General features: G+C 45.5%; 2 protein-coding genes and 1 pseudogene across 4 annotated transcripts in view; 2 read left to right on the forward strand and 1 right to left on the reverse strand.

Annotated features, from left to right (window-relative positions):
• Positions 1-15,019, reverse strand: part of TGFB3 (transforming growth factor beta 3) — a 24,959-nt gene extending 9,940 nt beyond the window's left edge. Inside the window, exons 1-4 of one of the 2 annotated variants that reach the window (XM_025392854.1) lie at positions 14,801-15,019; positions 12,570-13,796; positions 3,481-3,644; positions 3,052-3,181 (exon numbers count right to left, since the gene is read on the reverse strand). In XM_025392854.1, coding sequence (XP_025248639.1) covers positions 3,052-3,181; positions 3,481-3,644; positions 12,570-12,921 — 646 coding nt within the window. In that variant the 5' untranslated portion in view covers positions 12,922-13,796; positions 14,801-15,019. Of the gene's footprint in view, positions 1-3,051; positions 3,182-3,480; positions 3,645-12,569; positions 14,530-14,800 lie in introns of those variants that run through there. The other variant, XM_025392853.1, reaches the window with a different exon arrangement.
• Positions 15,020-17,767: 2,748 nt separating this feature from the next.
• IFT43 (intraflagellar transport 43) lies at positions 17,768-114,604 on the forward strand. Of its 2 annotated transcripts, none has more exons than XM_025392856.1 (9): positions 17,768-17,855; positions 20,920-21,012; positions 53,790-53,857; positions 90,650-90,682; positions 91,337-91,383; positions 113,140-113,212; positions 113,481-113,556; positions 114,081-114,143; positions 114,312-114,604. In XM_025392856.1, the coding sequence occupies exons 1-9, from the start codon at positions 17,802-17,804 to the stop codon at positions 114,429-114,431; spliced, it is 627 nt and encodes a 208-aa protein (XP_025248641.1). In that variant the 5' UTR covers positions 17,768-17,801; the 3' UTR covers positions 114,432-114,604. The 2 variants fall into 2 exon arrangements, with proteins under 2 accessions (XP_025248641.1, XP_025248640.1); XM_025392855.1 differs by having other exon boundaries at positions 17,804-17,970.
• LOC112629121 lies at positions 44,654-46,211 on the forward strand (annotated as a pseudogene).
• Positions 114,605-143,367: the final 28,763 nt, after the last annotated feature.

The following is a 143,367-nucleotide window of genomic DNA, read 5'->3' on the forward strand; positions in this document are numbered from 1 at the left end:
AAGGGTATGAGACCTGGGTCCCCAGTGGCCCTGGTAGGCTCCAACCCACTCTGGGACCCAGAATGCAGGCTGGGTACCTGGTGCACAAGGGCTCTCAGATGTTTGCTCAATGAATCCAAGACCACATGTGTGACTCAGTTTCCTCATCAATCCACACCACCAACTGCTCCAATTTGGAGTCCTTTGTTGCCTGGTTTGAAGCCATGAACTCCGACGAGACTCATGGGCTCTCTATAAGCACAAACCTGTGTGATGATTCCCCTGTAGGAAAGGTAGGCAGTATCTGCCTAAGTGGGAACTGAAGGTTCCAATGAAGAACTAACCTCAGAATTGGCAGCCGTGGGGATGGTGGGTGGGGGACCCATAGGTTTTATTACGAAATTATCTTTTTGATGTCTCAGGAGGATGGAAATCATTCTCAATGCAAACTTCTCATTGAGCTCTGCAGCTGTGAAAATAAGAACTCCTTCAAGTGCCCAGGGCTTCAAAGAAATCCAGGTGGAGCTGATCAAAATCAGACAGGGAAGTTAAGAGATTAATTTCCCCAGCCCCTCCTTTCTGTAGCCGTCTGAGTCAGAATTCCCAACAGAGCTGCTGTCGGCAGATCCACGTGGGTTGTCCTAGGCTCTTGCCTTCATGCTCAGTAGGAGGGACAGGATGGAATTCCTGGGTACCCTTGGGACTGGGGCAGGATCTCCAGCCCACCATCTGCCAACTCAGCCACCGGATAATTCCCCTTGGATGGGGAATTTTCTCATTTATGTGACCTGCCTGGGCTCCATGGGTACCAAGCAATGCAAACTCGATGCCTACGGAGTCCAGGCAGGTCACGTGAGAAAATCGAGCCAGCATGTGATACTAAACAGGAACTGCCAGCCTTACTCTTGGGGAACAATAGGGAATAGTGAGGGCTGTGGGTACTGAGGATGCATACCCCATCTAAGGGGTGGCTGGTACTCGTCTGTGATGGATGGTTACCAGGAAATCTTCCAACTTTTCAAAAACAGCAAGAAGTCCAGGTTTTATGTGAAATCTCCTGACTTAAAACACCCAAAACTGTTGATGACTAGTCAAATCGAAAACAATATGCAGGCCAAATAGTTTGTAATCTCTGCCTTTGAGTTTTAACTCTTAGTTGGCTAAAATACCAAGGACCTAGAAGGATCCACCTGCCTCAGGGACTCTGGGCATCAATATATGGATGGTCTGTGGCTTTATAGCAGCTGATGACAGGAGAAAACCCTGCCCAAGAGGGAGAGAAGGAACAGATGGGACTGCCATCTGTGACCCCAACCCACTGAGCATCAGACCAGGCAGTACCAGTCAAGGAAAGGGAAAGAAACACAGAGGATGGTGTCATGAGCCACCAAAGTTCTCATCCAGACTGGATGACCTCGGTCAAGTCACTTAACTTCTCTCGGCCTGTTTCCTTATCTAAAATAAGAAAAGCTTACTCCTGTAAAACATGGTAAAAACCATGAAGTTCTCTCAAATGCATTTGATCCTTAAAACAACTCTATAAGGCATGCAGAGGAGGAACCATTGCCTTATTTTCCAGGTGAAGAAAGACAGTGCGTGGGTAAGATATTTGGGACATGTGAAGTGTGTTACGCCTCTGGGATAGCTCTGCTTGCATGACCACCCGGCCTTTCAAACTTAACTGGCCGGAACAGAACCCGTTCTTCTCCTAGGCCCCCCGTTTCAATAAGTGATACCACCTGGATGTCGAAAAATTTAGAAGTCATCCAGAATGCTCTTGTGTCCTCACACCCTACACCTAATCAGCCTGTGCTACTTACTGGCTACCTTCCAAATACAGAATAAATCCATACAATCTTCATATCCACTGCTACCACCCTAGTCTCAGCCTATATTGCTCTCATCTGGGCTGCCACCATGGCTCCTAACTGGTTTTCCTGCCTTTCCCTTTGACCTCCTGGAAACTAGAGGGATCTTTTAAAGATGTTAATCGAATCACCACACCCAGTCCCTCCTCCTGGTAGCTGTGTGAGTCAGAATTCCCAGCAGAGCTGCTGTCAGCAGATCCACATGGCTCTCCTAGGCTCTTGACTTCACGCCCAGTAGAGGGACAGGAAGGAATACCTGGGTACCTTGAGTATCCCCATCTCTGGTTATAGCACTCCCACACTTCTCATCACCCCCAGAATAAGTCCTGAAACCTCACCATGACCTGATGATGTTCTAAATTAAATTGGCTGGGCATGGTGGCTCACGTCTATAATCCCAGCACTTTGGGAAGCCAAAGCGGGTGGATCACTTGAGGTCAGGAGTTTGAGACCAGCCTGGCCAACATGGTGAAACCCCATCTTTACTAAAAATACAAAAAAAAATTAGCCAGGTGTGGCAGCGTGCGCCTGTAGTCCCAGCTATTCAGGAGGCTGAGACATGAGAATCGCTTGAACCCAGATGGCGGAGGTGCAGTGAGCCGAGATTGCACCACTGCACTCCAGCTTAGGCAACAGAGTGAGACTCAGTCTCAAGAAATAATAATAATAATAATAATAATAATAATAATAATAATAAATTATATGGCCCCAGCAATCTCTCTGACCACCTCCCCTCCTCCTCTCTACCCCAGCTCAGCATGCTCCAGCCACACCAATCTGTTTGCTGCTGCTGCTCCAACAAATCAAGCTTATTTCCACTTGAGGGCCTGGGCCTCGCTGTTGCCTTTGCTTAGCACATCCCTTATTCTGATCTTCATGGGCTGACTCCTTATCATTCAGATGTCAATGCATGAATTTCTTCATCACAGAGACCTTCCCTGGTGGACCCCACCCAATCATTATCACATTGCCCTCTTTCCATTTCTCATAGTTCCTATCCCTATGGCTGCATCCCCAGGGCCTGGCTTACAGGGAGCACTTAATAAACATTAGTTGAGTGAATGAATGGAGAATACTCAGTGGCAAAGCTAGGGTTTGAACCCAGATCTCTGACTCCCTTAATTCTGTCCTCTTCCCTCTGTTTCATGGAGGACTAAGGGACCTGAGGTTCATTCTGAAATGTTCATCTGAAGGGTCCACCTACCTCTTCTCAACAGCCACTCACGCACTGTGTCAGTGACATCAAAGGACAGCCACTCGGCAGTGCCCCGTGTGGGCAGATTCTTGCCACTGATATAGCGCTGTTTGGCAATGTGCTCATCCGGCCGAAGGATCTATAGGGCAGAGAAAGGAGTGAGTACTAGAGGCCATGACAGAGTGCCCCAGAAGATGTCACAGTGCAGAGCACAGGTGAGGGAGCAATAAGAAACCAGTGGTTCCTGAATGCCATGGCCCCCGAGCGCCTTAGCTAACTCTTAAGTGTTTTAATGACAGACACCGATACAGAAACAAAGGCTCAGAGAAGCCAGGATTCAAACCCAGGTCTGCCAAACTCTGCACCCAGTGGTGCCCTGATATGGCAAAGGAACTGGCTTTCTCGTAGGTGTGGTTTCTGCTCCGAGAGAGGAGTTACCTGGAAGAGTTCAATCCTCTGCTCATTCCGCTTAGAGCTGGGGTTGGGCACTCGCAAGACCCGGAATTCTGCTCGGAACAGGTTGGTTCTATTTTTCTCCACTGAGGACACATTGAAGCGGAAAACCTTGGAGGTAATTCCTTTGGGGCAGACAGCCAGTTCGTCTAGGAGATAAAGCAGAGCAGAGGGCACAGCATGAGTGAGACATGCAGGAACAGTGTGCTGCCAATAGACAGGCACCAAGTGGCCACCATCCTGCCTGCCACCTCCCTAGAGGCTTGAGGTCTCAGACCTCAAGGTGGAGATACGAGGAAGATTCTTGGTGGCCCTAGAATCACACACAGTCCTGAGCAAGGAGCAGTGTGGCCTCAGAGCTCCACGACATGGCACTAGAGACTGGCCAGTCAAATCTAATTGCCCCCTCCTCCCACTGCCTTAAAATCTCAGTTCTGGTAAGTTCTCCCACCTGTTTTTCCTACTTTTTGAGAAAATACTGATTCTACACTTTTGTTTGTTTCGTTTTGTTTTTTCTTCCTTTTTGTGGAGAACAGGGTCTCGCTATACTGCCCAGGCAGGTCTCGAACTCCTGGGCTCAAGCTATCCTTCTGCCTCTACCTCCCTGAGAGCTGGGATTACAGGCGTAAGCCACCGTACCCGGCCTAAGAAAATACTGATTCTAGAAAGATATCAGCAACCTAGTAGTTTACATATCTTACAACTAGTTGATTTATTCCTGTGTTTGTTCATCTGGGCATCCATTCATTTATAAAAAATGTATTGAGCAGCTACTATATGCCAAGCATAGTGCTAACACTGGGAAGCAAAACGTGAACAGACACAACCCCTGCCTTCAAGGGGATTAAAATCCATTTATGCCTAGTGTTCCATTATTGGAATGCTAAGCATGTGGGAGTTATTTATATCCTACTGCTCAAGGTCATCGCCAAGGTCTGATTTCAAAATTCAAAAAATTGCAGCCTCAGGCTTATGGGTTAATATCCAAGTGGGGGGTATTAATACATGGGCCCAAATAACAGAACTAGAGAGAAATAATAGGACAGAGTGCCCTGGAAGATGTCAAAATGCAGGAGCACAGGTGAGGGGAGTGACAGGAAACCAACGATTTTCAGAGAAGTTCAGGGGTTGGTTGCTGCAGGAAATCAAAGGAGGGAAACGGCAGGGAGCACTTCATGGAAGACGTGACAACTGAGGATTTGAGGATGGGGAGGAACAGGGAGTGACTGCTGGAAGCAAAGGCAGGGAAGGGAGGAAATGCAAATGAGTAAGAGGGACCCGAAGCAGCAGGTGGGAGCCAGGTGAGAAAGGGCAAGATGGTAGATTGGGGTCCACCTGTCAGACTCAAAGGTTAAATTTTAACCCATTAACAGTAGGGAGTCACTGAAAGTGTTTGAGCAGTGCAGTGACATCTCAACCTCGTGTTTTAGACCCAATGAAGCCCGGCTTATATAGCAAAGAGCCCACATCATGAGCCTGGCGGAAACACAGGTGCTTCCTCCATTGGCTCCTTTCTCTTTCCTTGACAGCACGTGCTATGCCAGACGCTGTCACCTGCTGGCCTCTTCATCCCTGTCCACAAGACATGGGCAGCCAATGCTCTTTCCCACCCCTCTGAGCCAGAGAAAGGAAAGAGCCTGTCTTTTCTCTGCCCCTGTACACTTGACAGCCTCAAGGTCTGAGCAGTATTCACACCCAGAGAAAAACTTTCTGCACAAATGGTAACAATAGCCCGAGGCTGAAATTCAAGCGCATAGACCCAGATTCCACACATAATGGACATGGCTGGAATGAGCTTATAATCACCCCGAGGGGTGGCTGAGGAAGTCACGGACAAGGCAGGAAGGATCAGAGGCCTGGAAACAAGCAAATGCGCTACTGATCTTCAGGAAAGGATGAGTGAGTGTTTCTGGAAATTGCCATCTGGTGGGCCTGACACTGGTTCTTAGAAAATTAATGGAACAGATGTTAGGAAAAGAAATGTGTGAATGTTGTCTAATGAAGCCCTGATTAATAATTGGCGTTGAAAGAACAGATACTGCCAATGATTCCCTAAACCATTTCAGATAGAACCAAGGAGAGAAGTCAGTGATAGCTAAGTAATGTGTAAGTTTACAAGTTTGTAATAGTCTGAATGTGGATAAGCTACTTGCATTGGTAACCCTATCAAGGACAACAGAGCTAGGTCTTGAAGGAGCTGTTATCGATACGGCTTCAGTTACAATAGCACCTCCTGGCAGGATCGCTCGAGCTCGGGAGGTCCAGGCTGCAGTGAGCCGTGATTGTGCCACTGCACTCCAGCCTGGGCAACAGAAGGAAATTATGTTTCAAAATAATAATAATAATAATAAAGTAAATAAATAACACACCACCAGTGACTACAAGAGGAATAAAGGGTAAGTCAGTGCAACATGCACCTCGCTGTAAAAAGAAGGGAGACGGGGCAGCGCACAGTGGCTCACACCTGTAGTCCCAGCACTCTGGGAGGCCGAGGTGGGCGGATCACAACGTCAGGAGTTCGAGACCAGCCTGACCAACATGGTGAAACCCTGTCTCTACTAAAAATATGAAAATTAGCCAGGTGTGGTGGTGCGCGCCTGTAATCCCAGCTACTCAGGAGGCTGAGGCAGGAAAATCGCTTGAACCGAGGAGGCGGAGGTTGCAATGAGCTGAGATTGCGCCACTGCACTCCAACCTGGGTGACAGAGGGAGACTCTGTCTCAAAAAAAAAGAAGGGAGATGGAAAATGGCACTTGCTGGTGAGGACAGTCACAGTGGGTCAAGGCAGTGGGAAGTCAGGGGATGGAGAAAGTTATGAGCTAGGAGAGTTCTCAGGACACCCTAGTGGCCGTCCTCTTTGGTTTCTTCCAGCCTATCAATCATAATCTGCTCCCCAAGATGAACTCCTCCTGAGGAGAATTTTAAGGTTTCAAAAAAGAGGTGGGAAAGGTCATTTTCTATTACCGGGATGTATAGATTTCCAATGAGTTAGAAGGTACATTAGGAGTCATGTAGTGCAACCCTCTTCAGAGGAAGAAATGGCTGTCCAGAGGGTCTCGGCCAGAGTCACTCAGAAGTTAGCTGACACAAGCAATTTGACGCTAGCAAGCAAAGCCTGGACATAATTGCTAGTGATTAAAAAAGAATTGGCACCAGGGCAACATGGTGAAACCCCATCTCTACTAAAAATATAAAAATTAGCCAGGCATGATGGTGCATGCTTGTAATCCTAGCTACTCAGGAGGCTGAGGCAGGAGAATCGCTTGAACCTGGGATGTCGAGGTTGCAGTGAGCTGAGATTGCGTCACTGCACTCCAGCCTGGGCGACAGAGTGAGACTCCGTCTCAAAAAAAAAAAAAAAGAAGAAGAAGAAGAAGAATTGGCAGCCAGGCACGGTGGCTCATGCCTGTAATCCCAGCCAGCACCTTGGGAGGCTGAGGTGGGTGGATTGCTTGAGCTCAGGTGTTCGAGACCAGCCTGGCCAACATGGTGAAACCCCATCTTTATAAAAAATACAAAAATTAGCTGGGCGTGTTGGCACATGTCCGTTATTTCAGCTACTTGGGAGGCTGAGGTGGGAGGATCACTTGAGCCCAGGAGTTCAAGATCAGCTTAGACAACATAGGGAGGACCTATCCCTATTACTTAAAATTAAAAATTTTAAAGGCTGGGAACAGTGGCTCATGCCTGTAATCCCAGCACTTTGGGAGGCCGAGGCAGGTGGATCACTGGAGGTCAGGAGTTCGAGAGCAACCTGGTCAACATGGTGAAACTCTGACTCTACTCCAAATACAAAAATTAGCAGGGCATGGTGGTGGGCACCTGTAACCCCAGCTACTCGGGAGGCTGAGGCACGAGAATTGCTTGAACCCAGAAGGCAGAAGGTACAGTGAGCCAAGATTGCACCAGTGCATTTCAGTCTGGGTGACAGAGTGAGACTCTGTCAAAAAAATTAAAGTTAATTTAAAAAAAGAATTGCCTGGGAGATCAAAGAAAATGTAAATACAATCTTCTTGACAATCAAATTCACTGAATAATGATGCTTTAAGTAATCTGTGGAATGAATCATAGTGTAAATAAATAAGCAAAATGTAATAGCACCATCTTATGTTTTCTCGAGTTTTTATTACTTCATGTGACCTTCTAACAACCCTTGAGAAGGAAAACATGTAAAATTTATCACTTGACAAATGAGAAAAATGAACCTCAAAAAGTTAAACGGCTTTCCCAAGGTCACATAACTAGAAGGTGGCGGAGGTATGGTTTGAACTCAGGTCTTCTGAACACACCTCATTTATTGAAGCAGAGATTCTGGAAGCTAGGAGGGATCTGGGCGATCATCTGGTGAAGATGGTTTCATCAACAAAATATGGCAAGATTCCACTAAATGGGCCTAGAATGTCAACCTACGCCTCAGACAATGACCCACTGCAAACCAGTTTGTGGTTTTTAAGCCACGCCTCCGCAGAACACTAGCATTACTGAGAGCTGGACTAGGGGGTCCCACTATTACAAATTAAATCTTGAGCAACTTTTTCCATTGCACAGGAAAATGTGTATTGGTGAATGCCATTTTCTCTATCTTGTTTTAAGCAAAGAATATTCACGTAGAGTATGCATGGAAAAACCAGGAAATAGCTGGCCATGTTTAGTTAACTGCCTTTTAAAATGTGTTCAGACACCTGGGCTGCTACGTGTGCCTTTGCTTGTATGTATCATTTTTTGCTGGTTCCAGAGAAGGGACTATATTTATCAGTGTGGTTGTACTTCTCTACCCTGGCTGCACGTTAGAATCACCTGGAAAGCTTTAAAAACAAACGATGCCTGAACCCATTCCCCAGCAGTTCTGACTACACTGGAGTGAGTGGGGTCCACGGCATATTTTTTTAAGATCTCCAGATGATTCCAGTGTGCAGCCAGGGTTGAGAACCACAGACTATAATGTGCTGCAAAGGGCACCATGGCTTCCAGATGTTCTGGAAGTTTGAGAAACCACTGCTTTAATGGTGTGTGTGAGCTTTCTATTGATTAACCTTTAAATAAATTAGACGTGTTGCTTCGCTGATGGAACACCTTTAAAAATTTTTAGTTAGAAGCCCATAAACATTTTAAGCCCATGTTAAAAATTGGAATACTTCACAGAAAGATCCAGATTTTCTTCTCTTCTGGGACATGGGAAGAACTAATCAAGCTGGACCCACAGTCCTCAATGCAAGACCCAGCAAGAGCTGAGGCTGGCTGCTGCTGCTTTGGCTGGGCACGTGGGCTCCAGGTCCCCTCCCTCTCCCTGTCTCACACACCTTACTTTCTTCCTGACCCCAAGACCAAGTGTCCTGGTGCAGTTTATCACAATGCCGTGGCTTTTCTTCCAGATCATTTGCATTTCCTGCCGGGTTTCTGTAGGCACTTGTGTTTGCCATCCCTCTAAGAAAAGGTTTTGCCCTAGTTCCCTGAGTCTTAAGCTTCAATGTGCTTAAGAATCCATAAGGAGCTTGTCAAAAACACAGATTCCCCAAGACTCCACCCCTCAAGATTCTGATTCTGTAAGGGTGGGTGGGACTAGGGAATCTACATTTACCTCCAGCTTCCTCTGGACCACACTTGGAGAAGTGCTGACCCCTACTGTGCAGAGGGCATTGGTCCTTGGGGCAAATGATTTTCAGAATAATTCTCAGAATAAACAAAATCTACACTTAGCAGCCAGAGAAGAAAGACTAAAATATCAAGTTTTCTCTTTGTTGAGAAACTCCGGATTTGCCGGTTGTCTTAGCGCTGCCTTTGGCTGAAAACAACAAGTCTCTGAACAGACACAGATAATTACAAGCCAGAAGATAAAATGACACCTACATTGGTGATATCTTTGTAAGAGGGATGGCAACATAAGTAAAAAAGCTGTGTCCTTTCCCATCACGTGGGGTCGGAGAAACTCTCTACTCCCTCCCCACAGTAAAATCCTGGAGAATTAGAAAACGGATTACAGAGTCTTGCCCATACTCCCCAGTAGAGGCTCTGCTGATTCATCCCAGATGGAATTATAAAATTCTTTCAGCTGAAAAGGAGTTTGGAAATCATCTCTGACTTTACAGCTGGGGAAACTGAGGCTCAGAGAGGTCTCTTTTATGTAGCTGCAGTTGCTTAACCTGCTTGAGACTCTTCATTAAATAAAGAAAACTCTCATTAAATTAGGGAGAACATTTGTGGCATTTCTCCTGGGCCAAAAAAAAAAAAAAAAAAATTGCAGAGCTAAGAAAGAACAAATCTGGTTATCTTTATGCAATCTGCCACCTGGGTTACTAAGATAGTAACTCCTGACCTCTCCTGCTTGGTCCAACATGTGATTCATTTATGTTACAAATCAAAGTTCTACTGAACTCTAAAGGTTAAAGGTAGCACTTACAACGTGTATTTTACGTATCCATGAGTGCTTAACTATATGTGTCCTGCAGGCAGAATGTCTAGGTTAGGGTCCCCACTCTTTTTGGACAAATTACTTAAGCGATCCAGGTCTCAGTTTCCTTATCCATGAAACAGGGAGATAAGTTTATTTAGGAAAAGGCCTTCCTCTCTGTTCTCACCTTGGTGCCCTTTCTCCTGCACCACTAAAAAGCATTTCCTCTTTCATTTTCCTCTCCAGGGACCTCCATCTCCTTGCCCTGGCTCCTACTGTCACTTTCCTTCGAATGCATGTTCACTGGGTCAGGGAGGTGGCCAGAAGTGAGGAAATATGGAAGAGAACGTGATCTCATGACCTCCCCGCAGAGGACCTGGCATCGAGACCCTGCTGTGCCCCACCACAGACCTGGTGTCACCTCCGTCTGCCCTCATGAGTTAAGGACAGGCTTCCTTCCTCCCACCCCCCACCCCGACGCCTCGCAAGCCCCTGATGATGGCTCTCTGCTCCTGCTTAGCACCTGCCCACTGCCTTCTTTATAATTAGTGTGCCTTGTGTGTCTGCCTCTCTGGGGTGGGCTCAGCACCTGACCAGCTGTAGGGCGGGCCCAGGTCCGTCTGCTCAGCCTCCAAGTCACCTCCAACAGCTGCAGAGTCTGCCTGCTTCCGGTTTGCACCTGTGAGCCTCATAGCATTGCGTGTTGGCTCCTCCCCAGCATCCTGAACAGCATCCTGCTCGCTGTGCTGGGTTGCCCCAGGCCAGACTATTGCTCCATAGCCCCACAGCCACCCCCATCTGCTGCAGGTCTTGGTACTGCAGCCTGGAAGCTGCCCAGCATCTGTGGGGCCCTGCCCGGGATTTTCCCAAGGCCATCTGCGATTTGTGCCTTGAGTCTGCACAAAATCAATGTCCACTTGCACCCGCGTGGCCTTGCCTCCACGTGGCTCATTCATTCTCAGCTCAGGATTCCAGGCTGGGGGGGGGTCCTCGTGACTCAGGATCCCTCCTCCCTTGGACTCCTCCTGCTGACCCAGCCCATGAAGGTCTGAGTCCTGCCCTCTTGCCCTGGACTCTCCTCACACCTCTCCTGTCGGCCTCAGATTTCGACCTTCCTCTGATGCTTGTGGTCACTATCTCCTGTGTTGGTGGGTTCCCAGGGAGTTGGAGCCTTGGTTATCCAGCTGCTAGGTGCCTCTGGGAACTGTGGGCCTCTGAGTCAGCCCCACCCAGAGACCCTGGGCAAGGAGCACTAGCTCTGCCTCGGCCTCCAGCCTCCACCCCCACACGGCAGCCACATCCTAAAGAAAGGCGCTCCAGGCAGCCACAGGAAGCTAGAGTGGGAACCCCTCGCCAGTAACCACAGGCTCCTCTGCCTGGCGTGGAGCCGCGAACAGGGCCTTTGCACCTCCAGCCAGAGCTGGTCCACCCATCGGTACCCACTCCTGTTACTTCTCTCCAGCCAGGTTCCTTTCACCCCCTGCTGTGTGTTCTGCTGACCACCCTCCCCTGCCTGCCAGTTCCATCCCACACCCTCCACCCCTCTCCCAGGTGGGCCTGGGCTGAGGTAGTCAGGGCGGCGAGGACACCTGCTGGTAGGAAAAGCAAACAGAGCTGCTCGCGGAGTCTATGGCCCACGAGTGGCTCACATTCCTCTTTCCTGGGCTGTCAGTTTCTCAACATCTGCCAAATTTCTCTCTCTTGTATTGAGGTTTTTAAAATCCCCTTCAGTAAACACAGATGACTTCCACACGTGTACAAACACACACAGACATCTCACCCAGCAGCCGCCCGGCTCCTCCGTGCAGACGGAGCCCCCTGGGACAGCAGGCTCCCAGACATATCCCCCCCACACCGTGCACCCACTGCCACCCCTCCACCCGCTCTCCCGTGACACGCAGACACAAAGGGCGCCAGCCTCCCTACGCATCCAGAGCCAAAACCCTCTCTCCCCGTGCCCACCGGCCTGGAGGGCGCCCATTTTGAGCACATGAGTCTGTCTATGCACAAGACTGCATGTCGCCCTAAAGTACACGGCCCTGGGAACATTCGTGCATACCCTCTCCCCTCCACACACACAGCTCACGTGGGTCTCGTGGGTCACGTGGGTGGGGTAGACCAAAGGGCCCAGGCAGCAAGAAGCTGTCTCTTGCCTGGGCTTCAAAAAGCTTGACAGACATTAATTTGGGGCAGGTACTCTTCTTCCCAATAACTGGAAAAACTGAAACGGAGACGTGTCACAGTGAGTTGTGAAAAGCAGGGAGAAGACCAAGGTCTCCACACTGAGAACTGTAAGGGCTCCTGACAGAGCCGGCCTTCCCCTTTATGGCACCCAGATGCTTACAGTTACTGATATGATCGCATGTGCAAGAATACATATGTTTCCCTGGACAGCACAATGTAATTCCAAATTAAAATCAGTCAAGGATGTGATGTGAGTTCAGCAAGCCGCTCAGCTCCAGGGCTCCTGGCCTCCCAGAAGCACCGGCTCTTAACAGAATGGCTCTATGTCCTTCCCCACCCACCTCCCCAGCCCCAACGGAGGAGCATCGCACCTCCTGAGCCTTGGTGCTAGTGAATCCTGGGGCACCCTGCTGTGTGGCCAGCACTAGGCCCCGCTCTGCAGAGCTCCCAGCTCCAGTTCAGACCCTCCAGAGCAGACACCCCAGCGAGAATTTGGACTTACTGTGCTCCGCCAGCCCCTGGATCATGTCGAATTTATGGATTTCTTTGGCATAGTATTCCGACTCGGTGTTTTCCTGGGTGCAGCCTTCCTCCCTCTCCCCATGCATCTCCTCCAGCAGCTCCCGGGTGCTGTTGTAAAGGGCCAGGACCTGATAGGGGACGTGGGTCATCACCGTTGGCTCAGGGGGGCTGGTGAGCCTGAGCTTGCTCAAGATCTGTCCCCTAATGGCTTCCACCCTCTTCTTCTTGATGTGGCCGAAGTCCAAGGTGGTGCAAGTGGACAGAGAGAGGCTGACCGAGGCAAAGTTCAGCAGGGCCAGGACCACCAGAGCCCTTTGCAAGTGCATCTTCATGTGTGAGCTGGGAAGAGAGGCCAGGGGGACGGCGAGGCCTGGAGAGGAAGAGACCCCAGCAGACGTGCAGAAGGAGGGAGGAAAACCAGGCGGCCTCCCCAGATCCCAAAGACTGAGGCTTGGCAAGAAGGTGCATGAACTCACTGCACTGCGAGAGCTTCAGGACTTCCAGGAAGCGCTGGCAACCCTGAGGACGAAGAAGCGGACTGTGTGCCTTGTAGTGCTGGGATTCTTGTCCATGTGTCTAAACAGGTTTTGCTGGGCTCTGACTCCCAGCAGGCCAGGTGGAGGGCAACCAGAGGGCTGGGAGGGGTGGCAAGGCAGCTGGGAGTGGGAAGGGAGCTGGAGTTTTTCCTTAGGTAAAAATAAATAGAGCGGATATCTGATATTGCCAAACGCCGCTTGGCGATGAGGAGAAAGTGGGTATTTTAAAGAAGGAGCAGAAGGACCATGGCTGGGTCCCAAAATCAAAATCCTTGCCTTGCCTTGAAGGAAAATAAGAAAAGAGAATGGAAAAGAAAAGGGGGAAAAAAAAGGTTAAAAAAAAAAAAGTCAGATCACCAGTGAGTAGGTGGGGAGAGGCAGGGCCGCGCAGTTGCTGGCCCAGCTAAAGGTGGGGGCAGTACAGGACACACTTGTCTCTCAGGCACTCCATTCATGCTTTCTCTTTTGTTTACACTTCCTCGGGGGCTTTCTAAATGACTTTGTTCACGCTGCCTCTCGTCTTCATTGGCTGGGGTGTGGGGTTATGTGCATTGGAAGGCAGGGAGGCAGGCCTCTGAGCGCAGCAGCCTCAATCATCCACTCAGACGCCCAGGGTCACCAGCACCTCGGCTTGTCTTCTGCCTCGGCCATTGCTTCTGTCCCCTGCTTCTCTTTAAAAAATAAAAAGGAGAAAAATAAAATAAAATAGAAGCCAGTTCACGGCACGCCTGCTCCGGAAAGCTGTTATTCCTTCTCTCGCACGCCTCTTCCCCTGTCTCTGCCTCTCTCGCTCATTCCCTTGGACTTGACTCTCTGCTTCCCTCCCTTTCTCTCTCTCCCTCTCCCTCTCGCTCCTCTCCCTCTCTCACACACACACATGCACACACACTGCTTTCTCTATTTCTCTCTGCTGAAATTTTATACCTCCCTCCCATGACGTCTCTGGCCTGGGGTGGGGGAGGGAGGGACCAGCGCACGCAGCCTCTTTTGCTGCACGATGTTAATGTTTTAAACAGGCACAGGAAAAGCCGAGCCCATTTGAAAAATACGTTGCGAGTCCTCTCGTTCGACGTGGTAGCTGAACTTTTTTTCCCCTCTTGGAATCACTCCTGCTACACGTTGGCTGTTTTTCTGGAAAGTTACTCCGATGAGCCCCCTCCCTCCATTTCCCCCAGCCCCAGCGCCCTCTCGCCAGCTGTCAGTCCGCGCCGTCCGCGGCCCGCGTCTACTCTCCCTCCTGGTCCCCCGGTCCCGGGGTCGCCCCCGGACCAGGCCCGACCCGGGGCAGGGTCCGCAAAGGGCTCGGGACCCGGTAGGGGCGGCCGTGCCAGCCTCGCGGAGGGGACTCCCGGCCTGCGAGCCGGGTCGGAGGGTCAGCGTCCGCTCCGCGGCGATCCTGGCCCGATTCTTCATTGACAAGATCGGAGTCGGGAGGCGGGCAGAAGCCTGGAGATGCTCCAGGGGCAGTGAAAAATGGTGGCGTTTTCCGGAAGATCGAGGGTGCCCTCTGGCGAGGCGAGGCCGCCAGTGAAGGAGCTCGGCTCGTCGGGAGCCGGGGAGGCTCGGGGCCTGGGGCTGGGGGGCGGGAGAAGGGGCTGCGGTAGAGAGCGAGAAAAACAAGACCCGGGCCCCGAGGAATCGCCTCCCTCTCGGTCCCACGTGCGCACGAGCGCACCTCTCCCTCCCCAGCCGCTGCTCCGGAGCAGCTCTCTCAGAAATGTCATCCAGATGTTCAGCCTCCCTCCCCGCCGAGGGCTCCGCAGGGAGCTGCGCCAGCGAGCGCGAAGTCAGCAGTTGGCCCGAGCCCATTTCCCAGATGGGTGAGGGGAAGTCGGCTCTCTGCTTTCGCTCCTCTTCTCGGCCCGAACCTCTAGGCCTTTTCCCACGAGCAGCCGAGGGAGGGTAGGGCACGTGGCTCCCCGTAACCCGCAACACAGGGCTTGCATCTGAACTGAACTTTCCTGAGAGTGAGTGCCGCTCCCACCCCATCTCATTCCAGACTTCCTGGACCCTTTCTGAGAGGTCTGACTTCCAGGCCACCAACTGAAGGGGCTGTTCACTGTATCCCAGCACAGCGGTGGGTCACTTTACGGATGAGGATACTGAGCCATGGAGATTTCTTTTTTCTTTTTAAGCCCACACTGCTTGTGAGTGCTGGAGGCGATGTTTTACACAGGCTATCTAGTTTGGGTAGGCATTATTTTCATTTGCATAACCAATGAGGAAACCTAGGGGTAGAAACTTCCAAAGTAACTTGCCCAAGGTCACATAGTTATTAGGTCAGCTGTTGAGATTTGGACCCAAGACATTGCCAGAGTCTGTGGACTTAATTACTATGCTATACTGCTTCTGAAATTTGACAAAAAGTTTAATGTTTACTATACACCAGGCACTGTTCTAGTCTCCATGAATAATATCAGTGAACAAAACAAAACTCTTGCCCTCATGGAAATTTTATTTTAGAGGCAGGGGTGGGGCAGTGGAGGAGGCAAAAAACTAAATAAATATGTAAATGATGTAGTAAGGTAAAAAGTGCTGGGCCAGGTGCAGTGGCTCATGCCTATAATCCCAGCATTTGGGGAGGCCCATGCGGGAGGATTGCTTGAGCTCAGGAATTCGAGACCAGCCCCAGCAACACTGCGAAACCCAGTCTCTACAAAAAATAGAAAAATTAGCCCTGCATGTTGGCGCAGGCATCTACTTGGGAGGCTGAGGCAGGAGAATCACTTGAGCCAGGGAAGCAGAGTTTGCAGGGGGCCAAGATTGCACCACTGCACTCCAGCCTGGGCGACAGAGCAAGACCGTGTCTCAAACAAACAAACAAACAAACAAACGTGGTATGGCAGAAAATCAAGCAGAGAAGGAGGATGGGGAGTGCCTAGGTTGGGGGATGTTGCAGTTTAAAATAGGGTGATAAGGAAAGGCCTTTGAGCAGACAGTTGCAAGATGGAAAGGAAAATTATTACAGTTATACTTTTTTGGACTCCACCTCTACCAAATCAGAGTCTCCAGAGATGGGGCCCTGGCATCTCTGTTTCTTTACAAACCTCACACGTGATTCAGGTGCTCAGCAAGGTCTGGAAGCCACTACTGCAGGGTACCTCTCTGCCCCGAGTGAGGACCATTTGCCTTCTGTTTTCAGCAAATTGGGGAAGAAGTGGGGGTGAAGGTCTGGAAACTGACTATAAGGTGATGGTGGTATGCTGTGAGCTCATAAGAAATGGAAAAATCCAAAGATTAATCCCTTCTTCCTCATCTGGTGCCAAAGAAGAAGGGAACAAGGGATACATTGGAGCCTATATTTCATCTATCTTGGATTTTTGGCAATGAATGTTTCTTCAGATTAAAAGCTAACAAAGTATTCTCACTGAGAAGCAAGTTAACAAAGGATCTTAGAGATAATCTCTAAAGTAATTACAAGAGAGGAAACTGATATCCGAAAAGGGCTCTGCTCTGGCTACACAGGTAGTTATCAGCAGAGCTAAGATGAGAACACAGCTCTTCTGACATCCAGGCCAGTGCTCCTGCTGTCACAGGCATGCTAACGCGCAGTCCTATCCAGTAACGTGTGATTGAACTGAGTAATTTACTGGGTATTTAAGAAATACTTGCATCTGGTTTTAGGGGTGCTACTGCCACTTCCAAATCTTTACTTTTAAATTGTAGCCATCCAGACGTTCCCCTCAACATAATACTGGGAATGTTGTTTGCTTTCAGGGCCATCAGCCCATCTCCTGTGGATCTCAGCCAACCAGTGCCAGGGACCTGGCCAGTGATATTGACTTGGAGATCTCATATGAAGAGTCAATGAAGAGGCAACTTAACTGCCCCATTAGGCTGGGAATTTGTGGTACCTCTCCCTCTGCCAGTCTAGGAGAATGGCTGGCACCCAGTAGTATGTGCTGGAGATAAATACTCCAGTAATGTCTGGTGTCAGGAGGACATCTGGCTCTGCTGCTTGGCACTTAGGTGATTTTCCTCAAGCCCCTTCTTTGTACCTCAGTGTCCGTTATTGTTGTGTCAGAGATACTACTGCTACTTACTTTGTGGGATTTAATGAGATATTGAATGTTTGTACTTTGGAAAGTTATTACTACTCAGCTATTTGATGTGTTGATTTGGCCTCTCTGTAAGCCTCTTGAAGGCAGAGATTATGTATATTGCACTTTCCTTAATTCATGGTAAACCATTGATTACACCTGACTCCCTGTAAGCCTGTTTTCTCATCTGTCAAATGGAAACAATACCACTTGCCTTGCTTCCCACACAAGGTTGTTATGCCCCTCACGTTAAGCCAATAACTGTGACGGCCTTCTGTACATTGCAAAGAGCTATACAAGTGGGAGGCATCAGTATAATTATTATTAGCAGTAGTAGTGCTTTGCACTTAATATATTGATGTATTTAAACAGAGCTACAAATGCAGACAGTTCCTAAAGACCAAATTATTTTACCGTCTCGCAGGAGCAGCTTTGGTGAGTTTTAATAACCGGAGGTTGCTTCCGGATGTGAAGCAAGGCAGGTTTAAGAAAGATTCGGTAGTTTGGAGGATGGCACACAGAATCCAGGAACGATGCTGCGGACCCTTTAAAAATTGGGATGGAGGGGCGGGGCTGTTAGCAGGGACGCGGCTGGACCAGTCGGTTTCCAGGAAGTGACGTCAGGCGGCCGCGGAGATGGAGGATTTGCTGGACTTGGACGAGGAGCTGCGCTACAGCTTGGCTACCTCCGTGAGGACCAATGCGGGGGCCTTGTGGGCCAGGATTTGGCGGGTGGGGAGGAGCGACCCCGCCGGCCCCAACTTTTTTGAGGCGACTCAGGGCGGCAGGCCTCGAGCCGCGCCTGGCGAGGCCCAGGAGGAGGCAGCCTCACCGCCCCGCCCCCGGGCCACTGTGGGCTCCGCCGCTGCTGGCCTGGGGTTTGCTTTCTTTAAAATCCTCAAAAAGTGGAAAACACCCTGTCCCCGCCGGCCTCTAGGGCCGTGGGAAATTTCCGAGCCTTTCTCCGTTTTTTAGAGCCCCGAGTGCGAACTTCCCCAGAACAGATCGATCACAGGGTGATGGGGGGCCCCCGGCCGGGGTCGCACTCTCTCCCATCCTAGACATTTTCCTTTGGGACACCTCATTCCAGAAGTTCCTGCAAAAGCCTCACTGTTTTATGCATGGAAGGGAGGCAGGCAGGGACGGCCTTCCTTCCCCGTAATCCCCGCGGGGAGGTGGGAGTTACCTCAGTTACCTCAGTAGTTAAGGAAACCAAGATTTGTAACCGATTTGTAACGTAAGGGAGTGATTAGGTGTTCAGGCACTGAGGCCACATGGAGCATAGAGCTGTTGCCTGGGTTCAAAAAACACCTAAAAAACGATTTAATCTTTCCGAGCCTTGGTTTTCTTATGCCTAGAATGGAGGTGTTGCAGTGAAAAGGAAATGGAACAATACATGGGAAGCGTGTAACTCAGTGCTTGGCATATGTTATCACAGAAGAACTCAGAAGAGGTTAGCTACTGCTGCCTCTGAGGCTGTGGTTTGCCCAGCGTTATAGTCAGTAAATAATGCAGCTTGATTCAAGACCCAAGTTCAGTGTTTATCTTCCTTCTTTGTAACCCCCATCAGGCCTTTTTATCATTAAAATTGGTTAGGATCGCACTTACTAAAAGATCGGGCCCCAGGGCAAGTCTTTAGTTTCTGCTGTGAAATCTCTTAAGTGTTTTGAAGGTCACCAGGCCTTGCTGATACGTGAATGTTTTTTAGTACCTGGGGATGTGAATGTAGTTATTCATTCATTCAACAAATATTTACTGAGCCCATACTGTGTATCAGGCAGTGTCCTAGGTGTTGGAGATACAGCAATGAATAAAGGAAAGTTCCTGCCCTCATGTGATTATGTTGCAGTGGGTGAAGATGGCCAATAAATAGACTACATTTAACATACCCAAAAATCAGGCAGTAAAGAAGGTTTTCTACCCTGTGCATCTATCTATACAGGGTCTTCAAAGAGTTTAAAACCTTGAAATACTTAAAAATTATTAGAGAAACCACCTGTGATCAGCATTTAGAGACAAGATCATTGAATTTTTGTTTTAGCACAACCACTATATGCAGGATGCTGTATTCAGATACTCAATGCTATGAAAAATGGAAAAGGGCAACCATGGTGAAGGGATGGAATTGTCTGCCTTGAGAAGAATATAAGCTGCTTATTTTCAGAACGATTGTTTCCATCATCCTTGAAACCTAAATGACACTACAATTTGAAGTGTCAACACTGCCCAAGAGTTTTTACGAGCTCTCCTGTAACCCCTGTCAATTTAGTGGTGCAGTCAGTCCTTAGAACATCTTAAAACAAGTTTCAGCAGGATATAGTGGAAAGCACCCAGGAAACCCAGGATCTGAAATCAGAAGGCTTTGCTCCTAGGTTTATGTCAGTCACTTCATCACCTTCCTAGGCCTCAGTTTCCTCCTTTGTAAAATGACATCGGTCTCAGTTCCTGTCCATTATTGTGAGAATCAAAGGAAGCCACACTAAATGAGATCTAAAAGTGCTTATATTAATGCTGTATTTTTTAAACAAAGTAAAGCAAAAGTATAAATATTTCAGCACCCAAGAGTCTGACTAAATAGTTTTGTTTATGTGCTGGGAAGCCTTGGAGGCACAGAGTCTCCACTGGAGGGCCTTGGGAAACACCTGCAAATGGTTCATCTGATGGCCAGGAATATTGAAGTGCTCTGGTTTCCAAAGATAATGTCTCAAAATTCTTGTACTAGATTTCCTTTAATGTCTGTAAAGGCAAACCCAGTTACTGTATATATCAGAGCAAATGCTAACTGTTTTCCAGTTGCCATGGAATTTAGGAATTCTTTCCAAAAGCCTGTTTGATAATGATTTTCATGACAAGCTGCAGATTTGAAATTAAGCCTTCCTGAAATCCTGCGTAGGAACATGGGAGCCTTTACCACCTTCTTCTCTGACCTGTGGCATGAGGTCTCTGCCCATCCTAGAGGAATTTGTAACTGCATTTCTTTGGGTAGAAAATAGAATTTTCTTTTGCCATCTCTATAGCTGTTAAAAGAAAACTTTATCCAGCCTGGGCAACACAGGGAGACCCCATCTCTACAAAAAATAAAGTAAAATAAAGTATCCAGATGTGGTGGTGTATACCTGTGGTCCCAGCTACTCAGGAGGGCAAGGTAGGAGGATCACTTGAGCCTGGGAGGTGGAGGCTGCAGTGAGCACTCCAGCCTGGGCAACAGAGTGAGAAATTAACCCTAAGTTTCCTATTTTCCTATCAAATAGAACTGACCTAAGGTGCTTGTTTTAAGGGGTTTAGGGGTTTACCTGGGCAAAAACATGCCCAGGTAACTCAAATCCCATTCTCCACTACATCATCATAAATCCAGTCCTTGCTTACCTTCCCAGGATTGTCTTTTTGTTTGTTTGTTTGTTTTTTTGAGATAGAGTCTTGCTCTGTCACCCAGGCTGGAGTTCAGTGGCACAGTTTTGACTCACTGCAACCTCCGCCTCCCAGGTTCAAGCGATTCTCCTGCCTCAGCTTCCCGAGTAGCTGGGACTACAGGTGCATGCCACAATGTCAGTCTAATCTTTTATGTTTTTAGTAGACATGGGGTTTCACCGTGTTAACCAGGCTGGTCTCGATCTCCTGACCTTGTGATCCGCCCGCTTCGGCCTCCCAAAGTGCTGGGATTACAGGCGTGAGCCACCGCGCCCGGCTGGATTGTCATCTCTGTAGTGGCCGAAATGACATTTGGGTCAGCAGTGCCTTCTGTCTCTCCTTACAGAGGGCCAAGGTGGGTCGCCGAGCTCAACGGGAGTCAGCGCAGGCCGAGAATCACCTCAATGGCAAGAATTCCTCTTTGACTCTGACTGGAGAGGTGGGTGCTAAAAAAAAAAAAAATCTGAAGAAAAGCTGTTTAAGAGTTAGTGATTCCTTAATGACCAAGGATTTGGTATTCCATATTTCTTCTCTTGAATGCCAACCCTTTCTCCTATCTTGATTTGGGGATTCCCTTCCTTGGCGTTTGTCTTGTAGCAGGAAATGAAAGAAGAACTTTTTTTCCTTGATGCCAGACTAGTTTCTGTGCATTTCCTTATATTCTTAATGTAGAACTTTTTATGTTAGCTGAAGCAAGGGACTGGGAAGTTTCAAAATCCAGTAGGATTCCAGGTTTTTATTTCTGCTGAATAAATGCCAGTGAGGCAGACTGGTGACGTAAGGATGGATTACACAATTCGACATTTGCTCTCGGTGGTGACCTGCACTTTCTATAGTCTTCCGGCAGGAAGCAGATCATTTACTGGCCTTACTTTCCTGGAAACTTTTCTGAGTAGCCTGGAATTATGGGAAATGATCCAGTTTCTTTGTGGAGGGTGGGTAATTCTGATGAGCAATACTTTATACTGCCAGGGCACTACTTTTGGCAGCGTACTCAGAGCCCCTTTTTACCTTCCCCCATTATATGTGAATTGTCTTTTTACATGTCTGTCTTCCTCACTGGACAGTGAGTTCCCAGACAGCAGGAAACCTAGCTTCTAGCTTGCTGGCCCGTAGTAGGTTTGCCACAGATGAAGGAACCCATGCTGAGAAGCCTAATGGGTCAGGCAGGTGCGTGAGCAAATGAGCCGGGTACCTGACATGGACACACTTCACTTACGTATCACATAGGTAGGAATGTTCTTCATTTTCATAGGAAATGCATTCTCCACCACTTTCTTAAGCTCTCCATGTGGCCTTGTCCATTTATCTTTCATTTTCTCTCTTTAGAAGTGTGGGTATGGAGAATCATTACTTTAAGATAACATCTGTGCTGGCCTAGAAAAACTAGCAGCTCACCCCTTGGCCTCATTGCCTGGAAGACACTAGGGGAGCAGGTTAGGGCAGCAGGACTGGGAACTGGAGGCCACATGCTCCCTCTAAAGGGACAGCCACTACTTAGCCAAAGCTGGTTGATGCTGTAGAGAATATAGGCCCAATATTGACAGATGTGATTCTTTAAGAGATGCTGGCAGTCTAAAATTTTATGTGAAAGCAACAAATTTTTAGAGGTTAGCAACTGATTAAGAAAACCTAATCACCATAGGGACTGGATATTAAATCACCATATGGGCTGGATTTGGTCCAAGGATTGTCAGTGTGTAACTGGGGGCATGGCACCTCTGTTATGATACTTATTACATTGTATTCTAATTGTTTACAAGTCTGGTTCTCTCATAAGATATGAGCATCTGGAAGGCAGTGGTTGTGTCTTATCCTCATACCCTATTATCTGTCACAGTGCCTGGCAGAACAGGCATGCAATTGTTATTGCGCAGGATGAGGTGGAGTCAGGTACATAGTGTGTGATGTATTTACACATTAGAAACTGAGTAGAAGTGTTATGGGGCCTGGGGCGGGGGGCTTGGGAGGTGCGGATAGTGGAACATTGGAGGCACAGTTAGGAGAGGTGATATAAAGTAGGAATTTGGTGAAAGAAGATATACCAGACCCAACCCTGGATCTCAGGGAGCTTGAACTGCAGTGGTCTGTGCCTTTAAAGAGAAAATGAGGAAGCAAATGACTGAGCTGATGGAAGCCAGTTCTTGGCCTCTGGCATTTTACACTGTTCCACATGGGTCCAGGAGGATTCATTCCAACACCAGATCATTCATTTATTTACTCAACAACTATTTATTGAAGCACACAGTAAGTGCCAGGCACCATTTCGCAGGGTTGGCATATTTCAGTGAACAAAAGAGACAAGATCTCTTGCCATAATGGAATTTACATTCTCGTGATCATCGGCAACCAGGAAGACTAATTAAAAGTCTACTTAAGGTCAGGCACAGTGGCTGATGCTTGTAACCCCAGCACTTTAGGAAGCCAAGGCAGGAGGATTGTTTGAACCTAGGAGTTCAAGACCAGCCTGGGCAACATAGTGAGACCTTGTCTTTGCAAAAAATTTAAAAATTAGCTGGGTATGGGTGGCATGTGCCTGTAGCCCCAGCTACATGGGGCGCTGAGGCAGAAAAATTGCTTGAACCCAGGAGGCGGAGGTTGCAGTGAGTTGAGATCTTGCCATTGCACTCCAGCCTGGGCAACAATAGTGATGTATATATAAATATACAATTAACAACAAGAGTATATATATATTTTTATATATATATAAAAAAATATTAAGAGTGTGTGTGTATGTGTGTGTGTATATATATACACACATATATTTTAAAGTCTACTTAATTGTGAAGGAGGTTATAGCCACCTATGGTAGTTAGGTGAATGAGCCTGTGATGACCTGATTAGGCCTTGAAGCCTTATATGACCCCCATACCAAATCAGCTCCTGGGCTGGGGTCAGTGGGCCCTGCTTGCCTACCATTCACTTCCCCTTGGCTCCCAGGTGAGAATCATTGGTGTGAGAATATAACTCTGTAGTCACAGAGTGTGATGAACCCTTTCAGGGTTTCAGCCATTCAGTAATACCTACTTATTTCGAGGTTTACCCTTTTTTTTAACTCTGAGTATTAACATTTTTCTGGGAGAACATGATGAAAAGTCATTCTGCTCTTCACCCAACTGTTGCCTCTGAAAGCAAGATGCCAGTTAGGATTCCAGAATCTCTTTCTCCTTGGGCTAATTGAGGTTTAAACAGTGTGGGCAGCCTCCCACGGGGCCAGATGCTCAGTGTGCTGTGTGGGACTTTTTGGCTGTTTCTTTCTAAAGTTAGATCCCAAGACTTGTGTGTATGCCCATTTACATTCCAATTCTATTACTTGATATATTTATTTTTGTCCTCTTGCTGACTATATTCTAGGATGAAGATATCCATGCAAACGTAAATATGGTACCTGGGAGCTGTCAGACATGCTGGAGTTACTTTAGACTTAAGTGGAAATTAGTTCAAACACATGGTTATTTTAAAGTGAGGTAGTGGAGTTGGGAGCTCTGGTGAAGGAAGCAGAAAGAACACAGGGCTTCGCACCAGAGGACTGGGTGCTAATTGCCTGGATTGTGAGTAAGTCCATTAATCTCTCTAATTCTCCATTTCATTATCAGTCAGATAGTGATAGTAATACCACCAGGTTGATATGGGGGCAAGTGAGATACGCATTGAGAAGCTTTTTAATAAACTGAAAAGCACTGTGCAAGCATTCATTCAATAAATTAGTGAATAAAGATGTATTGGGCCAGCGCTTTGCTGCTTTTATTAAAGGGCAGCGAAGAAAGAGCATGTCAGCCAGAGTCTCTTAGAACTGATTGGAAGTCTGTTCACAGGCTACTACTCAATTATCCGTAGTTTGGCTAGTAGTTATCCAGAGCAGAGGGTTTTTTTTTTTTTTTTTTTTTTTGAGGCAGGGTCTTGCTCTGTCTCCCAGGCTGGAATGCAGTGGCATGATCATGGCTCACTGCACCCTTGAACTCCCGGGCTCAAGCGATCCTCCAGTCACAGTCTCCTGAGTAGCTGGGACCACAGGCACGCACCACCAAGCCTGGCTAATTTTTTTTTGTAGAGACAAAGTTGTTATGTTGCCCAGGCTGATCTCAAACTCCTGGCCTCAATCGATCCTCCCACCTTGGCCTCCCAATGTGCGGGGATTACAGGTGTGAGCCACTACACCGAGCCTGGAGAAAAGTTTTTTTGCTTTCTAGTTGCAGTAGGCATTTCTTATGTAAGAGCACAGGCCTAGGAGTCATACCAGCCTGGGCCGAAATCCTGGCCCTGTCATACATTAGCTTCTATGATGCTGAGTTAATCTTGGTAAGCCTCATTTTCCTGTTGGTGAAACAGGGATAATAATATTCCATACTTCATAGGATGGCTGGAAAGAAAAAGTGATAAAACCCTTAACTCAGTCTGACACACAAATGCTTAATATGTTGCCAGCCTTTATTATTCCTCTAGAACTTGGGCATTCTTTTTATTCCACCTTCTCTACTGAGGTTGAAAGCTGGTGGCCTTCAGGCTGAATTTGGTCTGTAGTCATGTTTTATTTGATCCATACAGGGTTAAGAATTTTAATATTTGGTTCGCATTTATCAATTAGGAAATGTAATATGGAAATTCAGATTTGGGGCTTCTCTTTAAAATCAGAAGCCTTGGCACAGTGAGAATGCCGGGTTGACATTCCCACATGGTGGCAATTGGCTGGAGCTGCAGCTGCTGATAGCTGACATGCATCCATCCCTCTCCAGTTCACTGCTTAGTACGTTGATACACCTAGTCAGATTTACTCACATTAGATCTACCTGGCTCCCATTTCCATTTGAAGTTAAAACTCCTGTCTTTTAGGATGGATTGATTTTTCAAGTGGCCTCCTCTATCAATCAGTGTTGAATTTGGCTGCCTACAACAGAAACAACTCCAGTACTTGAATCAAACAGGAGCAATTTTTCTTTCACGTAGCAGAGAGTCCAGTGGAGGGCAGAGCAGAGTGGGTGCAGTCACTGGAGCATGTCCTGCATTACTCTAGCTCCTTCCAGCTTCCTGCTGTGCTATCTGGAGCTTGTGACTTTTGTTCTCATGGTTGCAAGATGGCTGGTCATTCTCCTGGAATCAGATATGCATTCTAGGTGGGAAGAGAGGGAATCGTTGAAGAGTTCAAGGTGCATGCCAGTAAGAAGGGTGTACCCCTTCTTATCAGGAAAACAGTAGCCAGAAACCTCACTAAGGAGACCTCTAGTTGCATTTCATTGGTCAGAACTGGATCTTACAGCCACACTCTCAGTTTCAGAGGAGTTTTTCGTGGGCACATTACCATACATAGCATCGGGGTTTCTTGATGAGGGAGGTGAGGAGAATGGCTCTTGAGTAGGCAGTTCAGAAATGACATGTCAATTTAAAACAAATAGAAATTATAGAAAGGCCTCTTTTTTTTTGTAGTCCTGGGTATGAAAAGAAAGAATTATTTTGGCTTAAAAAAATCTACATTCATCTCCAGTTTTTAATTTGGAGTTGAGTGAAAAAATTGTATGCCCTAAGTTCCAGGATATCTGATTGAGTGGACTGTGTGAACTCTCTTCTTGATCTTTTCCTTCTGGTTGTCTCCATAACCACTTAGGACGCGGTGCCAGTAGGATGCCTGTGGTTCTGTCCAGGTAATTAAACTCTTCTTCCTGCTCTGAGAGAAGAGGAAAAGTCTTTTTATTTGCTTGGTCATTTGATACATTTCAAATCACTTAACTGTCTAATTTTAAAATTTACCGGAAAGATGAACTCTTTGTGTAATTTTACTAGTTTGGAGTAGATTGGAGTTGTGTCTACTTTTTTAGGGTTGTTGTGAAGATCAAATTAGGTAATACATGTAAAGTACTTAGCACGGTATCTGGCACACAGAAACCCAAGAAGAAATGGTAAGTACTAAGAAAGCTTATGACTGTACATTTTTTGGGTGGAGGTGGGGTGCACCTGTTGCAAATCAGGCTGGGATCACTAGAAGCATGGTTCAGCTAGCAGTTCCGGTTGGAATTGTAGGTATTGAGGATTTTGCTGGAAGATAGTTCTATGATGAGTGTCTACATTTCTGTGATGTATAACTTTCTCTGGGGAGGACAGGTCTGAGAGTTAAACCAGATTTCTCTGCCTGAGCCTTGGCCTTCTATTGATACAAATGATTGTGCCCTCACAGAACTCTTTCAAGGACAGACCCAGACGCTTTCTGCCAAAAAGTTACATTCTACCGAGTTTGGGCAAAAGTAATCTTTGGCAAAACCTCTCCAGGGCTAGCTCATCTTTTGGATGAGCATTTCTTGCTGGGATCTAGATCTCTTTTTGGCTTAGCTTTTATTTTGCAGATTGTCCTTTTAATAATCATCATCATAGCTTACACTGGAACAGTTGCTAGCTATCTGTTCATTACATGCAGTGTCCTAGTTGAGCCTTATGGTAGCTCTTGAAGTAGGTACTCCTATCATCATATTGTACATGTGAGGACATGGAGATTTTGAGAGTCTGGGTAACTTGTCAGAAGCATTCAGCTAATCTGTGACTCTAGTTGAGTCTTTCTGACTCAAGTGCCTAACCTCTCCTACCTGCTAGATGGGAAGAAGAAAGACCTCTAAGTACAGAAGAGGGTTTTGGAGAGGGCAGAGAGACTCAGGGTCATTCCCTTGGGGTCTTTTGGAATGGGAGTAAGTTCTCACTTGATCACCCTTATTCGTTCAGTGGTCTAGAGAAGTGTTGGAGTCACAGCTGTTCCCTTTCTCTCCCCCCATCCCCTTGGTGTTCCTCCGAGGACGCAGAACTGAAAGTTAGCCAGATTCCCTCTTAGGAATCTGAGAAATGCTGCTGGGCTCATGTTCCCAAATTAGGCCAATTTCCTCATCCCCCAGCAGCCTCACTCGGCTGGAGCTCCCTTGGCACTTTGCATTACGTCTCTCGCCCTCCGCCTGTCCCCTTACTGGTCTGCCAGCCAGGCAGTTATTTTCAGCCCAATAGGGTTATCTGCTGACCCTTTTTGGTGACATTTTTCTTCTTTCTCACAAAAATAACTCTCCTGATTGGTCACATTTTCCAGCATTTTTCGTAGCTGCTTTCCAATCGGCTGGACTGAATGATGCTTCTGATAACGTTGCCGAAGAGGGATGCAGGGAATTTGATATGGAGTTGTTCATAAGGAATGTGTTTTCCACACTTCATATTTATGTCATGCTTGGCGTGCTTTGGTTTTGAACTCTCCCTTGGGGTGTGCAGATGTGCATCGCTGGCCCATCCCTGGGGCCGGCTGCTGTGTGGGAGGGAATGTCATCTCAGGGTAGAGCCTGCAATTGGAAATCAGCATCTTGAGGTTCTCCGCCAGCACTGGCTCTGGCTTTGTCAAAGGCTCTTCAAGTGCCCCAGGAAAACATGCCTTCTTGCTGGCTTCTGTGAGACCCAGAGTGCAAGTTGGTTGTCAAAGAGCACTTTAAGATTTTCTTCCTCACCTATGGGGAGGGTTAGGTGAGAAATATGTGTCAAGAGCTTAGCCCAGTGCACCGTAAGTCCTCTCTTGTTGTCGTTTTCTATGTAATCTGAGAAGTAGAAAAGATGATCGTTTTGTCTTTAATCCCAGCTCTGCCAGTTACTAGGTGTATATCCCAGGTGTGTTACTTAACCACTCTAAGCCAATTTCCTCATCTGTTGAATGGAGATGATAGTAGTATCTATCTCATTGGGTTGCTGGAGGGTTAAATAAAATATATAAAGCTCTTAGAGCAGTGCCCAACACCTGCTAACTTTTATTGTCCTTATCTGTATCACATGAGAATTAGAATGTATTATCAATTTATCCTAAATATCAGTTCTGTCCAAGATACAGAGATATTCATATTTCATAGACTAACAACTGGCCCTTATGGCAAAGAAACATTTGGGTGAGGAATCCTTTTGGTGAGAATTCTTTGTGCCACTAGAGACCCATTTTATTTGTCCCTTGTAGTAGCATTTCTGCCTGTGCTGTTGGCCAGTTGTTTGCTAACATCTTTCCATCAACAAAATGCAACTCTCTGTCTGGAGGTTGACAGTCTTTTCAAAGAATGATCCTTAATTGCCGACTTCTATCATTTTGTTGTTCTGGGGGCAGATGAGTAGAAAATGAAGAGGGCAGGAGTGACCTTGGTGACCTCAGTTACCTTGGAAAAAAGGAAATATTCATTCATTTATGTAACTTGATTGGAGCTTTCTGTGTGCCAGGTATTGTGCTTTGAACTTGGAATACAATGATTAACCAAACATGCTCCCTGTCTTCTAGAACTTTGACCTAGGGGCTTGCAGAGAAGTGTCAGGTGGAGGTGATTACAGAAGATATGAGAGTACACACATTGAGCCTATTTTATTCTCAGGGATGTCCAAAAAGGTGATCCAGGAAGAAATCATGTTTGAGCTGAGACTTGAAGGATGAGTAAAAATTAGCCAAGAGAAGAGGGGGAAGAATATTCTAGGTAGAGGGAAGAGCATGAGCCAAGTTCTGGAGACGAGAGAGAGCATGGCGTGGTGGATTTGTTGGTGGAGCAGTTGACCATACAGGTGATAGAGGGGTGGTCATAAGTGACTTTGTATTTGAAACCAGCCCCTTTTGCCTTCCTTGATAAATGGACTAAGTGTTTGTAAACCAGCCCCTTTGCCTTTTCACAAATGACCCATATGAGGTCAACATTTCTAGTATGACACTGAAATAATTGGTAATGTTATGAGAGCTAAACAAGCTTTCAGTATTTTTAGCCTTGTCTTTTATTGCTGCATCTTCAGTGCAGCCACTATACCTTTCTCTATGTTTTTGTGTTTGCTGGTCAAGAAAAATCTCCGAGGTGTGCTCGACGATTTCAGATTCTATGGTAACGTTGGAATTTGGTTTGACTCCTTTTTGGAGTAAATAGACCACTGACTGTGTTCAGAAATCTTTTTTTGGTATGTGAAACTTTTCATGGGAGTGATACCTTTGTTGTAATGAGAACTGACTTCTATTTAGGCAAAGTGCCCAGAGCAGAGACTTGTCAGGATCTATGGCTGTGAACAGAATTCTGTTAGAAAATAAAAGTGTTTGTTTCGGGGCGGGGGTTAGGAGGGAATTAGATAAATGATTTGAGCCACTATCACCCCCCCTGGGCTTCAATAGTTGCCTCATGACTAGTGCCTCCTCTTATATTGCCACTGTCCTGCAATTTAGCTAGAGTGGTCTTGTAAAAATGTGTATCAGTCATTTCACAGTCAAACCCTTTAATGGATACTCATTGCACTTAAGATAAAAAACAAACAAACAAACAAACAAACCCAAATTCTTAACTTAGCCCTGTGTGATCTGGGTCTTCTCTGCATGGCCAGCCTCATTTCACACCTGTCAGCTGTTGTAGTTGTGCTGGGCTCCTTACCATGCCTCTTTAGTTCCCTACTTCTTATAATGTCTAGTTCCCTAGAATACTTCCCTGAAATAGTAGAGTTTCATAGACTAGAATAGAAAGAATCATTCCCTAGAATATCTACCCCTAGTGTTTGTTGGGCTGACTACTCTCCTTATCCTTTGACTTGAGTATCACTCCTTCAAAAAATATTACTCTTTAAGTGAAGTGCCTTTATTATATGCTCTCGTTTCTTTTTTCACATTTTCCTTATCACTTCAATCACAGTTTGTAATCATATGTTTGTGTCCTTATTTAGTTTCATCTCCCTGACCAATTGCAAGCTGCAGAAGTGGCTATTCTCCTCCCTGGAGACTGGCACTGTGTATGTCCTTAATAAGTGCTGGTTAAATGAATCCTCAGGTGTGAGGAGTGGGGGATGATGTATTCAACCTGCAGGAAATGCCCGAGAGGCTTTAATGTGTGGGACTTGTGTACACTAGGCTGTGGGCTGGAGCTGGAGATTTGGAAGTCCTTAGCATTGAGGTGGTAAATGGAAGCCCAACACTCTAAGAGAGGGTTTTAGAGTAAGAGGAGAGGGCTTCTGATGGAAGTGGAGGAACAGACAGAAGCTGACAACCACTCATGTTTAGGAAACACACAGCCAAAAAACAGCTTACCAAAAGAAATTGAGGGGCCGGGCGTGATGGCTCATGCCTGCAATCCCAGCACTTTGGGAGGCCAAGACGGGTGGATCACGAGGTCAGGAGATCGAGACCATCCTGGTTAACACAGTGAAAACCCATCTCTACTAAAAATACAAAAAATTAGCCAGGCGTGGTGGCGGGCGCCTGTAGTCCCACCTTCTCGGGAGGCTGAGGCAGGAGAATGGAATGAACCCAAGAGGCAGAGCTTGCAGTGAGCTGAGATCACGCCACTACACTCCAGCCTGGGCGGAGAGCGAGACTCCATCTCAAAAAAAAAAAAAAAAAAAAAAAAAAAAAAAAAAAAAAAATCGAGGAGTGGTGACCAGAGAGGAGAGGAGAAACCAAGCACCTGTAGTGTCCAGAAGCCAAGGTAAGTGAGAGTGTCATGAAGGACTGAGGGGTCAGCAGTGTTTGATGCTGCTGAGAGGGTCCAGGAAGGGAAGGCCTGAGCAGGTTCTATTGGGTTTAGCAATAGGGGTCCCTGCAATTTCAGGGAGCAGAGAGAAGGCCACATGCGCCTGGCACAATACACACTGAGTGGGATCTCAGTAAATCCTTGTTGAAAGAATTCAGTGAATAGGCTATGACATGTACTCTGGGGCTCAAGCAATCCTCCCCTTCAGTCTGCCGAGTAGCTGGAACTATAGGCATGCACCACCACACCAAGCTAATTTATTTTTATTTTTTGTAAAGACAAGGTCATGGTATGTTGCTCAGGATGATCCTGAACTCCTGGCTTCAAGCAGTCCTTCCACCTTGGCCTCCCAAAGCTCTGGGATTATAGGTGTGAGCCACCATGCCTGGTTCCGACATCTCTTTCTCTTTATTTTTTTCCTCTCTTTTATTGAGCTTCCTCTGTTTTTTCTCCACTGTTTCTCTTTTTCCTGCATCTCTTTTTGTTTGTCCTCTTAACCAGTGGTAACGAAGAACTCCGACCCCCACACTCCATTTTGCTTTGCCCATTCATTTATATATATATGTGTATATATTAACTTTTTTGTAGCGACACGATCTCACTGTGTTGCCCAGGCTGGTCTCAAACTCCTGGCCTTAAGTGATCCTCCTACCTCGGGCTCCCGAAGTGTTGCCATTACAGGCATGAGCCATCACACCTGGCACATTTATATATATTTTTATTTACATATTTATAAGTAGAATTTTATTCATTCACTTATTTATCCTACATTTAATATACACTTTCCAATACAAAAATATTTTAACAAGAAAACTTCGTATTCTAGTTGGGGAACCACATACCTGACCAAAAATTATAATTCTGAGGTAGTATCTGAGATCAAGAACCCAGAAGGAGCACCTCACCCTGCCTGGAAGTTAGGGAAGGCTTTCTAAAAGAGGCAGCTCTTGAAGTGGGTTGACATGAACGAGTAGGAATTTGCTAATGAGCAAGGAGGGCAAAAAGCCATTTCTGGCGGCCTGCAAAGCCTGTTCTAAGGCGTGCCATTGCACAGGGGCCGGGGGCTTTTAGGGCACGGTAAAGCCATTTAATATATTGGGAACATAGGCCTGGCATTCCAAGTAGAGAAATAAGAGTTTGTTTTCTATGTTGTAGGGAGCCCACAAAGATTTTAAAGCAAAGAATGACGTGACCAACTTTGTTTTCTAGGAAGATGAATCTGGCAGCTACACTGGAGGATAGAGTGGGAGAGCTAGTTGGCAGGGAGATCTCTGGGAGGCGGTTGGAGCAGTCCTTCTGAGAGATGATGAAGGCATCAACCAAGGCAGCATTCCCAAACTTCTGGCATTTCCCCATCATTTTAACCGTTTTACATTTTTACAGTTACAATACATACCACTCACATTATTAACTTTTCTCTTTAAATCAACTTTCCTTTTATACTTAAATGCATTTATTTTTTAAAAAGTTTTCAATGAAATGATCATTTGTGGTATTTATATTTTTTCTTAGTGTACATAACATACATAATTGGCTATTTTTAAAAAGGTTCATCTATTTACCTTTTCCAGGCATCTCACCAGTGGCATATGTGCCTTACTTTGGGAAACAATAACAAAAACCTGGTGGAGGGGCCTAAAGAGGAGAGGTCAGTGACAAGAGACCTGTCTGAGGGCAGGCAGATAGGACGTGGTAACAGATTGGCTGTTGGAAGTGGGAGAGAAGGAGAGTCTGGAGTTGAGCCCACATGTAGCTGAAAAGACTGAATGGATAATGACATTTTTGAGACTGAGAATTTAAGAGTGTTAGCAGTTGGTGAACAAGAAAGGATAATTACTTCAATTTGGGACATGCTGAATTTGAGTTGCCTTCAGGATTTTCAAAGAGGTCTGCCAAGTTGAAAATTTGGTATGGAGCTTAAGAGAGAAAGTTGGAAACTAGTGATAACAGATGTGGGGGCCATCAGCATACATTCTAGGGTCTCTATGAAGAACCTATAGCATGAACCCCTGATACCTTTTTTGACACACAGACCCTTCATGATCTCCAAGTACAAACACATTTTCAGTAGAGAAGCAGTATGATTGGATTTGCATTTTAGAAAGAACACTTTGGCAACAATTGGATGGGAATGGATCCAGGTTTTGTGAGTCCTGAAGCTTATGCAATTTGGAGGCCTTCTTTAAGACAAACAATTCAAAATGATAGATTCAAAATCAGGTATAAAAGCAAATACTTACAATTGGAACAGAAATCATAGCTGAGTTACTTGAGTCTTCAATATTCAGATGGCCTTTCTTCAGAGACCTTGTTAGGCAATTTACCAGAAATACTTACATAGAAATGCTTCCTGATTGGAACCTAGCTTCCCCTCGCTATCTAGAACTCTCTGTAACTCCCAGGGGCCCCTGCGGGCATGCAATACAGATTTGAGGTAGGTGAGACTGGAAGCAGGGAGACCAGGTAGGACCCTGCTGAGGGAAGGCAGATCATGAATTTGTTTAGCCTTAATTCGCATGGTTGTGCAAGTTTCTCCAACACCCCTAAGCAGGCTGGATCTTGACACAGTGGAAGCAGGTAGTTGGCTTGATGCAGGCTTTAGAGGATATCTTATTCTGTTTTATGTTGCTCTAACAGAATGCCACAGAGTGGGTAATTTATGAATGACAGACATTTATTTTCTCACACTTCTGGAAGCCAGGAAGTCCCACATCAATGTGCTGGCATCTGGTGAGGGCCTTTTTGCTGAGTAATCCCATGGCAGAAGGTGGAATGGCAAGAGGGCATATGAGAGGGAAAGGCAAAAGGGGACTGAACTTGTCCTTCTATAAGGGACCCACTCTAGTGATAATGGCATTAATCCATTCATGAGGGCAGAAGCTTTCATGGCTTAACTACCTCTTAAAAATCCCACATCTTGGCTGGACATGGTGGCTCACGCCTTTTATCCCAACACTTTGGGAGGCTGAGGCAGGTGGATCACCTGAGGTCAGGAGTTCAAGACCAGCCTGACCAACATGGTGAAACCCCATCTCTACTAAAAATACAAAATTAGCCGGGTGTGGTGGTGCAGGCCTGTAATCCCAGTTACTCAGGTGGCTGAGACAGGAGAATCACTTGAACCCGGGAGGTGGAGGTTGCAGTGAGCCAAGATCGCGCACTTTGGCAACAAGGGTGAAACTCTGTCTCAAAAAAAAAAAAAAACAAAAACAAAAAAAAACATCCCACATCTGAATACTGTTACAATGACAATTAAATTTCAACCCAAGTTTTGGGGGGGACATTCCAGCCATAGCAAGGGGAAGTGCAGTAAAAAGATAAGGGGGGGTGGCATGATGTCATAGACCTTGGGAATGAACTCGGTTGATAGGGAAAGAAATGACACCAAGAAGGAAGTTGTTAGATAAGGAGGGAAGGAGGGGACTGGATATTTCAGAAATGGAGCAGTTCCAGTTATGACTGGAGTTTCAAGAAGTAGCAAGGCCATTGGCATTTAAAGGGTCTGGGAACCACAAGGCTAAACATTAGAACTGTTCATGTGAACACTGACTTTGCGTAGAATAATGAGAATAGTTGTGGAGAGGGAGCCAAATGCCCAAATTTTTGGTCAGTGTGTGCTCAGGGCATTGTTAGTGACAGGAATGAAGAAGAGAGAGGTGGTATAGCTGAATGGTATGAGTTTTGAAAGAAGTGTTTCATAATAATTTGGAAGAGTAATGGTCTAGAGGAACTTTGGGGAGTGAAACAAGAGTATTGTCTTGGGACTTGGGTTTGTGGGGTTTTAAAGAATGAGCAGACTCTACTTGAAAGAGCTGCAAGAGCAATGAAGTCCATGGGGGAAGCCAGGATTTAGGAGAGGCAAGGAGATAAAGAGAGTGTGCTGTGAATATAGAATATCTAATCTGCTTAGAAACCATTTTGTTATCAGAAAGCTTCACCGAAATCATTAGCTAGGCTAGATTTCTTCTTCTTATGTGACACGTCAATAATTACTAAGAAGGAACAAAATGATAGTAAAATATTCTTTTAAATAATGATACTTTACAGGAAAAGGGTACTGACTAATGTTAAATGTCATTAGTGATAGGCTGAAACATTTCTGGTCACATGCCTTTACCCAGTATAATGGAGAGTTATGTCACTGTGTTTAGTCCATTGCTTTTATGTTCCATTTTAATTCCTCCATTGGCTTTTAGGTATAGTTTTTTATACTTTTTTTTTTTTTAAGTGGTTGCTCTAGGATTTAAAATATGCATCCTTATCACTGGTTACATAGAGTTAATATTATACCACGGTGGGGTGTGGTGGCTCACTCCTGTAATCCCAGCACTTTGGGAGGCCGAGGCAGGAGGATCATGAGGTCAGGAGTTCAGGACCAGCCTGGCCAACACAGTGAAACCCCATCTCTACTAAAAAGACAAAAATTAGCTGGACATGGTGACACGCGCCTGTAATCCCAGCTACATGGGAGGCTGAGGCAGGAGAATTGCGTGAACTGGGACCCAGGAGGCAGAGGTTGCAGTGAGCCAAGATCGTGCCACTGCACTCCAGCCTGAGATACAGAGCGAGACTCTGTTTAAAAAAAAAAAAAAAATTATACCACTTCATATAAAATATGAGACCCTTGCAGCCATGTAAGTCCACTTGTCCCCCCAGTGCTTTGTGGTATTAATACCATATATTTTTAAACTATTTATATTAAGAACTCTGTAATACAGTTTGTCAGGTTTTTGTTTTGTTTTATTTTGTTTTGTTTTTGAGACAGAGTCTCACTCTGTTGCCCAGGCTGGAGTGCCGTGGTGTGATCTTGGCTCACTGCAACCTCTGCCTCCCAGTTCAAGCGATTCTCCTGCCTCAGCCTCCCAAGTAGCAGGAATTAGAGGCGCCCGCCACCACACCCGGCTAATTTTTGCATTTTTAGTAGAGACAGGGTTTCACCATGTTGGCCAGGCTGGTCTCAAACTCCTGACCTCAAGTGATCCACCTGCCTCAGCCTCCCAAAGTGCTGGGATTACAGGTGTGAGCCACCACCCCCAGCCCAGCTTGTCATTTTACTTTAAACAGTTGTCTGAGAGAAATTCTGCCTTTTTTGTTGTTCTTCATTTCTTCCAATAGATCCAAGTTTCCATCTGGGGGTGTCATTTCTCTTTAGCCTGAAGAACTTCCTTTAGCATTTCTGGTAGGACAGATTCGCCAAGAACAACTTCTCTATCTAGTTTATCTGAAATCTGAAAATGTTTTCATTTCATCCTCATTTTGAAGGATATTTTATATTGATATAGAATTCCAGATTGAGAGGTTTTTTTTTCTTTCAGCACTTTAAAAATTGCCATAACTTTGTCCTCTGGCCATTTTTCCCCCCGAGTGTTCCGTATGTAAGTCTTTTCTCCTCCCTCTGCCTGCTTTAAAGATTTTGTCTTTATCTTTGCTTTTTAGCACTTTGACTATGATGTGACTGTGTGTCATTTTCTTTGATTTTTTCTGTTTAGGATTTGCTAAGGTTTGCAGATCTCACAGTTGATACTTGTCACTGCAAATTTGGAAAGTCTTAGGCGATTACTTCTTCAAATATCTGTTCTGCCCTTTTTTTTCTTTCTTTGTGCCTATGACTCTAGTTGCATAAATGTTAGACTGTTTGATATTGTTCCATAAGTTTGTTCTATGTTTTTTGTTCCTTAAGCCTTATTAATTTTTTTCCCATCTTTTGTCCTTTTTCTTCAGATTGGGTATTTTCTATTGGTCTGTCTTTAAGTTCACTGATGATTTTTACTGTTTTGTTCCAACGGCTGTTAAGCCCAACTGATTTTTTTCATTTTAGATATTTTACTTTTAAATTAGAAATTTCCATTTATTTTTCCTCGTCTGTTTTTTTCCTATATAGCTTCTGTTTCTCTCCTAGATCTCCCATCTGTTCATTCATTATGGCCATCTTTTCCCATAAGTCCTTGAACATATATCTGCTTTTAAGCTCCTTATATAGCTGCTTTAAAGTTCTTGTCTGTTAATTCTAATATCTGGGGTCAGTTTTTATTGTCTACTTTTTCTTCTGAGTATGGGTCACATTTTCCTGCTTCTTCATATGTCTAGTAATTTTTGTTTGTACATAAGACATTGTAGATGAAAATTTACAGTAACTCTGGAATTACCTTCCTCTGAAAAGTATTTATTTTTGTTTTAGTAGGCAGTTAAACTATTTGTGGATCACCTTAAACTTGTGGGAACTTGGTTTTGGATTGTGTTAGGTTGGGTCTATTTTGGTTTTGCCCTTTGTTCTAGAGCAAATCCCATAGTCCTGGGACATGGTCTTTACTCCTAAGATGGCCCTTCTGGGATTTCAGTGAAAGACTCAATGTTTGTACCAAGCACGTCTAACTTTGTGGAACTCAGACTCCAAACTCTGCCTCCCTTGCAATGAAATTTCATCTCTACTCAGCTTTTTATTATCCTTTCAGCATTTGCTTTTCACTGGGTTTCTTGGAGTCTCCTTCATGCATGTACAATTCAGGTATTGACTAAGAATTTTAGAGAAATTTGTGTACATATTTGGGGACTCCCTCCTTCTCAGGATTTTCCCCTATTTCTAGCAGCTCCAAGTTTTGTTTTTAAAGCCAATAAAATTGCAGCTTTCTGCTGGAGTTCCAGCTACCCAGTTGTTGTACAGACTGAGTGCACTCACACTCAGAGAATCTATTTGAGCATGGATTTTTACCAGTCCAGTTCTTTTCTTTCAAGGATAAAATCTCCAGTGTCTGCCTGCTTTTGTTTCCTCTCCAGTATCTTCTAATAGTGGTTTTATACGTTTTGTCCAAAGTTACAATTATTATCTGTGTGAAGATTAGTTGAATACATACTACTTTCCCATTATGTACTAATTGCTTTTGGACTGTTTCAGCATACACTGTTTTTTTCTTTTTTTCAGATGATATTATTGGTGAGAAAAGAATGAAAGGGGTTGTTGCAGAGACAGATTGTCCATTTTCCCTTGGTACTAATGACAGGGACGTTCTAATATATTAGCTATCGAGACAGAAAGTGTTCTCACATTAGAGGTGCAACTTGGAAGTAATGACCAGAAACATGGGTATGAGAGAGGCCCAGAGACCAGAGATAAGTCACCAGAATACAAGTGTTCGTCCATGCAGATGCTGTGCTGAGCACTAGGAAAGGTTAATCTAAAAAGGCCTCTAGAGTTAGAGAGGTTGGCAGCGTGCTATTTCAAGGGCGGGAGTGGGGAGGGTCTTTCTGTGCAGCCTCAAGCTGAGTAGCAAAATTTATGGGTTAAGTGACTGTTCCTAAGTCCTGCCTTTCCTGTTAAGCCATTTTCAGCTGGGGTGGTAGAGGAGCTGGCCTTCAGCCTTGCTCATTTGGGAAAGGGTGGGAAAAGAACCTGAGAAATTAACCTGGGACTTGGACTGATAAGCTGAAAAAGAGACTGTAGCATGTTTTAACATTGGTGTATGCATAAGGAAGTTTTTACTGATAGGAGAAATCCAAGAACAATGTAGTAAGTTTTTCATAAACTAAATTTATTCCATCTAAAGGACCATTTCTTATCCTGGTTTGTGTCCTTTCTAATTTGGGGAGATTAGAAAGGTCCATTCTGTAATGAAATGATGGAGAGAAGAAATAGTTAAAAAAAATTCTTAACAAAATTAAAAGCTGTTAACCTGTACTGCCAGTCCACACAAACAGAAGTTTGCTTTTTGAAATATTGACAGTTTATGAAATCCAGAAGTTTGGGAAACAGTTCTAGAAATTTAAAAAATATTTTTAAGGATTACTGGGGACATGGTTTTTGTTTTTGTTTTTTTTGAGACAGAGTCTCGCTCTGTTGCCTAGGCTGGAGTGCAGTGGTGGGATCATGGCTCACTGCAGCCTCTATCTCCTAGGCTCAAGCAATCCTCCTAGATCAGTGTCCTGAGGAGCTGGGGCTAAAGACATGTGCCACTATGCCAGGCTAATTTTTTCTATTTTTTGTAGAGGTCAGGTCTCACTTTGTTGCCCAGGCTGGTCTTGAACTCCTGAGCTCAAGCAATCCTCCTGCTTTGACCTTCCAAAATTTTGGGATTACAGGTGTGAGCCATTGCGCCTGTCCTGGGGCTACTTTTCAGATGGTATATAGTAGGTATAGTGAAATGTTTACTAATTTGCTAGCCATGACCTTGCTCTGTACTTATAGTGTCTTCTCCTTGGGCTCCCACAACTAAAGCAAAATTAAAAACTACAGCGTGAAACCTGCAGTGTCCCTGGTCTCACCACTGTGTGACACAGAGTGGGGAATGAAGCCAGGCATTTCTCTCTAGGTCTCACATGAGGTGGGCCGCCAGCCCATGGGTTAATGCTTCTCTCAAGCTGCCCTCACTTCTTTTCCATCATCACCTGTGAGGAGTCTTGTGAGAGATCAGGTTTCCTAAAGCATCAAGGTTACAGCATGCTTCTACTGCTCTCAACTTGCCCCAAGTCATTCCATCCTGGATTTGGTTGAGGTAGCAAGTCTTAGACTGTGCTTGTACAAAGTCACTAAGTCATGTGCCAGGAAGGGTTGCTTCTTAGAGTGTTGGGAATTTACACCTTCAATATTGTGCACATTTCTGGCTACACACATGCTGGGTTGATTTTAATAAACGGAAAGGGGTTAAGAGAATGACAGAAATGTATAGGTTTTGATTTCTGATGAATGTTGAAAAGAATGTTTATGTTGGCTGAATGGCAAAAAGTATGGGGAAATGGGGCATGTCTTTATAAGTGTCTGAAAGGTATATAGATCCAAGAAGAGGAAGGAGGGAGAGCTGATTTAGGATGACCCAAAAGGAATATAATTGAGATTAAGAAGATGCCATCCAGGGTGGGAAAGTCCAGGGTGAATTTGAAGAATGACTTTCAGGGCTGAAATCTGTTCTCTTTGGATCAGCCTCTTCAGCAAACTACTGTCAGCCCTATCCCATGAGTCACTTAAATTGGGCAGTTTGATGACTCTGTATTGAGCTGTAGGATATGGCTCTTTTTCTTATAGGTTATGTGTGACTATTTGGGAAGTGCGACACCAGTAGAGCATTTGCCAACACTGTGGCTGTCCTGAGCATCACATTTACGTCTCAGTGAGCTACAGAACTGTGGTTTCCTCTTCTTGATTCGGGCAGCTTTAAAGGATATCTCTCTCTTCAGGGAAACTCGAATAGATAATTGGATCCCTAGAATGAAATATATGCAAGGCCTCCCCCAAGTAAAAGGCCCTATAACATCTGGCCACCAAAAACTCCCATTGTCTCAACCCTAAGCATTAAGGATTTCTCTTCTGAAGTCTGCATTTTATTACTATCATTATTATTTCTGAAAATAATATAACAGCCTCTATTATCACTATTTATTAGGAGTCTACTGTATGCCAGGGATTTTCTCCAGTGTCTACGGTAGACCTGCAAGGGACTCATGATCATTCTCATTTTACACATGAGGAAAAGGAGGCTCAGTGAAGATATGATGGGCCCAAGGCTGCCCAGCTAGAAAGAGAGATTTCTGGAATTTGAACCTAGGACTGTCCCTCCTTCCTGCTCCCTCTTCCTTTCCTCCCCTGCCTCCCTCTCCCCACCTTTAAATAGCTTTTCCCCTTTGCTTCCTTGTGGCAAAATCACATGTCCTTCTTGATTCAGTCCCTCCTTCTTCAAAGCCACTCCACTGTTGGTATGAGGAAAATATCTTGTAGCATGCAGTAAAGACACAGCTGTCTTCCAAGTGTGAAGATTTATACTGAATGCAGCCTAACACAGCTTGGCCCACTGTTCAAGCTGTTATTAATATGATTTTGGCATCACTTTTTAATTCTGACTTTGCCCTTAATGCTTCCCTCAATCTAATCCTCGACTTGCCTCATTAAAGGGGGTAAGGATTAGACCATGCAGTTTTCTGGACCTCCTATCTTATTGAACATATTTGTATCATTGACAGGTACATCTTACCTTGAGCCCGGGAAATAAATGAAAGAAATGTGGTCCTTTCAGTTTGGTCTTGCCAGGTCTTATATTTGTATTATCAGTCTGGATGGCATGGATCTAGTCTCTCTTGTTGTTGGGTACTTTGTTTCAGCCCAGATTGGTTGTTTTCTATGGCGGTTCTGTCCTTTCAAGCCCGTTCTAGGTGGCATGCAACTAGCCACTAGGCAATCATGTATCATCTGCTTCATTGCAAAGCTCAGGTATCAGACACACCTGCATTTGAATCCTTGCCCTGTTATTTACAAATAGTATGATTTTTAGCTGAGTTTATCTCTAAGCTTCAGTTTCCTCATCAGTAAACTTAGTATGTAGTAGTACCTACTTCATCATATCGTAAAATTCAGCAAATAATCCTCCTAAAGCTTTCATGTATGGCAAACCCTCAATAGACATTGGATATTATTATTTTATCATTAGCTTTGAATTCGTTAATATATTATTTCTAATTACCTAGCTTGGCTTATTCACCATCAGTCAAGTCCTTATGCTGACACATTCTCATTTCTCTCTGTAGCCTGTGTTCTCTCTGTTTTTGTCTGTGTCCCCTTCATGTCAGCTTAAATGGATAAGTGTTTGGTGTTGCCATTTACATCTGTTTTGCTTAGGTACCTTCTTCCTAGGTACCTGAATTCAGCTTGCCACAATTCATACATCCATAGAATTACAGAATTTTGGAAGTAGGAGGAATCATTCTACCATGAAGAAAAACCCAGGATTGTGGACTTAGTCTGTGGGAGAGCAAGGACTAGAAGCCAGAAGCCAGATTACTTGGTGTCTCATCTATTGTATTTTTGTTTTTGTTTTTGTTTTTTTGAGACAGAGTCTTGCTGTGTCACCCAGGCTAGAGTGCAGTGGTGCAGTCTTAGCTCACTGCAACCTCCGCCTCCCGGGTTCCAGCGATTCTCATGCCTCAGCCTCCAGAGTAGCTGGGACTACAGGTGCATGCCACCATGCCTGGCCAATTTTTGTATTTTTAGTAGAGGCAGGGTTTCACCATGTTGGCCAGGCTGATCTTGAACTCCTGACCTCAGGTGATCCTCCCACCTCAGCCTCCCAAAGTGCTGGGATTGCAGGCATGAGCCACCCTGCCCGGCCTCTAGTGTTCTTCTACCACATTGTTTTCTTCTCCAATTTCAGGTATACACAATTAAAATATATCCCACAGGAGGCTGGGGTGGGCAGGGAGGCACTTTTGTCTAAAAGCACCTTCCTCCATCACCTGTAGTCATGGCAGGGATCTTGAGACCCTGTGTTTTGGGTGTAGAGTAGTTTTCTGGTCCCCAGCATGTTAGGAATTACCAACCATTAGGTGGAGAATGTCCCATTGTTTTTCACTGAGCACATGCATTGAGGAACAACCTCCATGCTGGTACCCTCCTCCATACCAACCCTGCCTTTTTTCTCTTTTGTTAAACCTCAACTTTATGCATCTAGTTTCTTTATTGTTTTAACTTTCCATTAAAATTAGAAACACCCAGAAAAGTAGAAAAGATTAGTATAATGAACAACATATATCCATCAACTAGATTCAACTGTTACTACCATTTTGCCATATTTACTTAAATTATAATTTATAAAATATTTAAAAATATAATGTATGTTTTATACATAATTTTTTGCTGAATTATTTCAAAGCAAATTATAGGCACCATAGCATGTTACTTAGACACTTCAGCATATATCTAAAAAAAAAAGATAACTTTCCTAGAAAGCCACAAGTCTACACCTAACAGTATGAATAATTTCGTAACACCATCTATTACTCACTCCAAATTTATTTCCCACTGTTGTCTTCAAAGTATTTTTATAGCTCTTTTGTTCACACCAGAATCCAATCAAGAATCACACGATTAGTTTATTTAAGTCTCTTTTAATTTAGAATAGTCCCCTGACTCCCTCACTTTTACTTTTTTTTTTTTTTTTTTAAAATGATAGGGCCTCACTCTGTTGCCCAGGCTGGAGTGCAGTGGTGTGATCATAGCTCAGTGTAGCCTCAACCTCTTGGGCTCAAGCGATCTTCTCACCTTAGCCTCCTGAGTAGCTAGTATTACACCTGTACACCATCACACCCAGCTAATTATTATTATTATTAGTAGTAGTAGTAGTAGCAGTAGTAGAGATGGGGGTCTCACTTTGTTGCCCAGGCTGGTCTTGAACTTCTGGCCTCAAGTGATCCTTCTGCCTCAGCCTCCCAAAGTGTTGGGATTACAGGCATGAGCCACTGCACCTGGCCCACTCCTATCTTTTTAATGGCATTGACACTTTTGAAGAGATTAAGGCCAGTTCTTCTACCAGAGTTTCCCACATCCTGGGTTTGTTTGATTCTTTCTTCCAAGTGTCATTTTACTTATTACTTTCTCACCTGATTTCCAGTAGGCTGGAAATCAGACTGGAAGGCTTGATTAGATTCCAGTTGAATGGTTTAGGCAGGAAGTTTTCCTGGGTGGTGTCGTGTGTTTCAAGTGGCAGCACATTACATCCCACTGTTAATGCTGCTAAGTTTGATCACTGAGTTAGGATAATGATAGATGTCTCCATTGTTAAGGAATGTTTTTCTCCCCTGCAAGTAGCATGTAATATATGGGTTGATTCTTTGGCACTGTGAGAATGCCCAGTTGCCCACCAGTCAGTCTTGTACCTAACGGCTTTAGCATTCATTGATCATCAGCTTTCTTTCTTATACATAAAATAGACTTTGCATTTTTTTATGTCCATTTCAGCCTGAGAGAACTACGTTTATTCACAGGAGTTCAGTTCTAAGCTTGGGTGATCCATTACCTTCCATGACCTTAAATCTACTGTGGAGAAACTCATTTCTCTGAGGGATTAGTTGTCAGACCCAGGGTTGAGGCAGGAGGAAAAAACTGACAGAGTTGGAACTGTGCGTGGAGGACAGATTGCAGGAGTAGATGCCAGCCCTGCAGCGTATGCACATACCGTATTACTGTCAGTCTTTTCACTCACCAAGCATATAAAGAACAACTTTCTTGGATCTTCTCTAAGATTGCTGGAGAAAGAAAGGGAAGTTTGCTTTTAGTCAGTAATCTAAGATTGAATGTGGGAGCTACATTGCTTCTAGAAGCTGGAAGATGGATATGTGCAAAGTTTGCAATTGATCTTGCTTAACTAAATATCTTTCTGTTGGAATGTATGCGTGTATTTAGACTGGCTTTTTGAAACAGGTTGCAGTTTGGACTTAGAACTCTTGGCCTGATTCATATTTTGGGGTTAGGGTGGAGTTTCTCCAGGACTTCTGAGAGTATGTGAGAAGTTTCTAAACTCAGAAGGCTCCTTTTTTGGCACTGCAGCATCTTTTCTGTTTTGGCATCTTAAGAATCTGGGGAAACCATATAAAGATCAGAAACAAGTCTGGCCCTAAAGACTCCCTCTGACATGGTAATTCCAGTTATTGAATCCTAGCCCATTCGGATGAGACCATATAAAGAGGCCATTTCCTGAAATTCCCGCTCTCTGCCTCTCACAGGCTCCTTTTTGTAGAAAGCTGGTATTTCAGGACTGCAACTGCCAGTCACGTGCTTCCAACTCTTTACTCGCAGTCATTCCTGCCCCCTGTTTATTTTTGGAGAGAACACATTTTTGCTGCTTTTCAGGAGCTATGCAGGGTCCTGCCCCCTCCGTCCATCAGGCGGCAGCCCCAGCAGGCCGTGCTCATTTCCCACACTCGGAGACGTGACTCCAGCTTTTAAGAGAGAACACGAGAGATACACTGCCTAAGGACTACCGTCACTCGATCCTATTTCTGTCCCTCTTGGTGTTACATATTTTAAGACTCTTTCTTTTTTTAAAGCAAGTTTAGGGAATGTTACCTGGCAGTAAGTCAGCCAAAATTGGAAATCATTTTTCCAGCTGTTGTCTTGGGGCTGTGCCTCTGAATTTCAGGAGAGTAATTTAAAGAATAAACCAGGACTTTTGAATTCTAGGATCAGGCCTTCTCTTCTTTCTGGCTTTTAAGTTTGTTTAGCTCGAATCCCTCTCTTCCATGTAGTTTTGTCCTCTCCTCCTTAACACAGGAATAGAAAATAGATTCTTCCAAAATGCCAACTCAAACAGATGTCTTCCCAAGTGCTTAATCAAGGAGGACTCTTGAGTTGATGGACTCTAGTAAAAAAATGCCACGACCGTCTTAGCCTGCCTGAAGATTAAGTTTTTAGCTTCAATGATGGAGCAGGAGTAAATTCTTTTTCCTGTAAATGAGTAGGCCATTAGGTAGAGAACTCAGACTCACAACATTTGAAGAACAAAATAAATCGTGCGTTTGTGTCTTCCTCTGCTCTGTGGGAAGGACCCATGGTCCAAATGGAAAGATCTGTGAAGAAAGGGCTTTAACTTCTCATCAGTCTAGGCAGGCACTGGAGCTCTGACAGTTGAGCTGGTGAGGACATTCACACCCCCGTAGGTTCCCCAGCATCTGATCTGTCACCTCCGGGAAGGGAAGGCCAGCAGTCCTGGCAGCTGGTCATAAAAGGAGCAACAGCAGTGGCTGGCCTAGGTGTGTGTCCTGTGTTTCAGATTGCCCTGGGGAGACAGCCGTGGGCTTTTTTTGAAATGAGGATAAGTAGGTGTCTAGGTGTCATGATACCTCTTAGGGAGAGCAGCCAAATATTCAGGGACTGGACTGTATATGCAAAAGAAACCGACTAGACCTTTAAAATCACATTGCTGGGGAAAGGAGCAGCACCAAATCCAAGACTGCGACCAGCAGAAGGCTGATGAAGGAGCTTGAAGAAATCCACAAATGTGGAATGAGAAACTTCGTAACATCCAGGTTTGAGGAAGCTAATTTCTTGACTTGGCAAGGGCTAATTTTTCCTGACAACCCTCCATATGATAAAGTGGCCTTCAGAATGGAAATCAGATTTCCAGCAGAGTACCTATTTAAAACACTGAAGACCACAGTTAAAACAAAGATCTATCACCTAAACAATGACAAAAAGGAGCAAGTCTGTTTGCCAGTAATTAGTGCTGGCAACTGGAAGCCAGCAACCAAAACTGACCAAGTAATCCAGGCTGTCATAGCACTCGTGAACAACCCCCAGCCCGAGCACCCATTTCAGGCTGACCTAGCTGAAGAGTACTCTAAGGACTGTAAAAAATTCTTTAAGAATGCTGAAAAGTTTACAAAGAAATATGAGGAAAAGCGACCCATGTACTAAAATCTGCTGCAGTTGATTCCAGCAAGTATGAGCAGAGACCCTAAGCAGTGCATTCAGGACTCTGTGGAAAACTGACACATGCTACCGCCTGGCATTCGCTTGTGGCACTTACTAATTTTCCATAGTTTTCTTAATCCAGAGTAGTCTAGGAAACCTATAAAGAAAGGATTAAAAATTTAAGATGTTCTAAAAAAAATCATATTGCTACAAGCCGGTTGTCTGCTTACATTTCAGATTGTTTGTACTTAATTCAAACTGCCACATTATGATCAAGTTGCATCAGCTTCCACTCTACATTCATTGTAGAGTAATGAATGCTGAGGGGCTCAAACTCCCAAAAACATTTCCTGGGGACGCTTACAATATGATGGGCAAGTAACAACATTTTGCTACAGGAGAGTTATGTACCATCCCCAGTATCACTACACCCTTGGATCTGGTTGCTTCTGGAATGCTTTTTTCTTTACATTTCCAATCCAGGACAAGCCCCACTTTGCCCATAAAGTTTCCTTGACCTCTCCTTCTCCTCAGCACTCCCCGAGTCTGTACAATTCTGTTTAGCTTTTAGACGTGTATTGTAAGCTTTATGCATGCTTATCAGAGCAGCCTTAATAATGCCCCAATAAAAACCACCAAGATGGCAAGAAAACTGCAAATTTTGGTGTAACTGCCCCATGGCTGAGGGATTCCTCCTCAGCTTCATCTTTGGATCCTGGATGCAGCCTCTTCCTGGAACAATTCTGTGTCTCCATCACGGACGCCTAATTCTCACTTCCACTCACTTCCATTGTGGCCTCTTGGGTTTCAGATTAAGCCTGACATCCAATTATGTGGATTTTGTACAGGCCTGATACACTGAACTCTGCATCTTCTTGGTCTCATGGAACATTTGGGACAGGGATGATATCTTCTACTTTTTCTATTGCACCCAGTGCACATGGTACCAGTGCCGAGTTCCCCACATGGGTAACAAGGTTGATTTCTGGGGAAGAGCGTATAACTTGGTAATAGTTGTTAATTAAGTCCATCTCATCCAGACAGGGTATTTGTGTGTGCCCATAATAAGACTCATACTAGGGGGTGTTTACAAAAACATTTCTAATCCTTGGACTCGGAGAATGAAATCATGTGTGTAAGGACTTCCCATCAGGAGATAGGCATCTCCCTCTAAATGCCCAAGCCTACTTTGCAGAGAGCTAAGGCTACCTGTCCCTCCTCCTCTCCCCTCTGCTTCGGTGCTCTCTCCTGAGGTTGACCAGTGGGAAGCAAGCTAACTACCGTAGTCCTGACTCATTTTGCTCAGAGGATTTCTTTGCAATTTTTATTTTTCCGAGTGATCTCAATGTTTGGGTGGAGGAAATGAAAAGTAGCTTATACAGTTTTTATAATATTATATCAACTCCTAATGGCTTCAGTTATTAGTGAAAAAAATCCTTTGATTTTAGAAGTAGGTGTTAAACTGTATTGGCTTTGGAGAATTGACTTTTAGCTGGTGATCTCTTTGTTTTGAAGCTGCTGGTACCATTTTATAGTGGGAAGCAAATGAGAGGAAATGTGGCTTTGTGTTACCTCTAGGCAGAAGGGATTTTCACCCAATAGCCATGGCTTCCTTGGGTTTGTGGTTAAACAAGATAAAGATGATCATTTTGGTTTTTAGACTCTTAGGGAGCACTGTTAACCGTTTGATATCCATTAGTAAAGTGACAACTCAGGCCAGGCTCAAAGGAGCCATTTTAACTGGGGTAAGATGATATCTCAGTGTGGTTTTGGATTTGCATCTTTCTGATGATCAGTGATGTAGAACATTTTTTCATATACTTGGCCATTTGTGTGTCATCTTTTGAGATTCTTTTCAGATCCTTTGCCTGCTTTTTAATGGGGCTTTTTTTTTTTTTTTTTTTTTTTTTTTTTTTTTTTTTGCTATTGAATTATTTGAGTTTCTTGCATATTCTGGATACTAGTTTCTTGTTGGATAGTTTGCAGGTATCTTCTCCTTTAGTTTATCTTTTCACTGTGTTGATTGTTTCCTTTCCGGTGCAGAAGGTTTTAGTAGATTTTATAGTGCCAGGTCTTACATTTAAGTCTTTAATCCATTTTGATTTGATTTTTTATATGGTGAGAGATGGGGAAGGTCTAGTTTCATTCTTCTGCATATGGAAATCTGGTTTTGCCCGCACCACTTATTGAGGAGACTGTTCTTTCCCTAATATGTTCTTGGTGTCTTTTTAAAAAATCATTTGGCTAGAAATACGTGGATTTATTCCTTGGTTCTCTATTCTCTTCCACTGATCTATTTGTTTTTATACCAATATTATGATGTTTTGGTTATTATAGCTTTGTAGTATTAGATATTTTGAAGTCAAATAGTGTGATGCCTCCATCTTTGTCCTTTTTTGCCCAATGTTGCATTGGCTATTCAGGCCCTTTTGTGGTCTCATACAAATTTTAGGGTTATTTTTTCTGTTTCTGTGAAGAATGTCATGGATATTTTGACAGAATTGTATTGAACCTATAGATTCCTTTGGGTAGTACAGTCATTCTAACAATATTAATTCTTCTGATCCATGAGCATGAGATGTCTATTTGTTTATGTCCTCTTCAATTTCTTTCATTAGTGTTTTGTAATTTTCACTGTAGAAGTCTTTCACCTTCTTGGATAAATGTAATCCTAAGTATTTTTTTGTAGCTATTATAAATGGGATTGCTTTCCTGATTTATTTTTCAGCTAGTTTGTTATTGGTGTGTAGAAACACTACTGATTTTTGTATGTTGATTTCATATTCTGCAACTTTACTGAATTCACTTACTTATTCTAAGAATTTTTTGATGGAATCTTTAGGTTTTTGTATATATAAGATCATATCATCTGCAAAGAGGGACAGTTTCACTTCCTGTCTTCCAATTTGGATGACTTTTATTTGTTTCTCTTGCCTGATTACTCTGGCTAGAACTTCTAGGGCTATGTTAAATAAAAGTGGTGAAAGTGGATATCCTTGTCTTGTTCCAGTTCTTAGAGGAAAAATGTTCAGCTTTTCTCCATTAAGTATTATGTTAGCTGTGGGTTTGTCATATGTGGCCTTTATTAAGTTGAGGCCTGATTTGTTCCTTCCATGCCTGATTTGCTGAGAATTTTTATTATGAAGGGATGTTCAATCATTTCAAATGCTTTTTCTGCATCTATTGAGTTGATAATATGATTTTTATCCCTCATTCTATTGGTATGATATATCAGATTTATTGATTTGCTTATGTTGAACCATGCTTGCATCCCTGGGATAAATCCCACTTGATCATGGTGTGTTATCTTTTTGATGTGTTGTTGGATTCAGTTTGCTCGTATTTTGTTGGGGATTTTTGCATCCTATGTTCATCAGGGATGTTGGCCTATAGTTGTTGCTGTTGTGGTGGTTGTGTCCTTATCTGGTTTTGGTGTCGGAGTAATAGTGGCTTTGTAGAAGAGTTAGGAAGAATTTCCTCCCATTCAATTTTTGGGAATAGATTGAGAAAAATTGGTGTTATTTCTTTGTAAGTTTGGTATAATTCAGTAGTAAAGCTATCTAGTCTTGGGCTTTTCTTTGTTGGGAAGCTTTTTATTACTGATTCAATCTCATTACTTGTTAGTGGTCTGTTCAGGTTTTCTATTTCTTCCTGGTTCAATTTTGGTAGGTTGTACGTGTCCAGGAATTTATCCATTTCCCGTAGGTTTTCCAATTTATTAGCATATACTTGTTCATAGTAGTCTCTTATAATCCTTTGTATTTCTGTGGTATCAGTTGTAATGTCTCTTTTCTCATTTCTGATTTTATTTATTTGAGTCTTCTCTCTTTCTTGGTTGGTCTAGCTCACAGTTTGCTAATTTTGTTTATCTTTTCAAAAAGCCATCTTTTGTTTCATTGATCCTTTGTATTTTTTTAAGTCTCTATTTTGTTTAGTTCTATTCTGATCTTTATTATTTCTTTCCTTCTAGTGATTTGGGGTTTGACTGGTTCCTGCATTTCTAGTTCCCTGAGGTGTGTTATTAGCTTGTTCATTCAGAATCTTTCCTTTTTTTTGGATGTAGGTTTTCATTGCTATACTTCCCTGTTGGCTGTGCTTTTGCTGTATCCCATAGGTTTTGGTATGTTGTGTTTCTGTTTTCATTTGTTTCAAGAAATTTTTAAATTTTCTTCTTAATTTCTTCATTGATCCAATGGTTGTTCAGGAGCATGATGTTTAATTTCTGTGTATTTGTACAGTTTCCATAATTCCTCTTATTATTGATTTCTAGTTTTATTCCATTGTCATCTGAAAGATACTTGATATGATTTTGGTTTTTAAAAATTTCTTGACATTTGTTTTGTGGCCTAACATATGGTCTGTCCTGGAGAATGTTCCATGTGCTGATGAGAAGAATGTGTGTTTTGCAGCTATTGGATGAAATGTTTAGTAAATGTCTGTTAATTTCATTTGGTTTAAAGTGCAGTTTAAATTCCCAGTTTTCTTTATTGGTTTTCTGTCTAGATGATCTGTTTCTATTTTAAGACCTTTGAGCTTCCTGTATTTGAATATCTATATCCCTTTCAAGACTTGGGAAGTTTTCAGCTATTATTGCATTAATAGATTTTCAATACCTTTGCCCATCTCTTCTCCTGAGACTTCAAAAATTTTAATACTTGTTTTCTTTATGGTATTGCATATGTCAAGTAGACTTTCTTCTTTTTTCTTTTTTGTCTAACTGAGTTATTTCATAAGACCTGTCCTGAAGTTCTGAAATTCTTTTTCTCTTGCCTGGTATAGTTTATTGTTGAAGCTCTTGATTGTATTTTTTCTTGCTTTCATTGACTTCAGTTCCAGGATTTCTGTTTGGTTCTTTTTTATGATGGCTATCTCTTTATTGACTTTCCCATTCAGATCATGAATCATTTTTCTGATTTCTTTGTACCTTTTTTTTTTTTTTGAGATGGAGTCTCGCCCTGTTACCAGGCTGGAGTGCAGTGGTGTGATCTCAGCTCACTGCAACCTCCGACTTCCTGGTTCAAGCGATTCTCCTGCCTCAGCCTCCCGAGTAGCTAGGATTACAGACATGTGCCACCACGCCCAGCTAATTTCTGTATTTTTAGTAGAGACGGGGTTTCACCATGTTGGCCCGGGTGGTCTCTATCTCCTGACCTTGTGATCCACCTGTTTCGGCCTCCCAAAATCCTGAGATTATAGGCGTGAGCCACCGCAACTGGCCTTCTTTGTACTCTTTTATCTGTGTTCTCTCATATCTCACTGAGTTTCTTTAATATCATTGTTTTGAATTCTTTTTCATCCATTTCATGTATTTTCTTTTCATTGGAATCTGTTACTGGAGAATTATTGTGTTCCTTTAAAGGTGTCATGTTTCCTTACTTTTTCATGTTTCTTGTGTTCTTACATTGATATCTGTGTATCTGGTGTAATAGTTGCATCTTCCAGTCTTATGGATTGACTTCCATAGGAAAAGACTTTTTCCTATAGATGTATCTATAGTGTTGGTTAGGTGGGGTGCTTTGGCTTTGATTCTGGGTGGGTGCGGTCATGTAGTTTTTATATATCTTCAGCTGTAATCAGCATCAGTGGGTATCAATGGGTTCTTTAGTGGCTTACGCTATAGCTGTTATTAGAGGCTGTGACAAGGCTTTGCTGCAAATGGGAATACCAAGTGGGCTTGTACTTAGGCACTGGTGGTGGGGGTGGAAAGCCAAGTATGCTAGTCCCTGGGGCCCCCAGGTGGTGTGCATGGGCTCTGGTGATGGTGGATCTGGGCAGGTCAGTCCTTAGGCCTCCAGTGCCTTGCTCAGGTGCCAGGGGTGGCAGTGGTGGGCCAGGTGAGCCAGTCCCCAGGTCCCCAGGTAGTGCATATGGGTGGGTGGTGTCTGCAAGCTGGGTAGACTGGTCATCAGGCTTTTGGGAGACATGCATGGACACTGGTGGCAGGTAGGGTAGGCCTATTCCCAGGCCCCCAGACCATGCGTGGGTGGCACATAGGGCAGAACAGTCCTTTGGACCCCAGAAAATGTGCACCAGTGGTGATGGGCAGGCTGGATCCATCCTAGGCCCCTGGGTCGTGTGTGTGCTGGCAGTGGTGGCAGTGAGTGGGGTCAGCCTATCCTCAGGCCCCTAGATGGCATACATAGGTGCTAGTTGTTGGTGGGGGCAAGTCAATCCCCAAGTCTCTTAGACACTGTACTCGGTCACTGGCAGCAGTGGCAGGGGTTGGGGTCGGCCTCTTGAGTAGATTTTTAATCCACCCACCAATTTAGTTTATGTCTTCTAAGCAAGTCTCACTCTTACATCTTTATTTTATTACTTTTTGGTTTATAAAAGCAGAAGAAAAAAGGAAAATTAAAATTGCCTATAATGGAGTCCCCTGTCAGTCATGTACATATAACTCATTAACACTAGATAGTATATGTTGATAATCATTTAAAAAAATGCATCAAAAGCATATACTTACTGTTTGGTAACATGTTTTTGAAAATTAAAATGTATCGAACTTTCTTATATCATTGGGTTTTTTTTTAATAACATGACTTTTTGTTACTTGCATAGTATTTTCATGTGTATTTTACCATTTACTTAATTCCTTATTGCTAGCAATTTTGGTTGTTTCTAGCTATTCACTACTCAAAAATAACATTATATTCCTCTCTGATTTTTTCCTTGGGATCAATTTCTGGGATTAGAATTGCTAGGTTAAAAAGTGTGAGCATTTTTCCATCAGTGACAGACTGGATTAAGAAAATGTGGCACATATACGCCATGAAATAATATGCAACCATAAAAAAGGATGAGTTCGTGTCCTTTGTGGGGACATGGATGCAGCTGGAAAACACCATTCTCAGCAAACTATCGCAAGAACAGAAAACCAAATACTGCATGTTCTCACTCATAGGTGGGAATTGAACAATGAGAACACTTGAACACTTAAAGTATAATAAAGTATAGAACTTAAAGTATAATAAAATAAATAAATAAATATTTCCATGATAAAAAAAAAAGTATGAGCATTTTTAAGGCTTTTAATAAACATCACCAAATAGCCCTCCAGAAACATGGTACCAATTTATAACTCACCAGGAGGGTATGAAGGAACCCAGATTTTCATAGTAAGTTAGAAAGATCACTGTATTTTTATTCAGAAGGTAGGCCGAATATTGGTTGGTGTAGGTGAGCTTACCCTCAGCCATTGTGGTGCTTAAACACAAATGTTGGTCGGGCACAGTGGGTCACGCCTGTAATCCCAGCACTTTGGGAGGCCCAGGCGGTTGGATCACTTGAGGTCAGGAGTTTGAGACCAGCCTGGCCAACATGGTGAAACCCTGTGTCTACTAAAAATACAAAAATTAGCTCTGTGTGGTGGTGCACGCCTATAATCCCAGCTACTCGGGAGGCTGAGACAGCAGAGTTGCTTGAACCCAGGAGGCGGAGGTTCCAGTGAGCTGAGGTCACGCCACTGCACTGCAGCCTGGGTGACAGAGCGAGATTTCATCTCAAAAAATAGAAAATAAAAAATAAAATAAAATAAATGCAAATGTTGAGTGAATGTGTTTTTTGACTTCTCTTTCCTTGTAGACTTCCTCTCCTAAATTACCTCGCTGCCGAGAGGGAGGCTGGGCAGGTGATTTCGTGAAGGTTTCGAAGTGAGTACTAGCAGCTCGTAAGAGTGGGGGTGGGGGTGGACACGGCTGGGGGGACTTTGCTCCTGTGTTGTTTTATTTTTTACAATAGCTTTATTGAGAAAAAATTTACATACCATACAATTCACCCACTTAAATTGTACAATTTAATCGTTCTTAATATATTCACAGAGTTGTGCAACCGTTGCCACAATCAATTTTACAACATTTTTATCACCTCCCCACCAAAAGAAACCCTGTATCTATTAGCAGCACTTCCCATGTGCCCCCAACCTCCCTAGATCTAGGTGGTTACCAGTCAACTTTCTCTCTCTCTGATTTGCATATTCTGGACATTTCTTGTAAGTAGAATCTATATTATGTGGTCCTTTATGGCTGGCTTCTCTCACTTGTCATAATGTCTTCAAAGTTTATTCATGTTGTAACAATCTGTATTCTTAATTTTCTAAACATAATGGAGTTGCCTGTTGTAACTGCTGATGAACTCTGCAGTATGTCCTCCCCTGACATATATCAGTCATCATTCATAAAGGGAAACAATACAGATGTCCCATCACCCTGCCTAGTTGGTATCTTGTGTTTACTGTAAGCTGGCATGAATATTGATTCCATAACCATAACTAACATTATCTCATCAGCCTCTTCAGAGCTCCTGGAAAGGCTGGGAAACCTGATGTCACAGTGCATGTGGCAGCACTTTATAAACTGCATAGGGCTCACAGTGTGGGACTGTAGATGCAGATGCCATTCTCTCTGAGCTGGATGATGTTGAGCAAGATGTTTACCATGGCTGAGCCCCTGGATGGACACACTGATGTTCCCTACAGGGCGATTCAAAGACTAAAGGAAATTACATATGTAACAGGAATGTTGCTGTTGTGTTTAGCCCTCCCAGCCTTTCCACAGCTTAGACCAGAAGCTGATCCCTGTGGTTCCATATTGAGAGGCGGCAGAGTGTGGTGAGAGCCGCAGGTACTGGAGCCAGCTGCCTAGCTTTGAATCCTAACTATCTCATTTATTATCTAAGAGACCCCAAGCCAGTAATTTAACATCTCTGGTCTCCATTTCTGCATCTCTACAATGGGGTTAAAAATAGTTCTTACTTGAAAGGATCATTGTGAGGATTAAATGAATTCATATGTGTAAAATATTTAGAAGAGAGAGAAGCATTTAGGAAGCACTTGTAGATGTTGGCTATTATGATGATGATGATGACTGTTTCTTATCCCCATTCTGTCCTCATAGATAGGCTTCGACCATATTCTTCTCACAGACATTCTGGCAGGTGGTGATGTTTATGAGTTGCAGGAGCTTTGGGATCTTTATGGTGCCATAAATGCTTCATATGAAGGGTCTGTTTGGGAGAAGTAATTGCAGATCAAGAAAAGCAATCGTTATTTTGAATATCAGGAATCTTCTTTAGTTGTGAACTACATTAAAGCCTTAAGCATAGGAATGTCAGCTTTCCAAAGCTGTAGTATCAGAAGTATTTTCTAAACCTTATGTTGGTAAGAATTAGCCAGGGGTGTTCAAGAGAGAGAATACAGTCACAGATTCTTAGTTTCTGTTTCTGGTTGGGCCAGTAAAACCCCTTCTTCATTCCTCTTTTCCACTTACCACTAGAGACAGAAACTAAAACCATGGATTCAGGCTGCTAAAAGCCTAAAATAAAACAAAGCAGAACAACAACAAAATAAGGCAGGTTGGACAAGTTTGAATTAGACATAATCAATGAATGATATCCCCTTGGATTTCTGCCAGCATCTGGGAATGCACATGACCTAGAGTAGAAATCTCTGCAAGATCTTCATCCATCCAGGATGAGCATCCACATCTCAGGGATGGTTTCAGAATTACCTTGTTTCAAATAAGGAGAAAGTATTCCTCAAACTTCTTCCTACCACATACTCTCTCGCATTTCTTCCATGCTCAAACTGGCAGAATTTTCATGCTAAGGTGTGGTAATTATGTCATCTCTTGTTTTACTCGTAGGAAGCAACATCACAGTCAGGTTAAAACCATGGGTATCTGATTCAGACATACCAGGGTTTGAATTCAGGTTTCAGCATTTAACTGGCTGTGTAAACTTGGAGAAGTTACTTAACCCTGTAAAGTAGCAACAATAACACCTATTGCCAAGAATTGTTCTGAGTCTTGAACACACAGGAAGAGTACTCAGCATAAAGCTAGTACCTAGCTTGTTGCTGCAATTAAGTTACGAATAACAACAGTGCATAAGGAGTAAAGTAATAAGGCAGGTCTCTCTACGTTTTATGGTTCTAAAACACAAAAGTGTTAGGTAACATGTGCTCTGTAAATGGCATCTATAGTAGGATGGTGCTGGCTGTCACCTTCAGCCACATTTGTTAGTCTCTGTAGCTGTCAGCACCTTCCAGATGCTTTAAACAGGCTTTGATTACAGTTAGTCTTTGTGATTCTTGAAGTTTGATTCATTGCTTACATATAGTTAATCTAGGCCAGCCTGACAGAGAATGTGATAGTAAGACCAAGACATTTTGCTAGCCTTTACCTTTGGTCGCATTTTATGGACGAAGTAAGTGGAGTCATAGATGCCTGTAAGTCAGAAGGAGCAAGTGCTTAATGTCTTTTAGTTCAGTTCAGAGTCCAGTTCTAAAGACTGGATTACAAATCATTTCATTACTTAATCTCTTGCACTAAGTCTTAGATGAAAGATAAAAGTATATATATATACCAGTGGGATGGCCAGTTATCGAATTTAACTACTTAAGATATACACGGGAATAGTTTCTCAAAGAATAGTCATTATTCTAGTTTAGAATTTACTTGAGCAGTTGTTGCCTTCAAAATGGCACTATCTTGAAAGAGCTCTATGAGAACTACAAACCACTGTTCAAAGAAGTCAGAGATGATGCAAACAAATGGAGAAACAGTCCATGCTTATGGACAGGAAGACTCAATATTGTTAAAATGACCATACTGGCAAAAGCAATTTATAGATTCAATGCTATTTCTATTAAACTACCATTGACATTCTTCACAGAACTTTTCTAGAAAGAACTATTTTAAAATTTATATGGAACAGAAAAGGGCCCAAATAGCCAAGGCAATCCTAAGCAAACAAAAGCAAAAACACCTGGAGGCATCACACTACACAACTTCAAACTATACTACAGGGCTACAGTAACCAAAACAGCATGGTACTGTACAAAAAGAGACACATAGACCAATAGAACAGAATAGAGAACTCAGAAATAAGACCGCATACCTGCAACTATCTTCAACGAACCTGACAAAAAAAGCAATGGGGAAGGATTCCTTACTCAATAAATGGTGTTGAGATAACTGGCTAGTCATATGCAGAAGATTGAAACTGGACCCTTTCTTTACACCATGTACAAAAATTAACTCAATATGCATAAAAGACTAAATGTAAAACCCAAAAATACAAAAACTCTGGAAGACAACCTAGGCAATACCATTCCGGACATAGGATCGGACAAAGATTTCATGATGAAGACACCAAAAGCAATCACAACAAAATCAAAAATTGACAAATGGCATCTGATTAAAGTAAAGCACTTCTGCACAGCAAAGGAAACTGTCAACAGAGTGAGCAGACAACCTAGAGAATGGGAGAAACTTTTGCAAACTATGCATCTGACAAAAGTGTAATATCTAGCATCTATAAGGAACTTAAATTTACAAGAAAAAAAACAACCCCATTAAAGGATGAATAAACACTTTCTAAAAGAAAGACACACATGCAGCCAACAAGCTCAACATCACTGATCATTAGAGAAATGCAAATCAAAACCACAATGAGATACCATCTTACACCAGTCAGAATGGCAGTTATTAAAAAGTCAAAGAAATATGGCCAGGCACGGTGGCTCACGCCTGTAATCCCAGCACTTTGGGAGGCCAAGGTGAGCAAATCACCTGAGGTCGGGAGTTTGAGACCAGCCTGACCAACAGGGAGAATCCCCCATCTCTACTAAAAATACAAAATTAGCTGGGCGTGGTGACTCATGCCTGTAATCCCAGCTACTCAGGAGGCTGAGGCAGAAGAATTGCTTGAACCTGGGAGGCAGAGGTTGCAGTGAGCCCAGATTGTGCCATTGCACTCCAGCCTGGGCAACAAGAGTGAAACTCAAATAATAATAATAATAATAATAATAATAACAACAACAACAACAACAACAACAGATGCTGGTGAGGTTGCAGAGAAAAAGGAACGATTGTACAGTGTTGGCATGAGTGTAAATTAGTTCAGTCATTGTGGAAGACAGTGTGGTGATTCTTCAAAGACCTAGAGACAGAAATACCATTTGACCCAGCAATCCCATTACTGGGTATATACCCAAAATAATATATCATTTTATTATAAAGACACATGCATGTGTATGTTCATTGCAGCACTATTTGCAATAGCAAAGACATGGAATCAACCTTAATGCCCATCAATGGTAGACTGGATAAAGAAAATGTTGTACATATACATCATGGAATAGTATGTAGCCATAAAAAAGAACAAGATCATGTCCTTTGCAGGAACATGGATAGAGCTGCAGGCCACTATCCTTAGCAAACTAATGTAGGAACAGAAAACCGGACACTGTATGTTCTCACTTGTAAGTGGAAGCTAAATGATGAGAACACATGGACACAGAGAGGAGAACAACACACACTGGGGTCTATTGAAAGGTGGAGGGTGGGAAATTGGAAAGGATCAGGAAAAATAACTACTGGGTACTACGCTTAATGCCAGGGTGACGAAATAATTTGTACAACAAACCCCTGTGACACAAGTTTACCTATATAACAAACCTGCACATGTACCCCTGAACTTAAAAGTTAAATTAAAAAAAAATCACTATTAAAAATATTTACTTCCATTTTTTGCCACCCTCTCCTCCCACTTTTTTCTCCCTCCCCATTCCCCAACATCCCCCAGTACACTCTTTTTCCTGAACCTGAAAATAAGTTGTAGATGTCATGACATTTCACCCCTAAATACTTTAGCATGCATCTCTCAAGATTAATGACATTCTCTACAGTTTCACAGTATCACTCATATCTAAGACATTTCATAGTGGTTTAATAATATTTAATATATAGTTTATATTTCAATACCCCCCTTTGTTCCCCCAGATGTCTCTTATAACTCCAGGATCCAATCAGAGCTCAAATACTGCATTTCATAGTTGTCTTTTTAGTCTCTCTTTATCTAAACTAGTCCTCACCCTTCCCCATTCCCCACCAAGACATTGACTTTTATGAGGAACCTAGGCCAGTTGTGTTGTAGAATGTCTCACATTCTGGGTTTCTCTAATTGATTCTTCATGGTAAGATCCGAGTTAAAGATTGTGGACCAGAACAGGTGATCACATGTCCTTCTTAGCTTATCAAATTAGGAGGCATATGACATCAGCTGATCCCTTGGTTGGTGTTACTAAGTTTTATCACTTGGTCTAGGTGGTGATCTCTAGATCTCTCCATTGCAAAGGTTCTTTTTTTCCTTTATAAATAATTAGTAATTGTTTGGGGTACCACTTTGAATCCTGTTCACCCACACCCTTTCACCCAGTTTTAGCATCCATTAATGATCCTTGCCGGAATCAGTTATTATATCGGGGATTGCAAAATGTTAACTTTCTAATTCTACCATTTTATATTAATTGCTTGGAGTTTTTTTTATAAAGAAGAATTTCCTTTTCTCCTTTTTTCTTTTTCTATTGCTTTCTCTCTTTAAAATCATGGACTCATGGATTTTTAAAAAAACTGTTTTATTTTAGATTCAGGAGATACATGTGCAGGTTTGTTACAAGGGTATATTGTATGATGCTGAGGTTTGAGCCTCTATTGATCCTGTCACTCAGATAGTGAATACAGTACCCAATAGGAAGCTTTTCAGTCCTCTCCCGCAGCCCCTTTTGGAGTCCCCAGTGTCTGTTGTTCCCAGCTCTATGTTTATATGTGCCCAGGATTTAGCTCCTACTTATAAGTGAAACCTCCAATATTTGGTTTTCTGTTTCTGCATTTGTTTGTTTAGGATAATGGCCTCCAGCTGTATCCATATTGCTGCAAAGGATGTGATTTCATTCTTTTAAATGGTTACATAGTATTCTATGTGATATATATATATCTCACATTTTCTTTATCCAGTCCACCATTGATGGACACCTAGGTTGATTCCATGTCTTTCCTGTTGTGAACAGTGCTGCGATGAATATATGTTTGCATGTGTCTTTTTGATAGAATGATTTATTTTCCTTTGGGTATGTATATACCACACAGTAATGGGATTGCTGGGTCAAATGGTAGTTCTATTTTTAGTTCTTCGAGAAATCTCCAGACTGCTTTCTACAGTGGCTAAACTAATTTACATTCCCACCAACAGTGTGTAAGCATTCCTTTTTCTCAGAAGCCTCACCAACATCTGTTATTTTTTGACTTTTTTAACAATAGCCATTCTGACAGGTTTGAGATGGTATCTCATTGTGGCTTCAATTTGCATTTCTCTGATAGTGATGTTAAGCATTTATTCATATGTTTGTTGGCTGCTTGTATGTTGTCTTCTGAGAAGTATCTGTTCATGGCCTTTGCCCACTTTTTAATGGGGTTATTTGTTTTTTCCTTGTTGATTTGTTTAAGTTCCTATTCTGGATATTAATCCTTTGTCAGATGCATAGTTTGCAAAAATGTTCTCCCATTCTGTAGGTTGTTTGTTTACCCTGTTGATAGTTTCTCTTGCTGTGCAGAAGCTCGTTAATTTAATTAGATCCCACTTGTCCATTTTTCCTTTTGTCACAGTTGCTTTTGAGGACTTCGTCATAAATTCTTTGCCAAAGCTGACATCCAGAAGGGTATTTCCTAAGCTTTCTTCTAGGATTTTTATAGTTTTGAAGTCTTACACTTAAGTCTTGGATCCATCTTTAGCTAATTTTTCTTATATAGTGATAAGAAAGGGTCCAGTTTCATTCCTTTACATATGGTTAGCTAGTTTTCCCAGCGCCATTTATTGAATAGGATGTCCTTTCCCTGTTGCTTATTTTTGTCAACTTAGCCACAGATTGGTTGGTTGAAGGTATGCTGTTTTAGTTCTAGGTTTTCTACTCTGTTTTAGATTATTTATTTATTTATTTTTGAGACAGGATCTTTCTCTTTCTCTGTTGCCCAGGCTGGAGTGCAATGGTGCAATCATAGTTCACTGTAACCTCAGACTCCTGGGCTCAAGTGATCCTCCTGCTTCAGCCTCCCCAGTAGCTAGGAGTGCAGGCATGTACCACAATGCCTGGCTAATTTTTAAAAATTCTTATTTTTGTAGAGCTGTGGTCTCACTGTGTTGCCAAGGCTGGTCTCAAACTCCTGGCAGTCCTCCTACTTTGGCCTCCCAAAGTGCTGAGATTATAGCCATGAACTACTGCACCCAACTGGACCATGGATTTGTATTGTTCATTGTGTTATAACTCATTTCCATCATCCCTTTTTTTTTCTATAATACTTATGTTTATTAGTGCTCAGATTGTCCCATGTTTGGCCAGGGAGAACTTCAAGATGGCTCTTATGCCTTTGTGCTGTATTAGTATTTGAGTACGTGCTTGCTTTTCAGTGCAGCAAGATATTCCAGAATAATTTTGTTCAGTCCAGGAGTCAGCTGCTTCTCCAAAGAGGCCTGGGTCCTTTTGGTGGAGAATAGTTACAGAATTCAAGATCTATGGGCACACTGCATTGCTATTGGATATCTTTGCTTCTAGGCTCTTTTAGTAGGTAGAACTAGTAAACACATTAAAAAAAATACGCTCTATCCTGTAACACACATAAAATAGTTTTACAGTTACTATACTAATGTCATTATCAAAAACAAACTCCTAGGTAAAGCTCAAGATTTCTTGTGGTTCTTTTTGTCCTTAGACTATATCACACTAGGCCGGGTGCGGTGGCTCACGCCTGTAATCCCAGCACTTTGGGAGGCTGAGGCAGGAAGATCACAAGGTCAGGAGATCGAGACCATCCTGGCTAATAAGGTGAAACCCTGTCTTTATTAAAAATACAAAAATTAGCCCAGTGGCGGGCGCCTGTAGTCCCAGCTACTCAGGAGGCTGAGGCAAGAGAACGGCATGAACTCGGGAGGCGGAGCTTGCAGTGAGCCGAGATTGCGCCACTGTACTCCAGCCTGGGCAACAGAGCGAGACTCCATCTCAAAAAAAAGGAAAAAAAAAAGAAAGAATGTATCACACTAAAGTTCAGGATACTGTTTTCAGAAGTTACTTGAATTATTTCTCATATAGGTTAAGATATCAATTTAATACGCAATTACATTCACTTGTTTCTGTCTGTGTTCAATTTTAAGGTTTTTGAAAATCCTTTTTATTTAATTTACTCTTGAATGTGTAGAACATTTACACCAATGAAGAGTTAAAATTGTACAGAAAGATATACTCAGTGATGTCTCACTCCCATCCTTATCATCCCCTCCACCTCATTCCCATCCATCCCTTATAGGTAGTTGCTTTATTAGTTTCTGGTTTATCTTTCCTATACTTCTTTTTGGAAAAGTAAACATACATATATATATATAATTATATATACATATATAAACATTATATAATTTAATAATATACATATATAAATTATATATGTATATATGTTTTTATATTTCTCCTCCTTTGTTTCTATATCCTAGGTATCGGTGAACTATGGCCCACAGGCCAGCTGCCTATTTTTATTAAGTTTTATTGGAATATAGCCATGCTCTTTCATTTTAAAAATTGAGATTGCTGATCCATGTGGAATTTATTTTGGTGTATGGGTTTACTTTTTTCTAAATGGCTATTGTCCCAGCACCGTTTATTTAAAAATCCATCTTTCTCTAGTGATTTGAGAAGCCACCTTTATCGTATTCTAAATCTTTGTATGTATCCGAGTCTGTTTTTGGATGCGTTATTCTGTGCTAGTGGTCTCTCTATTCCTATGCTATTATGTACCATGCTGTTTTCCTTATAGACCATAACAGTCATTTTTAGTGTTAAGGAAAACAAGAAGGTGATGCAGAAATGCTGGTCTCATCTATTAATGTGAATCTTATGGAGGAGCTTTGTTTTCCTAAATTATTAGGGGATTTTAGTACTTGTCATAGCTGGAATTTATTTTGAAATAAGAAAATAAGACAAATCCTGTCTGCTTCTTAGAGAACAAAAGATTATCACAAGTATTCATTCCTCAGTGAAAATATTAAAGATTTTTCCAGATCAAATCCATTTCCTCTTGGAGAGAGAAGCTTTTCCTTGTCACGTATTACTTTCCAAGGTATTCACTTGCTTGACTTTTCAGTCTGTGGCCTGGTTCTGACCCCTCAAAATGTTGGAGTGCCCCAGGCTCTTCTCTAACCTCCTCTCTTCTCTGTCAACACTCACTTTCTGCATGATCTCAACCTGGTCTCAGGTTTGACTGTCGTCTACGCAGTGATGACTCCAGAATTTATGTTAATATTTCCAGCCCAGTTCTCCTTCTGGACAGCCATTTGCCTGCTTGATGTTTTCAACGGGAATATGCAACACAAACCTGACACATCCAAATTAGTCTTCTTAATTTCAACCCTTTATACCCCCTCCCCTAATTGTGCCTCCAAAGTCTTCCCTAGATCTCGGTAAGTGGTGACTCTATCTTCCTAATTGCTCAGATTGTAAACTTTGGAATTATCCTGGCCTCCTCTCTTTATATCACCCTATTCAGTCTGCCAGCAAACCCTGTTAAGACTACTGTTGAAATACATCTGTTGTCTGAACTGCCAGCCCCTGACCGCAGCCATCATTTCTTGCACTGGCTCAAGTAAGAACTTCCTGACGAGGCTCCCTCTGTGTTATGTCTGCATAACCAGTGTGACTCTTTCAAAACATAGGTGCAAACCTTTTACTTGTATACTCAGAACCCTGCAGTAGCATGCCACCCAGTCAAAGTAAAACCCAAAGTCCTTACCATGGCTTACAAGGTCCTACCTGACCTCACTTTACATAAAGTAGCACCCCTCATCGCTCTGTGGTCCCCATTGCCTGCTTTATTTACTGCCACCTGACATATCCGCATGCATGCATACATAATCTCTTTTTCTATCTGCTACAATGTAAGCTCCACGAGAGGAGACACACTCTCTTATTTACATACCCCCAGTCTCTTTAACAGTGCCTAGTCCATAATAAGCACTTGGTGACTATTCCACATACGAATGATCAGATCAGTATTTTTTTAATTAATTATTTTTTATTATACTTTAAGTTCTAGGGTACACGTATATACCATGGAATACTATGCAGTCATAAAAAGGGATGAGTTCATGTCCTTTGTAGGTACATGGATGCAGCTGGAAACCATCATTCTCAGCAAACTATCGCAAGAACAGAAATCCAAATACCGCATATTCTCACTCATAGGTGGGAATTGAACAGTGAGATCACCTGGACACAGGAAGGGGAACATCATACACCGGGGCCTGTTGTGGGGTAGGGGGAGGAGGGGAGGGATAGCATTAGCAGATCAGTATTTTTAAATGGTCACTTTGCTTTCAGTGTGGAAGGTGGAGAGCTGAAAGACTGGAAGACCTGTTGGGAAGTAATAATCTGCATGAAAGATAAGAGCCTAAACCAGGGCTGTGGTGTGAGGATGCAAAGGAAAGATGATGTGGAGACATTTTGGAGGTAGAGTTAATAGAAATGCCAGTGGTTGGATGTGGGGCAGAGGGAGGAGTTGAAGGTCACTGCAAGGAGCCCCACTTAGGTGTCTGGTTGGGTAATGGTGCTATAAGTGAGGGAAGGCAGGAGAGACCTGATTTAGGGGCTGATGGTGGGACATGTGGGTAATTTCCACAACTCAAGCGTCCAGAAGGGAGGTCAAAAAACAGATGCACTTTGAGTCATCTACAAAAACAGGAAAAGACAAGGACAGATCCTTGGATTTGGCTGTTTGGAGGTTACAAGGGGCCTTCGAGAAAGTGGTTATAGTGATTTGCTTTGGAGCCCAAGCCAGATTGCAGTAGATTGAAGGGGAAGTGGGACATGAGGAACTGGCCAGTAACATAGGATACTATGAAAAAAGGAAAGGGATGGAACAGTATTTGGAAGAAGAGTCTAGATTAAGAATCATGTCTGTAATATTTGAGGAAAGAGTAATTAGAAATTAAGTAGGGGGTTAATTGATGTGGCAGGATCCTGGAAGGATAGGATAAGACCTTCCAGAAGAGATTGATTGACCTTGGACAGGAGGAGGGAAGGTGGATAGTTTTCCTCCAAAACAGACAGAGCCTGGAAAGGATGGGTAAGTTATTCAGGATGGTTGAGGGGAATGGGGAATTTAGAGAATTTCCTTTTGGTTTGGCTTCTCTTTTTTTTTTCCGTTTTTCAAAGTGGGAAGACAGACTGACTGTTGAGCTTGTTGAGGCAAAGTAGAGTGGCATCTTGAAGTAGAACAGATTTAAAACAGAAAAAGAGGCTGACGAGGGGTAAGAGAGGCAACTTTTGAGCTGCTTTGAGGACCTACCTAATTAAGGTTGGAAACATGAGCTCCTACTATTTGCTGGATACTCTAGTGAGTACCAGAGTGGAAGATATACTTCCTGTCCTGCAAGAGCTCGAATTCTAATTTAGGAGACATTTTCACCCACAAAAATCAGGAATGGCAAAAGGAGCATATTGGCAGAAGGTGCACATTGTAAGTGAGGAACAAATGAATGAGTAACACTGGTGATGTGACATCAGAAGAGAGAGTAATCATTATGGTCAGGGAGTGTCTTACAGAGGAGATAGGAGTCAAGCTGGATGAATTTTGATGGTCAGAACAGGATCATGAAGAAGGCATTTTGGTTTAAGATTTGGTGTTGTGGGAGCGATAGTAACTTTATTGTCAGTCTAGTTACAACAGAGGGTTGACCCCGGAAAATAGCATATTCACCTGAAATTCTTTTTGGATGATAATAACAATGGCACTGTGCTAGTTACTTGTCTTAATTTGGCTGCTATAACAACAAGTTACCATATACAGGGAGGTTTAAACAACAAACATTTATTTCTCATGATTCTGGAGGCTGGAAATCTGAGATCAGGGTACCATCATGGTTGGGTTCTTGTGAGAGCTGTTTTCCTAGTTATGTCCTTAATTGTCTTTCCTGGGTATGTGAACATAAGGAGTGAGATTTTATGTTTCTTTCTCATCCCCATCATGAGGGCTCCAATCTCATAATCTCATCTAAACCTAATCAGCTCTGAAAGTCCCACCTCCAAACACCATCACATTGGGGATTAGGATTTCAACATAAGAATTTTGGGGAGACACAAATATTCAGTCCATGGCAGCACCTTATATGTGCATTACACCAACTCTGTTGGGTAGATTCTGTTCAATAAGGTAGGTATCCCTGCGCAAAGAAGGTAGGAGGAAAGTGTCACCAGTGAGAAGTAGAAGGGCTGTTTATGAATCTGATTGAGGAGCTCATAGCTAAGGAATACGAGTTTCTGGGATACCTTGGCTTTATTTGCATAACACTGCCCAGGATAGAGAGCAGAACATGGGTCAGCCACCTCACTGGTTAGAGATGTTGGGTGCCATGGCTCAATTGCTCGTCCCTGAGCCACAGAGAGGGCTAAGTTCAGGAATGGTGTGGGGCCTGGGACCACTACCAGTCCCTTCCCCTTGGCGTCAGAGTCATAGCTACGCCAGAGACTCCGTCTTGGAGCTGTCCTTGGCTCTGAAGTTGCCCGAGGTGGGACACTTACGGTGGGTCACTGACTTGGCCATGGGGAATAGAGCTGAAGAGAGAAAGCCAGCTTGGTAAAGAGAAGGAAAGGTAGTTTGATTAAGTTTTGTCTCAAAGTGTCTGTTTTTGGGTTTGTCCCTGCATTGATCTGCAAGGGAATGAGGCAAGTAATGGCCCCTCAGGGACTTTCAGGACTTTGCTCTCAATGTCAGCCGTCATTTTCAATCACCCTCTCCCTCCCAGCCATTAATTTTGGCCCAGGATCATGGGGACTTGTCCATCTATCACTCCTAATTGACACTAAATGATCTGTCAGTTTATTGATGAACGGCAGGAGTGGAATTGTCACAATATATTTTACTTTCTAACAACTCCTCCTGACAATTTTACCTTGTCCATCTCACTCTCCTCACATAAATCTCCATTGGCCGCTCATTCCTTCTCATGGGCTGTTCTGGTGCCAGCCACTTCCACACCATCTGCACGCATCAAGGACATCAAGATGGCGGTAGAACTGCTGTGTGCTGGTCCCGAGGTTATCCCCCTTCCCTCCTCCTTCTCTCTTTCTCTCTCTCTCTCTATTTTTAATGGCATAGATGTTCCAAGAATACTAAAGGGCTTCTGTCCTCTCCCTCTATGTCATTGCCATACCAGAATCTTTTTGCTTCCCTTTAGCAGCAAATAGTTAACTCCTATTAGGCTAAAAAGTGTGAAAAGCAAAAACTCATGGAGCCAGAGGGCTCCTAGATCTGCAAGCACAGTTACAAACATATGTTCTGTCCTCTTCAACCAGCTCTGTTATAGGCTGTCCATCCCCATAGAAGTCAATTTCCCAGAAAGGTGTCACAGAGAGAAGGTTAGCTGGAGCTGCCCAGCTGGTGTGCCATATGCTGCATTGTGGGTGCCGGTGTGCCGTGATGTGGGCACTCCCTGCCTGTGGTGTAGACCTAGCCAAGGCCCTTAGGCTGGTCACCTGTGGCCACGAGAAGTCTCCATCCGTCAACCCCAGTTAGCCATTTACGTGTTATTTTTAACTGTTTCATGTCTTGAAAAAGCCAGGGAAGTACTATGTCAGACATATATAAGGGCACACAGTTATTTAGTCTCAAGAAGATATACCTATGGATGTGAACATGCTTTATCCTGTACGAGGCCAAGGATGAGTAGAAAAGCTTAACAATATGTAAATAATGCAATTGATTCCCTCCCTCATACCTTTCCTGCTGCTGCTGGAGATCATTTTTATTAAAGGACTGTTTTGGTTTATTAACCATCATGACATTAGCATGCATATCAAAATTAATAATTCCTTAATGTCATCTGATATCCACATCATGTTGAGTTACTTCCATTGTCTCAAAAATGTGTTTTATGGGTGGATTGTAAAAAGGACAAATCAAGGTCCATATATTGTATTTAGTCTTCCTTCCTTCCTTCCTTCCTTCCTTTTTTTTCATTTGTTTGTTCATTCCTTGGTTCTTCTGTTCTTTCATTCTTTCATTCTTTTTTTTTTTTTTGATGGAGTCTCACTCTGTTGCCCAGCCTGGAATGCAGTGGTGCAATCTCGGCTCACTGCAGTCTCCGCCTCCCAGGTTCAAGCAGTTCTCCCACCTCAGCCTCCCAAGTAGCTGAGACTACAGGTGCGTGCCACCACACCTGGCTAATTTTTGTATTTTTAGTAGAGGCAGGGTTTTGCCATGTTGGCCAAGCTGATCTTGAACTCCTGACCTCAGGTGATCCTCCTATCTCGGCCTCCCAAAGTGCTGGGATTACAGGCGTGAGCCACCGTGCCTGGCCTAGTTGTTATATTGCTATAGTCTCTCTTTTATTCTGCAACAATCACCACCCCCCCAATTTTTTTCCCAATGCCATTGATCCTCTCTTCCTCCCTCCCTCCCTCCCTCCCTTCCTTCCTTCCTTCCTTCCCTCCTTCCCTCCCTCCCTCCTTCTTTTTTAGAAACAGGGTCTTGCTCTGTTACTCAGGCTAGAGAGTGCAGTGGCATGATCATAGCTCACTGCAACCTTGAACTCCTAGGCTCGAGTGATCCTCCTGCCTCAGCTTCCCAATTAGCTAGGACAGGTGCATGCCACCATGCCGGGCTGAATTTTTAAAAATTTTTTGTAGAGAGGAGGTCTTGCTCTGTTGCCCAGGTGGCCATGATGATTTCCTTTTTTAAAGAAGCTTGACCTGTAGAATTTCCCACATTCTGGATTTGGTCTGTTGCTTCCTAGTCAAGGTGTTTAACTTGTCTCTTTGTCTCTCATGTTCCCTGTTAAACTGATATTTAGGTGTAGCTCTAACTGGGAGTTCCATTTAGGCCCAGTTTTGGCAGGAATACTTTGTAGGTGATGCCGTGTACATCCCACTCTATTGCCTTGAAGGCACAGGTATGAGAAGGCATAGGTGTCTGGTCATTCCACTTTCAGCCTGTGATTGACCAGTGGGGGAAGGGCTGTGTGAGTCTCCATTTTAGAGCCCCCATCAGACTCCCCTCTCAAGATTGTAGCATCCATTTATGATAGTTGCTAGAGCCATGATTTCATTAAAGGTTGTCAAATGATGACTGTCTAATTTCCATTTATTAACAGAAATTCTTCTGTGATGAAGTCTCACCAGCTACTTGGCTGCTTGAAATACATTTTATACTTATAACCCTACCTTTTTGTCTTAGTATTTTTATTTTAAAAAATTTCAAACCTATAGAAAAGTTGCAGTAGTAGTACAGCAAACACCCATGCACATTTTTACCTTGAACAACCAGTTGTTAATATTTGCCTAAATGTGACTTTTCCCTCATTCTCTGTTTTTTAAATATCTTTTTTTATTGAACTAAGAGCTGCAGCTGCCTTTGCATTTGCATTACTATTAATAGTAACAAGCAAGTAGTTACTATGCAAGAGATGTTTGTCTATTTTGTTTGCATCTGGGTCTATAGGGCTTGGTACACATAGGTGCTCTGTACATATTTGATCAATGAGTAAATTTGGGGCATTTCTTACAGAGCTCTGATAATTGAAAAGGGTGTCCCTGGTATGACCAGGCAGCTCTGATTTCCAGTAAAGTAAAAGGACTTAATCCTTGACCTTCAGATTTTCATTGGTAAACACAATTTTGCTCATTTGGTTTTCAAGAAACACAAAACAAAATTGGAAGTATTGAGAATTGATTTTTCCCTTGCTACCCTCAGCCACAAAGAACCCAGAATCAGTATGGCATGACTGGAGTCCTGGGCGACGTGGGTGAACAGTTGTTTGGTTCTTAACTAAGTCAGTCAGGTACCAGAAATGAGCGTCCAACATTGGGTAAAATCAGATGGGGCTGTTGCATGTGAGATGGTTGAGAAGGGAAGGTCTTAGGGAGCTAATTGTGCTCCCATTCCCAGTGGCTGTGCCTAGAGTTTAGGGACTATGTCCCTATTTCTGTGGTTTTGGGAGATGCTTGTGTGAACTCTCTGCTTGGATCTCTGTCTCAATTTCACCGTCATGCATTTTGCTCTGCATAGATGCTTTTCTTTCACGTGCCTTCCAAGATACGGTCAGTTTAGAAAGGATGGCTTTAGGACCATGCGACATCACATCTTTGTAATGTACATCTTAGATTTGTTTATTCTAGGTAGGCTCCCCAAAGTGTAATTGTTTGCTTTGCTCTCAGAGCCTGGATGGAAAGATGATAGAGGAAGAGCTAGGTAAGTTTTTATTTTCATGAACTTAGAGAATCCACAGTTATTTTGAAAAATTGGGATTCAGTTGCATTGTTTACGACAGGAAATCTTAGATGTTCAGCAAGATATGATGAGATGAACAACCCCCACACTGTGTACATTGAAATAACTAGTGAAAAATAAGTATCCTCGTTGAAGTAGGGAAAAGTGTGAGATGTGTCACACTCGTTCTATCCTTAGGCCTTTCCTGTCTTCACACATTTGTATTATTTTGGTAGGTTTCATTTGTTCCGGTAGCTGGTGGGTGGAGAGGAATGAGAATAATGGATGGGTCATGGTGGAACAGCTCATCTGTGGAGCATGTTCCCTGTTAAACTGATAGTTAGACCTCGCTCTAACTCTAACTGGTAGTTCCATTCGGGCCCGGTGTCCTTTCCTACTCAGCCCCTGAAGTGTGTACAGTGAGGTGGGTACTTCCTGAAAGTCACTATTCGTGGGCACAGATGTAAAGGTAAGCATTTGTTCGTTCTGTGGACCCTTGTCCCGCATAGGCACCTGGGTATGATGTTAGACACAACCCCTTTTTGTAATGGTATATTGCTTTTTTTTTTTTTTTTTTTTTTTTTTTTTTGAGACAGGGTCTCACTCTGTTGCCCAGGTTGGAGGGTGGGGATGCAATCATAGTTCATTGAACCTCAAACTCCTGGGCTCAAGCTGTCCTCCTGCCTCAGCCTCCTCAGTAGCTGGGACTACAGGTACTCCTGAGTAGTTGGGACTACAGGCGTGCGCCACCACACTCACCACATTTTTACATTTTTTGTAGAGATAAAGTCTTGCTATGTCACTGAGGCTGGTTTTGAACCCCTGATCTCATGCAATCCTCCTGCCTTGGCCTCCCAAAGTGCTGGGATTACAGGGGTGAGTCATTGTGCCTGGCCTGCCTTTTTGTGGAGTGAAGTGTCTTTGACCTTAAAGCTCAAATGTAACTAAGTTGAGAAAGGTGGATCATTTCAAGAGGGCTGGAAGAGAGAGAAAGGGAGTGGGATGTGGAGACAGTATACATTTTTAGATTTTAGCCTTTGTATAACATCATGTCTTCTTTTGAGACATTAGAAGTCCTGGTGAATTTTATTTATTTATTTTTAAAATAAAAATAAACATAGTATAGAATTCAAAAGATATGAAAGAGTGGGATATGAAACCTGAGTCTTTCTCTCCCTTCCTGACTTTCTCAGGCACCCAGTTTCCTCTCCTGGAGGCAACCACTTTTAACCAGTTTTTTTCGTGTTTCTCTCCAAAGGTACTCTGTGCAGGTTAATATATTTTCCTCACCCACCTACCGACACAAATGGGAACATATACATGCTGCACTTTTAAAAAAATCTCTAACAATATTTATTGCTGATCTTTCTGAATCTTGGTACGGAGTAGAAGAGCTTCTTTTCTTTTTTAGAAACAGGGTCTCACTCTGTCACCCAGGCTGGAATGAAGTGGCGTGATCATGGCTCACTGCAGCCTTGACCTCCCAACCTCAAGAAATCCTCCCATTTCAGCTCTTGAGTAGGTGGGACTGCAGGTGTATGCCACCACACCCAGCTAATTTTTTATTTTTTTTTGGAGACAGGGTCTCACTATGTAGCCCAGGCTGTTTTTGAACTCCTGGGCTCAAGCCATCCTCCCACCTTGGCCTCCGAAAGTGCTGGGATTATAGTGTGAGTCACTGTACCTGTACCTGGCTGAACAGCCTTATTTATTTATTTTTTTTTCTGAGACGGAGTCTAGCTCTGTTGCCCAGGCTGGAGTGCAGTGGCGCGATCTCCTCTCACTGCAAGCTCCGCCTCCCGGGTTCACACCATTCTTCTGCCTCAGCCTCCCAAGTAGCTGGGACTACAGGTGCCCGCCACCTCGCCAGGCTAATATTTTGTATTTTTAGTAGAGACGGGGTTTCACCGTGTTAGCCAGGATGGTCTCGATCTCCTGACCTCGTGATTCGCCCACCTCGGCCTCCCAAAGTGCTGGGATTACAGGCGTGAGCCACCGCACCTGGCCTAACAGCCTTATTTTTAAGGGCTACAGAGTACTCCGAAATTTCCTGTTTCAATGAAAGTAATGATAGGCAGGCAATACATGTGATATCTTCCCAGACTGAAGAAACCAGACTTCTATTGTTTATTCATGTGATAGGCATAACATCACCCTTGGAAAGTATTGTGAAGGCTTTAGACATGGTACACATAGATCCCATAGGCTAGGGAAGAGGTATGAAGGTGCATCAGCCTTTTTCTCATTGAGGATTTGGGTGAGCACTTTCATGCACTTCTACTTGCACTGATACAGTGACATTTGGCACAGAGCAAGCAGAGATGTTCTAGGTTATGTTCATTGCAGTTTAAGGCCTCAGATGGCTAGTGACTAGTGTCACAAAGCCCATTTACTTAGGCAAATGACTAAGCATGAAATCATTGGACTCTTGCACTTCTGTCGAGTGCTTCCCATTCAAAGGGGACCGCAGTGTATCCCCACAAGCCCTGCTGCAGCAGCATTTGGATACTTCGCTTCCCACTCTGAAAAGCGGAGCAGTCCTCCTGACAAGTGACCCCAGTCAGTTCCCTCCCTGGAGCAGAGGGGAGCACCCGATGCCCTAGGGAGGTGGCTGGAGAACAGGCGGGGACTCGAGATGAACTTGCTGCCTGTGCATGTGTGCCAGGGAAAGGACAGCTGAGACCCTGAGGCCACACATTGTACAAGGGCTGTACCTCTAAGGGCCCGAGTCAGCAGAACTGTTTCTCAACTGCCTGTGGGCTGGCCTTGCAGGGAAGGCTGCCAAAAGATGGCCAAGTGCAGGCACAAGGCTTACCTCCCGGAGAGCCTGCTCCCAGCTTCCTCTCTGGCCTTCAGCTTTTCTTAAGTGAAGCTACCTTTGACCTTTGTTGTAATTAAAACGAAGAGTGTTCTAGAATGGGTTCTCAGGATGTCCTGTGAAGGCTTTGACTTTTGGCCCTTTACAGTTTCTAGTTTTGTAGAAATGAAAATGCTCTGGTGACTAGAGCAGGTCAGTTATTGGAGCCAAGAGTAGTATTGTAAAGTTAGAGGGTCTTAGAGGGTCAGGAAAGAAATGAGTGGTCCACAGAAGTGTCCCTTAAATGATAACAGCCAAAAGCACAGTCACCTGTGGAATATTCCTTTGATTTTTTGGACTGGCACAAAATGCAGAGCTTGCAAGAGTAGAAAGTTAGAGCCAGTCTCATCCAATGTCCTGTCAAATTCTAGTGTTTCTATTAAGTGCTTGCCGAGGTCTACTTGGACCCCTCTAGCTGGGGAACTTGGTAGAAACAGCCCCACTGATTCTGTTTTTAATAAAGTCCTTTTTAGTTGTACAAGCAAACTGATAGCTCTTTAATGATGTAAAAATTCAAACAAGACAGATAAAGCTAAATGTGCCTAAAACTGTTTACTCTGATCCTAGCTATCTCTCTAGAAGTAATTACTGGAATAGTTTGTTAGTATCTGTTACACACTTCAATACATGTATGTACCAAAGTCTATGTTTTTTTTTTTAAGTAAACAGATCGCATTAAGTGCATTCTGCACCTTACATTCTTTTTTGTCTTTGCAGTAAGTACATCCTAGAGATGTTTTAATACACATGGATTTACCGCAGTTTTCTTACTGCTCCGTGATAATCCCGTGGTACAGATGCACTATTCCCCTGTTGGTGGACATTTAGGTTCGTTCTTTCTTTTTTTGCCATTATCTATCCCCTGAGATTTTTTTAGACAGCTCTAGACTTTAGGAAATTTGCAGCTTCATCCTCAGAAAACAGATTCTGGCTTCCAGGAATGTGCTGCAGAACCCGTTTGTGGATAGCCCACGTCTTGTCCAGTCCTTGTATTGTATGGACGAGGACACACACACACACATACACACACCTACACACATTATTTATTGTGACTTCTTTTGCTGGCCACTGTGCTAAACACAGTTATCTTTTTCCTCAAAACAACTCCATTATTATCCCTGCTTGCAGATAAGGAAACTGACATTCACAAAGTTAAGTAACTTGCTCAGAGTCACACAGCTAGTGAGTAGCCAGCCAGAATTTGGACCCAGGTAAGTCTGATTGTAGGGATCTTGGTCTTATTCTCAGTGCTTTGCTGCCTTCTGTTTTTATGCCCCTTGACACCTGATACAGCATCTTTGCCCATGGTAGAGCCTCAGCAGATATTCTGTGAGGGCTATTTTGACAAGAAACCAACATGTTCAGCTTGTGAGAATAATAGCAAGGAATGCATGCATGACCTAAGCCCTTCCCAGCTTCCTTTGGCCTTGCTCTCTGCAGAGCTGTGCTCCAGCCAGCTGCCTGACCCACCAGAAGAAGGTGAGTGCAGAGGATGCAGCCTGTGCTTAGGGGTACTGGCCAAGGCCCTGCCAGCCCTGCCATTAAAAAGCTTAATTAGGCTAGTCATTAAGTTCAATTAAGCATTGGAAATGATTGTCCCGTCTAACCCTGCAGTGCCCTCTAAGAACTGGATCCATTCCCAGGCAGCCCACTCAGGAGCCAGGTTCTAGTTACGGGTGCACCTGTAAAACTGCTTCTGGTTTCGGGGCCTGTGATGCTATGGCAGACTAGGGCAGAGTAGCCCAGAGCGAGGCACTCCAAGTACATGTTAAATTGGGTTACGTTTCTGCCTTTGAGGCCATTTCCTAAGTTTGTTTCTGAGCCACCTTCTCTTATTGGGTCACCTTTTCTCCAGGTGTCATTAGGAGTCAGGACATCTGCCTGTGCAGTGGGCACAGAGCAGAGCCCTGGGCTGGGGTGGGAGGAAGAGAGGTGTAGTGTAGCAGCCCCATGCAACCAGCTCAGTGCCCTTGGCCTCTGTCTCTTCAGCCTTACACACAAGAGATCTCAAAGGCCCTCTCCAACTCCAAAAGGATGTGAACATACTTTCTAGAAAAGCCATCTGAAACATACTTTCTAGATGGCTTGCTTGAAACAAGTCCTTTTAGTTTCTGAGTTATTATATTACCTTGAAATAAAACAATTGACAAGCATTGAGGTGAGGCCGGGGGCCAGGTGAGTAGGGGCATGAATGAACCACCACAGTGTGTTTAGGATGAGCACACCAGGCTTTGCAGAGGGGAGTAGAAGGGTAGGTGGGCAGGGTAGAGAAGAGCTCCTGTGCAGGGCCTGGAACTCCAGGCAGGCCCTCCTTTTTTAGGAAATAGGAGCCACTGCGGTGTTGACAGTGCATGACTGGTGGTGCAAGGTATCACACTTTTTTTTTTTTTTTTTTTGAGATGGAGCCTCGCTCTGTCGCCCAGGCTGGAGTGCAGTGGTGCGATCTTGGCTCACTGCAGCCACTGCCTCCCACACTTCTGAATGCCTTTTTGACATGGGACAACCTTGGGGTACTTGCAGATGTAAAAAGAAATCTGTTTCTCCCAATGTAGAGTCCTCTTGGCACAATGTGGAAACTGTTTTCTCCTACTATACCCTCAGTGCTCCACTTCTGACACCAGATGTATGGAAGTTTTTCTCCATACACTAGCCAGTTCTGCAGTGGACACTAGCTGGCTGTTCTACAGTTTTACTCAATTCTGATGCTATCTGCCTGGAGTTAACATCAGATCTCGCAGGTTCAGAGCTGAGTCCCACAAGACTGTCCCACATTTCCAGTGCCAGTTGCAAGCCTTGGGTGGTTTTACCTGTGCTTCTGAACCACTGGCTGTAAATCGAGCGTTCCTATGACCCCCTCTCCGGCTTGATTAATTTGCTAGAGTAGCTCACAGCTCAGGGAAACAAACACTTTACTTACTATCACCAATTTATTACAAAGCATATTTTATTTCTCTTTTTTGTTTTGTTTTGTTTTGAGACAGAGTCTTACTTAGTCACCCAGGCTTGAATGCGGTGGCGCTATCTCGGCTCACTGTAACCTCCACCTTCTGCCCTATGTGCCTCAGCCTCCTGAGTAGCTGGGATTACAGGCATGTACCACCACGCCCAGCTAATTTTTGTATTTTTAATAGAGACCCAGTTTCACCATGTTGACCAGGCTGGTCTTGAACTCCTGGCCTCAAGTGATCCACCTGCCTCAGCCTCCCAAAGTGCTGGAATTACAGGCGTGAGCCAGCATGCCAGGCCACAAAGCATATTTTAAAGGATCCAGATGAAGAGCTATATAGGGCAAGGTTTGGAAGGGACCCAGTTGTAGGAGCTTCTGTTCCCATGGAGCTGAAGTGTGCCACCTTCCCATCAGGTGAATACATTCTTGCTCTCCAGCCCAGAAGCTCTCAGAACCTAGTCATTTTGGGTGTTTATGGAAGCATCATTATGTATGCACAATTGATTAAATCATTGGTCATTGGTGATCAAATCAACCTTCAGCCCATCTCCTCTCCTGAGGTCAGGGAGTAGGTTCCCCTGGCAACCAGCCTCCCTCCTGAGACCATCCAGGAGTCCCCCCATCCATCTATCTCCCATCAGTCATTCATTAGCATACAAAAAGACGTATCACTTTGGAGATTCCAAGGGTTTTAGGAGCTGTGTGCCAGGAAACCAAATATTTACAGTTGGCCTTTAGAACTGAGAAAGTCCACTTGTAGGAGGATTTTCTTCTGCCTCCACCACCCCTGAGACAGCAAGCCCAACCCCTCCTCCTCCTTCTCCTCCTCCTGATCCACTTCCAGTTAATGAGTAGTAAATATATTTTTCTTCCTTCTGATTTTCCTTTAGCTTACTTTATTGTAATACAGTATATAGCACATATAACGTACAAAATATGTATTAATTGACTATGTTACTAGTGAGATTTCCAGTCAACGGTGGGCTGTATGTGGTTAAGTGAAACTTCAACTGTATGGGGGGTCAGTGCCCTAACACCCACATTGTTCAAGGGTCATCTGTATTTAGATGAAGACCAAATATATATTTCTTATTATAAATCACAGTAACACACTCTTCTTAAGGGCTCACTCATCCTCATTCTTTATAGCAAGAGTTCTCTTTTCAGGCTAAAGTTGTGGAAAGGGTGTGCTCATCTTTTTCCTCTGGGTTTGCCACCTTTTTCTCTAGCAGATATTGACGACGTCTCTCACATCCTTAGAATTCTGCTTCTCCTGCATCCATTTCAAATCATCGCTTTCTCTTCTGAAACTATATATGAAGTTGAACTAATTATAATTATGTGAGGTTGCTTTTTCCATAGGATTTGTATTCCTTCCTGACTAGAATGAGTTCTCATTTGAGATGTGCTATAGTAATTGGAGTTAAAAATCTGCGGTCAACAGAAAATCCCATTAACAGAAGCTTAAACAGAAAGGAGTTTGTCTCGCAAAAGCAGAGGTCCAGGGCTTAGCAGCCCAGGGCTATAGGCACCCCCAGAGCCAGGAGGGATGGAGCTCTTTCCCTTCCTGCCCCCCCATCCTTAGCATGCGGGGCCTTTGTCACCATGCTCATGCCTCCTGGTTGTGGGATGGCTGCTATACCACCAAGCCTCACCTCTGTTTTCCAGGCAGAAAAAAGAGTGACATGAAAGTGATGGTGAAGGGCTCTTTCTTAGCAAGAATTTGTTTTTTGGAGGTGAGGGAGAAGAATGTGCTGCATCTTTCTCCCGGGACTACCCCTCAGCCCCAGAGAAGCAGGGAAACAGATTTTTAGTTGGGTCATTGTCACCCCAAACAAAACTGGTATTTGAATCAAGATGGGGGAGATGACTTTGGGTGGGTGCCAGGCTATTTTCTGTGGTCTGACACCATCGAGCTGAGTTTCAGAAGTCACTGGATGAGGCTGCCCTAATATAAAGACTGTGTCATGTGATGGGGAGGGTTAGGTGTGTAGGTAGCACAGAAACCATTTCACCTCATTCTAGAAGCTTCCCAGAGGTGGAGAATCCTTCAGAAAGATATGAAAGCCAGAAAAAGTTGCTTTTTAGACAGGATTAAACAGAAGTGACTAAAAGGGAACCAAGAGGCAGAACAAGTAAAGTAGGAGATGGAAAAAAATGAGAGGGCTACCTGCTGAGAAACTGAGAGGTAAATTAATCGTGTTGTGGTAAGCAGTGGCCAGCTGGTAGGGAGGCTTCATGAGCGGGACAAAATGTTTCTCGTGTGGGGCTGGGGGTCTGTAGATGTGGTCAACAGGTCAAGTGGTGAGGGCAGGCTGCTGGACTTGCCACTGAGGGTGGCCTGGACAAGTTCAGCAAGGGAGGCAGAAATATGTGCAAGCAGGGGAAGTGGTGGGTCCCCAGAAGCAAAAAGCATGAAGCCACTCCCCTGGGCACACCCAGCCAGCACCCATCTCAGGGGTGGGGATCAGTTACAGGATCGAGGAGGAGAAAGACATCTCAAGCAAGGACAAGCAGCACAGGGAAGAGACTGGATGAGAACCACCACCACCACCACCACAATAATGATGGTGGTAGCAATAGCCACTGTTCACCGAGCACTTCCTGTGTGCCAAGTTCTATGCAAAATGCTTTTCCTGAATTAACTTAGTTGATTTTTAGAACAACATTGTGAAGTAGAATTTGATATTATCACCAGCTTGGCAGAGTTTAAAGTGACTTGCCCAAGAGCATGCAGCTAATGAATGATGAAACTTTGTTCTAAAGCCAGAACCTATGAAACTGTGTTCTGCACCTATAGCCAATTTCTGCTGCTATAACAAAGTACCATAGTCTGGGTAGTCTATAAATAATGGAAACGTATGTCTCACCGTTCTGGAGTCTAGGAAGTCTGAGATGAAGGCACTAGCAGATTCAGTGTCTGGTGAGGGCTACTTTATACTTCCAAGATGCCTTGTTGCTATGGACTCACCTGGCAGAAGGCAGAAGGGCAACAGGGACTAGCTACCCACCAGCCCTTCCATAAGGGACTAATCCCATCCCTGAGGGTGGAGTCCTCATGGCCTTGTCACCTCCTGAATACTGTTGCATTGGGGATTAAGTTTCAACATCAATTTTGGAGGGGCCACAAATATTCAAACCATAGCACCCTCTGACCCTGGAGCCCATGTTCAGAACCACTGGCTTCAAGCTAGTTGTTTAAATTGGGGCCCGAGATTAGAGCTCAGCACCTATACCTTGGCTGGCCTGATTCTGAGTAATCGAGCCTGCAGTTCTTGGAGTCCTCTCTGACTTGAGGAATAGGAAGGTTGGTTTCTGAGTTCCCTCTGTTTGGAGGGTTTAGCAGGTCTAGGTAGCTATCCTCTTTCCAACTGCTTGGAGAGAAAGGAAATAAAGAAGTCATATTAAGCAGGAAGAAAACAAATGGAAATGTTAAGAGCAGGTTAACTGTTTAGGAGAGAAGTATAAAGGGGAAGTAATATTTCTATGTGCAATCCGGAAAGTTATAGCAGGTCCGACAACAGCTAAGAAAAAGAGAGACAGACCAAGGAGGAAAATGCCTTAAATTCTTAAGTAGGAAGAGAGTTTGGGTCAACTTTGTTTTGCCTAAAAGTAATTGAAAAAGGGAAGAGGCAGGCCTGCTCACCCGCCTGCCTTGCTCCCTCTGTTCCTTCCCTCCCTACCCCCCCCCCCTTTTTTTTTTTTTTTTTTTTTTTTGTCATTGCAGTTTCCAAACCTGCACACTACACTGTCTTGATTGAGATTTTTAGGGCTGGATAAACCAGTTGCAAGGAAGGGGCTGCGTGGGGGTTGTCAGAATGGAGAGCAGTATTAATGGGGAACAGATGTGGGTGGGGGCCAGGATCAAGGGGAGGCAGGGTTGGTGATCATTCACAGAGCTGGGGAGAGACCTGAGAAGCTATGGAGTCTGGCCCCTTCCATTTGGAGATGGAGAAAATGAGAACTAGGGAGGTTAAGTGACGCTGAGTTATAGAATCTCAGAGTTAGAAAGGCCCTTAAATGTCACCTTGCCCCACTGCCCAAGGTCGTACAGCTAATTAGTATAATAGAATGTGCCTCTCATTCTGCAGCCATGCCCATTCTCAAACCTTGAGCACTGCATGCATTTATCTCAAGTTCACGAAAAGGCCATGCACTATACTATTTGTGCAAGAGTGAGTCTGTTAGAATAAAATTCTCTTTACTGCTATCCTCTGGGACCCTCACAGAATTGAGATGTTGATCGTATGAAGCAATCTTATAGAACAAAAAAACTTCCAAGGAAAAAAGTTGTGTCCCCCGAGCCAGCCAGTCTCTGCTAAGGGGGACCTGCTGCTTTGCAGAGTGAGCAGCTGAAAGCCAGGAGGGAATGATTAGAGATGCCAACCATTGGTTAAAATTCTCCGAACATAAATGATCTCCTTGTTCTCCCTTTGATGGATTTGGTCTCTCAAAAATAAAATGCATCTGTGAACATCATTTGAGTCCTGTATGGAGAAGTACCCGAAAGCAATTTAAATATAGATGAAACAGGTTGGGCACACATAGGTATAAATATGCATAGGAAATGGAGGCCCCTCACATCATCTGAGTTTGTTCTGCTCTAGTGGGTCGGTCAGAGATTTTACTTTTTGACCCATGCTGCCCCCACCAGAGCTGAATACTGATGGCTACACTAGTTTCTCCAGGTTTCACAGCACCCATTGTAAAAGAGCCCACGTGTTGAAGTGGCAGGGTGCCCTTGGTTCCTATTTACCAGGGATTCACCGGGGTGGGCCCTGAGCCTCCCAGGAGGCTGCCACACATGGTCCTGTGCTCCCCCAGTGGCTCGCATGCCGGCAACCAGAGCTGAGGCACCTTCTCTTCATGTACCTCATCGTTTGGGTGAGTCTCAGTGTATTTATGGGATTTCGGGGGGACCACAGGATGTAAAAGAAGAACAGAAGCAGAGAAGATGGTGGGTTAGTTACCAGAAGGAAATCTTTACAGGTTTCCCTGTTATAGAGCAGAAACTTCTGTACAGGAAAAGTAAAAGACCCACTCCAACAATTAAACATGAATTGAAATAAAGGTTTCCAGAAGCACTGAGAAGTTTGTCCCTTGACTTATGGCACACGGTTTCTACTTGTCTCAGTTACCACATGCCATCTCGTTTATCTCCATCCTTCATCCTAGTAGCTCTGTTTTCCCAAGATTGGTGTCTAGTCCCAAAGTTACTCTTTTCCACTAGCTTTCAGTTCCTCTGATCATGCCAATGGAAAAGTCTCCATTTACAGCCAGTCTTTCTTTAACACTTCTCTAACCCTGCTAATCTCCCCTTTTAATACAAAATAGGCCGTGGGCTCTTGGATTTTTAACAAACAGCAATGTCTAGCTAATCAAGTTTGTAGTTTTTTAAAAAGCTGTGTTGTTTTTTACAATTATTTCCCTATGGCTGGTGATGATAGCTTTCCATTGAGGATAGAGAGTTTTCTTTTTTAAAAAAAAAATATTAAAACCAAGAAATCAATTTAAAGAAAATACTAAGTGGTTGCAGAAAGTACATAGCTGTAGCAAAATTGGTGAAGGTGGTACTTGGAAATGGCAGGCATTTGGGGAACACTCATACAGCAGTTCTTCGTGGCTGCTTCTCCCCACCCCCAACCCCCTTCTTTCTCCCAGCGGGAAGAGTAACAACTTCTTCCACTTAACTGCTCTGTGCTGCTTTTGTACTGCAGGATACAGGGTAAGTTGCATAATATTAGGTCATTGAGGTCTCTATATGTGGTCATAAGTAACTTGAAGGGGGAAAGCAGAGCACCCAGGGAAAACTAATTTCCAGCCCCAGAATCCCTCCTGATCCCTGGTCAATGTCAGTGTATATATTTATAGAGTTGACACCAGTAATACCATCTTATTTGGTCTTAATGGTTACCCACCCAGCCCTGATGCCATTCTCATCTCCAGCCACCATCTTATCCGTATTTCAGCCGCGCCGTGTCCCCTGCTGTTTTCCAAACACCTCGGCCCCCGCATGCCTCTGACCTCTGTTCAAGTGGTTTCCCTCCTGCAGCTTTTCTGCCCATTGCAAGCCTCCTCATCTCTCCACTGGCAAGGCTTCCAGGAAGCCTCCCCAGATCCCCAGCTAGAATGGCTGGTTCCCTCTTTAGTGCTCCTGTGACAGTTTGCTTATACCTTCCTTACTTGTCCTATCAAATCTGGGGCTCAGTAGAATGAGGGATTGGGAACCTCAGTTTCCAGGTCTGGCACTGCATCCACTGACTTTGGAGCCTTCATTAGATCTCTTTGAGGACTCCTGGTCTCCACTTCTTCATCTAGTAGCTGAGAGTTTGGATGTGGTGGGAGTCTTCTGTTTGTTTTCTTTGTGTTTCTTTTTGTTTTGTTTTTTGTTTTTTGTTTGTTTGTTTGTTTAAAGAGCTGAGGTCTCGCTGTGTTGCTTAGGCTGGTTTTGAACTCCTGGGCTGAAGTGATTCTCCCACCTTAGCCTCTTGAGTAGCTGGGATTACAGGTGCACGCCACCGTACCCATCTGCTGGTGAGTCTTTTTGACCTTACAGTATGTAAGTTTATGGAGGTGTTAGTGTTATTTCTGTAATGTTCTTCTCTCCCGCCGGATTGTAAAATCTTGAGCAAACGATCCCCAATTCCAAATACCTCTCACTTGTTCCCAGTAGATGATTAGTGATCCAGTGACGGTTTCCTGAATAAAAAAATGTTCATTTGAGATGCCTAAAACCTCTAGAGTTCTAAACTCTGCTGCCTTTTGTTGATAGCAGGCATATTACATTTTATATGTTCCCATAACTGTAGCTAATCAAAGCGTTTCTGTGTATTTCAACCTTTTTTCATACATTTAGTTTGAAGCAAAACAAAGCTGTCATATTTAACCTAACCAGCAGGGGGCAACCTTCTCCCAGGAATCGCATTGTGATTCACTAGGCCTTGGCGGTCTATAGACAGGACATGGGCATGAGTTTTTCTCTCTCTACCAGACATCTTAGTGATGAACTGTGCTGGCAGGAACTAAATATCATCTAGCGTGACCTAAAACCTCAGAGTGCCAAAATTTGGGTGTTAGGGAACACCTGCCTGTTTTCAAAAGAAGGAAGAAAATACGGTATCTACTGGCATATAGTGGATGCTAAACACATGAGTGGCAAGAACTAGGAACTGAGGGGAAGAGGGGTGGTGACTTCAGCTTTCAGGGGAGATTTAAATGAGGAGAAATCTATTGGACAAGGAAAACTTCAGTTCATGAGAAAGATCTAGCTTTTAATGAGTATTGCAGGTGTGGGGGCAGCTTAGAGCAGAGGGACCCCAATTATCCAGTGTACTGCTTGGGATTGAATGAGCAGTGTAGCCAAGATGACAATGGCAGATTTCTCCTTTCCTCACATTTGGGTTTTCACTGCAAAGGCTCATTTGGCAGTTCACACATTTATAAAGTAGAGCCTTGGTTCTGGATTTGCTGGTGACATTAGATGATCCGGGAATATTGCCTTCTCTCTCTCATGCCTTGGTAAAATTTACCTCAATGAGATTTGGAGGCAGCTGTGAGATTTTTCTTGGACATTTAAAAATAATGAGGGTAGAAAACCTTGCAAGAAAATGGCATTTTGATTTTTTCTTTCCAGAGGAGGAAATTTTAACTTGACATTTTAAAAACATAAAGTAGCTTTGGCATCAGTGTAGTTGGCATCTCTTTCCTGCTCTTCCCTTGGCCAGTTTTTCTTCATGCATTTGACCCCTGGCTGTAGTTTCTTCTCTTTTGAAATGGAACCATGCAGGTGCCTTCCTATGGCTTTGGCGTTTCTCTCACCTGCAACAAGTTATAGTCAGAACCATTCATCCAAACCCTTCACATTCCTCCCCAGGTCAGAGTGATCCGTGAGGGATGGACTCGCATAGGGCCTTCCCCGGGCACAGGCAAGGCTCCAGGTGCTTGGCACTTGGGTCTATTTTAAGCCTGTTCTGCCTTGCAGCAGGGAGGTGGGTCTAGGGTCTAGTATGTGCTGTGGATATTAAGAGACTTCAAGGACACTTCCCCCCATTTATCCCGGTTATGTCCCCTGCTAAAATAGGTTAACGGTGTCTAATTAACCACTGAACATTGTCATGCTGCATAAAGATAGCATCCTGGCTGTTCTCTGAGCCGTGGTACTTTATCTCCATTTAGATCTCTGCAGTATTCCATTAAACTCGAGAGAAACATTTTAACTGAGATGATGTCTACATTAGGGCTGCCTTTTACCCTTCAGCACATAACCCATGTAGCAGCAGTTAAGGCCTCTTCTCTCTGGTGAAGAAAATCCAGGTTGTTTCATGGTCTCTTCCCCAGAAGTTCATGGGGTCCCTGCAGTTGGGGGTCATAACTACCTGCTAGTCCCACTTGATCATGATGGCCAGATCAGGCCCCCTGATGCAGCAGGGAGGAGACAGACCCCGCAGGCAGGAATAAAACTATGAGGATCCAAGATTCCGCTGTGGTCCCACGTGGCTGAAGTCACAGATGTGCCACTGGAATCCACCTTGTGCTCAGCTGCCCAAATCACACCATTGAATGTCAGTGTGGGCTCCAAAATGCCAAAGAAAGGGATTACATTTGAGCAAAAGAAATTCAAAAAGGGAGGAATATGGAAATAAAAGTGACTTAGCTAGACAGGATTTCTTTTTGCCATGATGCACACTGTTGCATTTTAAATATAACAAATCACAGAACAATGAAGCCAAAATTAACTACCAGATCATCAGGAATGACAAAGCTACAGCCGTACTATAAGTTGAAAGGATGTCCCTGTCCTGAAAATATTAGTTGGATTTGAAGCAGAGGAGCATTTCCCATGCTGTAGAAATGCCTGCATGTCTCCATGGTGTAAGGGCTGGGAACTGAGCTTTGGAGTCAGACACTCTGCTTGCATTCTGGCCCTACCACTTTCTAGGTAGGTGACCTTAGGCAAGTTACTTACCTCTCTGAGCTCCTCACCTGTAAAACAGAGAGAATAAAATAAGGTACTATGATACTGAAATAAGATAACGTATACTGTATAGGATGTATGTGATTATATAATTGTATAATAGTATTATAAATAATATAATGACAGTGGCTGGTGCCTAACAAGCTGGGTAGATGTTGACTGTTGTCGTCAGTCGTCATCCTTCTTAGGGCAGGTTTGTGGGGGAAGGGGCAGCATAAAGGAAGGGTGAGCCGGGGCCTGGAACTGGGCTTTCTTTCCCCTGAGAGTTGACAGTGGGTGTGCTGAGCCAGGCAGGAGAGGCTCAGTGTGGGTCAGAGAGAAGCTGGGATGAAGACCAGGAAGGGACTGGGTGAGTGTGGAGCTGAGAACTGGGCTTTAAATGCAGGTCACATCAGCAAGACAACCCCCTTCACCTTCACATCCTCTACCTGAGAAGCCAAGCTTCTGAGTCCTTGGCAGCTTCATGGCTGAGTGTTGTAGGCAATTTGGAAAGGGCCATCAGCCCGCTGTGATGTGGGGAGGGGGAGCTGGTGTGTCTTTCCTCCCTCACCCTGCTCCACAAGGTGGAGGTGACAGAGAACGTTTGCTGTCACTGTCCCGGGTTAAAACTTCATTCTGCGAAATGGCCAAAGCAATCAGTGAGTGATGGAGTAGCTCTTAAAAAGAAACCTGGCATTTAATTAACTTTCCAAAGTGCTGGTTCAGCAACCTCTGTGTATTACATTTTGAATATTGAACAAGCATCTCTAATCGGATCTAGATTGCTCTGGGCCTGGTGTGGTGGAGAACACCTGCTTAGTTTTCATGAACACCATGGACTCGGGCGTGAATTTCGGGATCACTCAGGAACAGAGACTTCACCTAGTGGACCATTCAGGCCCCTTGCTATTTCTTCCTCCTCGCATCCTTTAGGTCAAGTCCATGTTCATTCACACTTCTGTTAGAAGAAAGTAGGCAACTCAGGAGGAGAAGGCAAATAAGTTTCAGTTTTGCTGCTTAGCAACTGGAGTATTCAGCTGAATGTCTCAAAGCTTAGGGCAAGGAGTCTCATCTACGTGACTAGGTCCCATTTCTAGAAGTTACTACCTCAGAGGGATGAGGAGTAAGCCCAGCCCATGTACACTGAAAAAGCTTCCGGGGGTGAGTCTTGTGCACCACTGTTGAAGAACGACTAATTTAAAAGATTCTCTCCAGCTTCCAATTCGCTGTCTATACCATATCGTGCCTTCCATTAGGAGAGAAAATCAAGAAGGGACCGTCTACACAGTAAATCCAAGCAGATGTCTGGGTGCCTTAGGGATATTAGATAATCAACTGGTATCTTCCTTTGAAAAGGCTTGAGGCAAAGTGTTTGGAATCTAGGGTGAAAGTCGGGAGACATGGATTCTAGTTTCAGCCTCATCACTAACTAGCTCTGTGATTTGGGTGAAGCCCACAGCCGCAGTGCCCAGCGTCCCTCTCTGTGTTTAAAATTGTTCTGCTGAAACCTGCTTTTCCTCTTCTCCAGAACTCAGCCGAGGTAGTGTTTGTAGATGTGAATGTCTTTGAAGAGGATTGAAAAGTGCTCTGTGTGAGGTGATCTTGTTGGAATTATGATTTGCCAGCTTCCCCAAATTTCTAATAGCCACTTTTGGGGCAAAAGGCACGGGGGCCCTGAGTGCAGAAATAAACCGGCAGCCCAAGGCTATGCTGATCTCAGCTCTGCAGACAGCCTGCCAGGAGGCTGGGACCAGGCCACACAAGCCTCATCGACAGCCTCAGTTTCCTCAGAAGTTGGGAATGAAGTGTCTGTGAAGAGGTGCTCCAGAACCCATAATTCTTTACCTCAGCCTCTGTCCCCACACAGTCTGGAAGGCAGAACTTCCGTATCAGATTCTTCTCTGATTACCTACCCTGTGGACTGTGGTAGACTACTGTGTTTTAGGTTCTTGTTTGTTTGCTTGCTTGTTTGTTTTTAACCTGTCACCAGTAGTTTAAAAATACACTCAGGGCTGAGCACAGTGGCCCATGCCTGAATCCCAGTGCTTTGGGAGGCAAAAGCAGGAGAATTGCTTGAGGTCAGGAGTTTAAGAATAACCTGGACAACATAGTGAGACCCTGTTTCTACAAAAAAATAGAAAAAAAAAATTAGCCAGGGACAGTGGCATGCACTTGTAGAGGTGGGAGGATAACATGAGCCCAGGAGTTTGAGGCTGCAGTGAGCCATGATCCCAACACTGCACTCCACTCTGGGCCACAGAACGAGACCCTGTCTCTAAAAAAAAAAAAAAAAAAAGTAAATTAATTAAAAATATACTTCATGATTGGGTATGGGTACACATAAAACAGGAAACAAAACGTTTATATAATACCTATCCTTACTATTTTCAGCACACTGCGTTTTCTGTGCTATTAAAAAAGAAAGATGAAAGAAAAATTTTAAAAGGAAAGGAATGCTGGTGGTGAGCCACAAAACTGGTTTCATGGCTCAGTAGTGGGTCATGACCTGAAGTTTAAAAAACATGGTGCTAGATTCTGTGTCTTTTGCTGGGCTGCTTGTCGCTGCACTACCCTGAGGTGCCTTTGAGGACCAGGCAGATAAAGTAAATCTGTGAAGTGGGGTTTTATTTCAGAATGGCACCCTCAGTCATATTTCTGAGATACATACACAAATTATTTGCATATTCGCATTTCTATAAAGAAATATACTCTGCCAGTTTTCCTAAAACACGCTCCCCACTTTGTCTTTTTGCCTCCTCACGTTTGATAGCTGCATAGCTACAGGACGCACTTTGCCAGCCTCCTCACTCCTATTGGAAAACCAACAGCGTAGATGACGTAATTGAGGACTAGTTCTGGACCCCCAGTGTTTGGGAGCAATGCGGGGTCGGGGGAGCTCAGGTTCATCCACTGCACGTCCAGTATTGCCAGGCCGAAAAGTTAAACTAAAAAGTTAGAGTTTAGAAATTTGGATTTGTATACAAAATCTCCCCATTTTGGCAATGAATTTACATTAAAACAGAACAAAACAAAAAATAAACAGACAGCAGTATGGTTTAGACCAAACTCATCTGCAGGCTAGGTAAGGCTGGGAAGTGGCCAGTGTTCCGTCTGTGACCAGATCAGAGGCAGGGTGCACCATCCTACTCAGTGCGCTCCCAGAACCTGCTATTTCTGGCAGAGAGTGAGAGAGAATGAGAGAGAAGACGCCACCTGAGGGCATCCCTGCTGCCCGTCCTTGAGGACTCCATTTGATTTTTCTCCTTCCTCTGTCGGGAGAGTCCTTGGGCTCCCCCTAGAGTGAGAGAGAGCAGGATGTGGGCTCAGCAGCAATTAAGCTGAATATTAAACTCATCCCCCTTTTGGATGTTGAGTGGATAAATGGCAATTATTCAGCCTCCCCCCAAAGATTAGCATTATCATTATTGTTTCCTTCAGACAGAATCGCGGCTGGTTTTGCCACCGCACATTGTGTAGGGAAGGAACGATTCGGTCATAACTCCTGAGGGTAATTGGAGACGAATATGTATCTTATGTACACAACAAAGGCGCCAGCCTTTCTTCATAGCCTCTTTAATCCAAGGATTCTTCTCTTATCCCTGTTTTCATCCAAGCACGTCTACCCTTGATGACATTAGCTGTGTCATTCGGACAGTGGGGGTATAGAGTTTAACTTCATGAGGACAATTAGAGGCATTGGTCCTCGGGAACGGCGTGAACTAGGAAGACAGCTTCTATCCTCCCACACAGACAGAAGGTGGCTTTGGTGGCTACTGGGTGCTCTTCCTTTAGGATTCCGTTGACTTAGAACAGGCGTTGGAAGTCTATAGCCTCCAGCAACACCAGGCTGGGGATGCCCTGGGCACCCTGCAGTGGTTTCCCCATGGTGCCTCCCACTACCCATTCTGTTCCCCCCTGCCCTCCTAACCCTTATTGCTGAGACTCCTTTATCTCTCTTTAAGGGTCAGAAACTGCAGCCTGGGGGAGATTCCCTTAGAGTTGTTATACCCTGTTCTTCCAGCTTGACCTACCCATTCTCCCACCTCACTTCAGCTGTCATTCTTTCTTTTTAAAAATAGTACAGTTGATAGAGTAAATTCCATGGAAAGCAGTCTATTTAAACTTTGACTGACTTTTAAAAATCATTTTTAATTTTTTAATTTTATATTATTATTATTTTTTTTTTTTTTGAGACAGAGCCTCACTCTGTCACCAGGCTGGAGTGAAATGGCGTGATCTTGGCTCACCACAATCTCCACCTTCTGTGTTCAAGTGATTCTCCTGTCTCAGCCTCTGAGTAGCTGGGATTACAGGCACCCACCACCATACCCAGCTAATTTTTGTATTTTTAGTAGAGATGGGGTTTCACCATGTTGACCAGGCTGGTCTCGAACTCCTGACCTCAAATGATCCACCTGCTTTGGCCTTCCAAAGTATTAGGATTACAGGCATGAGCCATTGTGCCTGGCTGAAATTTTTATTTTTCAATTGACCAAAAAAAAAAAAAAAAAAAAAAAAAAAAAAAAAAAAGAATGTAGAATTCTGCTTTTGGCAGGGGGAGTTATTTGCGTTTTGCAGGAATTGCTGATTGGCTCCAAGAAACCAGTTCTTACTGGCGAGGCTGGTGGCCCACCCTGTCAAGGTCTACATCCTGCCTCCAGGCCATTTGCCATCCTTTGCTGTTGCTCATCATGGTGCTAGATTTCTGACTTAAAATAACTCATTTAAAACAAACAAACAAAAAATCCACAATAACAGAATTGTGGAAGTTTTCAGACATACCAAAATGTAATCGCCATGTACCCAATGTTCAACTTTAATAATCATCAACATTTCGCCAGTCTTATTAGAAAACTTCAGATCAGTGTTTCTCAGAGTGTGAGTAGTGACACACTTAGATTAGAATTTTAAAATGCATATTCCTGGGCTCCCCCCAGCCCACCCAGACCAGCTGATTCAGAACTCTCCCTGCCAGGCCCACCAATCTGCATATCTGACAGGCTCGGTGGATGGTTCTTATGCACACTGACATGTGAGAACCATGTGAGAACATGTGAGAACCGTAGGTGCGTGTGTGTCAGCCAGGCCCTGGCACTACTCACCCACCATCACTCAGAAGGTCCTCTCGTCCTTCGTGTGAAGGGCACAGAAAAGCAGTTCCGAAGCCTGAAGCCTGAACTGCGAGGCAAGGGCATCCCTTTTTGCTCATTGGAAGCTGCAAGTGCTGACAGCTAATAGCACCAAATAATACCCAGGGTCTCAGTCCTAAGCAAGCACTCTATAAACCAGTCAGTTTATTGCTGAAAGAAAAGAGGGCACTGAATCATCTGTATCTATTTGAATTTTAAGCCACTCGCTCAACCTGCACTTAAACTCTCAACAATTCAATTTGGAGTGAGGCTGATATAAAGCTGTAAGAAGGCACTACAGCATCCTTGGTTCTCTCATGCTGACTGTGGGGCTTGTCTCTAAAGAGAACTGCAGACAGATAAAGCACTTGAGATATACTAATTTTTGTCCACTTTTGAAACCTTCCTCAAGATAGTACCCTGGTGCATCAGACTAGTGGGCTCTTAAAAACCTTGTCTTTTTTTTTTTTTTTTTCAGGTTTAGGAGGAAGGCTTCTGAAGAAATAGAAGAGTACGTTTCCAGTATTCTTATTCTTATGGTATCCTATGTTGATCTTGGTCAACAGTGTGGTCTTGGCGGTCATGACTTGTTCCACCTATGTTGAACACAGTGTTAGAAGTCTGGGGCTAGAATTATTTTTGCCTGCTGAATCCAAGGTTTGGTTAATCCCGCTTCCTCAACTGAAGGTCTGGACCCTTTCATTGATGCCCATGTCGTGTCTCCCACTGTGTGGTTTTTAGAATTATACGTCCAGGTATCAGGGTACTGGCCCATGCCTTCTGCATTATTGATATAGATGGGCAGAAGCAATACCCGCTTCTAAGCCTTGCCTTCTCATAAGACTTATATCAGAAACGAAGGAAGTTTTCTAGATAAAGGTGGCTGTGAAGGCAGCGCCCCCAGTTTCCCACTGCTGGGGGTGGAAGGAGCATTCATGTCATAGCGTTTGTGATGCTGTCCTCTGGAATAGTGCATTGCACAGCCTGTGCAGCCACACACGGCACACCCAGTGGCCTAATTAGGTTTGACCAAGTTGACAGAGAAAAGCAGGTCCAGGGACATTTTCATCTAGGAGAAAGAAAGTATACAATCAACATTTGGGATGTTCCTTTCTGTGTTTGAAACTCATTTTCTGCTCTCCTTTTCTTCTTTTTTGGGGGGCAGTTTTCGCCTCAGACCGCAGAGCCTGAAGGGATCAGATTATGGAGGAGGTAAGAGGCCCTTGAAGGAAGTCAAAAGGTCTTCTAGAGAGGCCCCAGAACATTTCCTGGGCTACAGCTGAGGCACTGTGGACTGCAGCATTCCTGAAGACATTTGCAGTGGTCTCCTGACGCACGCTGACGCACATCTCCATGCCTTGTTGAATGCTGCCGCCTCTACCCGGAGTATCTCTCCCTTCTTTATCTGCTAACCCTGCTTATCCTTCCAAAGGTCAGCCAAAGCATCACCTCCCCTGAAACGTCTTCTCTTCCCATCCCACTCCCTCTCTGACCGGATGTTCTTTCTCCATGCTCCTCTAACCTCCTTGGCAAACCAACATTGTAATTACATGGCTAATACTTACTAGGTGTTGACCATATCCCAAGCACTGTCCTGCCAGTTTACACATGTTAAAGCATTTTCTCTCACCACAACCCCATAGTACTACTATTATCCCCATTTTACAGTTATGGAAACCAAGGCATGGAGAGGTTAAGTAAGTTGCCCAGAGTTGCTAAGTGAGTAGAGCCAGGATTTGAGTACAGTTAGGAGGTATTGTGCTTTAACTCTTTGTTGCCTTGATTGTTTTCCCACCAGACCTCTAAGCTTCTTGATGGCAGATAACACATGTTCTTTATCTTTGCACCTCCAGTAGTTAGTTAATGACTAGCTATATAAATGCAGGGAAAACAGCACTAAAAAGGCAAGCAGCTGTGGCACAGTGGAAGCCTGTGTTCAAATATCAGGAGAAAAGATGAGGTTTGTATGTGTCTCTAAAATGAAGCCTTCTAGGGAGGAGATTATGCAAGGGATCCAAATTATTATTATTATTGTTATTATTATTATTTTTTTTTGAGACAGTCTCGCTCTGTTGCCAGGCTGGAGTGCAGTGGTGCAATCTCGGCTCACTGCAACCTCCGCCTCCCAGGTTCAAGTGATTATTCTGCCTCAGCCTCCCGAGTAACTGGGGTTGCAGGTGCATGCCACCACCCCCAGCTAATTTTTTGTATTTTTAGTAGAGATGGGGTTTCACCATGTTGGCCAGGCTGGTCTCTAACACCTGACCTCAAGTGATCCTCCCACGTCGGCCTCCCAAAGTGCTGGGATTACAGCCATGAGCCACAGCACCCGGCCCCAAATTGTCAAAGCCTTTTTTTTTTAGACACACTTATTTATAATTTTCACACTCCTTGTTTGTTTGTGTAGATCCTAGTTTCTATCTGGTATCAGTTTCCTTCAGCCTGAAAAACTTTATCATTATTTTGTAGAACAGGTCATCTGGCAAGAAATTCTGTCTGCGTTATTTGTCTGAAAATGTCATCCTCAACTTTTTACCAGACATGGAATTCTAGGCTGACAATTTTTTTTTTAGCTTTTTAAATAGTTATTTTATTGTCTTTGGCTTTCTTTGTTCCCTCCTTCCCTTCCTCCCTCCCTTCCTTCGTTCCTTCCTTCTTTCCTTTTCCTCCTCTCCCCTCCCCTCCCCTCTGTTTTCTTTCTTTTTTTTTTGAGACAGGATCTCACTCCATCATCCAGGCTGGAGTGCAGTGCTACGATTTTGGCCCACTGCAACCTCCACCTCCCGTGTTTAAGTAATTCTCCTGCCTCAGCCTCCTGAGTAGCTGGGACTACAGTTGTGCGCCACCACACCCGGCTAATTTTTGTATTTTTAGTAGAGACAGAGTTTCACCATGTTGGCCAGTCTGGTCTCAAGCTCCTGACCTCAAGTGATCCACCCGCCTGTAATAGGCGTGAGCCACCTCGCCTGGCCTACATTGTTTCTAATGAGAAGACAGTCCTTATTCTTATCTTTGTTCCCCTGTATGTAATATATCTTTCCCCCATCTGCTTTTAAGATTTCTTCTCCATTATCAGTTATTTTCAGCAATTTGGTCATGATGTGCCTTGGTGTGGTTTTCTTTGTGTTTGTCCTACTTGAACGTCTTGAGTCTGTGGATTTATGGTTTTCATCAGATTCAGAAAATGTTAGCCAATATTTCTTTAAATATATTTTTCTTCCCTCCTACTCCTTCTAATTACGAATTTGCATGTCCACACAATTGTCTCCACAGGTCACTGAGGCTTGGTGTTTTTTGTTTTCAGTCTACTTTTTTCCTTAGTGCTTCAGCTTGGATCGTTTCTATTGCTATGTAACTGGTCTTGTCCTCTACAGTGTCTGGTCTGCTGTTAAGCCCATCTAGTGAATTGTTATTTCACCTATTTTTTTCAGTTCTAGAAGCTCCATTTGGTCCCCTTTTATGTATCTTCCATTAATCTTCTCATTCTGTGTACGTTTTCTTTCATCCTTGATAGTAACCTTTATATAGACTGAGTATCCCTTATCCAAAATGCTTAGGACCAGAAGTGTTTCGGATTTCAGATTTTTTTCAGATTATGGCATATTTGCATTATGCTTATCTAGTTGAGCATCCCAAATTCCAAAATCCAAAATCTGAAATGCTCCAGTGTACATTTCCTTTGGGCATCATGTCAGTGCTCAAAAAGTTTTGTATTTTAGAGCATTTTAGATTCTCAGATTAGGGATACTCAGCCTGTAAGAGCTCTTTTCATGTTCTTTTGCTGCTAATTCCATGTATCTGTCTTTTCTGAGTCTGTTTCTATAACTGATTTTTCTTCTGGTTACAAGTCATATTTTTCTGCTTCTTTACATGATTCATAGGTTTTGATTGGATGCTGGACATTGTGAATATCATTATGTTGAGACTCAATCTTGTCTTCCTTTCAAGACTGACATACAGACACTCTTCAACTTACAGTCTGGATAAACCCATTGTGAGTTGAAAATATTGTAACATAAATCAAAATATCATAATCCATAATCCCCTCTCAAGTCAAGGACCGCACTGAACATGTGTTGCTTTTGCACCATCATAAAGTTGAAAATGCGTTAAGTCAGTCAGGCGCGGTGGCTCATGCCTGTAATCCCAGCACTTTGGGAGGCCAAGGCAGGTGGATCACCTGGGGTCAGGAGTTCGAGGCCAGCCTGCCCAACATGGCGAAACCCCATTGCTACTAAAATTAGCTGGGGGTGGTGGCGGGTACCTGTAATCCCAGCTACTCGGGAGGCTGAGGCAGGAAAATCACTTGAACCTGGGAGGTGGAGGTTGCAGTGAGGCAGAGGTTGCACTCCAGCCTTGACAACAGAGTGAGACCCCATCTCAAAAAAAAAATAAAAAAAAAAAGAAAGAAAATGCATTAAGTCAAACCATTGTAAATTGTGGAACATCTATATTTGTTTTGGTAAGCAGTTAATGTATTTTCTTAAATCAATTTGAGCATTTTGAGAATTGTTTCAAAGCTTCATTAGGGCAGGTCTAGAGTTAGCCCTAAACACTGATGCCTGGTTGTTCAATAAGATCTCTGTACTCTAGCTGAGTGGAGCTGAGCCTCCTCCAGTTCTGTATAAGTGCTGGAGATTGTTCAGCTCAACCTTTTCAGTAGTAATTGAAATATCATAATGCAACCTGCGGCCATACCACCCTGAATGCGCCAGATCTCGTCTGAAATATCATAATGCGTAACCCCCTCTAAGTCAAGGAGGTAGTGCTCAAGTCTGCTCAGGCTTGTGGAGTTTCACCTTACAGAGACACAGCTTAGTATCCAGTCGGTCTGGACTTCTGGAGCTTTTCCTCTCCATAGCTCCCCAGTCTTTCAAACTTTTCTTCTAAAATTCCAGCCACTTAAGCCCCACTAAACTTCAGTCTCCCTTCAACTCCATGAGACCTTCATGCTACGTGTGGGGCTTCCCCACACTGTGCCAAAGTCCAGGAATGACTTCTAGTGAACTAGGGCTTACTTCATCTGTTTTCCTGCTCTCAGGAATCAGAGTCTTAGGCTGCTTATTAGCCAGTGTCTGGAAACAGTAGTACCATGTATTTTTCCTCCAATTTTCTAGTTGTTTGTGGCAAAAGGGCAAGTCTAGTACCACATACTCTCTCATGGTTGGAAATGGAGTCTTAAAGCCTTTTTTTGGGAACACCTATTGTATGTGACTGCATACAAAGAGAATTCAGTCTGTAAAACTTAGGTAATTGTCTGATAATCACAAGACTAGGGAAAGGATCAAAAAGAACATCTATGAAATATTCTGGGATAGTGGCTAAAATGTATAATCCCAGGCCGTGCACTAATCAGAAGCTAGAGCTGGGGAATCTGCATGAATTTAAGTAAGCTCCCCAGATGAATATTTGACAATACAACTCTGTAGGGACTGAGGACCAGCGAGGGCAGGAGTCCTGTGAAAAAGTACTTCTGCCTCATGTCATTCCAAGCAGGGATTGGGGGGCGGTGAAGGTGGAAGAGTCATTATTAGAGGTCAAGAACACTCCACACTCTAAGATTTAGTAAGACCATACTCTCATTATTCTCCAGCCTTTTTCTTTGCTTTCCAGTATCTCTTCATGACGGATCTTCCTCCTTAGCACTACCTACTAACTTCCTTTTAGACTTCTCCACCCACTAATAATTCTCAATGACTATATTAAATATGAGATCTTGCATTTCTGTTCTCAGAGTCTGTTTTCCCAGATATGTACCTAAGATGTCTTTTGCCAGTGCTAAATTGTCAGCTCAGAGATTGGTGGCTGCTGGCCACACTTGCGATCTGTCTGTCCTTGCAGACTGCTTCTTCAGCCATTGGTTACATAGGACAGTAAGGTGACCATCCAAGAGGGTATACCCAAGGACGGAAGGAGGCAGAGTGTCTGCCAGACATGAGCAAAGCCGGTAGGTGGTGAAGGAGCAGTGTGCATGGAAATTGTAATGATAGAGCAACGATTCTAGAGCCTTTGGTTTGAACCGGCGTGAGGGAGAGTGGTAATGAAGGCTTGGTTTGAACCGGCATGAGGAAGAGTGGTAATGAAGGCTGGTTATTTGTAGTGTGGGGATCTGGCCTGTCTTAAAGGTGTGTAGAAGTGAGTATAGGGCAAGTTGTTTCCTGCAGGACGTCTTCTTTGGACAGTTTCAGTCCCCAGTTGCTCATGTTTTGTATTTGTTCAAAGCACCAAGAGACTTGTGTTTTAAGTAAGAAGGCATTAAACTCACGAAAAAGGATTTTAGTGTTCTTTGGCAGAAACTTCTAAATGGAAACACAAGAAAACAAATTGATAATCTATAGAATTATCTGGACTTGTACTCTTCTGCAGGCTTTTCTCCACCCTACCTTGAACCTGTTCCCAACTCCCTTGAAAGGACTTCTGAAATTCTACTTTCTTTACTTTTTTCATCATGGAAATACTAAATTTCAAGGAGTAACTGCTAAATGTTATAGCAGAATCCTCTGAGTGCTAAAGTTTACACCTGTTATAAATACACAGAATTAGAAAGTTGTACTGGCCGCCACTGGGGCATCATCACTTTAGGATCAAGTTGTTGCACCTTTAAGGAACTCTCGGACATCTTGTCCAGACCTGTTCTTTGTCATGTTAAGAAAATGAAGTGTAGAGATTATCATATAAAATAACAGGACTCAGAGAGAGAAACTCTGGTCCTCTGACTTCCAGGACACTCTGCTGTCATGCCCCAGTGTCCACCAACATCACCGTCATCATCATTTACTACCAAACACTTACCATATGCCGGCTACATTTTCTCCTTAAATCAGTAGGAAAGTTTTGAAAAATCAACTTTACTAAGGCGTGATTTATATACAATAAACAATATCCTTATTAAAGTGTACCATTTAGGTTTTCACGGATGTATATACCTGTGAAACCCCTGCCACAAGATAGAACATTCCCATCCCCTAGAAGTTCCTCCATGCGCCTTCCAGTCCATCCTTCCTCTCTCTCCCTTGGCCTCAGACAACTACTGATGTGTTGTTCATGCTATAGAGTAGCTTGCAGTTTCTAGAATTTTATATAAATGGAAGCATAAATATTTACTCTTTTGCATCTGGCTTTTTTTTTCACTCGGTGTAATGATTTTGAGATTCATCTAAGCTGCTGCATACATCATTAGCCTATGTATTTTCATTGCTGAATAGTATTCCATTGTATGGACATACCACAGTATGTTCGGTTGTTGATAGGCATTTAGATTATTTACTATCCCCATTTTATTTATTATTTATTTTAAAACATTTTAAGAGATGGGATTTATGTTGTCCAGGCTGGCCTCAAACTCCTGGGCTCAAGCAGTCCTCCCACCTCAGTTTCCCACAGTGCTGGACTACAGGCATATGCCACTGTGCCCAGCTCATTAACCCCATTTTAAAGCAGACTAAGGGAAAGAAAGGAAACCTTACCTAAGGTCACACAACTAATAAATGGCAGCACCATGGTTTGAATATGGATCTTGAACTCAGGGCCCTTGTTCTTAGCCTACAGGCTCTAACAAATGGTACAACTCTCAGATACACTGGCGTCTCCTTCCACAGGTAGGTATATTAATGTCAGCTTCCAGATTTGTAATATAGAGTGCCTAGAATGATTGATGGGCTGCTTAATAAAATTTCATTAAGGAAGGAAAGAAGAAAGATGCCTGTTTTGAAGAATACCTCTAGTGTTTTTTCCTCCTTCATAAACTTGATATGTGAGATTTGCAATTTGGCCTTTATTTTGGCCCTGGAGGTTTGAAGCATGAAACCCTTTCTTGTCAGAGAGCACTCCTGCTTTTACCCTCCAGGAGGGATGCCTCTTCTCCAACATAAATCTGTTTTCCATGCAGTTGTGCTTGAGTCCTTTAATGGAAAATCAGTTCATATGTTACACTTCACACTTGACTTAGTCCATTTCACTGTATATGAATGTTTAGAATCCATTATGCAGTAGAAATCATATGTTACATATAACTAGTTTCTAGAATTATCTTTGCTCAGAGAATTATTTGGTTGGCTAGTGAAGACTGCTCCTTTGAACTTAGAATATCCAGTGGGTGGGAAAACTCCGGAATGATTTCCCTGAATCATCCATGGACGTCCATTCAGCAATGACATTAAGCAGATCTTTGGGCACCTGTAAGGAAACATAGTGGTTCCTAATAAAATCACATCCAGGCTCTTTGAGGTGGTCTGTGCAAGGAACGCTGTCACTTAGGAAGGGGCTGATCACTTTCTTACACTTGTAGGGACACGTGATTGGTGACCAGTTCCAAAGGATGAGGTGTGAATATTAGAGAATAGACATGAGGATCCAAGGTCAGGGCCCCTTCCCAGTAGACAGTCTCCTTTCACCACCAGCCTTGGAGATTAGATTTTATTGAGGAAAGCCAGCAGCTTTTCATCAAATGCCTCCTGTGGCCTATATTGCTCTAGATGCAAGAGTTAATGATGAATGAGACAGTCCTTGTCCTTCAGGAGCTTCTGATCCAGTAAGGAAATGCCCTTCCTTCTCTTCCTTTCAGTCTTTTATAGATAACTTTCAGGAGACATGTCTCTCTCTATGTATATTTCTCAACATTCAGCCTCCCTTGCTTCATCCATGGTATGTGTTGCTTATTCTTTCCTTGGGAAGATGCATGCTCTCTTCCAGACCTTTGATGCCTAGGGATGGAAGACAAGCATTTTCTCCATCCATTCATGCTTTAGCCTTTCTAGAAGAGAGAAGAGAAAAATAGAAGAGAGGCCAGGTACAGTGGCTCACGCCTGTAATCTCAGCACTTTGGGAGGCTGAGGTGGGTGGATCACCTGAGGTCAGGAGTTTGAGACCAACCTGGCCAACATGGTGAAATCTTGTCTCTACTAAAAATTTAAAAAATTAGTCTTGTGTGGTGGTGCACGCCTGTTATCCAAGCTACTCGGGAGGCTGAGGCAGGAAAATCACTTGAACCCGGGAGGTGGAGGTTGCAGTGAGCCGAGGTTACACTACTGCACTCACCACTGCACTCCAGCCTGGGAGACAGAGTGAGACTCCGTCTCAAAAAAAAAAAGAAGAAAAAAGGAGCTTTGAAGATTAGGTGTGTTTTCGGAATGAGAAATGGAGAGTGAGTGACATCAGAGGTGGCTTTGGGATCTATTGCTTAACAAGAATGTACTACATGGGGACTATTTGCAAACCATGACCAGGCTACCAGCTCAGACTCCGCTAGAAGCCAGGCAAATAATGTAAACCCGTGAAACAGAAAAGTGTAAAATAAAGGATGGTGGGGCCTGTGGTGAACCCAGAGAGGAGATGACTGGTATAGCTTAAAAGTTTTTGATTTCATGTGTTTAAAAAATGACAGAAATAATTTTTAAAAACACTTTGTAAACAGAACAAAATGTATCTGAAAGTTGGATTAGACCTTTAGGAGCTGATTTGCAAATCCTTCACCAGACCTGCTCTGAAGGAGCACAAAACTTTGTTGGGGGGACAAGGCATAAAAGGTAAAAGGCACTGCGAAAGTTCCCTAGCTAAGACAACAGGTGAGTGGGTAGGAAAGGCAGCAAATGGTCATTCCTGTGTTCGTGGTTTACATTGCTAATGGCCATGAGTTCAGAAGAGGAACTGGTCCCTGAGGGCTGAGAGCACTTCAGGAGAAAGGAAGAGTGTGTGCTGGGTCCTGAAGGATGGATAAGAGTTGACTAGCTAGGCCGGTACCGTGGCTCATGCCTGTAATCCCAGCACTTTAGGAGGCTGAGACGGGCAGATCACGAGGTCAGGAGATCGAGACCATCCTGGCTAACGTGGTGAAACCCCGTCTCTACTAAAAATACAAAAAAATTAGCCTGGCATGACGGGTGCCTGTAGTCCCAGCTACTCGAGAGGCTGAGGGAGGGGAATGGCGTGAACCTGGGGGTTGGAGCTTGCAGTGAGCTGAGATCGTGCCACTGCATTCCAGCCTGGGCAACGGAGCGAGACTCGTCTCAAAAAAAAAAAAAAAAAAAAAAAGAAAAGAAAAGAAAGAGTTGACCAGCTAGAGAAGAATGCAAAAGGCCTTCCAAGGAAGGATGTCTGGTGTGAGAGACTCCACATGGAGAACGAATAAGGAATTCATAGTACCCAGAAGAGAAGCTAATTCTGTAGAGATAAGTCTTGATTCTGGTCCTTTCCCAACTATAGATACTCATCCTTCCCACATAGACTGCCTTTGATTAAGTTATGAAGATTGCCACTCACCTGATTTGCTGATTCTAGGTGGAATTACCCACAACTATAGCTGACACAATGCTTCAGGGAAGGGGGGATTCATGATTCTGGAAAATAGCTAGAGAATGATGGACAGCCAGAGTCCCAAATGATCTCACGGTCCCCAAATTGTAGGATGGCAAAACTGCTCTGTCTTACTGAGATGACCATCCTTCTGTGGCATAATCATCCATTCTTGCTCTTGGAATCAAGTTTACCAGCTTGCCCTAAGGCCTTTAGACTTCTTCTGTCATGGAAAGTTGTATGGTGTTAGAGAAAGAACATCAGACCTGGAGTAGGCTTGAACTCAGTCTCTACAAGTGACTTTGGGCAAGTCATGAGTTCATTTATTTATTCGTTCATTTACAACCCCTTGTTGAATATTTCTGAGTGTGATTGTGATGCATGGGGCTAAGCATGGGGATGCGATGATGATCCGAACTTCATTGTCCTTGGCCTCATCCAGTTTACAATCTATTCAGGAAAACAAGGCTTAAACAAATAGTCACACAGCAAAATAAGAAAGGACAAACTGCAACTGAGTCCCCTGAAGAACAAGTGCACTAGGTGCTGTGAGAGAAATACCTGAGACTGGGCAATTTGTAAAGAAAAAGATGCTCAACTGGCTCATGGTTCTGCAGGCTGTACAGGAAGCACAGCACCATCTGCTTCTGGGGAGCCCTCAGGAAGCTTCCACTCACGGCAGAAGGCAAAGGGGGAGCAGGCATGTCACGTGGCGAAAGCAGGAGCAAGAGAGAGAGGGAGGGGAGGCGCCACATACTTTTAAACAACCATAACTCGTTCACTGTCTCGAGGACAGCACCAAGGGAGTGGAGACTTGATTTGGACTGGGGGATGAGGGAAAGCCACTCTGGAGAAATGACTTTTAAACTTCAACTTGAGGGCAGAGTAGAGTTGTCAGAAAAGGAGGGTGTGAAGTCAGGGGCCAGGGAGGAGACTCCTAGAGAGGAGAGGAGAGGAGACAGCAAGTGCAAAGTTATGTCCCCTCTCTAACCTCTTCCAGGCCTCCGTAGTCTCTTCCAGCTCTACAACCCAGTTCTCAGGAAGTCAACTCTGGATAGAAAGTGAAACTGAACATGGGCATTAAGAGGCACACTGACAGGAGCAAAGAAATTATCGTTTAAAAAAGATGAAGAACGTTCAGGTGGAATAACCTCTGAATATGCAATTAGATATGGACTCAACTTTCAAAAGTTCATCTCAGAGCTAAATTCAAGTTACAAAAGAATTTGTGAGCTCCAAAATATGTCCTTAAACAGTAAAAAGTCTCTGAAAACAGGAGCCTAAGAAAAGAACTCAGTCTTAGGTTTAACCATTGCCCTTTAGCAGAGCCCAAGACTGAGTGGAGTTGTAGCTCCCTCTTGGGAACCTGGGCATGCCTCGCCCCCGCTGGAGAGGGCCGTGCTCCTTTGCATCCTGAGGTCCAGTTTTGGCAGAATTGAATACCTCAAAACCTTAGGAAGAATAAATCCTTCTGGCTAACCAAAAAGTGTTTAATTCCTAAAGGACAAGCTGGGTTGAGCCACTTCTAGCCAGGGGTGATTGAAGACTTAATTCTGCAAGTGTAGCGATCTGGATGATCTGAAAGTGCTGAGTTTAAGGGTAATTGCTCAATTTTCCATCCATGTCAACAGGGAAAACAGGTAAAAGTGGCTGAACACAGCCAGGCAATAAGGCTGGAAGAGATGTGAGATGCTAGACTGTCAATGGAATTAGAAAAATGCTATCTGTAGAGGACTGTCGTCCCACTGTCTCTGCCTCTTCCCATTCATCTGTCTCTGGGCTTTCTAACTCTCTTTTGGACTCTCATTTTTTGCTTAATTTTTTCACCATATCCTTCATCCCTTCTTCTTCAAACAGCAGAGTCACTCTGAGCCGAAACAGCTTTGTCACAGAGAGAAAGTAGAAAGAACTCTTTAAGAACTGATCAGTGAAAACCCTGATGCTTCAACTCCACTCTCACTTAGTAAGAACATTTCATTATGTTGGCATTGCTTCCTTAGGCTTCATATAGCATATGAGACTTCCTAGGTGGTTCCTAAACCTGGTTCCTTGGCCTCCCTAATTTTAAAAAAATGATTGTAACTACTTCATATCATTTGGATATGTGTCCCTGCCCAAATCTCAAGTTGAATTGTAATCCCCAGTATTGGAGGTGCGGCCTGGTGGGAGGTGACTGGATTATGGGGCTGGCTTTCACATGAATGGTTTGGCACCATCCCCTTGGCACTGTCCTCATGCTAGCGAGTGAGTTCGGGTTGTTTAAGTGTGTGGTGCCTCCCCACCCCTCCCTCTTGTTCTTGCTTTCTCCATGTGACATGTCTGCTCCCCCTTCACTTTCTGCCATGATTGGAAGCTTCCTGAGGCCTCCCCAGAAGCAGAGGCCACTATGTTTCCTACACAGCCTGTAGAACCATGAGCCAATTAAACCTCTTTTCTTTACAAATTACCCAGTTTCAAGTATTTTTTTATAGCAATGCAAAAATGACCTAACACACTACTTCTGATGTTTTATCAAATAACACTCTTTAAACTCAATTTGTTTTCCTAAGTTCAGAGTTACTAGGACTAGACATTAAGGTCTTTCTCAGTCTCCCTAACCTTTCCTAACACATGCGCATGTAGGAACTCCACATCCATAGGGGGACGGGGACCGGGTGAGGTGGATTGGTGCTTACTGGTCGAAGGACTAAGCTGCCCTCTCTTTTGTCTCAGTGCTTTGTTAGATGTTGGTCTGTTTACAAGATATTGAGTAAGAAATTTGAAAAATCATTCTTCTAGGAAATAATATTGGTAATTAATGTTTGTGTTTACCATGAACCAGGCATTATGCCGACTGCTCTACCTGCCGTACTTCAGTTCATCCTCATACTTCTAAGGAGACACAGTGATTATCACTGTCTTACAGAGGAGGAAACCAAACTTTGTGAAGTTAAAAAACTCATCAAGGTCACGTGGCTAATAAGCAGTGATGTGCTCTCCAGGTGCAGGGAGAGGTCCTGATTGGTAGCGTGTGCCAAGTCTGTGGTGTAAATACTCCCACCATGATTGATTTCCAGCTCCCAGCATGACATCACTGATTCCAGAGGTGGGAAGAGATGGGCAGCAGCACCGTCACACGGTCTTTACTTCCTCTGTACAGGTACACAATAGGCACGCATAGCCTCAAGAGCACAGATAATAGGAACATGTAGTAAAATTCAAGAAGTGGTGAGTTTCGAATATTTATTACCTTTCTTTTTAATATAATCTGCTTAGTTATAAGAATGTATAATTTCATCTTTAATGATGTTTCTGTTTGACAACCTGCAGGCAAAATTCCTAAGAAGTTAGCAAGTGGCTCTTTGGGGCCGGTGCGAGCTGCTCCAGCATACCACAGCTGGGAAGTGGTGGCGCTGGGACTCGGATGTGGTCTTTGTGTCTCCTAACCCCCCTGCTCACAGCCCTACTTATGGAGGAAGCCTGTCTCCACCCATTTTCCAGCCGCCTGTTGCACATTGGCTCCCCCATCCTGATCCTCAGCTTTACTTCTTGGCCATGTCCTCAGTTCTGTTGCTCCTATCATTGTCAAGTCTTGTCTACAGCAGGGCCTGGGCTGGATAGAGACAAGCACAAGAGACCAGGTCTTTAAAGCTCTCGTGACGTGAAGCAGAATCTTCAGGTTTGACTACTCCTGTCTTTTTTCCATCAAATCCATGGAGATTACTTTTACATGATGAGTTCAAGAGTGCCTGTGCTAAATCCTTCAGAGGGGAGAACCTATTTTAGGGCTGGAGGAGTTTCACTGGGCTTGTACAGATTGCAGTGTGAGTATTGGAGAGTTGGAGAGGTTTGGTGAGAACTGAAATTCCACAGGGCCATGAGTCTTGATCAGACCTCCTGTGGCATTGGCAGGGCTAGGCCAGAGTCCCTAATTGTGCCCTGAAATGTCTTGGTCACACAAGACTTCCCGAACATACCATCACAAACATCCCTGCTCAAAACACAGTTGACAGTAGTAATATCTCTGGGGTTCCATTTTCCTTGTTATGTGAGCAGCTTGCTTGCATGCATCTGAAGAGGTAGAATGTGAAGAATGAAAACGGAAGTCTTGTGATGTGCATGCGTGCATGTTTTAAACAAAGCAGGTTGTATTAACCTTCCTCCAGGAACACAGAGAGAAAGCTCTGTCAGCATTCTGTCATGCTATAGTCTGTTAGGGGGATTGTGATTAATAGCAAATCATCCAGCATTGAGCACTGACAAAAGTAAAAGAGAGTTAAATCTCCCCGAAATCATTATCAAGATCAGGGTTTGTATGCTATACCTCCTTGGATTCTGTCCTCGTTTAATACAGAAGACAGGATCAGGATAGGACAAAGCCAATCCCATTTAGTTTTGTGTGATTGTCCCAGAGGTAACTGTACGTGGCGTTTCAGCTTTCAGGAAGAGGCACGAGCACTTCTCCACCTCCACACAGTTGTGACAGGAGCGGGTGAATGAGGATGCGAGCAGGAGAGCGGCCTTAGATTGATGAGGACCACTGCCCAGGGAGATCTTAGACTGCTTTGATTTTTATTTGACCCGAAGAAAAAGAGAGGCTCGGTATTCTAGGGTGTCTGTTTCCAGTGACAGGAACTATATAAAGAAAAGGCACCATGTTCTCTGCAATGGAAAAAGATAGGTGTAGTTGTAGAATTGCTCCCAGTAGTCTTTGTAACCCAGAACACAACAGGTTGTGGCCTGGGATGACTGGTGACTGTCTGTGCTCTCCTGAGTAGAAGGCTGTGGTTCATTTCTCTGTTTGAAGGCTGGCAGCTAGCTGTTGCCTAGGTGAGATGGGAAGGGACAAGCATGTTTGTGCATCTGAGGTCGGACTTAGGATGTCACTTGGCCCTCAGGTGGAGAAGTCTTTTCCTTCTGACACATCACACATGAGATAAGTTTCTAAAGGAGGACTTGAGGCAGCAAAACCTACATAGGGCAGAAATCTGGGGAAGAGATAATAGGGAATCCTCTGACCCTTGCAAGAGGCAAACTTCATGGCCAAGTGACACATCTTCCTTTTGTGCTTTAGGTTCTGTCAGTTTTCTGAACATTCAGAGATGTCCAGTGTGTGTGCGCACATGTGCACACATCTCTCTGTGTGTGTACTTGTCTATATACACACTCAGGAGGACACCAATGTGATTCCTGAGTCCACAAGTGTGGTTGACGGACTAGGTTTACCTAAAAGACCCTTTAAGAGAAAGCTCTTGAAAGATGATTACAGAATTGAGACACCATCATTTAAAAGTGCCCGAGGCGAACTCCTTTGAAAATTGCAGCAGCGGAGGGACAGAGAAAGAGCCCCGCCGCCCTTGATTGTTGCGCTGCTCCCTCAGGACCCGTTCTCCCCCTCCCCCTCTGTTTCTCATCTGATAAGAGAGTGAGCAGCAGTAAGACTCCTCATCTGTCTTATGAAAATTCGATTCCGAGTGGCTGTGATCAAAACCAGCTGGCTGTCACCAGCAGTGGCCTTGCGCAGAGGGAGCCGCTCACAAGCGTTCTGTATGTGGGGGTGTCACGAGTGGCACCGATCAAAGGAGCATTTTTTTAATAAATATATATAAGGAAAAATACAAAACCTAAGGATTTAGAATAAAAGCAGTGTAGTTTGTCTTGTTTTTCTCAGTGTAACATGAAGAGGATGAAATAGAATCAGATATGCCTGGTTTCTAATGTTCTTCCACTGGCAGTTCTGAGAAGGTGCTCTCTGTCACATTAATACCAGATCACTCATCTTGGGCCTTATTGAAGAGAGTGGAGAGTTCCTCGGCTTCCATTCCTTCTAGCCACTTTATTTCTTCGTCACGTTTAAAGTCCTTTACCCCTCCTTGTCCTTAACACATCTCCACAGATGAAAGCTGGGGCCTGCACGAGGCTCTGAGAGAGCTACTGCAGGACTCGGTTCTTCGTTTCCTTCAATGGACAGTAACCAGTGGGGCAGTACTCCCCCCGGGCAGATGGCCCCAGGGTCCTCTTCAGAATGGGGTCATTTGAGACTGCTGGACTCTTCCCTATAGAGAGTCCCCTCAGGGCCCTGCCTGACTCTCAGGCCTGCAAGGCTGAGTCCTGGCTGCCACCACCTTGCATTGCCAATACTGATTCTTGTATAACCTTCAGTGGACCTGGGTGGGATGATAGGAACATTGCTGTCTGGGAGGAGACACTCGTGGCTCCTTCAGAAAAATGCTAACATCCCTCTGTGGGTAACATGAGGTCCAGCCAGGTCGACATGCTTACAAACCCCCTTCTCTGCTGAAGATACAGCCAGATCCCAACTGTGCTGAGGCCTGGCCGACCTCAGAAACCAAACTCAGTCCAAACCTCCCTCCGCAACCCATTGTCAGCCAAGAGAGCCATCACGGCTTGGGGGGCTGTGAGGAGCAATCATCTATTTTGATCTTCCTCCTCTTAAGGTCTGTGATCCTTTTATCCCAGCAGTATCAGGAGAGATTCAGTTTGGAGGAGCATGGAGGCATTTCAACGTATGGGCACCCCAAACTGGCACTGCAGAACAGGGCCTCCTCTCCCTGCCTCCCCATCGCACGCCTCCTCAGGGACCTGCTCGTGCATGGCTCCTGACCACACGCCCCGCTGTGTCTGCAGGGCCAGCGCATGCTGCGTGCGGTCAGTCCTGGTCCACAGCTTTTGCAGCGTGGCTCCGTAGCCACTGTCGCAGTTTTCAGACTCTTTCTCTCCTACCTGCCAGTAACGAGCACAGCCCTGGACCCAGCTCTAATCAGGTGAAATCACAAGGGACACGTCTTCATAACGCAGACCTGCCAGAGACCTGAGACGTGTCTGTGCCCCTTGTCCCCTGATTCGAGGAGTGCAGGGGACCGCGCGGGAGCTCCTCTGAGACTGCCTCTTTCCCTCGTTCCTTCGGGTGTTTGAAGCCTGTTGCCTCCTGCTTTCCCTTTTCTTTTCCCTTTTAAAAAATTCTCAATTTTTTCGCTTAGAAAAAAAATTATTTATACGATTGAGATCCACTAATTAAAGCCATTTTCTGGTATTTGGTTACTGGAGCGTTTGATGTCTCTCTGACAAGACCATGAAATGCACGGAGTGTCCACAGGGACAGAATTTGCTGAACACGGCTCTTTGTAAATGAGGGGACATAGTGTCGCAGCAGCTCATGAATATGAAACGCCCATGATGCCACCTCAGTGGACTTGGGAACACAGATGAATCCTGTCATGTGCTAAATGAGACCAATTTCTTTCACTTAACTTCATCTTCAATCAGACCTTCTTCCATTTGCCTGTTTAAAATTCCCCATACGTGATGCAGAAGGTAACAGCATTCAGTAAAACAAAGTTTTGCAGCTGCAGAGAAAAATTATAATGATCTCTGGTTTTAAGTTGTCATCTCCTAAAAACATGGGCATTGTTTTCTTCCACTGGAGAGTTCTGAGTGTCTGGTGACTTTGGACATAGAATCAGGGGTTTGTCTGGACTGCTCTTACTGGGGTGTCCTTAAGCAGCATGTCCAGATCGCTTTCATGTGGATTGGTTGTTGAACTTGGCTGGGTGTGGTGGATGTGAGCCCTGAACAGCCTGTGAGTGCTCTGCAGTGGCCAGGGCACTGAGTGGGAAAGAAGTTTGGGAAGAGATTGCGTGTAACCAAACAGAGCATTTGCCTTTGGAAGCTCATTGAGTAAATGAAGTGAGCGGGGTGGTGTCATCATTAAGCACCCTAAAGAAGCTGGAAAGCTAAGCCAACCATTTGTATCGTTTGCTCAGATGTCAAGGTGAGAAAGTGCTGGAGTACAGAAGAGACTCCGTAGTTCTATAGAAGCCCTTCTGAACAAGACCAGGGAATCCTACTCAGAAATCCCCAACCAAGAAAATTAGCAGAGTAGACCCTAAAGGGTTACTGAGAGAAGAAGCTCCCTGCCTGAAACATCTCTGCCTGGGTGGGACCCAGGGGCCAGACTGGGGTGTCTCCTTTGTTCTCTCCTTCCTGCTGGAGTTAGATTTATACTCCAGGTGAAGAGCTGGGTAGTGCTTGGGGTATACTCATTGCAAGCTAAGTCCAATCTAAGAAGTCACTTTCTGTTCTAGCGGTACCCAAACAGGCAAACAACAGCTGGATCTGAACGTCTTGTGCATGCTATCACAAAACGCATCACAGAGATTTGGGGCTGGCTTCATTGGAAGAGGCAGGTAGGCTTTTGACTATCAGGCCACGGGAACTGAAAAGGATCCTTCTGGGACTCTGCTAGGTAATTAGCATTTTAGTGTGCACATGTGATGATATTATCCATAATGAATGTATTTCAGGGCAAATGGCAGTTGCCCTCACATCCAACAGCTCACATCTTTGAAACCAGTTGTAATTGATCTATTGGTGTTCCATAAGTTTCTATTTATTTAGGCAGCACCCATTTATTTCTGTGGTATCATCTGCTGAACGATGTATTGGGTAGATGTGTTGGGTGTCGGCAGACTAGTGTTCTAGTATCAAAATGGGTTTCCCATTTGGCGATCTCTCTTTTTCAAATAGATCTGTACTGCTGTTGCTGTGCATTCATAAGCCTCTGTTGGGTGCTTCCAGAATGTGGAGATTGGTGAAGAGCAGTGTGACCCAGCCTCAGGATGGACGCCAAATGGACCATATTGGACCAAGTTTGAATGACTCTTCCTCTGAAACTTTGTCTCCACGCATCCATTGTTTCTTAGATATGCACAAGCGTTTCCCAGGGGGCCTTGCAGCTCTGAAGGAAGCCAAATGTTGCTATGATGTTATCAAATCCAGGAAGTAGCCAAGGATTACTCTTTGTTCTTGTGAGGTGAATCCTACTCAGGCAGCTTTAGGACTCAGTAGCAACTCTAACTGGAACAATGTAGAGAAGTAGAGAAGGTTGACATGGCTCTTCCGTGTGTGTCACTTCCTGACCTGAGGAGCATCTGTTGAATGCAGTTCTATTCAGTTGTTCCTAATTCTTCCAGTCCTTGGAATGCACAGATGCTGGGTTGTGGCTTTGCTTTCAGCTAGTTCATCATCCAGGGGACAGACTTGGGGCAAATTTCATGGATTCTACCTCCTGCAAGGTAATGAGAGCTACCCCGTGGCCATGAATAAAGTATTATGGAAGGATAAAGTAGGAAGCTCTTATTTCTGCTTGTTAGATTCAGAAGTGATCCACTAAGGAAGGAACATGCATTTTCTATCCTGCTTAGTCCCTCTGGGTTTTCCCCCATCATGCCTTGGAAGGGGTCTGGCGTAGCCCAGCCACAACGTCCCGCCTTCCATTTCTCCAGTGTTGCCAGTTACTTCTCACCGCCGAGCACCTTTGCACATGTTCCCCGCCTAGCCGAATCCTGCTTCTCCTTCAGCTTCAGCTGCCCTGTCCTCAATGCAGAAATACTTTCCTTCTTTAACTCCTCAACCCTAACCCTACTAACCCTAAGTTTCACAGGACATTAAGTGAAAGCTGTCTTGAACATGGGCAGCTGTCTCACCCTTTCACTATAGGAGGAGGGGTCTTTGAAGGCATTTCACTTTTGAGAAGAAAGCCTGTGTGGGGCGTGGCAGGGCTGAGGCATCACAGCCACATTGAAGTCCATTACTCATAGTTTCACCCCATGCAAGCCGCTTAATCTTGCTTAGCCTCAGTGTTCTCTTCTGAAAAATGGTCATCGCTGGCAGGAGAAAATGAAGGTGGAGCCATATAGTTTCTCTACATATGTAATATTATAATATCGGTTAAGTCCGTAAGAATAGTTATTGACTATTATATACTGATCACAGTGCTAGTATTGTATAAAGATCATTGCATTTAATACTTACAGCAACTGACTGGGTGGGCGTGAGTCTGATCTTCATTTTATTGATGAAGAAATTGAGGCATAGAGAGAAAAAGTCACACAACTAGTAGGTGGTGGAGCCAGGGTTTGGAGCGGACCCTCCTTCCTCCAGAGCCTGCCTCTTCACCACGGAGCGGGAGTTCTACATAGCACGCCCCTGACCTCATTGCAGCTGTTCATGTTCTTCTCGGTATTAGCAAAATTGAAGAAAAGGAAATAAACATAATTTTTGGATTTTTTTAAATGGTGGTTGCTTTTCAATAGTACCAGAACTGAGTCCTGTCTTCCTCGTATTGTCTCTGTTAAAATCGTGTGTTTTGCATGTCAGACTTTACAACCTGAATCAGGCTGCATCCCCAGTCCGCCTTTGCAGGTCGTCACTGTCTCTTACTGGAGGCAGGCCAGATCACTGCTCAGAGGTAATTTTGTAAAGAAGCTGGTTTCTTAAGGCTGTTTTCTTTTTTTCTGTGTTCGTTCGTGGTATATGTGAGAGTAGGGGAGTGGGGAGGAGGGAAGGAGATAAAGAGAAAAAAAATTCCCCAGAACATGTTATGTGCTCATGAGCACTTGCCTGTGATTGTAAATCAGAAACTGTAAAATTCTGAAGTTCTTTGAAGTTTGCCCAAAACCTGCTCTGCAGACACCTGTTCTGCTGGGGGCCGGAGTTGGATAGCCTGCCTCTGCTGCGATGGCTCAAGCTGTCACCGCACAAGAATGTTCCAGCTTGCCTTGGCCTGGCTGTCATCGCTGGCTCTGTCCCACTCAGGCGGTTCACCGAGTTCTGCTGGGCACCAGGCTTCCAATTAGAGAGAAATCCCACTGTGTGGCCAGCCCCACCAGCGCCGCTCTGAGCGGCCCCTTTGCCAAGGCCTGAGCTGACCTCTGATCTGTCACAGATGGGCCAGCCCCACACACTTTGTGCACATTTGGAGGAGGGGGTTGGGGACGAAGAGGGACGCCTGTGGGGAGTGAGAGTGGACATCGGGCAGAAGTGCAATTCCTCAGAGCCCCAAGACGCTGGGCAGAGTTGACAGGACCCAAATGCTAAAGTTGTGGAGGGAAAGGGGAGTTTGGGAAGACCCTGTCCTGAGCCCTAAACTCAGCACGGGGCATTTTCTCACCAACTTCTGAATATTCATCTCAGGCTGGACTCTGCACCCGAGGAGAGCCAGGCGCACTCCAAAACTGTCACGCTGCCGATGGTGCATGGCACAGCCAGCTTCCTCCCTGTCCCTCCGCAGGGCCTGTGCAGTCTCACCAGCCTGGGGCACAGCATTCTCAGCAGCCTGCACAATGGACTGTATTAATCACACAGAACGGGAGGGAAAAAGAAAGCTAAATTTCTATTAGCATAAGCAATAGAATCTTAGAGCATTCCATCTCCAACTCTCTAGCAGAATAGAGAGAGATAATCTAAGCTCCGAACAGCTTCTTTCTAGATATAAGACTTGCTGAATGTGGTTCATTATTTGGGGGGTGGTGAATGTATCTCTTCTTTATTTTCCCTATCAGCAATTTCTTTTTATTTTTATCCCTTTTCACACTTTTTATCCCTTGTTTTCGCTGCCTGTCTCTTTCTGTCTCTGTCTCTCCCTTGCATGCTCTCTTTTTCCAGGTACAACACCTGTGTCTCCACAGTCGGAAGTCATAATAAAGACACCAGGCTTGGAACTGACATTTCCATCCTCTGGCATTGCTTGACTAGAGTGATCGAAAAGTCTAAATCATGAATTGCCTGAAAGTGGCAAAAGGGTCTTCTCAGCTGTTCTTGAAACGATTTTGCACCTCTTGTAAAACTAAGATTGAATTCAATCCATGAAAGCAGAAATGAGATGTCTTCACCAGTCTCTCTTTGGGACTTTTCCTTCTTTCCGTATTTATAGTTGCTTTGGGAATTCCAGGACTGTCTCACCCCACCAGGCCTTTTTTCTTGCACCATCTCTCTCTTCTCCCCCACCCCTGACTGTTTAAAACAAAATCTCTTAACCAGTCAGTGATACTCGTTTGGAGAAGGAAATGTTTCTTTAGGGTGTTAGGTTGACCCAAGAGAACATGGACAATTTTTGGTCACTTAAGCAAGTTGCCACAGTTAAGGGATGGACTGGTTTCCCAGTTTCTCTATTTGCATGATTTTGTTGGACCGGTGAAAGAAATGGCCTCGTGTCTCCTCTTACATTGTCTGGAGAGTTCAGAGATGGAAAATCTTGAGACAACAAGAAAAGCAGGATCGTAGAATCAGCATCACTGATTACATTAGATCTGGTGAATGGAGACCTGGATCCCAGGGAGTCAGCCTATGTCATTAGGTGGAAGACGCCCTTGAGATGCAGGCTGAGGGCCCTGATGGTTGCACTCCGGGGCTAATGCACATAGAGATCTGGGTCATGAGGAGTGGCACTCACTGCGACATCCGCTTTGTGGCACTACACATTCTCAATTCCTCTGTCCCTGACCATGCCAGGCTCACTTGTCAGTTCCTCTTCTTTCCTCCCCTCTAATAAGCCCTTTGTTACATTTATTTCTTTACATTTCTCCTTGGAGATCCACTATAGTGGCTCCTATCCTGTCACACGCATCAGGATCACCAAGGAACGCCTGGGAAAAAAAATCCGGATGCTTGAGCCTTACCCAGGAGGTTCTACCTCAGCAGGTTCTGGAGTGAGGCCTGGGATTCAGGCATCACTGAAACACCACCTTTGATCCTCCCCCGGTTTGTATCTGAGTGTCCTTCCTGCCCCAGCCCACAGCCCCATGGCTGGTGTGTGGAAGGGGAATGAGTGAGAAGTGGAGAAGCAGGCACAATCCCTGTGAGTTCTGCAGGCAGTGTTGCTTCTGCCTCTCCTTGCAGATATTCCTATCATTCCGGATCTGGAGGAAGTACAGGAAGAAGACTTTGTTTTGCAAGTGGCAGCCCCTCCCAGGTAGGTTAAATCAGATATGATTGGGGAAGCAAAGAACGTGTAATTAATACACTCCAGATATCATCTACAGTGGACCTTTGACGCCCCCAATGTCAATCTGGATCTTTCTGGTATTGGACTCCATCCAGGGTTCCCATTTTGTTAAGACATTTTATTCCCATTCTGGTCATCCCCAGCTGTGTACAAGGCTCTGGGGACGGTGGCCCAGCAGCACTCCTGGAATGGGTCCTGCCTGGGGTTCCCTCCTCTCGCTCTCTCTTTCCTTCAGCATCCAGATAAAGCGGGTGATGACCTACCGTGACCTGGACAATGACCTCATGAAGTACTCAGCCATTCAGACGTTGGTGAGTGGAACAACTTCTGCATAGAGAGGCGGGCCCCAAGCAACGGGCTCCAATCCGTAGAGATTTCTCAGTTCCTCCCAAGCTGTACAGCGCCTCCGCCAGTCCCTGAGGCTGGCTGCCTGGTACCCATACCTCTGCTGCAGGTTTTATCCTCGTTCATCTCACAGCAACCCTGGACCCAACATATTCCAGTGTTTCTCAGTGCCAGGCTCCCACCTGGCTGCCCCCTTGGCACCTGATGGCACCCCACTTCCCTCTGTCCCTGTGGACATGCTGCTGTCACGCTCTGCCCTCCTGGTATGGTCCTTTGCCCCAAATCACGCCCAGCATGTAGGGAGCATAGCCTTCCCTCATTTCTCAGTGGGCATGTGGTTTATTCATGATTTTACTCTCTTGTGAAGGCGTTCCTGCAGGTCTCAGTTTGGGAAGTTCTGATACACAAAAACTGATCCTGATTTTGTGAGAAAGAGTTGCCTGAAAGCCCTCAAGGTCCTCAGGCTGACCTTTTTTGTTTGCATTCACAGGATGGAGAGATCGACCTGAAACTCCTCACCAAAGTGCTGGCGCCAGAGCATGAAGTCCGGGAGGTACAGTGGTGGCAGCAGTTCCCCGATCTCTCAGCTCTGGCATTCCCATAACCAGCCGACTCCCGGGCTGGCCTGTGCCTCCCTGAGGCCTGGATGGGAGGGAGGAGTCAGCTAAAGTTGAGGAAAAAGGCCTTTCTTTGTCTTACCCAGCGAAACCCTTCTTGGCAGGATGACGTCGGCTGGGACTGGGACCATCTGTTCACTGAGGTGTCCTCAGAGGTCCTCACTGAGTGGGACCCACTGCAGACGGAGAAGGAGGACCCTGCGGGGCAGGCCAGGCACACCTGAGCCCGTCACCCATGCTCTAGACATGAAGAAATCCAGTGAGCTGAAAGCTAAAGAAGCTTGCAAGCAGCTCTGAATTTTTACCTGGAATATTTTGTAATAAAAATATTTATATTCAGTCAAACACATTGGATAATTCAATTGCAATAAATTGCTTTATTCTGTGCCATCTCCTCCATTTCTTTCCAGTCCCTTCTTGGAAAAATGTATCACAAGTGAAGGAGAACTTTTTTGTTGTTGTTGTTGAGACAGAGTCTCGCTTTGTCGCCCAGACTGGAGTGCAGTGGCCAGATCTCAGCTCACTGCAAGCTCCGCCTCCCGGGTTCACGCCATTCTCCTGCCTCAGCCTCCCGAGTAGCTGGGACTACAGGCGCCCGCCACCTTGCCTGGCTAGGTTTTTGTATTTTTTAGTAGAGACGGGGTTTCACCATGTTAGCCAGGATGGTCTCGATTTCCTGACCTCGTGATCCGCCCGTCTCGGCCTCCCAAAGTGCTGGGATTACAGGCTTGAGCCACCGCGCCCGGCTTAGGAGAACTTTTAAACCAGCTGATAGGAACTCGAAACTCGCGGCCTTGTTGTGGAGCATGTGGAAGAGTTTGATTCAGGAGGAGAAGGAGTGGGTACTCCTGCTGAAAGGTATTCACTTCTCAGGAGGTTGCAGACAGTTGCCCGCTGGGGTTCTGGGGCGGGGCCTCCCTTCCCATGGGTGCTCTGGACCCTTTGTTTGTGACCTTAGTGATGCAGCACTGCCACCTGCATCATAGGCTTCCAGGCAGCTGCAGCAGCAGGAGGAAGCCGTGGGATGGATAAGGAGACCCATTCTTCACTTGCATCAGGGTTTGGTGGCTGTTGTGAAACATTCTTCTTTCTCCCCTCTTCCTGCAACCCATGCCTTGAGCTCCAAAAGCTTCTACAGGTTCCCAGAGCCTCATTTCTGATTCTCATGGGAAGGGGCCAGCCAGCAGCCCTGAGAATTCCATGGAAGCCCTCTCTTACGGAGCCTGGGCCTCCCTTCTCCTTATCGTTTCACGTACGTGGCAGCCATCTCCACTGCTGCGAGTATTATAACCGCCTGGTTCCAAGATGTGCTGCGATCAGGAGCAGAGTCCCACCCTTCTCCTACACAGAGATGTCTTTTGTTTTTGTTTTTCTCTTTTCCTCCCTGAGACTTTATCTGAGGACAGAGCCCCTTCACTGCCTGCTTCTCTTGGATGGGGCTTTGGGTTAGGCTGGCAGCAGCTAACTAAGGCCCACTCCCCAGCCATAGGGAGTGCTGAGTGCTTCTCTTATCCTGCCTGGAAAGCTCTTCATTAAAATTCAGAAAAACAAAGAGGCTCAACACATCAAAAACCCACTGGGGGGTTATTTTTGTGTGACTACGGTGCCCTTCCCCGGCGAGCCACATGGCTCCGGAACAGGCAGAGTGAATGCTTGTCTGTTAATTATAAACTCGGGGATTTAGTGGCTTTAGGGTTCCATTTCCTCCTTTTCCAGAGTCACACTTTTAGCCCAGGCAGCCCCTCTTTGGAATAATTCCCATGGCCACTGAAAAGTTTCTATCCAGGCTAGTTTTGCTTGAGTCTACATCATTCTGAAACCCAAAGGAGAAAGGCTGTATTTCTACTCCCTTAATTACTGGAAATCCAACTGCCTCAGGACTCTGATAACCTTGGAGGTCTCCAGCCAACCTGAGCAAGTGGCTAGGGGCTGACTTCCTTTCTCCCTTTCTTTTACAACAACAGCAGCAACGAGATCTGACATGGAGCTCTCACTGCATGCCAGGTGCTGGGCTCAGCACATAGGAATGATCAGGTTTCATCCTCACAGCCTCCCAGTGAAGCAGATGCTGTGGTTATCCCATTTTACAGATGAGGAAACTGAGGCTGAGCGAGGTTAAGAGATCGCCCAAGATTATCCAGCTGAGTGGCGGAGCTGGAATTCCAAGTTCTGATGCCACAGCGCCTTAACACCTGTGTTTCTGTTACCCCTGCTGCCTTCAGCTTGGGAAAGTAATCCAGTTTATAGCAGACAGAATTACAAGTTCATCGGGAGAAAGAAGTCCACAGCCATCCCCCTCCCCAGCCCCCACTCTTGTCTGTGGAGTGACCACAGAGCATTGGGCTTCTGTCAGTCCCCTCTTGTGAAGCCTGGCAGCATGGGTGAGCTCAAGAGTCCTGGCCCCAGGGCGGTGAGACCTGGGTAGGAGCAGCTCCGTGTTGAGCAAATTGAGCTCAGACAAATTAGGTCCAGGCCACATGTGACTGAGTCTCCCTTCACTTGTCCTGTGCCCTGGCCACGTCCTGTCTGGGCATTTTCCTTTTCCCAGCATTTGCATATCATATCTTCAGGGTGCCAGAGAAATGGGATGTTCCAGAATCTACGACCCCCCCAGTTCTCATCTGACATGGAAAATACCTGCCTTAGGTTACATCCAGCGGTGTCATATACTTGACTTCAGAGAGCCTTTCGGGAAGGTAGCCCAAGAGGGCAATGACAGAATCAGCAAGCATCCACAGGTAGCAGCAATATGGTTTTGTGCAGGCATGGGGGAGCATGAAGTGAAGAAATGCTGCCATTTCTCTGCCATACATGGCTTGTTAACCAGTTCCTTACCAGTTACTCCTAGACTGGCTCAAGTCACCTCTGAGCAGGCTTGGGTAGCCCAGCTGGTCTCTGACAAAATCTCCCCTGGTGTCTTTGGCATTGGATGGTCACTGCAGAGATGCCGTTCATAGGCTAGGCTGTGACGGGGAAGTTCATTACTTTGTGAAATAATTGATTGCCACTTCCTTCAGGCCATGCTCCGTTCTAGGCACTCCAGATACAGAACTAGACAGGTGAAACTCCCTTGCCTTATAGAGCTTACATTCTGGAAGGGGAGATGGACAAATAAAGTAAAATAGATAGTGTCTCAGGTGGTAAGAGATACTGTAGAGAAAAATGAAGCCGGCACAGGGAAGGGAGTGCTGGGGAGGGGGGTTGTGATTTTTTAGTAGGGCAATCAGGGGAGGCCTCCCTGAGAAGGGAGCATTTGGGCACACACCTGACCAGGTGAAGGAAGGAGTGAGACTGGTGCCCAGGGAACAGCGCTCTCAGTAGCAGGAACAGTATTTGCAAAAACCCGGAGGAAGGCATGTGCCTGACCTGTTGGAGGAGTGGCTGGAAGTCAAGGTGCCCCGGGTGGGGGTAACAAGGAAAGAGAAGATTCTCTGGCTCACTCTGCCCAAGGCCCAGCTTGTCACAGAAAAGGCCTCTGGGTGTCTGGGGTCCCCTCCCTCCTGTGATGACAGCATTCTCAGGCTTCCTTGGGCTTGACAGGCAGACTATGGAAAACCTTCCTCAAACTATTGCATGGCCTCTTCATGCCTTGGCCTGGAAGAGGCGGAACTATTGATGCTGCATTGCAGGAGAGGAGAGCAATGAGCTCTGTCTGTCAGAGACCAGAGGTTAGGAGTCTGCTGCCAGCTCCCCGCCAGGAAGGAGGGTGTGCCCACTGCACCAGGCAGCCAGAGAGGCACTATAAGGCCCCTGCACAGAGTGCTCACTGGGAACTCGGCTCCCAGTGAAGAGCTCAAGCCAGAAATTCATCCAGGCAGGCCAGCAGCTGAAGCTTAGGTCATCTCTATCCCTGACTGGTGACTCATCTTTGCTAAACCCCAGGACAGTCCAGACGGGCTTTTATAACTACATGCTCCCATTGGAAAGTGATGCCACCACCTGTTCAGTGTTGCTTGATCAAAATGTGTTACTTGAACAAATCAAGGTCTTCCTGCTTAGTAGGTAAGGATGCTTCTGGGCTCATTGCTGCCGGAGACCTGCATGCAAGGTGCTGTTTACTGCAGAGAGATATGGAAGCATAGACTCTGCCTTGCTTGACCAAGCAGCACCATGCTTTTCTCCTTGAGGTCAAAGAGTCAATGGGGAAAAGGGTAGGTAGAGGGAATAGGAGTAAGTAACAGTGGCAAAGAGCACAGGTTCTAGAATCAGGCAGAATGGGGCTCCAGTCCCAGCTCTGCCATGTAGCTGTGGGCCCTGGAGCAAGCTACTTTCCCTTTCTGATCCTGTTTTCTTTTCTTTCTTTCTTTTTTTTTTTTTTTTTTGAGACGGAGTCTTGCTCTGTCGCCCAGGCTGGAGTGCAGTGGCCGGATCTCAGCTCACTGCAAGCTCTGCCTCCCAGGTTTACGCCATTCTCCTGCCTCAGCCTCCCGAGTAGCTGGGACTACAGGTGCCCGCCACCATGCCTGGCTAGTTTTTTGTATTTTTTTTAGTAGAAACGGGGTTTCACCATGTTAGCCAGGATGGTCTCAATCTCCTGACCTCGTGATCCGCCCATCTCGGCCTCCCAAAGTGCTGGGATTACAGGCTTGATCTGATCCTGTTTTCTAATCTGGAAAATGGGATGATATTAGTATTGTCTTGTTGGGATTGTGGCGCCCAGTAAAAGCCAACTGCTGTCGTTGGATTTGAGAACTGGATAAGATCGAAAAGTTAACATAGGAAAAGTGACAGTTTATGGCAACAGTGTCTGCAGTTTGCTAGGGGGTATCACCTTCATCTCCCCTCATGAATCACTTCTCAGCCATGGATGGAAAGATGGCTTGGCATCAGGTTCTGTTTTGTTTTGTTTTGTTATTTGTAACAGCTTTATTTAGATAAAATTTGTGTGCCACAAAATTAAAAGTATACAACTGAAGGTGTACAATTTAGTGATTTTTAGGAAATGTATGGGTTTCTGCAGCCATCACCATAATCCTATTCTAGAACATTTTCCTCATCCTACAGAATTCCCTTGTGTCCATTTACAGTTAATTCCTGCTGTCATCCGCAGCCCTGGGCAACTGCTCTCTGGCCCCATTAGTTTGCTGATTCTGGACAGTCCCGAGTAGCTGGGATTACAGGCGTGTGCCACCACGCCCAGCTAATTTTTGTATTTTTAGTAGAGAGGATTTCACCATATTGGCCAGGCTGGTCTCGAACTCCTGAGCTCAAGTGATCCACCTGCCTCGACCCCACAAAGTGCTGGGATTACAGGCGTGAGCACCGCGCCTGGCTGCACAGATGTTTTCATTCCGCCTCGGTGGAGTCCTAGGAATTAAATTGCTGGGTCATATGGTATGTTTACGTTTAACTTTTAAGAAACTGCCAAACTGTTTTTCAGGGCCTCAGTTCTTTAGGATATCAGGGTTAAGTACTTTTTTCTTGTTTTCTGTTCCTAATTTTTCCAAACGTTGCTGTTGAGTTTGTGGGAGGCACATTCTCCTGATTCCTCCCTCCCTGCCTTCTTCCTATCATTGAGTTTATCTCTGCTTTGAGAACATAGGCCTCATCTGTCTCTATTCCCCACTAGCCTGTAAGCTCTTCCAGTCTAAGACTGGGTGTTGACTGCATTTCTATCTAACTGCATGCCTATTCCAGGAGTTCAAAGTCAAATAAAGCACACTCCTGACCTCGAGAAACTCACAAGCTAGCAAAGAAATAGTGTGTGAGTGAAAGAGCCCACATGATCTGCGAAATACAGATGGGAGGAGAGAGAGAGGAATACTTCGCCCACCAAGAAATAACAGAGGTGGGGCTGATTTGCTTAGAGCAAAGGCCACTTGTTCTTGTAAAGTTTTACCGGAACACAGCCATGCATGTTTACGTGCTCATTTGTTTACAAAAACTCACTTGTCTATGGCTGCCTTTATGCTACAAGGGGCAGAACTTAGTTGTGACAGAGATCGTCCAGCCTGCAAAGCCTAAAATATTAGCTATCTGCCGCTTTGCAGAAAAATGTTGCCAACCCGTCCTTAGAGGAAAGAATGAAGATGAGAAATAACAAAACTGCGTGCTCACAAAGTTCAGCTGCTTGTCTCTATCCAGGAAATTCATTGCAGCAGGAGTGATTTGAGTTAAACATAAGGAAAGACTAGAAGGGTGGGGAGATTCTGGCCCCTAACAGAGAGACAACCTTTCTTTAAGAAAAGGAAACGAGCACTCATCAGTTCCAGGAACAGGGACATACTCTATCTGGAGACACAAAGCTGGAAAGGGGGACATCTGGACTCCTTCTTGGCCCTTTGATCCTACTTGGGATGTGGGGGTGAGGAAGTCTCTAGGAGCCAAATGCCTTTGGCAGCGGGCTCAGGATAATGAAGAGAAGGCCCAGTGGAGGGGGTGTTAGAAGCAAGGGACGGGGAAAACTTTGATTTTTTTTCTCTTGGCGAGGCAGAAATCGGAAAGCAAGGGTGGTGGGAGCAGAACGAGGAAGAAGCCGCTCCTCTGTGGCTGTGCCGGAGTGAATTAATTCACGGCATATGTTTCCAGCATCTGTCGTGGTGACCTGGACTGGAGGGGTCAGTGAGAGAGGGGACCATGCCAGGACTGAGCATTAGCCCAGAATTCCCGGGCTGCAGGGGCTCTTGGCTCCCACCGAACGCTAGCTGGCCAGCCCACCCAGGAACAGCTGCTGCAGCTGCAGCCACCAGCGCTGCCTCGGGGAGGAGGGAGAACATCCCCTTCCCGTGCTCCCCACAAGAAAACACCTGGCTGAGGAGGGGCTGGGAGAAGACCAGAAAGAATCCTGCAAAACGCTATCTCTTCCAGACCTTTAGCGGCGGTAGATTCCGACCAACCAGCAGCCACACGTCCTGCCAGCAGACTGGAGGTGTGTCCCCAAGAGACAGCACAGGAGGGGCGAGAGAGCCACAGCCCTGAATGGAGAATGAACGAGAATTTGGGGACTTCCTCTTAAGTGCCAGTCCCAGAATTTCCCTGGAGGCTATGTGGGCTGCGTGGGGCTGAAGAGTCCCTTGTGAGTTGACAGTCAACCTAGAGGAAGCAAGGCAGGCAGGCGTGGTGGCTGAGAATGGGGATGGTGCCAGGTTCACATCTCTGCTCCTCCACATCGCAGCTGTACGACCTGGGGTATGTTCTCATAACTCCTGGAGCCTCAGTTTTTTTTTGTTTTTTTTTTTTTGAGACGGAGTCTGGCTCTGTCGCCCAGGCTGGAGTGCAGTGGCCGGATCTCAGCTCACTGCAAGCTCCGCCTCCCGGGTTTACGCCATTCTCCTGCCTCAGCCTCCCGAGTAGCTGGGACTACAGGCGCCCACCACCTCGCCTGGCTAGTTTTTTTTTTTTTTTGTATTTTTTAGTAGAGACAGGGTTTCACCGTATTAGCCAGGATGGTCTCGATCTCCTGACCTCGTGATCCGCCCGTCTCGGCCTCCCAAAGTGCTGGGATTACAGGCTTGAGCCACCGCGCCCGACTGAGCCTCAGTTTTCTCATCTGTGGAGTGATGCTGAAAATCATTCCTGAATCACAGGGCTCTTGTGATGATTAAATGAGCTGATACTTGCTGAGCTGATGCTCATTAAGCGTCTGGCACAAAGTGAGCACTCAATGAAGATGAGTTCTGATCTCACTGAATGGGCAGGCAGTGGTCACTTGTTGTGCCTGACCATAAACCACAGGCCATTAGGCCCTGACTGGACCCAAGTGGACATCTACCCCAAGGTCACAAACTGGAGGCCATAGGCTGATGTTGACTCACAGGACGTGTTGGGTTTGGCTTATGCACTGTTTTTAATTGTTTTGTTAATTATCAACATTTAAAACTGAAAGGTTTAGACTTCCAGCTTCCCTTGGAAAATAACCGCTTGCTCCCAAAGTTCAGCTGCTTATTTCTATCCAGAAAATTAATTGCAGCTTCCAGCTTCTTTTAGAAAATGGGAGGATCAGCCAGCCATGGTGGCTCATGCCTGTAATCCCAGCACTTTGGGAGGCTGAGGTGGGCAGATCACGAGGTCAGGAGTTCGAGACCATCCTGGCTAACACGGTGAAACCCCATTTCTACTAAAATACAAAAAATTAGCCTGGCATGGTGGCATGTGCCTGTAGTTCCAGCTACTCGGGAGTCTGAGGCAGAAGAATTGTTTGAACCCGGGTGAGGGAAGTTGCAGTGAGCTAAGATTGCGCCACTGCACTCTAGCCTCGGCGACAGAGTGAAACTCCATCTCAAAAAAAAAAAAAAAAAAAAAAAAGAAAGAAAAGAAAAGAAAAAGAAAAAAATGAAAAAAGAGCAAGAAAATGGGAGAATCTGGTCACTATGGAGCTGCTGTTCTTACAGCAGCTATGGACTGGAGCTGAGAAGCAACAGCTATTAATGAGTAGCAGTTGAGAAGCCCATACACTTCCGCAGACACATTCTTGCCTGGTCACTGCAGGCATTCACTTTAAGACCCCTGCCCAGCCCTCTCATTTTGCCAGTGAGGATTCTGTCCCCCAATGACACTTATCCAACCAAGGTCATGTTCCTGAGCCTGGAGCGTGGTTACTAACAAAAGCCAGCATCCTTTGTCAGTAACCAGGGCCCTTGCCTGCCATCTAACCTCACATCATGTAAGCTGTGGAGAAGGCCCAGTTTCCCTACCACGGGTTCTCCTCCTCTGATCAGCCTAACTCTGTATCTGGCACACATCTAACAAGAGTTGAAGCAGAGTCCTAGGCTATTTGCAGGACCAGTAACAGGACCCTTTGCCAGGTGTCCCATGCTCAGCAGTCACAGGGAAAGGTGGGAGGTTTGCCTTCTTCCTTCTCTGGCCTCTGCAGGTGTAGGCATTATAAAAAGGCCTCGGGGGCCACCTAGCAGCCAGCAGCATCTCTACACAGGCCACTCCGTGTCCAGGCTGAGACCGTGGGCTTCCCAGCCTGTGACTAAACACAGCGGTGGTACAAGGGCTCACCGTTTCTGGCCAGCACAGGATTTTCTGCTGTAATCTTTGCACTGCGCTCCCCACTGGGAGGCCGGAACTTTCTCCGAGCTGTGCTGCTGTCTGAGACACTTGCCCTCCAGTCCTCCTTCCTGCCCTCTCCCCTTTCTCAGGCCTCAGACCCTCATCACCACCAGAAGGCTTTTCCTGCTCCTCCTCCTTGCCCTCCCCCTTGATCTTTCCCAGAAATTACCCTCAGTAAATCTCCTGCACTTCTAACTCCACGTTGGTGTCTGCTTCCCAGATGAGCCAAATGGAGAGCTGGTGGTGGCGCAGCTGGCCAGGGCTGAGAAGACACAGCCTGTTACAGGGATAGGGAGCGGGCTCGCCTCCAAAGCCAGATGGCTCATGAACCCCAGTGTGTGGGTGAGATTCAGGTCAGGGATCCCTGGTGGGGGGCCGGTAGCAGATCCCTCTCTCATTCAGGTAAGCGCCAACGTGGAATCCAATCCACCTGAGAAGGCCTAAAACGGAGGCGCTGGAAGCCCCTCAGGGGGCACTCAGCGAGAGTTTGGCCTCATCTCAGCAGGAGCAGAAGCCAGCTTGGTGTCTTCTTGCTGAGGTAGGGCACGGATAGCCTCTGCTGGTGGCTTTATGGGCAGAGAACAAGGGATATCGTGACATACCAGGCCTGCCAGGAGACAGGAGGTTCCTGCCCTCTAGAGTGACACCTGTTGCCTCTCAGGATCTGGGGGTCACCTCTGGATGTCGGAGAAGAGAGGTAGAAGCAGTTGCACCCCAGACCTCGCCGGGGCAGATGCCGGGAAGCAAAGCCACCTCTCTGGTATGGCAGAACGGGGCGGGGCATGCTCTGATGGCAGAGCAGAGGCTACTGTGGGTTTTGTGAAGGGGCTGGCTTGTTCTGAGAGGAGAGGAAGCACAGCTCCCCACCATCCCTAAGGCACAAGGCCCTCCAACGTGGTCTTGCAGTTTTAAGGACAAAGGCAGTAGAACACAGGTTGAACAGGAAGGTGCCTCTTTGGGTGGAGATTGAGGCTATGTAGATGGGGGAGATGGCACTTAGTAGGAGAACTAAGCAAAGAGGGAAAAAAATTATTTAGCTCTTTAGGGAACAGAAATTAACCAACCTGGGGAAGTGGAGCAGGGCAAGGATTGACTTCAAAGGAACTGGAGAGGAAGTTGCTGGGGGTGGGGACTGGGGGGCGGAAATGTTCCATATCTTGATTGTGGTGGCAGTCATATGTCCGTTTGTTGTATTTGAAAAACTCATTAAACTTTACGCTTTAAAAAAAGATGATTTTGTTGTTGTTGTTGAGATAGAGTTTTGCTCCGTTACCCAGGCCGAAGTGCAATGGCACGATCTCGGCTCACTGCAACCTCCAGCTTCTGAGTTCCTCCTGCCTCGGCCTCCCAAGTAGCTGGGATTACACTTGTGTGTGAACCATGTCGGCTAATTTTTGTATTTTTAGTAGAGATGGGGTTTTGCCATGTTGGCCAGGCTGGTCTTCAACTCCTGGCATCAAGTGATCCGCCCCGCCCACCTTGGCCTCCCAGAGTGCTGGGATTACTTTTTTGCACACAGCCAATAAAGGATTTTTTTTTTTTTTTTTTTTGAGACGGAGTCTTGCTCTGTCACCCGGGCTGGAGTACAGTGGTGTGATCTTGGCTCACTGCAAGCTCCGCCTCTCGGGTTCACGGCATTCTCCTGCCTCAGCCTCCCGAGTAGCTGGGACCACAGGCGCCTGCCACCGTGCCCGGCTAATTTTTTTTAAATTTTTTTTATTTTTTATTTTTTATTTTTTTTTATTTTTAGTAGAGACGGGGTTTCACCGTGTTAGCCAGGATGGTCTCGATATCCTGACCTCGTGATCCACCTGCCTCGGCCTCCCAAAGTGCTGGGATTACAGGCATGAGCCGCCACGCCCGGCCAGGATGATTTTTATTGTATGTGATTTATACCCCCAATGAACCAGACTAAAAAGATTTTTAGCCCTCACCATCTCAGGTGGGTGAGTTGGGGAGCACCTGTTTGTCCCCCACCGTCTCTGGCATTTTGCAGCATCCCCCAACACCCTGAGAGCTAGGTCAGGAGGCAGAGGAGCCTCCGATGCCCCCTCAAGGAGTGCCCCTCAGCCAAGACCCCAGGCCAGGGCGCTGTGCAGGCTCAGAGCTAGCCTTTCAATTTCATCTTCAGTTTTGTTTTCTGTGATTACATTTGGAAAGGAAAATCTAGCAGATTTGACTATTGGAGAGAGCAGATGGTCCAATTTGAAGTAAAACACAGGCATTTGGGAGCTGTTTTTGACATTCTTGTGGAAGTGCAGGTTTGTTGAGCCCAGATTAGGGAGGACACAGGGAACCTTGAGGACCCAAGGCTCTTTAAAAAGTGCATTGCCCTGAGAGAACCGGATGTGCCATCTTTTGCATTGCAATCGTATTTTTGACCTGGAGGATAAAAGAACTTTTGATGCCAGATCTTTTTTTTAAAAAAAATATACCTCTTTAAAAGGTCACACAATCCTATTTTTCAAATATCATCTTTATTTAAATGACTAATGCATATTCACTGAATTTAAAGCTAGATATTTAAATGTCTTAAAAATTCCTTTTCACTCTGCTCTGCCCCCACCCATTCCACAGCCCTTCCCAGAGGTGAGCAGAGTGTGCCCTTCAGATAATTCAGGGTGCTGATGTACAGATAGGTGGTCAAATAGAGGCCCAGAGCTTGGCTTTCTTTATGTAATTGGGGCCATTCTGCACGTGTGGCCTGTAACTTGCTTTTTCCTCTTGCCAGCACACCTTGCAGAACTTTCCCGTTGGTGCCTCTCTCCATGTTCTGTCGGGGCCTCTCTCCTCATTCTGTCAGGGCCTCTCTGCTCGTTCTGTCGGGGCCTCTCTCCTCGTTCTGGCAGGGCCTCTCTCCTCATTCTGTCGGTGACTCTCTCCTCGTTCTGTCAGGGCCTCTGTCCTCGTTCTGTCGGGTCCTCTCTCCTCGTTCTGTCGGGGCCTCTGTCCTCGTTCTGTCGGGTCCTCTCTCCTCGTTCTGTCGGTGACTCTCTCCTCGTTCTGTCGGTGACTCTCTCCTCGTTCTGTCGGTGACTCTCTTCTCGTTCTGTCAGGTCCTCTCTCCTTGTTCTGTCAGTGACTCTCTCCTTGTTCTGTCAGTGACTCTCTTCTCGTTCTGTTGGTGATTCTCTCCTCGTTCTGTCGGGGCCTCCTCGTTCTGTCGGGTCCTCTCTCCTCGTTCTGTCGGGTCCTCTCTCCTCGTTCTGTCAGGGCCTCTCTCCTCGTTCTGTCGGTGACTCTCTTGTCGTTCTGTTGGTGACTCTCTCCTCGTTCTGTCGGGGCCTCTGTCCTCGTTCTGTCGGATCCTCTCTTCTCATTCTGTCAGTGACTCTCTCCTCGTTCTGTCGGGGCCTCTGTCCTCGTTCTGTCGGTGACTCCTCGTTCTGTCAGGGACTCTCTCCTCGTTCTGTCGGGGCCTCTCTCCTCGTTGTCGGTGACTCTCTCCTCGTTGTCGGTGACTCTCTCCTCGTTCTGTCGGGTCCTCTCTCTTTGTTCTGTCAAGGCCTCTCTCCTCGTTCTGTCAGGGACTCTCTCCTCTCACCTAACACGGTGCCTGGCCACAGAGCACTTCTCAATATGCGTTAAAGCTCATTATTTACCTAGAGGGCTTTGCACGTGGTTAAGACCAAGAGTAAAGTCCCTGCAGGGCCCTTGTTAGCTGTGTCTTTGTTCATGTTACTAACTTCCAATAATGATAATAACTAACATTTCTGAAGCTCTTACCGGTTGTCAGGCAATGTGCAAAATGCTTTCTGTACATTATCCCACTCAGTCTTCTCAGTTGTGAGGTGGGTACTGCAATCATGCCCATTTCAGAGAGAAGAGAAACTGAGGCTTAAGCACAGGCCTTTCTTATTCCATCCTCAAGAAGCACCAGATGAGTGAGTAGTGTCCATCCTGTTTTGTGTTTCTGTTGGTGATCTGCTGGATCCTCCTCCTGACTTGGGGTGCAGCAAAGTTCTGTCCCTCCTCTGGGGTCTCCCTCAGTGAGGAACACATGTCCATGGTCAATGCCAGGTGACTCTGCCCCTTGGAAGCCCATTGACTTGGCATAATGGGAGCACTGAACCCAGGGAGTCTCACCTTGCACCAAGGACATCAGGTTTTCCTTCTGACCACGTTTAAGTGGGTTACTAAGTGGTTTTCCTTGACTCTAAAGGCAAAATGGCAACACCTGCCAGGAAGGGTTTCTCAGAGGTAGCCACCTGGCCCTGGTCCACCTGCATCCGAAGCACCTGCAGGGCTTATTAAAGGTACAGGTTCCTGGGCCCCCTGACCTACTGGGTTAGAGTCTGAGGGCAGGAAAAACCTGAGACTATGCATTTTAAATAAGCGCCTTCCCAAAGCCGTACCCCATTCGAGAACCTTTGTCTAAGGCAGAGAGGTTGCGGACTGCTGGCTCACAGTAAAAACAAGAAGACCTCTGCTTGTTTGAAAGATCTGGCAATGCCAAGCCTACTTTTCCTCATGGCACTGACCGGAGACCCTGGGACAGGGCTTAGGCTGTCTCTCCAGCTACCCCATTCCCTGCCTGTCCTCTTCCCATGGTTTCTGTTGACATTTTGAGTTTGTGACCACTGGTCAAAGGAGATGGTAATGGTAATGTCTGTCAGCGCCAATGCCAGGTGACCAGGGCTTGACAAGCGAGGCCAATTCTGGGGCACGCCTCCTCCCTGTATGCAGGTGGCACTTTTGCCCTCCTTTGTAGAGCTCACGTAGGAGGCACATGTTCACCCCTCCCCACCCTCCTACTGTCTGTCCTTTGGCAGCTGCTGCCACATGTACTTTCTGAATGATCCGGACATGAAATACACCTGTGCTGCAGGTGGAAGACCCTGGGGTAAGATCAGTGTTTCTCAAAGCAGTTTACAGACCACCTGCACCAGATCCCCTAAGGGGAGCTTACAAAATGCAGATGCCTGTCTTCCACCCTAGACCTAGGGAATCAGAATCTCTGGGGTGGGGCCTGGGAATCTGCATTTTGAACACAGGCCCACAGGTGATTTTCATGCACCTGTTGGGACCGAGAGGCCCCTGGTCTTCTGGAGAAGAGAGAGTGAATGTAGGTTCATTGAGGCCCTGGTCAAATAGGCCTCCTGGGACTTCGGCCTCTCTGAAGGAAGAGGGCCCTTTCCTCTGCCTGGCCAGAGCCTCTCCCACATGGTTCCCCGCTGTGCCCCAGGGCAGCAGGCACCCAGGGCTGAGCTCTTTATCAGATTTCATCTCCTGTCACTTTCAGAACCAACTCATTATTCCTTTATTATTCCCATTCTCCTATTTATCATTATTAATAATCACTCCAGACAGGCCAGGGTGCTGACAGCTCCCCCTTGTCCATTCTTTTTGTCTGTTTTAATCCTGCCTGCTTATCTGGCACTGACCTGATCTTTTCCCCATTTAATTAAGCAGTGCTGGTAAGTCCACTACGGCCCATGTGGAGATGGGGCTGATCAGCTCTCCTGATAGGCAGAGGAGAGATGGCCACCCTGCAGGAGGGGCACGAGGGAGTGGGCAGGAGTCCCCAGAGCAGCCACATTGGGTCCAGAGGCCTGGGGAGCCAGGGGTGGCTGATAACCAGTACCCATTGAAAAGCAATGCTTCTCAAACCTCAGTAAGTTCCAGAATCACCAGGAGGGCCTACTAAAGCCCAGATGACTGGGCCTCACCCTCAGTGCTTCTAATTCAGCAGGTTCAGCTGAGGAGCGGCCAGGAATCTACATTCCTAATAAACACCCAGCTGGTGCTGCCACTGTCGGTGCAAGGACCACATTGTCTCTGCGTTCGTGGGCCGACCTTGGCCTAGTGACGGACACTGGCCAGGCCAAAGGGGGTCTTGTTCTGATTGGATTAAAGAAGACACCTCAGCAGAGAAAACTGATTACAGTCTTCAGGGACTGAGCCAGGGCTGCTCAGGACTAGAAAGGGAAGGGAGGGATTCAACATATGGCTTTGAGAGACAACCTGGTCTTAGTGATGCTAGGGGCAGTGAAAGAGAGAAAGTAAAGATGCCTCCATGGTTTCAAGCAGCTGGAAATATGGTGGTGCTTGACAGAGATAAGTATCAAGGGAATCCAAGGGTGTGATGCAGGGATACACTGAGGTTGGCACAAGCTACATAATCTGCCCAACCCAGTGAAAAATGAAAATGCAAGGCCCCTTGTTCAAAAGTGATTAAGAATTCGAAGTCATAGGCAACAGAGCATGAAACCAAGCACAGGGCCCTTCTAAGTACAGGCTGTCTGCCCTGGCTGAGATTCAGGCAATAGCAAGAGAGCCACAGAACAGACCACCACCTTGGCAGCCTGTCCATCACTCTGCCATCTCTCTTTTTTTTCTTTTTCTTTTTTTTTTTTTTTGAGACAAAATCTTGCCTCTGTCACCCAGGCTACAGTACAATGGCGTGATCTCAGCTCACTGCAACCTCTGCCTCCCAGGTTCAAGCGATTTTCCTGCCTCAGCCTCTTGAGTAGCTGGGATTACAGACGTGCACCACCACGCCTGGCTAATTTTTTGTATTTTTAGTAGAGACGGGGTTTCACCATGTTGACCAAGCTGGTCTTGAACTTCTGACCTTGTGATCCGCCCATCTTGGCCTCCCAAAGTGCTGAGATTACAGGCGTGAGACACTGCCCGGTTTCACTCTGCCACCTCTTGTGTGATTGGCATGTCCATTTCTGATGTCATAAGAGACAAAATGGAAAGTCATGGGGCTCAAGAGTCATCACTCAGAGTCTTATAGTGGAAGTGCTGCAAATAGGAAAACATAATGGGTAAAATCCTCAGAGGAGCTGCTGGCACGATCCAGGGATGGGTACCATGGTCATCACTCACACAAAGTCAACCACCTTCGGGAGAACAGAATCAGACTCTGTGAATGGAGGTTTATTTCTTTAAACTACCATTTACTGTGCATTTACTCTGTTCCAGACACTGCACAAAGCCCTTTAATAGAGCACTTCATCCTTGCAAAAGCCCTGTGAAGTGTGTATTATTTTCCCCCTTGTGCAGGTGAGGAAACTGAGGCAGAGAGAAGCACAGTAACTTGCCTAGTGAGTGAGAAAACCAACACATTAAGCCCAAGCATGTATCTGGAGCTGGGAAATGCTGTCTGGGCGGGGATGTCAGTACAAAGGACCAGAGAGCTCCAGGCTGACCCAGATGGGGGCGCCATGGGATGGGAGCTGTGTGCCTGTGCACCTGGGTGCTGCAGGAAAATGTGGAGAAACCCAAGTGCCAGCCAAAGATGGAAGGATTTATAGCAATTAAAATGTTTTGCCTGGGAGCTGTTTGGAGCCTCTTTTTTTTTTTTTTTTGAAGCGAGAGTTTTCTGACTCCAAGGTGTTAACAGGCCATCTAAATGGTTTTGTTTTTTAATTGCAGCAAATGACTGCACAGCCATTAGATTTTGCCTCTCTGCAGTTGTTTCTGAGCCCTTTCAGGCTTCCTCCTCCTATTTATTCTGTTTAATTCAGTCAGGTAGCTCCGGGGCAATGGAGATCAATACCTCTCTTTGATAGAAAAGAGTCAGGTTTGAAACCTAGAGATAAAACTGACACATTTTGTATAAATTTAATTAAAAATGCACCTTTAGTGGCTTGTTGCCAGCACAAAGCCGAGTGTCTGTCTCTCAATCTGCCTCTCTCCTCCCCTTTCTCTCTCCCTCTCTCTCCCTCTCTCTCTTCCTTGGCTTCTCCCCTCTCTCTTTTTCTTGTTCCTAATAGGGAGATCTCTATATCTGCCTCACTATAGTCTCGTTTCCTGAGTTTAGACCTGAAACTTCTGTGCTGAGGGACGATAAGGGAAGTGTGTGAAATCCTCAGCAGATCCGCTCTGGCCTCCTTGTTCCAAAATAAGCCGGGGAGAGAGAGAAGAAGGGGGCAAGATGAGGGGAGCAGAAGGCCCAGTCATGGCTTTGCTTTGCTTTTAAAATGCTTTTTCTTTTGACCCCACTGCCTGGAGGAACAGGGGCTCCCCCGGCCTGGGGCCCACAGCGCCATGGCTTCCTGGATGCTTTCCTACCTACCTGCCACTGCAGCCGCACGCGCCTCCAGGAGCCCTCAGCGGGGTGCAGCAACAGAGCCTGGGGGGTGCAGCAACGGCCAGCCCCTCTCTCCGGTAACCCCAGGGCTGCTGCACACATTTGTCTTGTGTTTTACAATCCGCCCCTTCACCTCCTTCCCTGCTGTCTCTCCCCCTTTCACTCTTCTCTATCCCATTTGGCTTTCCTCATTTTTCACTTGAGTGGGTTTCCTATCCCCGACTCCGCTCTGGCCTCACTCTGCTCAACACCAATAAAACACACTCAACACAGGTAGAACAAGGTGCCCGAGCTCGCCGTGACAAATGGCTTGCCCGGCCCTTGCTAAGCGCGGCTGTAAATTGCCCCTCCCGTTGGCCTGGCGTGGCCAGGGGCTGTGCTCAGCAGCCCCTCCATGGGGGTGAGGGGGCCAGCAGCTGGCCTTAGACCTAGCATTTGGCCAGCCCCTAAGGCCTCTCCCAAGGTCCTGGCATCCAGGAGGGAGTGAGGTGGCTGGGTGGGAGGCGAGGGGCACCTGTGGTTTTGGCTGGAGCAGCTGGGCTATCTTCATTGATCGGGCCATAACTCCAGCAGCTAACATTTCCTGCACACCACCATGTGCCAGGCACTGTGCTGAGGCTCCGCAGCACATGTGATTTAATCTTCACAGCAGCCGGTGAGGTGTAGGCACCGTGACTACTCCTGTTTCACAGATGACAACCCTGAGGAAGGCTTAACAAGGTCACATAACTTGCCAAGGTCATCTGACCACTAAGTGGCAGGCTGAGTCTACGGCGGACCTCCCGGACCTTCAAATTTGGGCTTTGCATCTCATACCCTGTGTGGGGGTGGCACCAGGCTGGGCACAATGGGAAGCAAGATGTCAGCTCCATGCTCCAGAGATGGGCATGGTGTTGATTTCCTTCTCTACTTCATGAAGCTGCTCCTGCCTTTGTCCCCACAGCCCGTGGACAAGGGGAAGACACTTGCGGCTCCTGCTCCCCAGAACAAGTGATCAGAAGTGAGGATCACTTGTTCCTCTTGCTTTTTTTGCCTCTCTGGGAACAGCCAGGGTGCCCCAACTTGGAAAAGGAGCAGGACAGGGGCTTGTCTCATTCTGTCACTAGGGGAGTCCCGGGGATTTGTGTTTTGTGGGATGGAGAGCGCAGGGCTTGCGAGTCTGTAGCCTGGTCCCCATGGGCATCTGGTAACATGGTAATGGGCATGTTCGAGCTTCTCATCTTTGGCTTTGGGTGTCTTTAATCGCTGCCAATGAAAGTTCGGACTGGAGAGGAAAACAGCCCGAGCTGGGGCTGCTGGACTTCCTCTCTCTGCCTTCTTTCTCGCTGGTAATTACAAACACCAGGCGCTTTGTGTCTAAAATGGCCAGGATAATTGAAACGGAATTTGGAATCAGGGCCCCGCAGGCAACACTTGTTGAAAGAAGAAATAAAGATCCGTTGGGTCACGTCTTTTGTAATTTGCGTTTAATAATCATACCAGGAGGTACGCACAAAGGGAGAGGCGGCATGTGAGCCAGCTCCCAGCCTGCCCGCACCCTCCCTGGGTCTGCTGGGGAGGGAAGAAGGAACATGTGAGGGGCGGGCAGGGGCGGGTAGAGGGAGGACGCACACAAGTTGGAGAAAGTTATCTCCACGTGGCAGGGGCAGGAGAGGGGGTGTGGGCTGGGGTGGGCCAAGTTGCTAGCTGAGATGAAGGTGATGTGAACAACCCTCGTGTTGGGCGCCCTCACCCCCTGTGCTCTGCACACCTGCTACTTGTCTCCATGCACATACCCCATGGGAGCTGAGGGTGACTGTGGTGTGAGGCGGCAGGAGCCCAGGAGATGGATGCTGTGATTTCAGACGTGCTGCAGAGAGACTCTCTGGATCAAGAGTTTGGAGCACTGCCACTACTCAGTAATGCCGGCCCCAGAGCTAGGGTGGAGGGGGGCTGCCTCGCAGGGTGTAGCTGCAGCTTCCAGGCTGTGGGCGTGCGTGCTTTCATAGGTGTTCCATGGGAGCCCTGCAGCCTACTATTCCCCAGAATCACTGATACTCATGTTTGGGTCCTTAAGGAGTGTGCCACTTTTACACAGACACACCCCCACTCTCCCGCCGACCCCCTGCACTAAGTGCACCTAGAGTCGTGCTCTCTCAACCACCAAAAACATTCCCCTCCTTCCCTTAGGATGCTGCCCCTTTCTGTCTGCAAGACCCCATGGAACTGAGATCTCAAGGGCTCCCCCGACACATCATCACAGGGTGGGGGCTGTCTTGGAGGTGGAGAGATGGTGTTACAGGCTGAATTGCGTCCCCTCCCCCGTAATTCACATTGTTGATGCTCTAACCCCCAGTACCCCAGAATGTGACTATATTTGGAGACAGGGCCTTTAAAGAGGTAATTAAGTTAAAATGAGGTCATGGAGATGGGCCCTCGTCCAATCTGACTGATGTCCTTATAAGAAGAGGAAATTCGCATACCCAAAGAGACACGAGGGCCGCGTGTACACAGAGGAAAGACCGTGTGAGGACACGAAGAGAAGGCGGCCATCTGCAAGCCAAGAGAGGTCTCAGGAGAAACCAGCCCTGTCAACACCTTGATCTTGGACCTCTAGCCTTCAGAGCTGTGAGAAAATACATATCTGTTGTTAAGGGACCCATCTGTGGTGCTTTGTTAGGGCAGCCCTAGCAAACTAGTACAGAGAATGAGAGGCAGGGAGACACTGGCCTGGGATGCCTCTTGCTCTGCAAGCCCTTCCCTCTCTTGTCTGGACATGCATAATGTGTGCTTGAAATGCACCAAAGAGAGGGACCCTAGCTGCTTCCCTTGCTGGTGGGGCCAGAGCCTGAATGACCCGGGGAAGGGAACTCGCATGCTGGTCTTTACCCGTGGCTCTTTCTCCAAGGCCCAGGGCTGCCCACCACTGCGCCCTGGTCATGGGGTGCTCACAGCCCTGTGATGCCCATCTTCCATCTCTTCCTTCCATTCTTAAGCCTCTTCCCCTTTCACCATTGATGAGAAAAAGTGTCCTGCCTTGGTGACACAAGAGGGCTCTCAGTCCTTGCAGAAGCCAGAATCCTGGCAACCAGGGACCTGGAATCTGGGAACCATCCAGTCAGGAATATTTCTGAACAAAGAACTATAGAAAGGGGGCATGAATGAAGAGCTTTTCAAAGTCTGGATGTCTGGTGTGCACAGTGTGACTTCCTCCCTACCTAAGGCCTTGGCACAGGGCACACACCCCTTTCAGGGCAAGGCCTATGGTCACAGGATTCCAGGTGGTTGGTGGAGAACGCTGCTTCTGGGCTCTTGTAGGTGGATGGCTTAGACCATCAGAGGAGCAGACTCTGGGGAGCAGAGGTACCCCCAGGCTGGGGACAGAGGAGAAGCATAGCAGCAGAGGATGGAAAGGGGATAAACAGAGTCCTGGACTTTTCAGCTTGCAAGGGCTTTGTGGGTCAGGGGGGATGGGTGCAGGGGGCAGGCAGCAGGCAGGGAAATCACGAGCTGCTAACATTCCAGAGAACTGCCTCTGCTGCCAAGAGCTGATGGATATGCTCTCAAATCTTTTCATTTTAGTTCCTCCATGCTAGTGCGGGAGGAAGGGGAAGCAGATGGTGGTATCTCCACTGTATGGAGAGAAAATGGGGTTTAAAGAGGTTAAGTTCTTGCTCACAAATGCACAGCTTAAAAATGCAGAGCTGTAACCCAGAGCTTCTAGGCTCTCCATCCAAGCCTTTCCTTCTAGAACAGGGGCTGGCAAACTACAGCCCATGGGCCAAATCTGGCCCACTGCCCATCTTCATGTGGCCTGTGAGCTGAGAAAGGCTCACATTTTTCAATGATTGGGGAAAAAATCAAAAAATAATATTTCATGACAAGTGAAATTACATGACATTCACATTTCATAGTAGAGCTTTATTGGCACACAGCCTCACCCATTGGTTTACCTTTGGTCCACGGGCTTTCGTGCCACAACGGCAGAGCTGAGCAGTCATGACAGAGACTGCAGAATCCTCAATACCTAGATATGCCTTTTCTGGGCTTTCATAGAAAGCATTTACCAACCTCTGCTTTAGGGTCACATAACTTGAGAGATGGAAGAGATCTCAGGCACCATCCAGTCTGAAAATTTCAATTCCCTCCCATTCTATCCATCTATTTCCCCCAAAAAGCAATTAGACCCATTGCATCTAAATAGCTCCATTCCTAGGTTACCCTCGGATCCCCGCCCCCTGCCCAGCCTCCTCCCTCTCCTGCACTGCTCTCTGGAAGCCGGGCTCACAGCAGCCTGCCCTGGGGCTGGGATGAAAGACTTTGTACCTCTACATCTTTGCTCTGTTGTTGTCTGTTCCTGAGGCTCTTATGGGGCTCCTGTGGCACCAAGCCACCCATGTCCTCGGGCTTGGAAGCCCACAGCCTGCAGGAGGCACCCATACCAGGGCCCAGAGGTGACCACTACCTGGGTGATTGGAGCAGGATGTGGTGAAACTTGGGGGTGTGCCCTGGGGTCACACTGTTTTGGTGAAAGCAGGTTCAAGTCCTGGCTCTGGGTAACTGCTGACTTGGGTGAGTCACTTCAACATTCTGTGCCTTAGTTTTCTCACTTAGAAAATGACTAAAATAATAGCCTCTACCCCATGGGATTGTGTGAGCATGAAACGGGTCAATGCACGTAAAGTGCTTGGAGAGGCACCTGGCGCATAGCATGTGCTCTATGAGTGACGATGATCGTGATGGCGATGGTGAGGATGATGACTATTATTAAAAGTCCTATTCTAGCCAGCTTATTGTTTCAGGCCTACTGAGCAGAAGCAGAGGTTTCTACTGGACCCCCCTGCACAGAGATCCCAAGGGCCCAAGGGCCTTCATGGGACCATCAGCTGCCAAAAAAAATTTTATAAGGCCGAGTCTTAGTCTGAGATTTTGTGCCAAATTTCCCCTGGAATCTGTGTCTGGGCTGAGGGTCAGGGGGATCAGAAGGTCAAGGCCACAGGTTAAGTGCTCTGTCTGGGGAAAGAGGTGCTATGAAACATAAGGGCAAGATGGCAATGAAAATGAGTGAACAGTCAACGCACTTGAATCCTGTAAATACAACAGGGAGCTAAGAAAGCAAGTTGCAAAAGAAGATAAACCACGTGGTGGCCATTTACACAGAAACGTGAAACATGCCAGACAATTCCGTGTATTGTTTAGGATACATTCCTATATGGTAAAAGTCTAAAGAAATATACAGGAACAGGCCAGGCACAGTGGCTCACACCTGTAATCCCAGCACTTTGGGAGGCTAAGGCGGGCAGATCACTTAAGGTTAGGAGTTCGAGACCAACCTGGCCAACATGGTGAAACCCCATCTCTACTAAAATTAAAAAATTAGCCAGGTGTGATAGCGGGCACCTGTAATCCCAGCTATTCAGAAGGCTGAGGCAGGAGAATCACTTGAACCCAGAAGGCGGAGATTGCCGCAAGCCGAGATCACGTCACTGCACTCCAGCCTGGGTGACAGAGCGAGACTATGTCTCAAAAAATAAATAAATAAATAAATAAAAATTTAAAAATTAAAAAAAGAACTCTACAGGGATGATGAACACTGAATTCATGAATTCGGGGTAGTGTTTTCCCCAGGTGGAGGCGAGGGGACTGACCTGGAGAGGGACACACAAGGTCCTTCACCTGAATTTGGGGAAAGAATGTATTCTGGAGGGTGAATGTGTGAGTCCTTCATATTATTCTAGAAATCTTTGTATAGGTCTTAAGTATTTTATAATAGAAATATTTTTGATGTAGGCAAGGCTAATTTTGTAAACCTAATAGACTTTGGAGGCAGGGGTCTCAAAATTGTACCAAGAAGCCCCAAAGATGGACCAGTAGAGATGAACGCATCCTGGTGGACAGTGTGCCCTGTGGCGTGCAGGCACTGTCTGACGCTCCAGACCCTCATGCACATCCCCCCTGCCCCACACCCGCTCACCTGCTCCTCTCCTGCCCTCCTCCCAGGCGCCTAGCAGTCCTTCCCCATCTGCTTGCTGTGTTGTTCCTTGCTCGGTAATATGTCCTCTCTGGGCTGTGGCATGGGCAGAGGCTCTGGTCCCCCCTCCCTGGTGAGGCAGAGAGGCTTAGGAACATGTGTTTTTGGGAGGCAGACACCAGCTGGTTGGGAAGACATTTGCATATTCCACTGAGCCCCCCAGAGCCAAGCCAGGGTTGGGAGGAGGAGGCTGCGGCAGGACAGAGGGAGAGGGAAGGCTCTGGTCAGCTAGGGGTCAGATGGAACAGATTTCAGATTGGAGAGACAGATGGTTAAAGCAGAGAAGAGGGAGGGGAGCGAATCGTGACTCCTATGTGAAGGAAGTCATTCGAGAGCCCTAAAATATCTTGTGTCTTTGCAGAGATTTGCGGTTATCAAAACATTTTCCTCTTTGACTTGTTTCCTCCTCGTAGTCCTGTGAAGTAGGTATGACCATCAGCCCCATTTTACAGATGAGGAAGCTGAGACTCAGACCGCAGAGCTAGTGCATGGGGAAGTCTCTGGACTCCTGGTCCAGGAGTGTTCCTTTCACTCCACCTCAGAGCCAGCTGCAATTACTGTCTCCATGTGCTTTTCTCACATTCTTCTGTCAGCCCATTCCAGTGGCGTTTCTGACCCCACCATTCCATTGAAACTGCTCTCCTCTAGGTCACTAGTGATCCCCTTGATGCCAAGTCCAATAGTCACTTCTCTGTTTCCACCTTATCTTGCCTCTCTGTAGCATTTGTTGTTGTTGTTGTCTGAGACAGGGTCTCGTTCTGTCACGCAGGCTGCAGTGCAGGGGTGCAATCTTGGCTCACTGCAGCCTTGAACTCCTGGGCCCAAGTGATCTTCCCACCTCAGCCTCCCAGATAGCTGTGACCATAGGCACATGCCGCCACACCCAGCTAATTCTCTGTAGCATTTGACACAGGTGACCACTGACCTCCCCTTCTTCCTGAAATGGCCTTCACCTTGGTTTCCATGACAACCCCTGCTGTGGTTTCCCTCCCTCTCCTTGGTTGCTCCTTTGCAGGCTCTGCTCCCTGTCTGAATGCTGGGATGCCCAGGGTTCAGACCGTAGCTCTCTCTTCTCCCTCCTCTCTCTGTACATCAACCTGAACCTCTCCTGGTCCAGTCCTGGCACTTCCAATACCATCTATACCGAAGAATCCCAAATCTGTTTCTGCAGGGCCGCTCTCACCTTGGGCTGCCCTACATGGTGGTCAAGAGCATAGCCTCTGAATCTCAGCTCTGCCATTTATCAGTTATGTGACTTCAGATAACCTTTCTCTGTCTCATTCTTGCCATCTATGAAATGGGGATGATAAAGTCCCTACTCTGTAGGGTTTTTAGGAAGATTAAATGAGATGGAAAGGGCTTAGGACATTGCCTGGCACATCATAAGCAATCAAGAAATACAAGACATTGTTGCTTGACATCTGTTTCTCTGACATGCCAAGCATCTTCCCACCCCAGGGCCTTTGCACTGGCCCATTCCTTTATCTGGAATGTTATTCTCTTGATTTTCCTAAGGCCCACTTTTTTCCCTTCAGATTCCCTGACCACCCAGGCTACAACAGTCACCCAGTCACTCACTGTCACCTCATTCTATTAAAAACTTTTGTATAACACCTATTGTTACTGAATATTTTTCTTTTTATTTATTAGTTGACTCCCCCAGTAGAATATAATCCTCATAAGAACAGGGATCTTTGTCTGTTCTGTTCACTCCATCTCCCTGTCCCTGGAAGTGCATATGGTAGGTGCTAGATACAAATTTGTTGCATGAATGAACAGTAGCTTAAGCTTCCAGCCTGGGAATGGCCTGACATATGCCTCATTCACTGGCGTCCTGGTCATTGTCAACTGGGGAGGAAGATGTTTCCAACTGAGAAATCACTCAGAAGACATTTTGTCATGTTTTCAAGCTCCAGAAATGTTAGAGGTCTCATCAATTGCCCCCCTTCCCTTCCCAAAATACGATCACAGCAACCACCCTCTTCCCTGACTTGACCAGCCCAAGAGAATCCTCCCTGTTGCTCCATAGGGGTTGGGCAGCTGATTTCAGCATGCCTGGCACTGTGAAAGGCCCCAAAGAGACCTAGAAGTACTGTAAGATTTAGTCTCCACTCTAGAAGGCCCTACAAATCAGAACCAGAGTTAGGGCAAGGGAAAGACCAAGGCCAAACTTGTAGTGGACATTCAGGGCTGCAGAAATCCCAACAGAGTGGCAAGAGTTGCAGAGGAAAGAGCCTGGTCTCCTCCAGGTCAGAATGCCCTTCTCAGGGTATGGCCCCCTAGGATGGGGGAGGGGGAGCTGCCCATGAAAGACCTCCTCCAGGTCCCACTGCACCTCACCTCGGAGCTCTTCTCTGGCCTGCCTCTCTGACCTCCAGGGCCAAGAATGATGACTGGGCAATGGTAATCTGGGAGGCTGGCACCTGGACCTGTGCTGGCTGGCCCTTCAATGCACAGAACCATCCTCCTCACCTAGGGGCCAGGGCCATGCTCAGGCTTTGTCTTTAATCAGGGCCCTGCTCCCTTTGTAGACAAAGTGTTTCCCAGATCTTCCCAGAAAGTATGGATTGCAAACACTTGATCCCATCCTCTGTGTGTTAGGGCACCCAGGCTGGCCAGATGCAGGCCTGGCTTTTGATCTGGAAGCTCTGCTCCTGAGCACGGAAGGGATCTGGTGTTCCCGCCCACCATGGCAGGGAAATGGCTTCAGAGAATGGTCATGAAGAGAGTGACCTGGGAAGGGGAAACCAGAGCTGGGAGCCACAGGATCCAGAGCAGGTGGCTGCGAAAGAAGGTAGTCTGGGTGTGGGAGCGGACCACCCCACAAGCCCATGCACCAAGATGCACAGAGGTAGGACAGTGAGATCCTTCTGGGATGAACGAGCACGACCATTTCGGTGCTTGCTAATGTGCTGTTGCCCCTGCTCCTTCCATCTCCAGGCGGCTGCAGCAGCTCCAGCTCTAAATCCTCAGATCCACTGGGAAGAACCTCGTTTTCAGGATTTCCGCAAATAGACTCATTGTGTTCTATTGGCTCCTACCGGGCCATGTGCCTATTGAAGAACCAATCATTGGGTCCAGGGTGATGGATGCCGGGGTTAGCATCAGTGAGCCTAGATGAACTGCTCAGAGCTGGAGTTGGTGCCCTCCACCACGTACAGAGCCTGAGAGTGGGGGAGGGCTATGTTTCCTAGAGGAGAATTGGGGTACAGATATCACAATCTGTATCTCAGAGTCTTGACGTGAGACTCCAAGGAGACCCTGAAAAGCCTAGAAAGGGAAGCAGAGGCTCAGAGAATTTCCACTATCCTAGTCCCCTGGCTTGTTGGAGGCAGCGCCTGGGCTCCAGGCTGTTTCCCACACCTCTTGGTGCACGGGTCACCCTGCTGTCCCTGACCCTGCACTTCTCCCAGTTCCCATGCCGCTTTGCCCCACCTTGCTTTGGCTTTGCTCACTTTGGGTTTCTGAAGCAGAGGCCCATTGGCGTCTCTTTGCAGGGCATCCCTCACCAGAGGTCACCTTTGTCTGTGTGTGTAGTCGGGAGGGTAGAAATGAGGCTGCTCAAATGGGTGTCGGGACCCCAGGTATCTCCTCATGTGGGGTTCAGGTGAGAGCCAAGGGGGCTGAGCTGTTCCCTTCCTATGAGTCACATCAGACCAAGCATCTGAGCTTGCCTGGGTGCAGGTGGCAGGGTTCCTGTGGTCTCGGGGCAGCCTGGCCATCCCAGGAGCTCTACTTAACACTTCCCAGCTTCCTCCTGAGCCAGCTGCAGTGGCAAGGAGCAGGTTTGAGGGCAGGAGCCCCCAATTTCCACCTACTAGTTCCTAAGCCAACTCTGTGTGACCTGTGTTGGATCAGGGCTCACCTCCCTCTTGGGGTGGTCTTACTCAGCATTCTCTTTCTCCCAATCCCATTGACCACCTACTATGCCTGCCAAACCCTTTCCTGCCACAGGGACTTTGCACTTCCCTCGGCCTGAAGGCACTGCCCCTGATCTTCACAGGCACCTTTAGTTGGAGCACAGATCTTGCCACCTCAGAGAGAGATTCTCTGACCTCTTAATTTAAATGAGTCACCTCCCAGCTCCAACTCCTTACCCTTTATTTTGTCATCATGGTTGTCTCCTCATGGCACCTACCATGACTATAATTACCCTTTGTTTACTTGGCTATTGTCTACTCATTACTAAAGCCCTGTGAGCACAAGAACTGAAGTCCTTTCTGTCCTGCCCTCTCTTGTATTCCCAGCCCCTAGAATTGTGTCTGGCACATACTAGGTGCTCAATAAGTATCTGTTCGAGTAGTGAACTGAAAAGGCTTAGAAGATAGAGTTATTGTTCTACTTTATAGATAAGGACGTCAGTGAGAATAACAGATTTACAATGACTTCATAAGTAGGAAATAGTTATGCCAGGGACGCTACCCCAGGTCTCTGGACTAGAAATCTGTACCCTCACTCTCATAGTCCATTTGTGTTGCTATAAAAGAATACCTGAGACTGGGTAATTTATTAGAAAAAGAGGTTTCCCTTGACTGAAGCAGTGATAAAAGAGAAAGAAAAAAAAGAGATTTGGCTCACAGTTCTGCAGGCTGTACAGGCAGGATGGTGTCAGGATCTCCTCTGGTGAGGGCCTCAGGCTGCTTCCACTCATGGCGGAAGGGGAAGGGGAGCCAGTGTGTGCAGAGATGGAGGAAGCAAGAGAGAAAGGGCAGAGATGCCAGGCTCTTTTTTTTTTTTTTTTTTTTAACAACCAGCTCTCCTCGGGGGAGCTCTGGCAAGAAATGTTATGGAGAACCAGCACCAATCCATTCATGAGGGACTCACCCTGATTAACCAAACACCTCCCATTAGCCCCAGTTCCAACACTGGGGTCAGATTTCAACATGAGCTTTTGAGAGGACAAATGGCATGCACTCTGTCCAGTCTCTGTGCAGTTACATGACCTGAGGCCAGACACCCTGTGAGTACCTTGATGTGGGGTCAGCAGGCCCAGCCTCACAATCAGGTGGGAGTGGGGGTACCCAGTAAAGGCAGAAAAGGGGAAATTCCATTTGGGGTTGAAAGGCATGAGTGGCTAGGGATAGCCCACGCTTCTCTGTGGATTTGGAAACCCTGGAGTCTCTGCATTGCATTTTTCTAGGAGGAAATAAAAAGCATGTGTTGGGGAGTGCAAACCTCTTTTAAGATGAAAACTACAGAAGTGAGCACATTCCACTGCGTGTGTTCATAAGAGCCTCCTCACTATGCAGGCAGGGTGGTGAGTGCCCCAGTTCATGCCTATTGCAGCCCCACTCCAGGCCCGGGGCAGCCTGCCTAGCTCAGCCCTGCACGAAGAGGGCCTCAGCAGTTTCCTGGAGCCCTAGCAACACTCGAGAATGTGCACCGTGTAACCAGATTGTCCTGTTTTCACCAGCCCCTTCTAGCCTACGTTATGCAACCACAAGGTAAAAGTAGAATCAACTTAGACTAACTTTTCATCCCTTTCACTTCCCAAAGGTTGGAAAAGTCCCTGTCCCCAGCCCCAGCCTCTTTCCAGTGCCCTTCCCTAACACCCCACAGCAACCCCACTTAAGCCCAGACACCTCATTTGCTTCACCTGTGTTCCCCACTGCCCTTGAAATTGAATCTTGGCATGTGTCCTGGCTGCAGCCTTGGGGAGGTGGGCTAAGTCTTGATGGAGAGATCACTAGTGGCTGGGGACTGATGGACTCTCCCTTTTCTTGGTAGGTGAAGGAGAAAGAAAGGCCAAGTATCTCTTGGGCTGCCTCCAGCATCATAGGATTCAGAGCATAGGGTTGTACCTGCACAGACCAAACGCAAGATTTTTAAGGGCACAAGGACCCAGCTCACCAGGGAAAGCCCAGCCCAAGGTCACAAACACAAAGTTCAAGGCAACCAGCTGTCCTGGCCCTGCCTTGGCCTGAACCTAACTGGAAAAGCCCTGTTCGGAGCCCAAATGCCTGGGTACTAAGTCAGTCTTTCCTTTTAACTAACTGTGTGGCCTTGGGCTGGTATCCACTTAGCTGCCCTGAAAGCTAAGTGAATATAGTCTAAGTAATATACATTTGTGAATAATTTTGCTGCAGTGAGAATCGGTACCGAGCTAATGCAT

The sequence above is a fragment of the Theropithecus gelada genome, chromosome 7b, assembly GCF_003255815.1.
Source record: "Theropithecus gelada isolate Dixy chromosome 7b, Tgel_1.0, whole genome shotgun sequence".
Classification (NCBI taxonomy): domain Eukaryota; kingdom Metazoa; phylum Chordata; class Mammalia; order Primates; family Cercopithecidae; genus Theropithecus; species Theropithecus gelada.

Bases quoted from the DNA above. Each gene is read 5' to 3' on its own strand.
- IFT43 (XM_025392855.1), top strand. From the start codon at position 17,866: ATGCGGGGGCCTTGTGGGCCAGGATTTGGCGGGTGGGGAGGAGCGACC. The intron at 21,013-53,789 runs GTGGGTGCTAAA...CTTTCCTTGTAG, and splicing joins CTTTGACTCTGACTGGAGAG to ACTTCCTCTCCTAAATTACC. The intron at 91,384-113,139 runs GTAAGAGGCCCT...CTCTCCTTGCAG, and splicing joins GGGATCAGATTATGGAGGAG to ATATTCCTATCATTCCGGAT.